This window comes from Phaethon aethereus, assembly GCF_964289735.1.
Source record: "Phaethon aethereus genome assembly, chromosome: 5".
Lineage (NCBI taxonomy): Eukaryota > Metazoa > Chordata > Aves > Phaethontiformes > Phaethontidae > Phaethon > Phaethon aethereus.
This window is the reverse complement of record NC_138579.1, coordinates 6,175,191-6,304,772: the sequence shown is the minus strand read 5'-3', so window position 1 is coordinate 6,304,772 and position 129,582 is coordinate 6,175,191. Positions and strand designations below refer to the sequence as shown.

General features: G+C 46.8%; 3 protein-coding genes across 3 annotated transcripts in view; 1 reads left to right on the top strand and 2 right to left on the bottom strand.

Moving 5' to 3' along the window:
- The window catches only part of PSMA3 (proteasome 20S subunit alpha 3), a gene marked incomplete at its 5' end in the record, with an annotated part of 12,473 nt that extends 6,399 nt beyond the window's left edge, over positions 1-6,074 (bottom strand). The window contains 7 exons of the mRNA XM_082000988.1: positions 698-763; positions 1,709-1,781; positions 2,396-2,469; positions 2,607-2,708; positions 3,638-3,761; positions 4,906-4,988; positions 6,054-6,074. Of these exons, the coding sequence (XP_081857114.1) occupies positions 698-763; positions 1,709-1,781; positions 2,396-2,469; positions 2,607-2,708; positions 3,638-3,761; positions 4,906-4,988; positions 6,054-6,074 (543 nt within the window). The remainder of the gene's footprint in view (positions 1-697; positions 764-1,708; positions 1,782-2,395; positions 2,470-2,606; positions 2,709-3,637; positions 3,762-4,905; positions 4,989-6,053) is intronic.
- Positions 6,075-11,941: 5,867 nt separating this feature from the next.
- Positions 11,942-24,217, bottom strand: ACTR10 (actin related protein 10; the record flags this gene model as incomplete). Its single annotated transcript, XM_082000075.1, has 13 exons — positions 11,942-12,123; positions 13,334-13,535; positions 14,995-15,076; positions 15,531-15,604; positions 15,698-15,777; positions 16,965-17,000; positions 17,382-17,461; positions 17,759-17,826; positions 18,190-18,297; positions 20,030-20,138; positions 21,183-21,265; positions 21,792-21,864; positions 24,141-24,217. The coding sequence occupies 13 exons, from the start codon at positions 24,215-24,217 to the stop codon at positions 11,942-11,944; spliced, it is 1,254 nt and encodes a 417-aa protein (XP_081856201.1).
- A 17,222-nt stretch (positions 24,218-41,439) lies between these two features.
- ARMH4 (armadillo like helical domain containing 4) lies at positions 41,440-105,231 on the top strand. The gene is made up of 8 exons (XM_082000861.1): positions 41,440-42,821; positions 44,766-44,978; positions 46,184-46,402; positions 60,272-60,517; positions 96,888-96,919; positions 97,921-98,019; positions 104,559-104,693; positions 104,916-105,231. Exons 1-8 carry the CDS (start codon positions 41,489-41,491, stop codon positions 104,982-104,984), a joined length of 2,346 nt encoding a protein of 781 aa, XP_081856987.1. The 5' UTR covers positions 41,440-41,488; the 3' UTR covers positions 104,985-105,231.
- Positions 105,232-129,582: the final 24,351 nt, after the last annotated feature.

Here is a 129,582-nt window from a genome sequence, read left to right as displayed (position 1 = left end):
GCTGAACAGAAGCAGCTCCTTTTTGTAACAATCACAGTGTGCCACATAGTTGCATTCATCCTACCGTTCACAGCACTGAAGTCCTTTTCATCAGACGTGTAAAGATGTTTTCAAAGGTGTTCAGCAACAACAAGCTAGTTGAACACATATTTTGAAAAAAGGCAATACCTCAACACTAGCCAGCTGGGAAACACTGTCTTACCCAGCAAGGATTTTATTTTACTCCATTACATTTTCAGAGTCATAATATTCCAGTGGCCATTCAGCAGTCTGCAGTTCCACTCATTTTCCTTAACCAGACCGGCTTTTTTCAACTTTTTAAACAAAAGGATCATCTAAAACCTTTGGAAAAAAATAAATATACCGCCCTGTACAATGCTGCCCTAAGATTTTCATTCACAACTAAAAACTTATTTAGACTTTTACATTCATTCAGTTACTTTGCTCCCTGGCATGCATGGGAGTGTCTGTTTATGCTTCCTGCGTTGAACAACCTGCGCTCCCTATGGCCTAGCCATTGCCCAGGGGCAAGACTTGAGAAATACTGCTATTGGAGAGGCAGTATTATCCTAGACCATACAAGAGAATATTCCATCTGCTTCTCCTGTATTTTATATATTTTAGGCATTCAAAAAGGTAACATAATAAGCTAGTAATATTTGTCTTTAAACAGCACAACAAAACTGTAACATCATACCTGAAGTTTTTCTATCTCTGTTTTTGCAGCCTGCCTGGCTTTACCAATGGCACACCCCCAATAACCCTAAAAAAAAAAAAGCAACGTTAATTAAATACTAAGCCCTCTACAGTTCTTACTGCCACTTAGCATATGACAAGCCCCACGCTACTTACATCGCGAGAGGCTAATAACCGCACACCTTGGCATTGTTCTCAGTTAGGGCACATTCCCAAATTGTTGAATAAAACCCAATTACTAGATTAAGTACTACCACTGTTGATAGAAAAGTGCTCAGGAGTTCCTGGACGAACACATATCTGCCCAATTTGTTGAAATAGATAATTTTGTAATTGTAATTACAGGAAATGGAAGAGCAAACGAGAATTAAAGAAGTTCTACAGGATCAAAACACCAAACCCACCTACCATGAAAATATATTGAAGTGGATGCACATAAAAATTAAGCATTTCTCTTTCCCTCAACAGCTATGGTATTGGATATATTGAAAGAGAATGAAAAACTCAGAACAGTATGAGTGTACATCATCCTGTGTGTAATACACAGCTGAAGACGCAGCACTAACAACAACTAACAAAAGTATCTATTTTGATTTGACTTGCTGTTAAGCAGCCAGCGTCAGAGTAGCAGCCCTCTCTTATCTAAGCTCTCTCTTACCTGAAATATTTTGCGAATTAGGGTATCACTACAATACTTGCCCTTTTTGGGCAGTGCATGGGAATTTTCATTGGATATAGCCAGGTGGAATGAACTCCCAAATTTCTGAAACGAGCTTTAAAACTAGTCTCTCAGAGACTGTACTTCTAAGAAATACACAACATGTGTTTAACATGGACATGCAAATGAGCAAAACCCAGCTCTGTTCATTTTAAGCAGTGATTCACCAGAGATCTTCCCAGGCAAAAGGAGAAAAAATTAACAGCTCTTCTGGACTGGCACTTACTATTTTCCTAACTAGAACTTTTAAAAGGGAAACTTGTTCCAAGATGGAATTATTTCTGACACACTCACGTATGAAACTCCTGATGGATCAATCATGTACAGTTGTGCACCATCATCATCATCATAGGACCCCAGCATGAAACTGGAGGGGAAAAGTGAAATTAGAAACATTTTTTCTACCAACCCACACATAACTACAGAGACTACACCAACTCAGGTTTCCTACATTCTTCCTGGAGCAAAACCAACCTGCTACATTCTGCTAAGCAATTTGCCTGAACAGTTTAGTGTTATCATGGCAGCCCAGCATCTGCAAGTTGCCAGAAACATTTTACTTATCTGTAACTACAGAACAGATCTCAGTTTATTAGTCCCTTTCTACTAGAACTGCATAGTAGTTGTAACGTACTCTTTAGCTACCAGGGCAAGCAGGATGATTGCAGAGGAAAGTTCTGCTTTTGTCACTGTCACAGACTTTCAACCTTTCTGATGTCACAGAGCATCAACCCTTCAACTTTAAAATTCAGGGACAAACTGGCAATCTATGTAGAAGCTTGGTGTACTGTTATGCAAATGTGAATTCTTCACCTAAGGTTTTACACACACAAAAAAAGAAACGGGAAGGGAATCTGTTTATGAGATTAATTGTAGGTTACTAATACTAAGTTTAAAAAAAAGACCTCAGACAACCTAAATAGTTCCAACAACTGTGAAACAAAAGATCCTTACAAATAAGGATATGTTTGAAAGACTTACCTGCAACCAAATGGTCTGACAGCACTGTATAGCGTGTATGCATGCACATACATAGCCACTCTGTCTGCAAGATGCTAGGCAGGAAAAGAAAAAAAAAAAAAAAAAGAAAACTTTAGTTACAGAAATAAGCAGACTTCAAGTAAAAAATTTAATTCTCTGTGTCAAGACTAAGAAAGCCAGAAAACTGGACTGAACAGCACCAATTTCTTACCTTCAGTGGAATATCGTAGCCATAGTTAGATCTAAAGTTAGAAGCCTCTTCTCTAGCTATATCTGCCAGAGAACGAGCATCTGCCAGAAGTCCCGCTACTGCCTGAAATGAGAATTGTCATCAGCTTGGCCAAACATACCTTGCAATAGCTTGCTAATAAAACCAATGTACAAAAATTTAATTATGTGACTTAACTGTGATCTTTATTGAATTCTATGTACTACTACAAGTGAATTCAATCAAGCTATTCATCTGCTAGCAAGCTCAAAACACGTCAGTATGATTATATATTGATACAGTATAGAATTTTTTCTCTAGGAAAAGTCAATAACTAAAATTATCTTCACATTAAATAGTATCTTATGACTTGCCATCACTACATTAACCCAAACAATACTTCATATTGTAAGTACTTCATCTAATACTTCAAAAAGACAACCATGGCAATATACTATATTTTTTCCTGTTTTGTATGACTACTTGCATTAGAAGCAAAACCAACTCTCTGCCCAGTACTGACGATGTCACCAGCAGACAGTTTCAGGCATTTCTGTCACACAGTAACAACTACTTGATATCATCCTGACATCACTATTACAGATTAGCCAGTAATGTATAAGCCAGTCTTTACAGAATTCAGCTGACTCCCACACTGCTGACAAAAGAATCCTGTATGCAACATCTTCTCCTCTTAACACACCTTATTTGTTAACTGTGTAAAAAAAGTACCACTTTAACACTTGTGTTTATGTTTACATTCAGGTTTGAACAACTGGAATGCTCAAAAGTATTTCCAAAAATTTAAAAGACTCAAAATACCTTCTATTTTAAATTTGGATTTATATATGTGTGTGCAATCAAGAATAAACTACAGAAAACAGGTCAAAAAACCCACTGGCACTTCTAACTCTGTACACAGAAACATTAATATTACTTTATCTATTTATCATTGATTGTCTGATTCATAGATTTCTACTTTTGAGGGGGGTCCCTTTCAATTTATGAAAACCTAAAATTAAATAGCACCTTACCATTCCAACATGTCGATCGACATTAAAGAGACGTTTATTGGAACCCTCTTCATAAAGCTTGGACAGAACTAGTTTTTCTACTCCAAAGACAACACCATCTTTGCATCTTATCCCAATTGCTGTACTGAAAGACAAGATAAATGTAAGTTGCTTACACAGAAAAAGAACTGTAGTGTAAAATATCTAACAGAGAATTAATAAAATATGACAAGGAATGAAATAATTTCTCCAGAAGTAGATTTGTTACAGTTCCATTTTAGCATTGAAGACAACAAAGGGAAATAAAAAAGCTAAACTATAAACGTTTTCTTAAATAAAGGAGGAGGGGGCTGCCAAACGTTCCTACCCAAATAGTTCTGAACAGACTATATACAGTGGTGGCATTGGAGCGATTAACCTCTCCTGTTGTAAAATTCACTGTTGATCCAGGAGATGTGACAACTCTTGTTGCACTTAGGGACATGGTTTAGTGTTGAAGTTGTCAGTGTTAGGTTTGCGGTTGGACTCCATCTTAAAGGTCTTTTCCAACCTAAGTGATTCTGTGATTGGTTCTTTCTCTAACGCTCAAAACCTGCATCATCAGGCATAAATTACCAACCATGGCGTACACAAAATACTTCACTAATCCTTATTTGGCAGTATGCGACTACTATCAGACACTTGGGTGATCCAGACCACGCCTTGCTATCAATCATCTTGCTGCCGCTTTGCAGCATATACTCGCGGGAAGACAGATACTCGCAGAGATGCCGATGTAGAGTTAGCAGAACTTGGATGTCCTCAGTTTCTTGAGGAATACATATGAAATTATTATAAATTTACAAGGCCCTGAGCATGTCAGTCTTCCAGTGCCTCAATTCACATCCATAAAATGGGCTTTTAGATGCTGCTACAGCCGCTCTACTACCATAGCAGCTAAGCTCTTACACACATTAATGAGATCTGCAATCAGATTTTGCCCCAAAGCATAAGACTTTTATTGCTCTTAACACACATCAGTAAGTTTACTGCCTTCCTTTGCATTCTCCAGCACATATCTGTTTCTAGCAAGCAAAATTAATTCCTAGCAAGTCTGAAAAGTGATTTCTAGCAGGCAGAAGTGATTATACTACTATTACACTCAATTTGAAGCCTCCTAAAATGAACCTAGGGACACAGCTGCTGAGAATTTTAACAACATAATATTTTCTGCAGTTCCATCATGCTTGCCTAGTCCAACTGCCCTGCTTTAAAAAAGGCCAACAGAGATGCAGATATTTGTATCTTACCTACTGTTCTCCACAGCTTTCATAGCATATTCAACTTGAAATACTCTGCCATCTGGAGAAAACGTGGAAGCTGACAGGTCGTACTGAGGAAGAAAACACACTACTCAGGAAAAAAAACCACGATGACCCAGTGTTTTCAGAAAAAGTCTATTTATTCAGAAGTGCAAGACTGTCACCCGGATGACGGCGATGGCTACGCAGCCAGAAGCAGGCTGCCCCCTCCCATAAAGCGCATGAGCAACTGCCGGCAACCACTAACAACTTGAAGTCATCGCATCAGTGCTGGATACATCTGCACTTCAAATCCCGTCAATCCAGACGTTGCACACGTCTGAAATAAGCGTGCATTACGCAATACTTAAAACCTAGGAGACCTTTCCGCGCGCCTTTTACATTTATTTTATAATTTGAAAAAAATATATGTATCTTTAGTAACAGGAGCATACTTGAAATGCTCAGAAGCGCACTATGCGCAGCGGCTGGCTCCCTCACCCCGCGGCAGACACCCCGGCGCTGTGGGTCGGGACCAAATGCCGGGGAGGGCAGCGGCCCCGCCAGCTCCGGCGGGCGGCAGGAGGCCGCGGCTCAGCAGCCTCCCGGGCAGGCGACGGGCCCCGCATTCCGCTGCCTGTCGCACCCGAGGATCACCAGGCGGCTCCGCCACGGCCCCGCCAGCTCGGGAAGGCCTGTGCCGTAACCCCGAGGGCAGAACAAAGCGGCCCATCCCTGGCAGTCACGGCCGCTCCCCGCCCGGAGCACAGGGGCTGGCCCGAGGACCACTCCGGCGGCGGCAGACCCCTCCGGGCCGGCTTCACCCCCGCACCGCCCGAGCCCGGCGGGGGGAGACCCGATCCCGCCCCCCCTTAGGTTTCCCCGGCCTAACGGGCCGCAGTGACTCAGCAGCGGCTCCGGCCCGGGCCCTGTTGGGGCGAGGCGGCCGAGCTGACAGGCCGCCCGCGCCCCGCCAGCCCCCGCAATCCCCGGCGGGGGCGAGCGCAGGGGAGCGACCGCTCGCCCCAGGCCTCCCCCACATCCGCGTCCCCGCTCGCCGCCGGCACAAAGCGGACCCCCACGCCGGCGCTGGGCCGGGCTGGGCCGGGCCGGCCGCGCTGCCGTCAGGGCCCAGCGGGCGGACGGGCCGCACTCACCCCCGTGCCGATGGAGCTCATGGCGGCGGCGCGCTCAGCCACAGCCGGACGGAGCCCCCTCCCGCCCCTGCCTACCCTCACGCTCCCGACCGCCTAACAACGCGCGCTCCCATTGGCCTCCGCACCGACCAACCAGCGCCGGCCAGGAGCAGGGCGCAGTCCCTAGCGTTTCCCGGGGCAGAGCCGCGGGGGGCGGGGCCGCGCGGTGAGGCGCTGACATCAGCGTGTCATATGGTGAAGGGCACGTGCCGGAAAACAGTGGTACAGCGCCCGGCTAGCTCAGTCGGTAGAGCATGGGACTCTTAATCCCAGGGTCGTGGGTTCGAGCCCCACGTTGGGCGTATAGGTTTTGTTCCCCGCCGTGGCTTCTGATGGGCTCGGGGCGAGAAGAGGCCGCCTCAGCCCGCTCACCCCCACGACTCTGAGGGGGACTCACCCCCCGGACTCCTCACGCGAACGGCCCCCGGGCAGCTGCAGCGGGGGTGATTTTGGCAATGACGGTAACAAACGCTGTACTGCTGCAAAAAAAAGGAGGTTTTATAAACCACCTGGATGGACAAACCAAATGTATATTAATAAACTCGGGGGAGCTGTGGGCTCCCTCGAGGGTAGAGAGGCTTTACAGAAAGGTCTGGATGGAGTCGAGAGGTGGGCGATCACCAACTGTGCAAAATTTAACAAGAGCCAAGTGCTGGAGTCTCCCCCGGGATGGTGTAATCCCAGCTGTACGTACAACCCGGGGGACGAGAGGCTGGAGAACAGCCCCACGGAAAGCGATCTGGGGGGGTGGGGTTGATGGCAAGTTGAACAGGAGTCAACTGTGTGCGCTGGCAGCCCAAGGGGCTGGCTGTGGCCTGGGGTGCATCCCACCAAGCACAGCATGGCCAGCCGGTCGAGGGAGCTGGCTGTCCCACTCGACGCCGTGCCGGTGCTGCCCCACCTCGAGTTCTGTCTGCAGGTTTGGGTGCCTCAGTTACAGAACATGAAACTAAATAGACTGTGTCTTGAGGAGGGTGACCAAGATGGTGAAAGGTCTCGAGGGCAAGATGTAGGAGCGTCTGAGGTCACTTGGCTTGTTCAGCTTGGAGAAGGCTGAGGGGTGACTTCATCGCAGTCTACAACTTCCTCAAAGGCAGCAGCAGAGGGAGAGGTGCTGATCTCCTCCCTCTGGTTACCAGCGATGGGACACATGGAAATGGAATGAAGCTGCATCAGAAGAAGTTCAGGTTGGCCATTAGGAAGAGGTTCGTCACTGAGAGGGCGGGCGGTCCCTGGAACAGGCTCCCCAGGGAAGAGGTCACAGCCCCAAGCCTGTCAGCGTTCAAGGAGCATCTGGACAATGCTCTTAGTCATATGGTTTAGTTTTAGGTAGTCCTGTGCGGAGCAGGGAGTTGGACTTGGCGATCCTTATGGGTCCCTTCCAACTTAAGATACTCTGTGATTCTATGAAAAGGGAGATGAGGGGAAAGACTTAAAAGGCCCTTAGCCCAGAGACCAGCTCCTGCAGACGCAGCACAGCCACAGAGCAGACTGCAACGGGCCATGCTCGTGAATATTCCAAAATATTCCTCCTGTCAGCAGGACTCATCTTGGCTGGAGCTGTTTGCTTGGCTAACACCAGCCTCCAGGAATGGCATCCAGTCCAAGAATTGGGAACATCAGAAGAAAAAACTCCAGTTACTGCAGGGATTTGTGTCTGTCACTGTCCTTCCAGATAAAAAACTTGAGTTAATTGTGACTTTGTCTGCTGCAAGGATCCATGCATCCCTGCCATGCCAGTGAGGGAAGAACTGCAACATTTAGTCCAAGCAAAAAAAAAAAAAAAAGCCAAATCCCTTTCTACACGATAACACATTAACACATTTGAGGCGTGATCTCTAAGAGCTTTCCAGGGCTAGTCTTTCTGAAAAGCAGGTAATAGTCTTTCCTCACCCCTTCGCTGAAATAAGAATCAGTTTTTGTCCTTAACGGGTCATGGGACTCTGTGCTTAGACCTGCCAGTGACATAGGAGTTAGTATTTCTGGCCATGCAGTGTGAAACAGCAGATGTTGAAGCTGTTCAGTGATGCAGAAACCCCACAGGAGAAGATTAGAGTGGGCAGAATGAAGACGAGGTGGCAGAACACTCCAGGCTTGTGAAAGGTCCCAGGGTACACGCACACAGCAGTACAGAAATATCCTTGAAAAGGGAAGGGCTAAGAATATTCTGAATTTCTTCAGCTGCAGTCTGCTGCAGTTCAGGAAAATGACATCATTGCACCACCACGAACATAGGCTCCGCAGGCATTTAATCTCCCCTGCATATGCTTCCTACAGAGAACTACTTATGGACACGAGTAATCCCTCCCAGCTCCATGGGACTCGTGCTGATGGCAAACTCTTCTCTCAGGAGCAAGCCTCGGTAGGCTCTGGCTCAATTCTTACTGAGGCGAGACACAATCTGGGTCATGGAGCTGCCTCCCAATTATTCAAATTATAAATTAAAATGAGCAGCAGAACTTGGGTCTGAATGTTCTTTACCCAGGCCTAAGGATAGCTCTCTGCACCTTGCAATGAAATAGAGTCTATGCAGCAAGCTGGTAATCACATCACAGACTGGGAACAAGTTAAGAACAGGGGTGTAGCAGGCTGGTCTCCAAAAACCACAGTTTTATGCATTTTGCTTTATTAAGCATTCCTGTTGCAATCATGCATACTTTCCAAAGTCACTCAGAAACCTACTGATATCCCAAATCCTTGCCTGCTCCCAACGGCTCAACCTCATGCACCAAGTGTTAGACCCCCTGTTCGGCCCTGTAAGGAGAACCAGACCTCACCCACAGGTTTTCTTGCCAGAAGCAGCTGGATCCTCGAGTCTCCTGCCCAGTCCTGTAGGTTTTACACCTTGGGAGAAAGGCTATGGCGGGGGAGTGCAGCTGAGCAGCGCACCACATCGCGGGGCCCTGCTAGAGGGGACGCTCTCGACTTGCACGCAACCCCATAGTCCTCCGTCTCACTGCAGGGGAGATAAAAAGAGGTTGGTAAGGGGGAACAAGCGTGGTTAAGAGTGAAGGCCCTGAACACTCAAGAAAACAAAGGGAATGCTGGTATTTGAGGAATCTGCTGGGGAGTCAACATCCGCAAGGAAATTAAACCATTCAAGGATAGTAGGCTTATAGAAGCAAGCAAGAGAAGAACCCTAGGATGTAAAAGAATGCCAAGTAACAGACACAGTGGCGATACAGGTATCTAGGTTGAGCATTTAATCCATTTTTCCAAGTCCAGGCCTGACAGATGGAACACAACACAGCACATTTTGAAGAACGTGTTTGTGCGTCACGGCATACCGTTCTCATCCTTGGGCTGCTGCAGAAAAACTCTGGTGCATGGTAATTGCAACCTGTTCAATGTGGAAACCCAGAAAGGGTTTGGACTGGAGACTCTCACATCAGAGCAAAGAGGCGCTGGCCAGGCCCCATCGTGCTTTGAGGACCAAGAAATGATCTCTAAAAGACCACCCTCATCCCAGGACTATACAACAACCATTAACAACAACTCACAGCTACGCCTGTCTATTTTTCTATGCTTTCTGTGTAACAGCCACGCAGCTCATATGAAGTAGGAAGAAGGCAATTTAAAAATACACCTGCCAGCACCACTGGAGAGAAATCATCTGTGTCAATACTATCAGACCACTGTTACCAACCAGCAAAGGCTCGCCTATGACAGACTCTTTAAGCAGAGATTCCTGTTTTTGTGTTTTCTTTTTTTTCTAATTTGGAAACCATCAAGATCAAAAGGAGTATCTCCTACCATGTGCCAACTAACATCATATGTTCAGGTAAAACATATATGAAAGAGAATGACAAAGTTGTGCAGAAGCTTACTTAAATGCCATAGCGCACTGCCCCCTGTGCTAAGTTTCCCCACAAGACCGTTTCTTTAAATATATGCCTAACTTCAAGAAACATGCATCAGGAACCACAGCAGGTAGTCAGCAGACAGCACAGGGAAATCAGCCACAAAGAGCATGTTAGTGGCAGTAAGACTCCAGCACCCTTGCCCCCAAATACTTTTATATGTATGTATATCCCCAAATTTGAGTTAAATAATTACTCCTAAGAATAGGATTTGAACCTCAGTAATCAGCAGGGTCACCATTTATCCAGCGAGTCAAGTTCGGCACGTTGGCAGCAAGTTTAACAGCATTTGATGCCAGGGAAAACCCTCTCCCAAGACACGATGCTGCTGAGCTGCAGTGGCACTGTCTGGAGCGCCCATCAGTTCTGCGAGCCAAGTTAATGCACAGCAGTGTTATGGAAGCATAGTGACAATCATGATAAACCCAAACCAGCAGCACTAGCAGTAGAATAGAAGTGTAGGTGTTTGTTTTCCCACAGGAGTGCTCCTTCTCCTTCAATATGTGAAGAATATTGCTGAGAGCCTATTAACCAGCCAGCAATTCCTAAATACAGTGTTAATATCCAAATGTACTTTCTTTTTTTTCCCTTAAGCAATGAACTTTGTATTGCATTTTCATTTAATACATACTGCTGCAGGACAATGAAGGGTAGTATTTCTGATGGTGGGAGGGAGAGCAAAGAAGTGTATCCAAAGCAGCACAGGCAGCTGGTCAAAGGAGGTGATTCTGGCCCTCTACTCTGCTCCACTGAGACCCACCTGCAGTGCTGCATCCAGCTCCGGAGCCCTCAGCACAGGAGAGACATGGACCTGTTGGAGAGAGTCCAGAGGAGGCCACAAAAATGCTCAGAGGAATGGAACACCTCTCATGTGAGGACAGGCTGAGAGAGTTGGGGTTTTTCAGCCTGGAGGAGAGAAGGCTCCGAGGAGACCTTAGTGCAGCCTTCCAGTACTTAAAGGGGGCCCATAGGAAAGATGGGGACAGATATTTTAGCAGGGCCTGTAGCGGTAGGACAAGGGGTAATGGTTTTAAACTAAAAGAGGGCAGATTTAGATTTGGTATCAGGAAGAAATTTTTCACAGTGAGGGTGGTGAACCACTGGCACAGGTTGCCCAGAGAGGTGGTAGATGCCCCATCCCTGCAAACATTCCAGGTCAGGCTGGATGAAGCTTTCAGCAACCTGATCTGATTTAAAGTTAAGTTAAAGATGTCCCTGCTCATGGCAGGGCGGTTGGACAAGATGACCTTTAAAAGTCCCTTCCAACCCAAACCATTCTATAGTTCTATGGTTCTATGATTCTACGTGACTTCTGAACTTGACATTTCAATAAGAGATTCAAGATTTCCTCACACACCTATTTATAATCCTTACATGGTTGAATTCTTTCTTGGAGGGAAGATACTGGGACAGTTATTAGCTCAGCACTATGTGAGAATTACAGGCAGAACAGTTCTCTGTTAAAACTCTCAAAACAGGGCTGTGTGCAGAGGAAATACTGCTCCAGCACCTTTGATAAAGAGCCCCAAACCATCTCCTCACACATGATTCAAGGCTGGAATACTTTAATACAGAATTTGGCCAAAAAGTTTCCATAGGTGTTTCCCATAGTAGACTGCTCTTCATTCTTCTAAGCATATTTAAAATCAAAGTATCTTAAAACGAATTCTCTCAACAATGTCATTTACTGTACAGATAAATAACAAACAACTCAGTAGGCTACAACTGATGATGGTACAGAATTTCTTCAGAAAAGGACAAAATAGCATAACAGTTGCCAGAGTTAAGTTTTTAAACTATAACCGGACGTGGTATTACATTGTGTTAGTACCTACCACCATACCCTCCAAAACATCCACATTGTTATTATAAGTCCACATTCATATTTAATAGTGTGACACACAAATTATTTAATTAAAAAAAAAAAAGCCAATGCATATATATCTACTTGAAATAGATGAGGAGGATCCTTCTGTAGCATTTAGGCGCTCATTTCTCGGTAGAAAAAGCCCTCTTCATCAATGGTGGGGGTGCTTTTCCAATGTCAAACATCATTTCCAGTGGAGGATTATTAAGACAGCACCAGTCAGGTATGCGGCCTGTCTGGCTGTAATATTCTTTGGACACAGATCGGCTCCCAAGTATGTCCTGAAGTGCTCCAAAAATGGCTCCTACATTATTGGGGGGGAGGGGGGGGGGGAAGTTGCATTAATTTGATGTACTGAATTTCTTTTTCTACTTCTTCCTATCAAGAATCTCCACTATTCTTTTTCAGCTTTGTTACAGAAATTAAAGGAATGAGAGGATCTAACCGCTTTCCTTTCAGTAGCCCAGATAGTCTCAAATTGCTTCCATTTACATCCTTTGAAAGTAACTGAAAGCAAAGAATCATGTAGTCTCTGCTGAGAACAAAACTGGCCTAGCTGACCTGCTTCTTATGACAAAGTTTCCTAGAAGTTTTGATTTTAAACACTTCAAACAAACCACGTTGTCTTTAAGGAAATTTCCTCTCCCCAGAAAGGGTGTCACACAATACCCCTAAGAAGTTTACGCAAGCTGTGAGAAAATTCAGACCGCAGCAGCTGACTAGCACTGCCAGCGAAGAAAAGCATCAGAGAACTTGATGCATATAAATCATTCTTGTTTGCTAATTCTAAAAGTAGACTCAAAAGGTTTTAAAACTAAAATTTGATAAACATTTACATTTCAAAGCATATGGAAATAAAATCTACCCTTGCAGTTAAAGTTAGTTCCTCATACATAGCAGGTAGGCTTAGCTTATCTACTGAAAGCTTAGAAAAGCAGGAATTCTTCTTATCAACCTGAGACCCTTTCTGAAAAGCTGCTAAAAACGGCAAGCCCTTCTGTTTCGCTATCTTGCCAGTACCTCATCCAAAATCCATCACTGAGTTTATCTATTTGGTACTGGCACTTGGGACCAGCACAGGGAGTTAGCAGCCTCCAGCCTCTCCATAGCTCACGGCTCCTCAGTCAGTAATTAAACTTGTTTTTTCAATAAGCAGATCTCCGTACTCACAGCAGGTCTTTCCTCTGCCTAATTGCTTTCCTGGTGCCACCACATGGTGGTAGCTCTGTACTGCACTTGAGTCAACACCTCATCTGCCACACAGTTTCAAATTTCAAGTCACTTCTTTCAAGCTCCCACAACCTGCACTGCCTTTCTGCCCCCGAAATGTCCCTGAGGGAGGTTTACTCTGCAAGATTTCTTCCCGGAGGGCATAACAATTCCACAGAGCTCCAATGCAGCTTGATTTCAATAGTTCACCTAAGTTTTACTGCTATTTATTCATTACAAATCCCACCTGGAAGGTTTTATTTTTCCACTTTGTACCTTTGCTTAACAGCTGTTTTCATTCTTACCTCCCAGCCAGGCCACACAGTTGGGTTTGGCAGGTGGAGTGTGAATTCTGAAGGTTTTAGTAGCAAGCGCTTCTTTGTATTTCGGTTTCTGTACCAGGTATCTGATTTCAGCCATGAGCCTGTGAAGAAATCCTGGCAACATAGCGGTGCCACCAATAACTACCAAGTTCTCTGCCAACTGCTTCCTGGTGTCTATGGGACACTAATGCAAACAGGAATAAAAAAAACACCAAAACACTTTAACTGAGGTTGCATGAACAAACATTCAAAGGTCTGTTAGAAATTCAGTCGGTCTTTCTACGCACTTCAGTTGCCATTTTCTCATGTTTAGCCAAAACACAACCAACATTTTCTTCCCTAGACTTCCCAAGAAAATCAGGCTTAAGGAACCGCCCAGTTAAGGCTTACACGAGCTCGCTGTAAAGGCCTTCAGCTGAGACAGGCCAAGACAACAGAGGACAGAGGTATTAGTGACAGTAATTCCCATGAGTTCTGGGAGAAGATATGCCAGAGAGAGGTGAAGCCTCAAGCAGTGCTCTCAGACAGGGAAAACTCATACATAAAAGATTGACTCTTTTTAGCTCCATGTGGGAGAACGGTGCTGCAAAAGTCACAGTGGCATAAAAGGTTTCTCCTGGAGCTTGCCTTAGGCATCAGAGAAAACCAAGCTTTGTCAGTTCTGCTCCTCAAAAGCAGATCTGTGCTATCTCTTTGAGAAAAAAAAAAAAAAAAAAATCCAGACTGCTGTGGTCCTCATGTCCAGCAGAAGTAACTGGACACTACTTAGCACTTGTAAAGTTAACATTTGTCTTTCCTCTGGCCTAAGAGTGATGCCAGGCAAATGCCTAGAGGTACAGAGGTGAGGGGTCCAGGCACAGATCTTGCTAAACCATTTGTTTTCATAAGGAATTCTGATTGAAATGCTTGTCATGTCATCCAAGCCTATGGCTCTCCAATAAATTATGTCTCAGCAGACTAATTTAAATGGCATCAGTAACTACAGCAAGTCAACTTTAATTAACATACATATACCACCACATAATGAAAATTTCCATTTATAGTGGTTTTCTAATGCTTTTTTTTCCTAAATATAATAAAAAATGAAACATTTGTATATGCCAAGAAAATTTTTCATAATATAATCTAATATACTGCCTGTAATAGAGATTTCCAAATTTTACTCTATCTTAGGTAAACCAGCACTCTGCAGGACTCAAAGTCTAACTCTGAGGAAAACACCTTGAAAAAAGAAGAAACAGAATACCTGTGTCATCCGAGTTTAAGCACCGTAATTCCTACAACACCAAGTATTAGTGTATTACTCCTTCATCATTAGGTACGTAGAGCCCCACCCCCGAATAAACACAAGCTAGTTTATTACTTTTGCTGAGGGGTGAGCACTGCGTTTCTTAGAAAACTGTCCTAGACACATTGCAGTTTACCAATGAGTAAGAAAACAATCACAGAGTGGATGACACATGGTGATTTACTACCCCACAGAAATTCATCATGTGCCAGAACCCTAGAAGTCATGCTGTGCTAAACCTTTTCAACCAATCGCAACCTGGAGTCAGAGGGTGTTACTCTATATAGAGTCATTTATAACTGCAGGTTCTCTAAGGCTGGAGGCATTCAATAAATTGTTTCTAATATAAAGATACCTGAACGAGTGAATCTAAGATCAAAGTGGCAACCGATGTCTCTTCATTATCCTGTTCAAATAATATTTCAACAACGGAGTCTCTGTTGCAAAGACAGGAAATGAGTGTTAATGAGAAGCAATACTACACTATGAGCTAACACTCATGAACAGCAGAGATGGAAATAACTACAGACTTCCTGCTGACAACGCATCATCACTACTTCTTCTGTCATACAGTCCCTGCACCAGGTGGTGTCAACAGCGACGAGAAAACGCCCTGTCCACTTCACTAAACCTCTCTCGTCATCCTGCATTAATACTCCATTTCCGGTTCCTCCATCTCTCCAAGCTGTTTGGTCTCATCTTCGACTGTGAGCTCTCTGGAGAAGCTGACACCTCTTATTATGGGCTTGCACTGTGCCCAGCACAAAGCACAATTTAAGAGACATTAAAAGCACATGCAAGTGTTCCATTAAAATTCAATTTTGTGAAAATGTATGTGCATTTAGAGTTGAAATTACATCCTCCTAAGTACTATGCTATGGTATTTCTCACCTGATGGGGCCAACTACATGGAGAATCTTTTCTCCATCTAAAGGATAGTCCACATCTGGAGGTGGTGAAGGGCGCTAGAAATAGAAACATACGTGCATCATTACTTCAGAGGCCAAAAAGGCTACATCCACTTCGAAAGACTAGGGTAAGCTTCATTCTCCACCCACCTCAGCACTGCCATCAATGTTGAACTTGGCCGCTTGGATTTTCAGTCCACGTTGGAGATCACTCACAAAACAAGTGCGGACTTCACAAAGGAAAAGAAAGGGGCATAAGAGAGACTTTGTTGCATCCTTTCATCACCAGTAAAGACAATAATTTTGTTTAATTTAGAGAAGAACACAGACTTTATGCCTTTACTGGTCCAAGAGGTTACCAAATAAATGCAAAGAAAAACGGCTTCTACACTTCAGCAGAGTTCAGATGCTATCTAGATTCTGAGTTTAAATGAAGCTGACACTGAAACTATGCTAGGACAGGCAAGATTTCTTTCTCAGACAAGCTACAAGATTTAAAGACAGAGGGATGTTACTGATCATGCCTTTGGTTACCACAAAGTGCCAGGGGTTTTATTCTGCTGGCAATCAGACCATTGCAGGTCTTGTACCATGGCTTCAAATGAGATGTTGCTCATTTTCTAAACAAGCTGTAATCATGCCATATTCTTCCTTGTCCAACTCTCCAGCACCCTAAGAATTCCAGAGGTTTTTTTTTTCTCCAGGCAACACTGACAGAGCACAATTTCATTTGTATCCCAGCTGTTAGTGTTATTATATACTTAGTTATTTGTATCTGGCACAAATGAGTATCTTCTTCATAAATGGTTGTCACAAAGAAACAACCCTTTGATACACCGGCAATCATAATTTCAACCCTAGCATATTATATCTGGTTCCAAAAGACTGCATGAAAACCAGAACTGATCAAAAAATTGTGTTCAAGTCCAGGAACTAGAAAAGCAACTTCCACTTGACAAAGCACCAGCTGCATTTTGCATTTGACTGATTGATTTCTTTCTAATTTGGTCCAGAAGAGACATGCTAGTTGCTATTTTCTATGATTATATATAATTTCATCTGTTGCACATAAAACATTACATAGGAATTCATCCAAGTTCTGCCCAAAGATAGACTCTATTTTTTCTGGTGTAAATGTAGTCCTCGACTCATCTTGCGTACCTGATTAACATACCAAAATGTCACACGTAGGCTAAACCTGAAAGAGGAATTCAACGTGGTTTTGCTTTCAAAGAGGAAGAACACTGCAAGTTCTCCCAGTCAGTAAGAAATGTGATAAACAAAGAAGATAAAATAAATTCCTAAACGTGAAGTATTGCACACTTGTTATCATATACTACCACACAATTTAATAAACTTTTTCACAAAGCTTTTATTTCACAAAATAAACTTTGTTTCCCAAAGCACAAAATTTTACCTTTTATATCCTCTACTATGTCTTCTGGAACTGAGCCTGAAATAAAAAAATAACTTTCAACAAAAGCTTAAGTAGAAAGAGAACGTAAGAATGAAATTAAATTTGAATTACATTTAGTACATTAAAGTTTCACCTTGATAGCAGCTTTTAAAGATTTCTAAGGAAGAAAGAATATAAAGAACAGAAATAAAAAGGTTGTCTTCTCTCAAAACATACTGAAAAATTACTACAGAGCTTGTTCTCAGCCTTCATTCAAACCTGCTGTTATGAGTGGCTTCATAAAATAATATACTTAAGTATGGAGAAAGAAATCATGAAAGTAGATCACATAAGATGCGGTGAATACTAAATTCATTTTATTCACTGTTACTATTAATGCAAGTTCACAGCACATATGCTACATCAAACAAACCTTACCCATCACAGATGGAAGACTTTGTCCTTTGGCTAATCCTGTATCAACTGTGCACTGCTCCAACAGCTGATATTCCAGCTCCCTAAAACACATTAAGTTATTTAAAGTTAGCTATTAACTCAGAATGATTCTCTATATTATGCTTAAGGGACAGCATTTATTCATGCCAGTCACATTCTTCTTAAACTGAAGCAGATCTGATTTCCACAGCTTTTACTACATCAACAAAAGCTACACAGTGGTAACTTTAAAAATCAGATGCTGTTGCAGCAACATTTATGATTCAAGTCATGTTCAAAAGGGATCTTCGGTCATTGGTCAAAGATGAACTTTCACAAATAAATCACCGGTAACCTGGAATGCGTAGCTGTGAACTTACTTGTGGATAGCCTTTCCTCCCAGAGGAAGAGAACCCCAGCAGCTCAGAATTGGAATTCCCTCATATATCTACATGAAGATCAGGAAATTGTCCTTTTTTGTTATGAGTTGTCAGTCTGTTGGAACAAAATGCTTCTTCCCCTCAGCATTTGCATTCAGTAACTACTTGAAATACTTTCTAACTGCTTTCTTCCAAAACTAATTTCTAGTATATAAAGGCTGGAGTTATGAACCACCCTTCCCAGATTTTGAGGGAACACAGATTTAGCATGTCAGCTGTGAAAAGACTCCCCAAGTCACGGTATCCTATAGTCAAAGGCTGGACGGGCTGATCTGCTCCTATTACTTTTTAGGACACTTGAAGTCTATAAAAATATCTTGTCACAACAGCCTTATTGCTGAAAAATTTGTTTGTGTATTATTAAAGGATACAGGCAGCACCAAGCTTTCTGCGTATCCACAGTCTAGCACCATGGCAGAATTGAGCCCAAGTGTCAGGAGAGACATTAGATGACTTGGAGCAAACAAAACAGAAGGTACCTACATGGAAACCAAAAGGACAATTAACAGAAGAGGGGGGAAAGAAACAAACCACTCAAAGCACTGCTGTTTTCCCCAAATGTCATATGAAAAGTAAAACCCGAACAACTATATCCTAAGGTATCCATTTTTAATTTAGTTTTTAAGGTAGTGTAGTAATGAACAAAATACAAGAAGATTCTAAATTCTACATTCATCTTTTTTGTCGTACATACCAGTGACTTCAGTAATAACGAATCTTGGAATGAGTTTATAATAAAATCAAGTGTTAACCAGAGAACTCATCTTAAGTCATAGATCGCGTTTGTTATTGTCATCGCAAAGAAATTAATGAAACCAAAACACCACTAACTTGAAATGTTGTATAAAGACTTGAAGATGTGAACAAAAGTCCCAAAAAACACATAAAAGTGTGCCTTACAATAACACACCATTACATACAAATTCGCAGCAGAGGCTATTTGAAAGACTCTCCCCAAAGCAATGTGGAAACTCAAGTCAAAATTACATGAGAATTACTTCCTTCTCCCAGAATTCCATAAATCAAGTTTCCTAGATAGCGACAGTTTCTTTAATGGAACACCTGGAAGTGTGAATCAAGAGCACTTTCAATAAATCCTGCATTTAAGGGCAACATTACTGATACTTAGCCCAGACACACGAGTTACAATATTGTCCCTGTATTGATATTCATATTAATATTCATAATAATATTCATCAATATAATGTTATTATATTAATATTAATATGTGTTAATATTTGCACCAAATGGAAATATTAGCCAGAGAGAATTAACCTCACATCAGTATTAGCTGGCTTCTTAACAAGTTACAAAGTCTCTCCATCAAAATATGACTTTCCATGTCACAAGTCATTTCTGACAACCAATTTTGCATGGGAGTGCTTTATCTGAGACATACTTTTTTCCTGTAAGGACATTAGGAAAAAAAACCCATCACATTACTCAAATCTTTCAGCAGTTTCAAGTCATCAGAAAATGTTATCAATAGTTGGAAAGAATTATGCAGATGTTTAAGCTTAGTTTGTAAACTGTTGTTGTGGAAGTGCAATGAAGAAGTACGGCAGACAAACTAGTTTCACCACTTTTTATGGAAGAACCTTAACCTTTGTTCTATCTTAACTGAAGTAGTATGGATTAACCTGCCACAACATTTCCTGTTAGAACTAAGCAAGAATTAGGTTCAGACTTCTCTTCAAAAAGACTGATCAAGCAGAGCAGATAATAAATTTCAGGTAAGCCTTTATCTAAATGAGTACAGCCAGAGGTTAGATCACATGCTAGGCAAAGATATTAACTCTGGTAGAAGTCATGAGATTTGCTGACAGAGCACTAACAAGTGTTTAAATATAAATGCTGGCTTCAGGCAGTGCTCAATGGGGATTACTGGATCTGTCTGGAACAGTGTGATGTGAGCTGTATTTTCATAAAAGGCAGAGAAACCTTTCAGATTCTTGTTAATGGCTCCCGGTTTGTGGCCTCATGAAGAGTGAGAATGGAACAAAAATGGCCTTTAGCCCGATCTCCAAGCCCTACCTCCCCAGACAATCATCAGCTTTTTTTCATCTCCTTTATGCCTGTCTCATTCTTTTGGCATTATTTTAATTTCTTTGTCCACATCTAGTAGCGGTTGTAAGTAAAATTTCTACCGGGAAGTGCTATACTGAGCACATACAGTATGTAAAACTGTTTACAGTTATGTAAAACACGTACCTCAAAATGCCTGAAAAGGACTCTTGTGAGTGTGTCTCTGAAGTGTGAAGGGCACAAGACAGATTCTATGACAACAACACGGCGGTCTCTGGGATTCACCAGCAGATGTCTAAAAAAGGCAAGATGTGTAAAACAAAATTGGTAAGTTTAATCACATATTATGAGACCTACCTTGTTTTCATATTCCATTCTCCTAAAAAATCTTAAAAATTTGCATTTGGATAGCATTTTCTTCTACAGCAGATACCAAAGTCTTTTTCACAAATTTAAAAAAAACCACACCACTTTCCTAAAAGAAAATTAGGAAACTGAGTTACAGAAAACAAGTTACAGAGCTATCTGCCAAGCAGGCTGTATTTCTGAATATCTGTTAGACATTTCTAAATCAATATAAAGAAATGCAAAAATAGGCATGCACAATATCCATTAATGGCTCATCCAGTGCCATGCAGCGTGTCCATAAAACAGGAAGAATGACGATACAGATGTTTTGATTTCAGTGGAAAAGGATGGAATTGTCCTGATTTCAGTTACAAAGTGATGATCAAGGACAAGAAAAAAACCAAACAACCCACACTAGAAGATGTGAGGCACAGAAATTAAGTACTTGTTTCCCTGTGTCAAGAGATGATTTTTACTGCATAAAAATAAGGATTGGAAGTAAAGAGAAAAGACTAAGTCCAACTTTGTTATTCACTAATGGTACTAAAAATGCAATAAAAAGATGTATTACTCTAGTAAAAATATTCCACAGGTTAAGATTCCTCCTTCCAAACCACTGTCATGTGGAGAGAGTTCTGCACCAATACAAGATGAGCTTCAGCCCTACCAAAATCAGTACAACTCCTTAGGTAATGACTTTCCCCTACCAAGCCCTTTATAAGTGCCACAGTTAAAAGGCAACTTATCAAATACTTCTTATTTCTAGAGAGCAACTGATGCTTCAGGAAACTCACTCTTTATAATACAATCTGAATCTCAGCACCGCTGAATTTCTCCTGCAAAAACACAGCCAGGCAGCCACCTGCAAAATACTGTTTCTGTTTCCTTACTCTGCTAGAGAGCAGCCTCCCGTCACACATGTAATACCTCCCGATGTACTCAGAAAAGAGCTGCAGAAGGCTTGAATAACTAACATCCAAGTCTCTCTTACCTGAAATACAGCATGTGGATAAATTCCTTCAGATACGAATATAGCTCTTCTGTATTAATGTTATACTGAACAACTTTGACAGGCTGTAAGGTAAAAATATCCACAGTCAGCTTAAATACTAGGCAATGATTATATATAAATACATACATATATAATAATATATTCTACCTGAACATATATAATTTCACATATATAAAGAAATCCTCGCTCTTACCTGATTTGCTCTATGTCCTTAACAACGCATCTCATAAACTTACCCTGTAACTAAATTCCAGAGTTTATTAATGCTAATTTTTTGTACTGGTAACTTATCTCAACACTATTTTTCCAAAGCTGCCATCCTCTACTAAAAGAAAAAAAAAATAGCATAGCTAGGCAAAGAAATTTCTCAATAAATGCCCCAAACATAAGCTGCATGGGTAATGAGTATGCATTAACATCAGCATTGGTATCACACTTACTTGTATCTAGTTACAATCTTTTAATAGAAGCAGTTAGAAGATAATGAACAATAGCTTATGATGGACAGAAAACATATCTGCAAATTCTTTCTATACCATAACACACCGAACATTATAAAGGTAAAACAGTTCAGGTAAAATAGGTTACCTTTGGGACATCAGGTTTCTTTATTTCACTAGGAATAATGCACCTTGGTCCTGTTTCTCCTGCAAAACCACACCTAAAAGAAAATGTTGAAAACCTTATCATTTGAAGTCACTATTTAATGTACTGGGCCTAGGAACCATCAAAGAGTAATTAATGAGGAATATTTCTGTGACCACAAAGAGGTGTTTTGCATATAGCTTTTCCATCTGGACATTCTGAATGAGAAAGATTTTTCTAACTTTTTATTGACTCCCTCTCAGCTGCATTCGACAAAACAAGTTTTCTTCACTTCTGTAAGGACAGTAATGCTCAACTCTGACGTGCCTCCAACTTTCCACTGACTACAGTTTTCTGTTTACAATCATCCATGGACAACCTTCCTTACTGCCTATTAAATTTCCAAAGAAATACCTTCCTGCATCCTCCACACAGGCCCACAGTTTTCTCTGAAGCTCTCAGTAAACACAGGTGAGATTAAGTTATCGTGTCCTCTTTAAATCCTCATTTTCTGTGATGTTTATTTAGAAGAAACAAAAGACAAAGACATGATGATCACAATCATACAGGTCCTGTGGCCTATTTCACTGCTGACCAGTAACATTCCACTGACACTTTCTTCCCGCTTTCAGCTTTGAAATGCATCCCCCTCACAAGCATCCTGGGTGATTTAAGGTATTACTGCCTCAAGATGACAGGTTACTACTCCAGGCCTCCTGACAAAACATGAGGGCTCTGAATCCAACTTAGATGCAACATAATAAAAATAGGAGCAACCCCAAAACAAGCTTTGCAGAAACCCATCTGGTTTTCATAAAGCAACTGCACCTTAAAAGACACAAGAACCATGGACTGAAGAAGGCAAATTAAAAACAGAAGAAATTCAAGATTTGTTTTTAAGAAACTCAGCGCTTGACATTTGTTTTACCACTGCCACTCCCATTAAGTTCAAACATCAGAAGAAAGCTATGGTAGAAAACACCAGTAGAAAACTATAAAGCTACTGGACTCGGAGTACTTTTAATGCAAAAGGTCAATTAATACTTTATTTTGGTATTTGGCAACTGTCAACATGTTTCTTCAGATTTCAGAAAAAAATATCTTAAAATAGACATAATTCAGAACTTTATTTTTTTCTTTGGTCACCTAGACAAAGACTTGTGCGGTCCCAGTGTGTACACACAACCGTCCTTGTCTGTCAGCCTGACAACTTTTGAACCTTTGGTTCATTTCAGACTTATTTGGAAAAGGACAGATAGAGACATCTGCCTCTATAATTACTCATAATTACTCTCAGGTAATTAAGTTGCTATCTCTTATTACAGAATCATAGAATCTCTGGGTTGGAAGGGACTTTTAAGTCATCTACTCCAGCTCCCCATGCAGGCTGGAAACAGACCCTAAAAACACGCTATTCAGGGTAAATGTTTTTCCATGAGAGCATTTTATTAGACAAATAATGCCCATGGGATAAAACCTCATAAGCGCCCCAAATTCGGGAAAAGCTTGCAATCGGTGACACGACATGAATCCACAGGAAGCCACTCGTGGAATCACTTGTTTCTATGCATGAAGGCTTTGTTAAATCCTCTCCATAATGACACTGCAGCTATTTCCAGGTAACAAAGCCTGCCTGCTGGTCTGCAATTACACAGCCACTTGAAGAAAAAGCAAGTACAACTTAATACAAAAACAAGTTTGATAGAAATACAAATACAAAACCAACAACTCCTGCCTCTTTAGAGAAGCAGATATCCTTAGGGCTTCAAGCTGGTAAATGCATCCACAGGGACACAGACACGGGCCTAGGCTAAAGAGTGGCATACATCTGAAAAGGTGATTTTCCTGTGATACAATCTTTTTTAACGTGTGCAATCTGCCTCTCCGAACAAGCCACTGACACTCAGGGCACATTTCCAGAGTATTCTAACCTCAGGCATGGGGCTGGATTGCTTTAATGGCCCCTTTTCTGTGAGGCCTACGTGTGCCTGGGACACGAACACAGCGAGGGGAGTTGGGGGTTTCTAACACAACGAGGCATTTCGACATGGGGCGGGCAGAGGCACGGCTACATTTCTGGCTCACGACATAAATAATAAATACTGAACGTTTCTCTTTCCACTTCGAGTTACGCCGGGTTTTTTGTCTAAAACACAAGACTAAAAAAGAAGGCTGTTATTGTGGGCTTTGTACCACGCAGATCGCTACCGAAAGGGGCTGAGGGGAGAAAAAACCCCACACAATTGTTTATCCCGACGGCAGGCCCGCCCCGCTGCCGCGACGCTAGCTCCACAGGGAAGCCTGTCGCGACAGAAAAGGAACAGACGGGGCGGGGAGCGCGGCACCACTCACTTGGTGAAGGCCTCGCCCAGGTCTATGACCACGGCGGTCTTCTCCCCACCGCTGCCCAGACCCTCGTACAGCGGCATCGCGGCCTCCTCTCGCCTCAGGCGGCGGCGCGACGGAGCCTTCCGCCCGCCCGGCGCGTAGCGACGGGGCCTTCCACCTGCCCGGCGCGTAGCGACGGGGCCTTTCTCCTCCCCCGCGCGGCGGACTGCCCGTGGCGCCTGTCCGCACGCCCGTCGCCCCGCCGCCCTCCCCACACTCTGCCGCCGCCCGTCTCGCAGAGGTCGGATGGAGGCAGGAGCGCCTCGGCGGCGGTGGCAGCGGTGGCGGCGGCAGCGGCGCACTCGGTGCGCCTCGGCGTTCCCTCCGCTCCGCCCCGGCGGCGGGCACGGCCTCCGCCAGGGAGAAGGGCGGGACGAGGCCCCTGAGGCGCAGCCGGGTGACGCGAGTGGCGGCGGGAAGGCGGGGCGGGGAGTTGCTCATGTCAGGAGTCCCCGGGCTGGGGCTTCTGTTATCAGGAGCGAAATGGCAGCGGCGACTTGGCGCCCAGAGCTGGTCAAGCCATACTGAAGCGCCCGTGCTATAGGGATGCGTTAATTTATGCTGCTCAGCACGGTTTCTGAAGGGCACGACATCGCCTATCCGTGCCATCCAACCTGGCGTCACACTGTTTCTTGTGTCCTCCCACAGCTCACCCAAAGCCCTTGTGAAAAGTTAAACCCACCGTGGGCCCCGCAGTACCTTTTCTGGCTACGCGACATTTAATGCGAGAGCTGTTAAACGTGAGGCTGGATGTGTAGGTACCCTCAGGGTAGAGTATCCTTTCTCTCAAACAGAAATAAAATGCCTCAGTGGGCAAAAAATACCAATCTCTTCATGGCTCCAAGAGAGTGGTGGTCAGGAGTGAAGACGGGAGTTTGCAAATACAGTGAGGGTAAGAATAATAAACCCCACCATGACGACACGTGCTTTCAAGACTGAGTCACCTGTGCCTGGTAGACAGGTGGTAGAAGATCATCTGTGGTGGGAGTCAACCGGTAGGACACAAGTGCTAAAAATCTAATTTGAATTAGTTCAATTTTATCAATTTTCATGAAAGCGTATAATTGTGCTAATACAGCTGGGCTTTGCCTTCATCTGTCTTTTTTTGAAGGGAAAAAGGTATTACTGTTCGGACTTTCATAGTCATGGAGCTGCACCACAGGACACATTTTGCAAAGTTTGTGGGAATGCTGTATTACCGCAAATCCTCAGGAAATAACAGGCTGTCAAAACCAAGATCTTAACTCAGTTTTGGAGCAAAGAAAAAGCTGCTTTTGTGTGCAGGTGTGCAAGTACCTGCATATTACAATGAAAGATTTTGACTCAGTGCTGCGGTTTTAACCCCATCAAGGTTGGGAAATGAAAAAGTTTTTCTAAATAGTCTTCATCTCTGCATTATAGCTAAATGTCTGCTCTGCTACAGGTGAGGTCAGTCACCACATGTTTACAAGTAAGTTATTCAAAGTGTCTGAAATACACAGCTTTCCTTAGGTGGTATTGACATTTCGGGTCTGTAACTGCCATGTCATGAAAGCCCCTTAGCGTGAGTTTGTGGGAATGGGTTCTACAGGTACTTCAGGGTGTGAATGGACAGCTATCCAAAAACAGACTGAAGAGAGGAAAAGTTCATGCCAAAAGGCAACACGTAAAAGTCCCCCAAGAATTAATAAGCCCCACAGGCTAGCAATCCTGCTGAATCTGCCAGAAATAAACCGGGGATGCCAAGAGTTTGCTGCAGTTGTGCAAGGCCCCCAGCATCAGCCATGGGTTGTCTAATGCTGACTGCATCCGCAAAGGCAGTGGCTGTGCTATACTGACAGAGACAAGAGGGTTAGCTATACACTAGATGAAACACAGCATTCTTTGAGGGATTTTGTGAACACCCACCTAGAAGCCATTGGCATATCAGTACGAGCCCCTGTTTCAAGGTAAACAGCTGGGGTTGGCCTTCCAACTGTCACTACGGCTGGAAAACTATGAGAGAGCATGTGTGCTTGAGTGAAGTGTGTGATTAGTTATCTGCTATTAATAATAACAGCTGGACTCTATTAATAGTAAAAGCTTAATCATTAAAAGGTGTTCTAATTAATATTGTTTGTGATACGCGTCTCCCTGCGACCTGATCCCTTAGGTGGGAAAAGGGAATTTATAACAGATGTTGGCTGGTGTAATGAAAATCGGGGATCACTTGAGAAAGAGATTCCTGAGGTGTTGCTTATCCCGCTCCCAACGACCATGTGCCTTCCCATACCAATCTTCCTCTTCTTTCCTCACAATAACCACACCTGTAAAATCAGCTGCTCTTCAGACATTTTTGATGCATGCCCAGGAGTGTAACCGTGGCCCTGATCACATCCCCAGAAGATCTATCAAAGGGAATTTATATCAGCTCAGTATGCAGGACCCATTTCTTCTTCAGGGAAGCAAAATAAATATTGAAAAAGCCATTAACTGGTGAGTCGGGTCTAGTCATTTGCTCATTGCCAGACAGGCAATACAAAGAGCCTGAAGTACATATGGGCAGGAGGATTTCGAGGCAGGCGGTTCTCTCACGGATGTGTTCTGTTTCCACTGAGCCCAAACTCCCTGAGCTGTGAGCCACTGTTAGTGCTCTGTACGCGCTATGCTTTTCATGTAGTTTGTGACAGTGCTGTTTGTCCCACATCCACACTTCCTATTTCAGATTTGTGGAGGTGGAGGTGCGTGTGAGAGTCGGACAATGAGCAGGAGTGATGTGAGACACCAAATGCTGTCGCTGCCGGCACCTGCTCTGTCGCCTGAGCAAACCTCTGCACTAGCCCATTGCTGGACTAACGACTCTGCATAAGCCCTTTCTCTTCTGCTCTGCCACAGCCTTGTCGCCTTCCTCCCTCCTGGTCTCCTTAAGGTCACCTGGGTCACAAAGTAGGGTCAAGAGTGTGGAGCTGAGAAGAAAAGGTCCATGTCTGTGCAAAGCAGGAGTGCAGACTGGAGGAGCTGAGGCAGATGGGGCATCCTGGAAGGGCTCTGTATATCTGGGGGAAATGCAAGGAATCCAGGCAGTACAGAGGGAATGTAAGGAAGGTGTGAAGACAGGGAACTCTGCAGTGACAAGCTCAAAGGAGACTCCTTGCAACGCCTTTGTATCCCTCATACAGCCCTTGTATCTCATATCTGCCCCTCAGATGCTATCCCCACAGCTCATGTGAGCCCATGCACTCTTCATACGACCCATCGCCAGCTTCCCATCCTGTGAGCTACTTCTCCTTGGAGAGAAAGACTGAGGAGCAAGAACAAGGCTGCAGTGGTGATGTGAGATGCAGAAACAGTGACTGGGCTGGCACACCACCCGTTGGGGTTGTTCAGCCTGGAGAACAGAAGGCTCCAGGGAGACCTTATTGCAGCCTGCCAGTACTTAAAAGGGGCTTATAAGAAAGATGGGGACAGACTTTTTAGCAGGGCCCATAGTGATAGGACAAGGGGTAATGGTTTTAAAAGAAAAGAGGGCAGATTTCAACTAGATCTAAGGAAGAAATTGCTCACAAGGAGAGTGGTGAAACCCTGGCCCAGCTTGCCCAGAGAGGTGGTAGATGCCCCATCCCTGGAAACATCCCAGCTCATGTTGGACAGGGCTCTGAGCAACCTGCTCGAGTTGAAGAATTCCCTGCTCATGGCAGGGGGGTTGGACTAGATGGCCTTTAAAGGCCCCTTCCAACCCAAAGATTCTATGATTCTGGAGGAGGAGGAATTATTGCCAAGGCAGCAGCAGAGGATGCCGACACATGAAAAAATAAACAAACAAAAGCCTGTAGCAATTAAACATTCTGACACGGAGTTCAAATTGCCTTACGATTTTGTGTGGGTTTATGTTTTTAATTACATTTTTAAGGTTAATATTTTATGCCCTTCCAGAATATGGAAATGCAGCTGAACTTTAAAGCAAATGAAAACAACGATGCCCAAAAATACATTTAAATGCCATTCTCACAACAGAGCCTTAACTCTGCCATGTTTGAGCAAGACCTCAGTGTACCAAGAATACGCGGTCCATTAGAATTACACCTGACTGAGCTGGGAATTATATTCAAGATGCTTTTCTCTGTTTGGGCTTTCTGTCAGGGAAATGATCCCAGAATTCGCCAAGTTACTACCTGGAGTGCTGTCTACCATCGCAGGTTCTTTGAAGGACAGCAGGAGGAAAGCCCCGTGGTTACTGTGCCTGGTGAGAATATGCTCTCACCGACGTGTGAATTTTCATTCTTTTAAATTCTGTAAAATGCTCCTGAATATCTCTGTGATAGGGGCCTTATAAAGGGATAATGTAATAAACTTAATGTTGTTGCTCTTGAAATACTTGAAGTCTAAAAATTGGAGTAAAAGTTTAGATAATATATGATTAATTTAAAGTCTAAGCATGATTTTTTCATCACTGTTTCATCCCCAAATCTCACCTGTTTATGATATCATGCTGTGCTATAATTACATGTTTTACAACACCATGCTTATATTTTAAATTCATTGTTTTAGGTAAAAATAATTACTTAGATATGTTTTCCAAAAATCCCGGGTCCTACTTGAGATACATAGCCCGTCGCTTCCTCCTAAATGTATTATCGCTGGGTTAGGAAAGATCAGAGTTTGCTGCTAATCACATCACCATCTTTATAGTCAATTGGAAATCTTTGCTTAAATTACATTAATCAATCACAGTTAACATGAGTTCTGAAATGCAAGCTGCAGCTTAAAAGTGGCTTAATTTAATGGATGGTCTTTCCAGAGCCTAGCCGTTATTGATAACAGAAGCCAGAGATTTAGAAATGTGCCAGGGTTTCATAACAAAATCCATCCACGCCGTGCTGGTTTAATCAAGGAAGCTGCCTGCACAATGTGAACAGCACTCACGCTCTCCCGAATACGTAACTGTTGAAGAAACAGATGGTGATGCTAACCCGTAAGAATCAGACTATAAATATATTCAAGGTAACAATATAAATGAAGATAATTATTCACAGTCTAAGGAGATGGTAGGACAATTGAGCCAGCTAGTAAGCAGAAGGTCGAGGGGAGTAAAAAAACCAGGATCTCCCTAACACAATAAAAAATGATTCCCTGAATGCAGCCAGTTCCTGCAACTCTTGGAAGCAGTAGTATCCTCTGACGAGCAAGGAAGAGGTCGCATAAGTATATAAAAATACAAGAAATTAACAGTAACCCATTGAAATCAGTGAAAACGCTCCTATTTGTATCAAATTTATAGGACAGTCCTTTTCTTTTCTTTTTTTTTTTTCTTTTTTAAGATCCTGTTGGTATTCAAGCCACCGGCAGCAAAAAATCTTTTCGACTCTCCTGCAGATGCGTTATTGCCACAGAGCAGCACTGTGCGCTCGTCTGCAAGGAGCGGTGGTGAAAGCGATGCTGGTGCCTCGAGGTGGCAGCTACAGAACTATCCCGGAGGGTTAAAAGGGAACGTTTTTTGTAAAGAGAATTACTTTTCTGTACGAGTCCTGAAATATGGCAGCTCTCAGTTGAATTAATCCCCACAGTGCACTTGCAAACATTGAAAACATAAAAGAATGTGTCCTGCAGCATAAACACTGCAGGCCCGAATGGGTTCGGCAAGGAGGCATCATGCCCAGCTAATATTCCGTTCCCTTTAATGCCGAAATGCCTGTCTGGACCCCTGCAGAGACTCAGCTTTTGGCTGAACCCTATTCATATTTCAACAACAAAGTATTATTATTTTTTCTTGGTCATAAAATAAACAGTCTTTTTGCGTCCCTGCATTGGATGGCTTTGTCTGTGTACTTGCTTTTAAGCCTCCTTAATCCCTATATACAGGCTAACTGAGGCACGTACCCGCTTATTTCTCACAAAATCAGATAGTTGTGTACTTAGGGACAGCTTTAGACATAATAAAAGAGCAATTGCTCAGAGATCTGTTGTAGTTTCTGAAGCTCACAGAGTGTCTCCTCACCTTTTTCCAGCACACAGATTCAAGGGGATCCACTTACCAGCTCTCCAAAAAGAGAAAGAGGAAGAAAGCCCTCAGCCTTTCTGCTGCTTGGGGGTCTCTTAACAGCTGGACCTGATTCCTGCTGTGGGATTTCAGCTTAACTGATTTGAATATTTCCAACACAAAAATGTGTGTTTCCCCGCTCATAACCATCCAAAAAGTTCTCTGTACTGCCCTAAAAATCCCCCCGAAGGGCAATAATGAAAACACTGGTGGTGTCTGGATGGAGAGCGTCGCTGTTTCACGCTGAAACGCAGTCCGCCTCCCACCCGGGTGTCCCGATACTGCAAGTTACCCATGGCACAGACCCCCCTTCTCCCTGTGGCTGGGGGCTTTCAGCCCCCCTGCGTTAGTTTGGTGAGGGCTGTACAGTGAGAGACGGAGGGGCAGTACTGAAACTGCGCTGCTTTAAAGCCTGTGGATTCAGGGGGTTGGTTTAACCGCAAGTTTCGAGAAGCAAAAGAAAGCTGGAGTTTTCAAAGTCGCTCTGGGAATTATCTGAACAACTACATTTAAGATGACGGAGAAGCTGAGGGTTTAATGTCAGAACGGTGCTTAGGGTTAGCTTGCTGTCGGGTGGTGTGTCAAGTGCTTTTTTTATTGTCAGCCTAATTTTATAGTGGAGTATGTAGGATGGGGGGAAAAAATATCCAAGCACTACAGGGAATTGACAGATGGTTCACGTTTTAGTTGAGACTCCAATATGCATGGGGATGGCTTCCTCAGCACTTTATTTCTGGGAAAATTGTAATATGCTCTCTACTTTGATATTAACTGCATTGATTTTGTTAAAGGATATGAAGAAGAGCGAGGGCTGTACCGTGATTCAGTTACGGAGGTGAGCGTTGGTCCTCCTGGGCTGTATTCCCAGAGCAACTGCAACTGATTCCCGTGACCTTGGACCAGTCAGCAAAAGCCCGGTTCTACTCTGAAGAGTGACTGTGTAAAAATGGCACTTTCCTACTCAGCAGATCTGGCCGCTGTGTGCTCTCCAAGCCACATCTGCTGACTTTAGTGACAAAAATAAGTTTTTACGGCTTTCCTGCTCTGTGAGCGCTGCAGAATCATGAGAGCTGGGAAAGCAGAAGCTGGATCCTGTGCCTCCTTGTAGGACTAATTACTATAAATCACAGCCAGCAGCGGGGCTGCACTGGCATCACTTGGCCTTGCACAGCTTTTCTGTTAGCGCTAGTGGGGAGGAATGTGGAAAAAAGGAATTCAGGTTGATTCTTTTCATTGAGTTTTAATTCAGATGGCATTTATCGGGTTCGCAGTTGGAGGAAAAAGAAATCTGTTCATCTGTAACATGATTACATTTGTAATAATTTATTTGCCATAAACTTCCTAATACCTTTTTCAAAGTGGACTTGTTTTAAACATAATTCCCTCCCTAACAGGGGATACTGTTCTCACATTCCCTGATTTAGACTCATTGCTACTCCATTCCAAAGACTGCTGTTTAATGGCAAGACCAGGTCCCCTTAAAGCAGATACTACCCAGCTGATGCAAAGGTGAATTGTGTGATGGAGATGTGCACTGATTTATGTGCTGGATGTCCCCAATACTCAATTTGGGAAAGTCATTCAGCAGTGAAATTAATGGTAACTATTTTATAATTGCCTTTACCTTCTGTGGCATGTCCTGACATACTTAGGATAGCTGATACCATGTTATCACCGATGCCAGGAGCAGCATCGTCAGATGCACTATTCTGATGTCAGGACGATGATTTTTTTGTTCATTTTACACATACAAAATGTGTCTTCATGTAAATTTTTGATTGACGCAGTCTCTTAATTAGGACGTGTTATTTGTAATTTTTGGTTTGTGCAGTAAGGCTGCAACAGGAGTATCATCTTTTAAAGAAATCCATGGTATTATATTATTACTTTATACAACAGAGTTTGCTGTTATAATAATACACAGGTCTTGTAAGCGACTCAGACAAAAATTAGGTATTGTTATTTCCATTTTACAGAAGGGGAAATGAAGGCAGAGAGCAGTGAATTTCAGTTTTGAAAGTCATCTAACAAGTCAGAGCTGGGAATGGGACATGAGTCCCACGCTCTTGTTATCAGCTACGCTACCTGCATGAAAGAATAAGCCAGCTTACATCTGAATTTAATCTCTGAATTTCATCTGAGGGGTTGGGAATTCTTTGAGGGACGAGACCAGTGAAGGATTGCACTGAAATGTCGAACCAGAGCATTGATAAGAAGGGAAAGGGATGGATGTTTCTTAACTTGCTGTGGAAGCGGAGGCTGTTTTGCTTGGTCACGTATATGCTCGGCGGCATACTGAATGGAGTTAAAAATTAGTATTTCCAATTAATAAACCATAGAAATGAATAACAAAGCAGTGCGCTCTGGTGATTTCTGATTTCTGCCTCTTTCATCATGCCTCCTTTCAGTCTGCAGATTTTTTTTTTGTTGATAACGCAGAAACCCATGATTTTGGCAGGTTATGCAGGCTAGAGAAACTTGCAGTGTGTGGGCAATTTGCAATTTCAGACAGGGAAAAAAACTACAGGTAACTGGCCATTTTGGTTACAGTAAAATATTTAACCTTGAGCATATACCGTGCCCATCTGGGTTCAGAGCCAGTCAATGGACAAGAGGGAAGTGAAAACCTCTCCCAATCTATTAAGTGCTCTGCAAGCCTTAGGGAGCAGTACAGCATCAGTTACACATGCTTTACATTTTCAATAACTTCCCTGATAGTTTTAAAGGTTAGAGAGAAAAGGGGTTGAAAACAATATCCCTCATTCTGAATCCCAGGTCAACTGTTAGAGGTGACTTTTGTAGCTGCTAAGCCAAGCCTCTGGCTAGAGCTTGGCAGGTTCATCACCGACGGCTCTAGCAGGGGGGGTCTCCATTGTCCTGCCCCTCTCCCCGCACACGGATCACTGAAGGGCTTGGGAATCAATCCCTGGCCCGCCACAATGTGCAGTGCTGCGTTGGAAAACAAGCCCTCATCGATTTTGGTTTGCTGTAAAATCTGGCTATGCCATTGACTTCAGAGAGGTGGCACCTCCTCCATGGCCGAGCCACCTCCTCTTCTCAGTCAGAGCCCTTGGCCAAAATGAAATGGGTGGAAGAGAAGATTAATCTGCCGGGATTTTTGGGTCGCTTACCTGGGATTTAATGCTGTTTAAAATGGCCACGAACATGCAGCTCCTATCTCCTCCTTTTTCCCCCCTCTGTCTCCCTTACAGGAGAGAGCAAACATCCTTCCTTTTCGCATATTTGCATTTTTTTTAGAAAGTTGCTGCAGCACCAGAAATATTGATTCGTGAATAATTTCCCAGATTTTACAATTCATAGATGCGAAGCCAGGAGGGACTATTTCCATCCTTTTGTCTGGCTGTCTGCTCCACCAAGCCTTACTCTGAAGTTCTTTCTGACATCTTTTGCCAATGACTGTCTTTATTGCTGATACAGGCATTTTTACACTTTATTTTCAACTTATGCAGAGGTTAGCAATATTATCCTGAAAGAAATTGCCCCGACCTACAACAAATCTGTCTTTTAAAAGTTTTAAAATTGGATGTAGGATGCTACCAAAATGAATTGGGTTGGTTCCAGTTTGGTTGAAATCCAGTAGAAAACACTCTACTTCTCTAAAATTAGATAGGTAAAACATTGGGGTGAGTCTAGCAAAGAGAACAAGCCACTAATATAAGCGTTATTTCCAGTGGCACAACAAACTAAAAAAAAAAATCTAAAAAAGAACAATTTCTTGATGAGGAATATCTTAGTTTTCCTCAATCAGTTCTTTTAAGTTCATAGAATGATGGAATAATTTTGGGTTGGAAGGGACCTTTCAAGGCCATCTAGTCCAACCCCCCTGCCATAAGCAGGGACATCTTCAACTAGAGCAGGTTGCTCAGAGCCCCGTCCAACCTGACCTGGGATGTTTCCAGGGATGGGGCATCTTCAACTCTCTGGGCAACCTGGGCCAGTGGTTCACCACCCTCCTTGTGAGAAATTTCTTCCTTAGATCTAGTCTAAATCTGCCCTCTTTTAGTTAAAACCATTACCCCTTGTCCTATCAAATGAATGGGTTTTTTTTATTATTATTTGGAGGGCCCAGTGTTTGACAGGTACAAGCAGGTTAAATCTTAGTCTCCTATGTGGAGAGAAAAAAAAAAAGGAGCCTCATTTGGTAGATTATTATAACTGGAAGTACAAAGGGATTCACTGATTTGCTTCACGTGGCAGAGCACATTCATAGCAAAGTCCAGATTTTGACTCTCCTCTCCCACTCCCTCTCCTGTATGATTCCTCTATTCCCTCCTAGCAATCCCCACCCCAAATCTCTCCCCCCCCAGCCATTTCTTTTTTTGAAAGACCGTTATTTTTGGTCTCTTCTCACCTGTCTCCGCTCACCACGAACGCTTCGCACCTGCTGCAGCTCTGAGCCAGCCGTTACCCAAGACGGCGTATAAAACCCTCTGTGGGCAGCTATGACCTTGTGGTGCCAAGGCTGAAGCAAGAGGTTGGTGAGCTGGGCTCTTTTTTTGGGGTTTTGGAGGCAAGGTAGGGGCTTCCGAGCTGGTATTTGATAAAGTGAGGTGATGGTGTAAAGATTTTTCTATCTCTGGTGTTAGACTAGCTGTTGGGTTCCTGGTGGAAAAAGCAGGTGGGAGGAGGAAACCAGGAGTAAAATTGTTTACTTGTCTTTCTCCCTGGCCAAAGAGGTGCTTAAAACAAAGCAAAAACAACAGAACTAGCTGAAAGGAGCTTTTTTTTGGGGGGGTGGGGTGGTGGTGTTTAAGATGACCTTCCCCTTTGTAGGGAAAGAGCATTGGGGGAAGGTGACCCCTACAGCCGAAAATGCTGGAGGAGAATCTGTAATTGATGGAAAGCTACTAATGATGCCCTAGGCCTTGCTTTCTGCATCCTCTCGTGAGCAAAGAGCAGGAGCCTCTTGGGTTGGACTCCCCGCCCAGCTCTGTGAGGAAGAGTTGGGTGTGTGGGCTCCAGGCTCCGGCTTGGATGCCGAAACTTATTTTTTGGAGGAATAAACGGAAAACCTTGGCGGAGGGGGGGGGGGGTGGGACACGACACAGGCGACCTCTCCGAAGTCATGCGGGTGGTGTGGAGGAGGAAACCGGTGCACGGGCGGAGCGGGCCGGCCCCCGACACCGCCCCGGTGGGGCGGTGTCGGGGGCCGGCCCGCTCCGCCCGTGGGGCGCTGGGGGCGAGCACGGCGCGCCGCCGAGGTACCGGGAGGCAGGTGAGGCCCGGAGGGGGGGTGTGGGCTTCTCCGCTGAGACCCCCGGGGAATGGGGGTGGGTGGGCACGACCACCACTCCACCCCCAGGCCGAATTTGCCGCGTGTTTATTCGGTTTTCTTTAATTTGGGGGGAGCGGGGGGGGGGGGATGATGCTCGGCTGGGGCAGCGCATCCTCGGCGCGGCTCTTTGTTTCAGGCGAGTGGGTTGGTCCCTGCGGCCCCGCGGGAGTGGGTGGGTGGGCGTGGGTGTGCCGTCCCGTGGGGATGGGGGGGGTGGCCCCTCGGAAAATTCTGGGGGGTGGGAGGGTGTCTTCTGGGGGTGGGGGTGTGTGTACTGCTGTCCCTCTGCCCTGCTGCGGGCCTGGGCTGGAGCAGTCCCCGGGTGGCTGTTTGCGCTCGATTCCCGTGGCGTGGTGGGCGGCTGGAGGGAAAGGCTGCGCTTCTGGGGCTTTAAGCTCACCTGTAAACATGACTAAGGAGGACAGGGAGATGGATCCGTGCCTCGCAAAGCAGGCGCGCTGGGTGTAATCAAGCCTTGAGCCACCCCTAATCCCCATTCCCTTACCAACAAGCAGGTTCTACCCAAGCTAAAAGGGTCTGACAAGGTGTATTTAATCTGACCTTAAACCTCCACCTGCAGAGACTCATGATCCTCCAAGAGATCTACTGCGCGGTGTTGCTGTCTGTGTTAGAGGCACTGACATTTCTGAGTGTTTCCTGCTGCTTAGAATCTGAACGCTACCTCTCTGCTCCCAGTCAGTCTGGAGGGCAGCATTTCCATCCTTCTGCTGCTTAAAAACTGCTACGCTCTTTGGCCTCGTTCTTAAACCCACCCCCTCCTCTTGTCCCAATCTTTTTAATCCCTCTGGAATTTGGTAGACCTCTGACTTCTGTGGTGCTGGAGACCACAAAGAACTATGCAGCTCTTACTTGCAAATCTGACAAGGGATTTCCATAGGTGGTCTGTGCTGTTCTGAACAAAGCAAGTAATCGCTTAGTGGTTGGGGGAATAATGCCTAAAACATGTCATGTGTCTCACTTCTCACAGAACTACTGCTGGAACACCAATGCTGGAAGTGGAGGTGATGTATAATGTTTTAAGGTGCCTTGCTAGGACAGGTAGAAAGCTGGCCTTACAGAATATTAACATCTCACTTGTTTGCTTGTAAGGATCTGTCCTCAGAGGTAGAAGATGTGCCCCTCTGCGTGGTTGTGCCTGCATAGTTTTGCTTGTTTGACTTGGGCTGTATCGGTGGCTGGTGTGGAATCGTGTCACCGTTGGGATTTTGCTGGGAGCTGTTGGAGATGGCTTAACTGGTTGAGGTCTGCTCATCTGAGCTGTAAGAACATCAGCTCTACAATTCACTTGATTGAACTGGGCAAGGACATCGTGCAAGATGAAATGAAGGTGTTTCTCTGCTTGTGTGCAAAAGTGGGAGTTGGAGCTCTGCAGTGTATTATCTGCTGACTTTTGTATTCAGCGTGAGTAATAAGGCTTGGATAGCATACATTAGCACTCCAGTAACATAGCATTTGATTGCTGGCAGTTGCTTGACTTGTATGTTTTGGCTAAATCTTCCCATTAAAAGATTTGCAGCGTTTTTGTCTGTTTCCCTTATCAATCAGCGGATGAACTGCGGAGCCAAGCACATCCAGGACTGTTCAGCCAGTCAAAGCTGGCATAATCAAGCTTGTACTTGGAGGTGCGAAAAGCTGTGTTCCGCAAAGCTGAGACAGTGACTTGTCTGAAGCTGACCTGTTAATCTCCTGCGCTCTCTGCTATATGATGCATGCAGCCACTTCAGCTTTGGCGTACAAGTGTCCCCTCTGTGGGAGAGGGGTTGTTGGAACAAGGTTATTAATTCAAGTGAGTTAAAAGCTTGATGCTTTTTTCTGTTTCAAAAATTTGGGGAAGAACACAGCCAGAATTTGCCAAAGGCAGAAAATAACAGCGAAGGATTTTCTTGGGAGTTTTAAGTAAACCAGATGGGTGAAACTCTAAAAAGGCAGCCTAGTGAGTAGCTGCATACAACCAGGGCAGAGGGGAGAGTTTCATCCTTTGCAGCACATGTCTACAGACTGATGGTCTGTGTAAGGAACAGCTATTGAACAGGAGAAATCTGGTCTGCTCTGTGCCTGTCTCCTCCAAGCCTGCCCTGTTGGAGTGACCATAACAGACTGGGGTTCCTCCTGCGCTGGCTTCTGTCAGACCTCCCAAGAGCTGACTCTTCAAACTGGTCTCTTGAATTCACAGAGGGGGGTTAATGGTTTAATAGCTATTGCTAGTGCTAATTGTATGCAGCAAGGAAGCAGCCTGGTTCAGAAATATCCAACTGAGTCTGCAAGACTGCTTCAGCTGGTGACCAGTTTGTCTGTATTGTCCCTCAGCTTAGTGACTGATCCATACTAGTAGATGGTTCTTATTCTGATGGGCAGCTTCTGGAGATGCCTGGTTTTGGCACCTGTTTTTAGCCTAGAAGTCCTTTGTGCTTCTTTCCAGCCTACCAGGTGCTAAAAGAAAACTTACTACTTTTTTTTTCATTCTAAAGATAAAGCTCCTTGGCTGCCTGCAGTTGTGCTGCCGTTGCGGCTTGGGGAAGTGCATCTCTTGGGATTTGCTGTTATTAAGGACAGGGGATGTAGCTGGTGTTTTATCTCTCCTTCTGTGTTCGCTTCCTATTTGAAGCAAGGATTAGCTCTCCACCGAGAGCCTGGCCGGTGCTTGGCAGCTGTCCTCCAGGGCTTCGGCTTGGAGAATGCCCGGTGAAATCTGGGGACAAGGAATTCCTGCAGCATGAAATACTGAGTTATTCTACAGCTTCAAGCTAGTAACAAAAGCTTGAGCTTTTTACAGAGGAGGTGCTTGGTCAGAGCAGTGTGCTCCAGCTTGCTTTTATCGCTTGGCTAGAGCTGTAGAGCAGACTGAGTATAAAAATAGCCAGATGGGAGGATGAATGTATAGCCCAGTGTAGCTTGAGTAAAAAACTACTCTGCAGCCAGCTACCTGCTAAAACCTGGATTGCTTTTGCATTAAGTGGAAGTACTACAGCAAGGTGTCAAACCCTGCTTAAGATGATAGCCAGGTCACTGCTGTTCATACACTGGCTAATCCAGCCTCTTCCTAAAGCTAAGTAGATCATAAGCTCTGACTAATCTTCTTTGAAGCGTGAACTTGTGCCGTTATCCTGCAGCAAGCTCCATGCCACTATTTCCAGCTTTCATTGAGTGTAGAGGTCTAGGTTAGCTTAGATCTAGTTGTTATGGATTTTCTGAGCAAATATCTCTCCATTATTTTCACCCTTTACAACTGTAGAACTATGGTCGACAGTGCTTTTTAGACTGGGTGAAACAGTGTGAGGCTGCCCAAGGTACACCAGGAATTCTTGTAGCAGACTAGCAATGACTGCCCACATTGCATACTAGCCAGAAGTAGGAAAGGCTCTTAATACTTCTTTTAATGTTTTAATTAATGGATCCCTAAAAGCTCTTAGGGAGTAGCTTTCCCTCTTGTTCACTGGCACTCCTGATCCTAGTAAGCTTGTTGGGAAGAGAGATTAACACTTCTTTACTTCTGCGAACCACCTCCTGAATGTCTTGGGCTATTTGAGAACTTAGAGCTAGAAAGCTACAAATGTGTATATACATATGCATAATGTATATGACTGCAAAAGAAGTGCTGTGGCTGTCTTTCAAGTGCGGCTGGAGTTCTGTTTAGGTTTAACCACTGCTAAAACTACTTGTGTAGCTTAAAAAGACTGACCTGTAGAGAAACTGTATTTAGATCCAAACTGTTCTTTTGGTTAAAACCAACCAAAACCTCTTGATGTTCCAATATGTCTGATCTTAACTGGCACTTGCTAAAGGGGTGTGAGGTGAGTGTAATTTATATTCATCAGCATGGCAAGGCACATACATGTCATTAAGCAAGTTAAATTGATAGTGCCTAATATACTCTTAGCGCTTTTTAATTACAGAAGTGCAAAAAGTATTAGCCTGGAAGAACAGCTGAATACTGTCAGGTTTCAACTGTGTTTTTGGCAGGGAGGGTAGAGGAGGTAGATGGGTGGCCAGCCATTCTCCAGAGAAAGGAGATGCTAAAAATAAAGTGGAAGGTCTCTATGCTGTCTTGCTGGTGAGCAGCTTCTTGGTGGCTTCTGTTTGTCCCTGAGCACCTGGTGTGTGTTTGTGGCCTGTGACAGGGAACTATTCCAGCAGCTTGATGTGCTGAGGGCCAGGGCTGCAGGGAGGGTGGCAAAAGTGACTCGGTGTGCCCTGAAGGCTCAACCAGATAATGGAGCCTGCAGTTGTTGACCCTGTCCTGTGTCTCTAAGCTGGTAATGCTGATGATCTAGAAATAGCCCTGCAGATCATAAGGGTCTTCAGCTGGAGAAGGTCTTTCTCCCCTGCGTGGAATAGGAGGTAAGTTTTACAGTGGGAATACATAGCTGTGTGTGACCAGACCAGATAGGACATAAGCTTTCTGATGTCTTGGTTGAGTTTAGCTGACTGGGCACATATAATAATGCTTTCCAAAAGGAGACAAATGTAGATGAGCAGCAGGACACAGAGGGCCTTTGAGTTGGACAGACTAGCACAAATTGTGGTGTTACTGAGATCCCTCTCCTCAAACAGCAGTTGCCTCTTGCACAGCATCACATGGGTGCTGGAGAAGTCATGGAGGAGTGATACACCCTTGTGTAACAAAGTGGTGGTAGGTGGCTTGCTGCTGCACTGTGTGTGCACGAATGCAGGTAATATTTATCTACATGCTGTTTGAGTGGGGAAATGAGGAGTGCAGCAAGCTGGGGGACTCACCCTGGTGCCCATGAGCCAGACTGTAGAGGGTGGGGTTTTCTGCTCTTATTTCAAAGACTGAGAGTGGTTCTGACAACCCCAACTTCTTTCTTTACTGATATTCATTAGTACTGCAGCTTGAAGGTAAGAGCAGCTCACTTGTGAAATTGAGAACATACCAGCCAAAGCATGTGAAGCTGTTAATGGTTGGAGGCTTCTTGCAGTAGGGCTTGACTGTGCTGCTGACAAGCTGCCTCCTGAAACTGGGAGGAGGACCTTACTAGATCTGTGTGATGGAGGGTTGTTTGCTGTGAGCAAGAGGCTTGTGTGACCAGCTGTCCTGCAAGTGATGAATGCTGCCTTGGATGGGATGGTCTTCTGCTGTTGAGTGATGGTGCAGCAAGCCCAGGACTGAGAGGCACTGGACTGGAGGGAGGTGGCTGGGAGCAGGCTGATGCTGCTGTGAAGTCCTCCATCTGTCCGGCAGCTGAGCTGTGTTACTGGAGGCAACAGCCTGCCAAGAGCAGGCTGTCAGCATCACTGCTGGGCTACTGGTTCAGCTGTCTCCTGGAAACTGTGGAAGCACACAATGATTATACACATGAAACTTTCTGGAAGTGTTTCTATGGTGCAGTGCAGCACAAGCACTGCTAATGCAGCAGCGCTGCTGTCTGGCCTCTGGCCTTTCTCTGTGGGGCCAAGGAGCTCATACAGGACATGACACTGATGCAGCCCTGAAGCCTCTTGTTTAGGCACTAGTCCTGTGGCACCCTTATGGACCCACCTTGTTCTCTGTGCAAGTTCCTTGGCTTTCTTCCATGTCAAAGCACAGAACAGGGCTTGCCATAACAGGCCTGAGACTTCAGTCTGGCCCTGGAAAAACATCAGTCCTGGACTTTGCAAAGGACAAACAGGTTGATCCTCATCATGTGCTTGCAAGTCTGACTGCTGGGTAGAGCATAGCACTCTACCACTGGGATGGGAGCTTGGCAAGGTCTGTCTTGGGTTTCAGATCAAGATTTGGTTTTTGTCTGGCATGAGACTTCAGACTGGGTAGGGTAGGAACAGTAAAACAGATGCAAGGATCCATTGCTTGGGATGTGTAGGAGGGATCTGCTCAGAAGTGGGCATAGACTAGCATGCTTGGAACTTGTCACTCAGTTATTTAAGGCCCTGGATCAATAGGTGGTTATGGGTATGTGTAATCTTGGTTCCTTTTTCCCTTTCCAGGTCTTGCACTCTGGACTTGTCAGCCTTGCAGACTTCTGGACACATCTCTTTTCAGCTATGAGTAGATCAATAGGATTTAACATCTGGATGGTCACTTGCAGCGTCCTGCTCCTGTCCTCCAGTCCACCATGCCTTGCATCTCGGCCACTGGAGGAAAGGGACATGACAAAGGTCCAGCATGCCCCCTGGGCAGGGAATGGGGTAGAAGATGGAAGGACAAGCATGCTGAACTTGGAAAATAACCTGTCCCCTTCTGAGCAGACTGTCTCTGAAGAGCCATGTGGAGTGTCAGCAAAGCTGTCTGGGATGCCCCTAAATGAAGCTGTCACTGCAGAAGGAGAAATGCTGCATGTAAGCCCGAGCCATGTCATCCCAGGCAGCCAGGGCCTGGGTGCTCGTACCTCTGCTGTGGCAGTGGCTGCTGTAGATGAGGAGGAGCTTGGTCCTACGAAGTCAGAGCTGGATGAAGATGATGCATTCAAGGCCATGCTGACCACAGCTGTGACCACACTGAACCCTGCTGTCCAGGAGGAGTCTGTTGCTGGCCCTGTTAGCGAGACCACCACAGAGGGTGGTGTTGAAGTAGAGCACAGCTCTGCCAGCTTCTCAGCAAACCCGCTTTCTGGGACAGCAGTGGAGGAGGAGGCAGAAAGCAACTCGCACCCCTCAGCTGTGCCCCAGCCCACACTGTACCCCAGCTCTCCCAGCTGGGAAACGTCAAGCAACCACCCTGTCATCCTGACCCCCCAGGCTCATGGCATGACCTTGGAGGTGGGAATGCTGAGAGCCCACACCGGGAGCCCTCTGAAGTCCCTGGCTGCGCGAGCATCTGTGGCTGCAAAACATCCCCTTGTGGTGACTGAGGCCGCCTTCCACCTGGAAGCAGGGACAGGTGGCAGGCGAGGAGACCTGCCTACCACAGAGAGCACTGTCACCATCCGCCCTATGGACACTGTGCCATCTGACTGGGATGACACAAAACTGGGGGACATAAGTCAAAGGGGAAGCACATCTCATGAGGAGGTGACAGAGGACCTAGGGGCAACAGAACCATCCCAGACCCTGCAGGGAGGTCTGGAGGAGGAAGAGGATGCAACAAGAGTGCTGCCATCCCCAGTGTCCCCTCCACCAACTCCTGGGCTTGCTGAGGAGACCAACTGCACAGTGCCAGTGCAAGGGGAGGAGATGCTGGCAGCTTCCACAAGCAGCAGTGATGATCTCCACACTGTGAACCTGACGGGTGTAGACATGGGTGATCTCAACTCACTGGACAACATAAAAACAGTCACAACAGAGGAAGGGAAAAGCATCCTGCCATCACAGCCAGCGGCTGCTGTGGTGACAGATACACAGTCTGATCTTTCTCCTACTCCGGAAAGCTCATGGAAAGGTAAAACTTGCCTGTTAGAGATACTTGCCTCTAAGTGTAGGTTTAGGAGAGATGCTCTTGGGAACCTGTGCTTCCTTTCAGGGAGATGAAGTGGAGAAATGTGTAATCTCGATACCTGCAATAGAGGTAGGACACCCTTTCCCTGCTGGGAAGGCTGTAGACCTTTGTGTAGGGCTAACAGCATACACGGGTAACTTGCACCCATGAAGCACTGCCTAGCCTTGGCTGTCCCTGTACATGATGTCCCTGTGTAGAGGTAGGCATGGTCTGTTTGGTGGTACCCTGTCCTGAATGTTATATGAAGTAACTGTATTGAGCTGCCTCTTCAGCTCCTCAAGCTGAGGGAGGGTGGCTCTAGTAGCGAACAGGAAAGCTGAGACTGGAAAGGCTGTGACAGCTGAGCCTGGGGAGGGAGGCTGTACTTGGGTATGGGGGTCTCTAGAGAATTGGAGTCTCATCAGCAGAGACTTAGTGCTACTTAAAAAACTTGCTTCATTGACTTAGAGAAGTTGTGCACATGCAGTGTACTACCAAAGCAGGGGCTTCAGTTTTGGTGTTCGCACAGTGGTTGAGGGGGACAGCTGTAGTCTGGCTGTAGGTGTCTCACCTCAACCAGAGATGCAAATCTGCTTTGAGTAGCCCGCTGGTATGACTCTCCAGTGCGCAGGGAGCCCAGCCTCTGACCAGCTGGGTTGGTTTCAAGGAGGATAACAGTCCTCCAGGTGTCCCTCTGGTATGGCAGATGCAAGGACCCAGAGGTGGTCCTTGCATTAGCTCACTCTGAAGCCCTGCACAAAACAAAGGGGGGAAATAATTCCTGAGAAATTAAATTAGCATCTGGGATCACTTGGCTCTCAAATGCTAGCTGTAGGCATTTGCACTCGGTGCAGAAGATGCAGAAATAATGGATGGCTGGAAAAGCTTCCTAAATCCAGGAATACGCAAGCTGTACCAGTAGCCTGTGCGTGACCAATGTCTTCCATGACTTTACAAGATGCTCAGATCAAAAGACCTGTCCAGAGCTTTGTGCTGTCCTTTGTAACAAAAGCTCCTGGTGTTGTCTCCTTGCCCTGGAGTGAAGCTGTGGCCAGGCTCTTGCTGTCCAGTGTTTGTGCCAACTCTGTTAGCAGCAGGCAGGAATCTTCCTCCTAGACAGCCTGCCACAGGCTGACGGTGTCACCCTGTGCTGTGCTTACCTGCGGACATGGCACCTGCAGCCTAATGGCAGTGTTTCTACTCGGTGTTTAAAATGTAGGGGGAATGCTAAAAAAAGTCTGGTTGGGTGATGGTGAGGAACATGAGCTGGGGTTTAGGACTTTAGTTTAATTGCTGAGCATCTTTCATCTTCCCTCTGGCTACAGAGGCAAAAGGAAAACTTCCCCTCACTGCATCCAAAGGATCTAGCTTTTGCCATAAAATAAGAAAAGCTTATTCCATGCTGGTGCTGAAACCTGACTGATTGGTTTCTAGATTAATTTATAAGCACTTGACTTGTCAACAGGTTCCCTCTCAGCTGTTTCCCAGATGTTGGGAAAACAGCACTATCAATAAGACTTGTGCAACAAAAATAAACCCTTCTACAAAGCTGAAGCCCTGTAGCCATGGCAGCTGGTCACTAAAAGCACTGCTCTGGCAGCCTTGCTTGCTTTGAATGGTATTTAGCACCATGGGCCTGCAGTGCTGTGCTCCCATGGTGTTGCTTCCTGGTGCATCCATGTGTCCCTAAAGGGGTAATTAAGAAAATGAGGACTGATTCTGCTGCTTTGATTCCTGTTATGCATGTTCTCCGTCTGTCTTTATGCTGCCCTGATGATACTTGGTTGGCCCTGCTGCTTGCACTGTGTCTCTAGAAATGTGAATGCATGGAGTTATATTCCTTCAAAGCTCTGCTTGGTTGCTGTCAGCTGTCCTGTGAGTTGGTACTGACAAGTGTTCTTGCTGTAGGTGTTACTCAGGAGGTGACAACAGTTGCCCAGGAGGCTGATACTGCTTTGTCAGTTGTGACAGTGGTGCCTGGTGCTACCCAGAGATCAGGAGCTGCAAGTCTTCTGCAGGAAAACAGCAGGGAGGACACCCAGATGCCAACTGCTCCTAGTGCTACCCAGCTGCTGGTGGCAACAGGCACTTCTTCCACAGTGGACACTCCAGATGTAGAAGGTAGGCTTCTGCTTCAAGCTCTGCAGGCTTATCCACACAATATGAGGTGTTACATCTGAAACCTGAATCAATGCTTGGACACTGAAGTCTCAGGATACACCATCCATATGCTAAGTTACTTTTTTCTAGCAGGCTGCCTCTAGCTGCTCTCTGCCCATGCTACAGATCCGCTATGTTAAAATATGCCAACATATGGTGCTTGCTCCAAATAACAGTGGAGTAGAGACTTAAAAAAAACAAACCACCCCAAAACAAACAAAACCCCCACATCCATCCTTTTTAGCAAGTTGACTTTTAGACTTAGACACTTAAGCCAGTTTCTGTTTCTGGAGGGGAGAGCTCTACTACTGGAGCCAAAGGCAGTCACGGATTGCTGATGCTCAGTGTGAAGGACCAAAAAGTTTCATTGGAGTAAGATGGGAGCAGTGTAAAGTTGGGGGGGCAGGGGTGACCCTCTTGCAAGAGTCTGGCAATCTCTTGGGTGCAGAAGCCTGTGTTGATATTCACTTCCTTTGAGGAACAGTGAGTTCTTGCTGCTTGGGTTGATGTAGCTCATACAGAAATGCTTTAAGCAGTCCTGTTCATCCAGCTGCTGCCTACTAGCTCAATGTCACCTTGGTTGTTGTCTTGACAGGAGTGTAGCAAGGGTTCCCTTAGCACAAAGCTGACTTTGAGCTTAAGTGTATTTCTGTAGTAGTAGGTACCACTAATGCAACTGCTGCTGGGCAGCCTTTCTGGTAATTCTTATATTGTGGGGCATACTATGCAAATAGGTTTTTTCTTTTTATCTCTTAATTTAAGGTCCCTTTGTAGGGGAGAGAAGGCTCTTCTGGCAGTTTCCACATATTAATTTGCTTCTGGGACTTAATTAGAAATTTAATTTTTATCTTTGCAATAAACAATTAGATCTGTTACTTGGTTCAGATTTCAACCAGTGTCTTGGTGCTCTGATCTTGCTATGGAGTGGTGACTAGTAGTCTTCAAAGCAATGGAAGTAAAACCTAGTTGAGTCCCCTTAAGGGGAACCTCCTGTGCTGGCTGTCCTGGAGGAGAAACTTTCGTTACAGTAGAGTCACTTGCACATCTTGAAAGAGGCAAGAGTTTAGTAACTTCTTCCACTCTAAGTTAAGTTTTTAAGGAGTTTGTTCTTAAATGGTGGGTTTTTAATATTGTACCAAACTGCTGCTGCTTCCTATCCTCTGTAGATTTCACAGATGTGGTCCTGGTCGCCAGTGAGAAGGCTGTCCCAGCTCCTGGTGGGTTGTCTGCTACCCAGTCTGGACAAACAGAGGAGCCATCCAGCAGAACTGTGGGCCTGGTAACTCCAGCATCAATGGCATCTTCAGTCAGGAGGACAGCTCTGCCATCTGTGAGGAAGATTGGTACAGCTGTGACCTATGGGCTGGACCGCCTGGAGTCAGAAGGTACCACAGATCCCAAGGCTAAGAGGCGGGCAGTTTCATATGGAGTGGCACGCTTGCCTTGACACTGAGCTCCCCAATTTGTCTGTTTGGCATGCAGCTATGTGCATATGTTGTTGTTGTTGCTAATAAAGTTGTTGAATAACCTGTCGCCTTCCAGGAGGTGCAGGAAGCAAGCAGTCAACGGTGTCATGGAGGATGCCTGAAATTCAAGTGGCTGTGGTGGGAGGGATGGGGTTTTCGCTTGGAGAGGGAGCAGCAGTGGTATTGCTGTCGTGGTGGAGTCTGGCTCGGTGCACCTGTAACTGCTGGGGTGTGTGTCCATTGCAGAGCCTCTGCACCAGGTACCACTCATGGGAACATGTTCAGACAGCTGGAGAGCCCATGCCACTCTACTGCTGAAGTCCTCACCCCAAGCACTGCAGGGTGTTATTCAACATGAGATAGCTACCTTAGTGCCTACCTGGCTGAAACCTTGCCAGGAGAAATGATGCCCTACTTATACTCCTTGTGACACTGGGAGAGGTGAAGGATGCGTCCCCTCTGCAATGCTCTTCCAACTCTTAAGCTACCTGCCAAGCTGTTGTCCCATCACTGTCTCCTCCAGTCTTGTCTCACTCCTGGGCTTCCTTCTCAAACTGCTTTTGCCCACTGCCAGTCTTGGAGTCTCTGCTCCCTCACCATCTCCAGACAGTTGAAACCCAGTGATGCAAATTCTGCCTGGGCAAATACCCATCAAGAGAGGTTTAGCTGAAGATCCTACTCTGGAGTTGGTCTGAAGCTCAGATGTGTTATCTCTTCAGCTCATCCATGATTTTTCTGCAAAGAATTGTTTCACTTCTGCTTCTTGCTCTCTGACTTAAACTCTTCTCTGCTTGCTCATCCACCCAGTTTTGTACTCCAGTGTCTGGACTGACACCACCTGGTAGGGGTTAATCTTTCTGTCTGTTTTTGCTCCCCTTCCTTTATCTTGACCTTCTCTTGCCTTTGTACTTTACTGCAAAGGTTGGCAGCCCTCCAGGGGTGGCATGCCAGATGGTACTTCTCTTCTGATCAGAGGTGGAGTGCCATAGACAACAGCTAATCAGCATCTTTTCTCTGCACAAAGTGGTAACTCTCCCTCTTAAGTTTAGAAGGCAGCAGAAGCTGGGAGCCCTCCCCACTGCACATGTGAGGTGCTGCAGCTCTGTCAGGCTTGCTGCTTGCTTTGAAGCTTGCCATGAGCTCTGTGGGCTTCGAGCTACAGCACTTGCCCCTTGCCAGGGATGGGTCTTGCACACATCTACCAAGGCAAGGAGGTGGTGCTGATGATGGGAGAGTAGCAGCAGGGGAAGCAGGGCATGTGTGGGGGGAACCCTGATCTTTCAGGCTGGGAAATGAGGTCTCTACTTAGCAAGAGCAGTATGATTCAAGAGGCTAAACTGTTTCTGAGCCCTCTGGGATCTCCTTTAGAAGCCTGGTTTTCTGCACAGGAAGATAAGAGGGATTTCTGTTTCAACTGAGCATTGGTCTCTCCCTATTTAATGAGACTGTCTGCATAGACATTTAAAAACCACCTCTTTCTGCTCTGACGTAGGACTGCTGCAACTTTCTTGGGTTCCTACTGAGCTCTTTTATGCAACCACAGGCCTGTCTGCTCTTGAATACACTGAGCTCCTCTAAGGGCAAATGTGGGCTGTAGCTAGAACCAGCTTTCCTAAATGATGATGACTTGACTAGGAGACTGGGTTTCTTGGCTCTGGGGCATGGCTCTGCAGGTGCCCGGCATCCAAAGGACATGGTGCTTTCTGGTGTGTTTTGTGGTTTTGACAACTGGTATGGCTTTTGTGGTCTAAATCTCTTCTGATCAACTTAGACCTTAGTGCAGTGAGCCAGAATTTTCCCTGGTGTTAGGGATCACCAATCCACATCTTATAAAATGGGACAAATACCACCTGGGGATCGCCTTTCTGCCTGGGGATCCTACTGCTCCAATTAAGCACAAAAGAAGCTTTTTCTAATATATTTTTCTCCTCTGTGTAATGGCAATTAGGCGGTACCACATCCTGATGGTGAAGTGGCATTTGGAAGTTTGGTTTCTGTTCCCCCAAAATTACAGTTGCTAGTGCTTAATCTTGGAATATCTAGATGCTGCCAGATACAAGCTATTTGGGAGCGTTTTCCTACAAAGCTATACTGAGCTCCAGCCTGGGGTGCTCAAGCGCTTGGGGGATGCGAGGTCAGACATCACTGCTGGTGCAGGCATGTGCTTGGGTCCCTAATGAGGGATCTTGGCCCTCTGTGGGGAGGCTGTGCCTTGCTCACCGGTGGAAGAAGTGCAGGGAGCCGAGTGAGTTTGGCTGGCCTCCACTGCCTTCAGCGGGGTCTTGCTGACTCGCCTCACTGAGGGCCTGGCTCATTAAATATAAACCCCTGCTGTTCGGCTAGTTCTGTTTCTTGGGGGCCATCTGTGCCAAACTGCCTGCAGTTAACTGCATCAGTATATTTACCTACCTGGCTTGGATGAACAACTGTTTTAAAAATCAAAATGCACAGACAAACATGAGGTGCTTTGACTATGTCTCTAGATGAGCTCCTCCTCTGCAGTGGACTCTGGAGAGGTTAGCTGGGTAATTAATATCTCCTACCTCGACTCTGGTGAGACTTGTTCTGCTTGCCCTGCCTAGCCAGAGAAATCCTATAAAGGGATTATAGGACATGGTGACAGGACACAACAAAGGATGAGGCTTACTTGTCTGGGAGACTTAATTACATATTTTGTTCCTGTGCCCAGACTTTGTATGTCTCTAGCAAGCTAAACACTGTGGCTTTCCCTACGGGGCTTCCAGGGTCCAAAGAGATATAATCTAGTTCAATTTGCCTACTTGGGACCCCTGTGTAAGCCTCCTAGCACATCTTGAAAAGAGGTTCTTGAAAGCAACCACATTCCTTTTTGGACTAGATTCCTTTGCTGTAATGTCTGCCATGGTAGGTGTTGGCAGAGATGGCCGCACGCCTTAAGTGTGGCAGTGTTTGGCAGGTATAACTTTCCCAAGAGGCCGGTAGCCTGCCATGTTCCCTCTTCTGCAAGATCCTTGCAGTTTTTAGTTGAAACCTGGTGGACGGAGTATGACAGCAGCTGGCTGCCCCTCAAGTAGCTCCTGTCATTGTCCCATGCGGGATGTGATGCAGGGATGCACTACCGTGAAGCAGAAGGTGGCTGACTACACTTCCTGTGAGGACCTTGAAGGTCATGTCATCCTTGCTTGCTAATCCTAAACCAGCAGTTAGTACAGAACTAGCCTGCTGCCAAGAGTGGTGCCTCGCCCATCACAGCCTGGGTCACAGGCCAGTTCAGTGTGAACAGCTTGCAGCACTGTTGCTGGTGGCTGTTGGTGAGGTCTCTATCTGCCAATGCAGACTCCAGGCTTGGTTTCTCTTGTGTGCCACCACGCTGCCCGGACAGCAAGAAGTCAGCTGAAATGGCTGGAGATGGTGATTGTGGAGCAAGGCATGTGGGATAGAGAATGGGAAGATGTCTCAGCATTCATCAAACCATGCTAAGATTAACCTCCTCTGACACGCAGGGCAGATGTCACTTGCCTTCCAAGGCTGCCCAGATGCAGCAGTAGTAGCTGCCTCTTCAAGTCCCTGTGTTTCAACCCACAATTCCATAGAAGTCCTTCAGCTGTTAGACCCCCACACACTGCCCTTGCTGCATCCAAGCTCATTAGGAAAACAGTTTAAAGTCAATGCTACCCTTCCCTGCAGCTCAGTAAGCTCCAGCTTGGCCCTCTTCAGCATTAAATTGGGATTAGAGACTCTGTACTTGTGGTTTATGAGATGGGGAGAGGAACAAATATTCTGATCCCTGCTGCTCCCCCATAGGTGTTTTGAAGAGACTAAGAAGTGTTATGCATTGGTGTTTCTGATGTGCCTATCTTTTTTTTTTTTGTGTACCCCTTAACCCCCTCCAATCCAAAACTACTCTGCAACAGCATGTAAGCCCAAAGGCTGGTTCCTGCTTGGTCAGAACCTGCTTACATGGTTCAGCTTTCATGTAGGCTGCTGGATGCTGGAGAGTGCTTAGGGATCTATAAAAGCAGGAGATGCTCTACCTGCTGTATGGTGTCAGGAACAGTCAATAGCTCTGAAAATGGGCAACTGAAACTCAGCTGCTCTAGAGGGAGGTCTTGACCATGTAACTCTTGAATGTGAAGTGTTCCTGATTAATCAGGCTGGCTCTCAACATGCAGCTGGCAGAATCCTGGTCATTAGGGTGGAGGAGTAACCCAGGGGTTAGAAGGGCAGTGTTAGATGTCTGCTGCCTAGGACAGCACAGTGCTGTTCCTAGTGCTCTGCTTGGTTAACTGGCGTGTCCCTGCCTAATGCAGCACTGGGCTGTGGAGAAGCCACTCAATGATGCTGGAACATGGCTGGCACTGTCCTTGGGATCCGTAAATCCAATGTCCTGCAGTCACGGGGCACCTCATCGCTGAACCTTGGCTGTGGGCTTCACCGTGTTTGCTTTATCTGTGGTGTTGAAGGCTTTTCCAGAACAGTGCCAGTATGAAGCTTTAGACCTTCTGACCTTAACATATTAATGATATTTTAACAATATCCACTTGTCTTTGGGTTTAAACAGTTCCTGTTGCCTTTTGCCAACCCACGAACTCAAGTTTACCCTTCCAAGGAAATCATAGCTTAACTAATTTCAGTAAGAAGAGCTCTTCTATTCCTGTTCTCCATTCTCTGCTTCTTCCCCAGCATCTTGTTCTTCTTGTACACAGTCATCTAAGCTGTGTGTCTTACTTCAGAAGTGAAGATATCTTTTCAGAAAATACTTCAGAACTTGTAGCCTTTTACATAACTTTATAAAAGACCTTTCAAGTTCTCCTTACATTTTTCTTCTAGGCTGTGTCACGGTACAAGGAGCCTTCTTTTTTCAGATGTAAAGAGTATTTTTTCTGGAAATCAAGGCCCTAGCTGGGATTACTATTTGGACCCTGACTGTGTGGATTAAGACCTGCCTTAGTAAATCTCTGCAACCCCATTAAAAATTTAAATGAGGTTGCAGAGGTGTAAATAAGACAGGCACTTAACCCTGCATGGTTAACTAGCCTGATACCCAAAGAGCTGGTGAGGAATTTTAGTATCAGCTAAATGTGCAAGGAACAGAAGATTTAAAACAAAGCACATGAAAATAATTAATTAAAAGTATGTACTGAGAACACTTAATGTCTTGCTTCTAGTTTATTGCTACCACTGTCTGGTGCAGGTTCTCCATATTCTTCACAGTGGATGGTAGTTCATCCCTGATTCTCTTCCTTTGTAGCAGAAAACTGTTTAAAAAAAAAAGTGTGAAAATTTTGCATCAAAACCAAGATTTTTTTTTTTCTTTTCCTGAAAACATTTGAAAACCAACATGTCTGCTGCTGAATCTGGTGGTGACTTGTTTGGCTCATGAAATCTATTTGACTTGAGGAGGGAGGGGTGTGGAGGGTGATCAAGCCTTTAATGAGTTGGGAGCTTGTGGGTGAACAGCTAAGCTGGTGTTAGGCTAATTAAAGGCTCACTAAGATGAGGAGTGAGGAAACTCCTGCTGCGTGCGGCCAACGTGCTGAGCTCAGCCTTGTCCGCGCGTCCCTGCGAAGGGAGGCAGAATGCGGTCTGGCCACCCTGCTCCGCCGTGGGTGCACGGGCAGCTCTAACAAAACCCAAACCACACGCTCGCACGAGTGGCCGACTACGCTGAACAATGCACTTGGGGGCTTTATGGTCTCCAACAGCAGCTCCTGCAAGAATCTGTAGGAAGGGTTTAAAGCATCACTGCATTGGCTTTCCCAGGTGTCTGGGAAGTGGCAGGTGCCTGCCCAGCTGCCCTCTGGGCAGAGGTGAGCTGCACAGCTGTTTTAGTCTTGGTTTTTTGGGGGGAAGGAAACTTCTCTAGGTAGAATCATAGAATGGTTTGGGTTGGAAGGGACTGTTTAAGGCCATCTAGTCCAACCCCCCTGCAATGAGCAGGGACATCTTCAACTAGATCAGGTCGCTCAGAGCCCCGTCCAACCTGACCTGTGATGTTTCCAGGGATGGGGCATCGACCACCTCTCTGGGCAACCTGGGCCAGGGTTTCACCAACCTTGTGCTTTGTGATATTCTGGCACTGTTCTGCCTCCAGCAGGTTAGCTGATATTTCTTGGTCTGACCTACTCTGGTTGCTGTTCTGGTCTGTGCTCGAATGTTTAACTGCATCTGACTTCTCATTTGTCCAAAAAATTAGAGGTCATTTAAATATTACTTTAATGTTGTAGCTTTCCCACACTTATCTTCAGGCTCAAACAAAACCAACAGAAGCCCCCTATGGTTGCCATGGGAAGGTAATTGGACTGTGCGGGTGAAAATTTTTAATAAGTTTTTGTTTCTTTTAGTCTGGGGATTAAGCAGTTCACCCTCACAGCTCTAGGGAGGTGGATTCAGATAAGCAGGCATGTGGCAGTTTCTTCTGAAGGCTCTGCAAGGAGCATTTTTGTTCAGAGCTTCTGATGGCTGGGGTCCACATGAGGGACAGTGTTGCTTACAGAGCTTCTCTGGGGAGCTTTGGGCACTGGGACTGGGGCAAACCACCCTGCAAATTGGTTTAGTTCTTTAATTTCTGCTTCCTGCCCTGTGCAGGTGGGATGCTGTCCCCCTTGTCTATCTGACACAGGATGCAGTGACTACAGCACTGGCTTTTTACCTCATCTTCTGCGAAGAGTCACAGTTGAGGATTTTTTTTTTTTTTAAATAACAAGCTTTTTTAAAATAACAAGTCTTTAAATGTGGTGGGAGGTCTTGTGGTGTGTTTCATCCTGGCTGACATCAACACTTCAGGCCACATGGGGGCAAGGACAGGGCAGCGGTGTTGTTCTGAAGCTCTTCATGAAAATACCCTGGGGAGAAGCACTGCCCTTGATAAAGGACAGTGAAGGCTTCAGAAGGGTTGTCAAGGACTGGGAAAGAAGCACGAGCTCTGACTAGAAGTGTGCTGAGTGGGCTTGCGGTCATTGTCCCTCTGGCACCTGATAGGACTTGAGCTAAAACATCGGTGACCTGGAGACTGTTGCCCATAATAATGGATCCACTCCCTAATCTATGTCATCTGTAATGTGATCCATGGTGGATTCGTCTAGAAAATGAAGCTTAAATCAAATGTTTTCTTAACTCTTAGGCTGTTAGTCGTTCCTTTCCCAGGCAGTGGGGTTGAATTGAGTACTTCTGAAGACACACCATCAAACAGCTTTTTGCAAGAGAAAATGGAATTAACATCTCTGCCGGGGCTTATTTTTTTGTGATTGGAAAAAAGTACCATGCCCCCAGCGCTTTTCATGTGAAAGCATTTTGTTGAGAGAAGTAAACTCTGTATCTGCCTTCATCCGTCTTGTTCTGCCCTGTCCACTTACAGGCCATGGTCATTAAATCTGGACTGATTTGAATGCCCTTACTTGATAAATGACCTCTCGTCTTGATTTGTACACTGGTTAGTTCAGCAACTGCATGCCTCAGGTTCTGCAGCAAACGAGGGAGCAAACTTATTATAGTCCATACTGTGTGTTCTGCAGTGTTTTGCTTTTTTCCCTTTAAAATAGCCTTGTGTTGCTAAACCTACTCTCTAGCCTGGCTCAGCGTGAAAGCAATTTTGTGGCGAATGCTGCTGGAAATGCAGCTTTTGGGAATGATTGTTTGTGGTCTTCATGCAGAAGCAGGCCTGTGGTCCCTGCATGAATATATCCCCCACCCTCTTTTTTCTTTTTTTTTTTTCCCCAAAAGCTCTTCAGTGCCTCGGATCCCCTGTGACAAGCCATGAGCCAAGACCAAAAAAGCAAGTGTGAATCCCCTCAGATTTGGCAGGGGGAAGTAGGTTAGGACCAGAATCCAACTCTCTCCTTGTACTCTCTTTGCAATGTCAACGAGTCCTCCACGGGGAAGTGGCTTCTGCAGCGCTTGGGCTCTGGCCAGCAGAGGCTCCTGAAGAAGCGTCGGCTCAGGTCTGCTACCCGGGGTCTCTTCTCTCTCCTAGATGGGGCAAGGTTTTTCCTCTGTTACAGAAAAGCTTTGGACATGTAATTTCTCTTCTCTTTTGGATCCCACCCAGCAGACGTGTGCTTCCCAATAGTCCCTTTCCTTGGCTCTGTGCAAGAGGCCAGATGCTGATACCTCCCACGAGAGGCCATGCTTGATTTGACTCCCCTTCTAGAGCAAAGAGGTTCATGCGACGTGGTCCGCAAATACCCTGGATAGCTTTGCAGTGAACGTTTAGCTGAACTCGGTGGTATGGGGGTATTACCCTGATTATTTTTGCATAGCTTCTGTGCCCACTGCTTGCTTGGGTATCTTGACCCATGACAACACAGTACTCTGCCCAGAAAGCTGACTGTGTATGACGAGAGCCCATCTATGTTCCTAGCAGCCGTCTCCTTCCAGGCTGTCTCAAGTGATTGTTCTTGGCAGCATTTTGGAGACGTCGGATGGTGACATTATTACTGATCATGTGAAAGCAGCAGATAAATAATGAAAGAGTTGTCCTAGAAAGGCCTTCTTGCCTTGACAGTCAGCTGTAGTTGTAAAAGCAATGCAGAAAATGAACCTCACTGGAAGAAAGCGTTTGGCAGAGACTTCCTAATGCCTCTTCCTTCCCTTCTGGCACGGGAAGGTAGTCATAGACCCCCATCCCTAATCCTGTCCTTATTTACACGCCTCTGCTTCCTGTACTGTGTGCACACATGGGTGACCTAGGCCTAATGCTGCCATATGGGTATGAAGTGGAAGGGAGTAGAAGATAAGCTATGAGGTGCATGGTGGACGAGACACTTCAGTCTGCCCCTGCTGCCCTTTTCCCCTGTAAGTGGATCCAGTACACAGGGGAGGAAAAGAAACTTCTTGAAAAGTAAAATTTTGCTCAAGTGTGTGTCCCAGCGCAGGTGGGTGTCATCATGTTCCATAGCACTCTCCTTTCCTTCATGGGCACGTTGTGCCGGTTGGTGCTAGATCTGCGTGCTCTGCAGCCGTCGCTCGGCTCACGGGAGCCTTTGCTCAGTGCTTGTACCAGAGGGGTTTTGGCATACTGCATCTCCCTGAAGTCATGCAAAGAGTGGGCTTGCCACTGGAAACCAATTAGCGCTGGCTGCTGGTTATCGCAACTTACTTGGCACTCATCAGGTGCTCCTAGGCATTCAGACCCTACGGTGCTGAGGACCGTATAAAGTGACAGCTTAGACTATTATGAAGCACAGCAATGCTCAGCGTTACTGTCTAGACATCATTGTCCTCCGAGTTTGGTGTGAGGGAAGCTGGGAAGGGAAAGGACAGAGAAAATGAGAACTCCAGGTTTTGTCCTGCAACCCCTTGTGAATCTATCACCTTCGAATGAGAGACTCTTGCAGCTCAGGGCACAGCAAGCTATTTCTCATGTGCACTAAACCTGCCAAATGCTGGTTTCTTGAATCTTCTGAGGAGTAAAAACATTTGCAAACATTAATGGAAACTGTCTAAAGATAGAAACATTCCTCTTCGGTGAAGGTTTCCTCAACTGAAAACACAGGCCCCAATGTAACTCTGGGGCCTTCAGCAAGGTTATGACAACAGTGGCTTCAGCTCCAGCTCATTACATGCCATTATACCAAAAAAAAACTTTCTTCATTGCTGCCGCAGCCCCTTCATAGCACGTTCCTGGTGGTGGTGTTCGCACCAAGCGCTGTGCCGAGTGCCTTGCTGCTGCTGCTCCCCACGGCGTGGGCTTGCAGCCGCTGCCTGCGCAAACACCAGCGTTGCGAGTAATTTGCATTCCCTCCTGCTTGGGAGGAGCGTGGCTTTCTGCAGCTGTGTGAAGCCTGTAGAGAAGCACAAAGTCCAACAGAAGCCATCTATGAAGAATGGGCTGTTGGCACTTTGAGGTGCCAGGAGGAAGAGCTGGCCCTGTGATCCCCGTTCCTGCAGCATGGGATGGTCTGGAGGGGTCAACGTCCCTCTTTGCAGTTGATGTGCGAGGGCCCTGCTGCCATTGCGGGATGAGGCTTTTACTTGTGGGATGCTGGCTGTTGCCCAGCTGCTTCAGACACCGCTGGTTGTGGGTTCCTGCTGGGTCAGGGAAATGCCTCGTGAAGGAGGTGTGAGGTGGTCTCGTTTCTCTTTGCTGAGCTGCAAAAGTCATAATGGATATGTATGTTTTTGTAGTGGAAAACCTTTTTTTGAAGTAAGCACAAGGAGCTTTCGCCACCTTGAAATAGCAAATCCCGTCCTATGGATATTGCCAATGTTGCTAATGGATCAGTCCGGAGCCCCATGGTAAAGCCCAATCGTGGCCATTTCTGGTGACCATTAATAAAGCTGGAAACCCCCAAAAACTCTGCCAAAAATTCGTTATTTTGTCTCAGACTTGTTGGTGCTCTTCTATAGCTTCTCCAAACCTGAGATTTGAATGCCCGTTACAAGGTTGTCAAGTCCCTCAAAACTAAAATCTTTGACATGTGAACTGGGAATCTCATTTTCCTGGGGATTCCTGCTGCTTGCATCTTTCTTAGGTTGTACTGCTGTCACAGCAGGGAGCTGTTAAGTGTCTTGATTTTTTTTCTTTCCTGTTTCAGTGAAGGTGAAGCAGAGCCTACGTTACAGAATGCAGTGCTTATTTAGTCTGTCAGAGTGGCAGATTTTGGATTCCTTCACTCTTGGAGATGAGTCTCTAACTCTGCCCTAGACTATTCTTGCATTACCCTAACTGCAGTAGAAAATACGAACGTCTGCTTGGACTGTAAGTTTTTCGGTGCTGAAGTCGCCCGGTGTCACCGGGAGAGGGGACAGGATACCATCCCTATTTGGTAGATCCACATGGCATGTTGCAAGCAAGAACCAGGATTCGGTGCGTGCAAACGGAATAACAAAATCCGCTTATACGTAATATATGAAGATCTATAGAGCAAGCGTGGCTCGCAGCAGAAGCTGCTATAGGTGCTGTGTTCCTGCCTGCTTCAGCAAGCAAGGGGCACTTGTGACCTCTGTCAGATGTTCGGAAGTGCTCCTGTAGCTGGGCTCTAGGTGAATGCCCGATTTGGACAGATTCACATCTGTGCCCAAGAGAACTCAATACTTGCAATTGCTTTGGTTGGAGACTTGCCTTGACCATGAGACGCTACCGTTTCATAGTATGTTTATCTTGCTGCTTTTGCAAGATGAACCTCAGCCAAAACTGAAGGGCGTATGTAAGCACGATACGCAAAATGTTTCACAATGGGCTGCAAAGGCACGTGAAAAAGCAAACGCCTTCTGAATCTGCTGGGTGGGCTTCGTGCTTTCAGTCCTCGCTGCTTTCAGTCCGGGCCCCTGCTGCACCTCGGCTTCTGAAATCCCACATTTGTGGAGTTTGTGGGTTTTTTGGAAGTGTAGCTTCCTCCTTGTGACCACCAAGTGGTGCTCTGCACTGCACCTTGCAGCAAGGCAGGCTCTTGGCATTTTGGGATGGGGGGTTAAAAAGCTGTTTTCAGAAGTGAGAATGAGCTAGAGAGGAGGAGGAGGAGAAGTTAAGAGCCTCTTCTTTTCCCCTCGCAGCGGTTGTGCTGCAAGGACCACATTATTCATATCTTTATGCTGTGGCTGCGTGATGATTGATGTAGCTTGGTGATGATCAGATGTGATAACTAGTCTTGGCACTTTCAGTTCGGGTGTTCAGCTTGGCTGCCTGCTAGACTTTGGAGGTACAGAGATGGCTAGCTGCTGCTTCAAAACTAAATCCTGGCGGGTGTCTAAATATCTGATCCCTGTTTTTTCTTGGCTGCTTTTTCACCTAGTCCGTGTAGGGAAAACCTCTGTTCGTGTTCCTCCTCTCCGGTGTGCTAGCTGTTTAGTGTCTTTGCTATTAAAGTTTGGAAATGTTTATAGCTGCGTTGCTCTCAGTAGAGGCAAAAGACTTACAACAACTTGTCTTTGCAGGTTTCCTGCAAGCGCTCTCCAGGTGCCATTCTCAGGTTTGCAGAAGCTGTGTATTTTGTATGAAAACATGCGGTTTGATAGAGAAAATTCTTAAGTTGATTTCGAATGACGGGTACGTTATAAGATAGAAACTGCCTATAAAATGTAACAGGAATTTAAGGGACTAACTACATCCCAGTAAAGCTCCTTTAGATGCTCGGTGTAGTGTAATTGTTTGCAGGAGCGATCGTTCCTTTCCAGGTGCTGATGATGCAGGGTGATGCAGCTAAATTCAAACAGCGGCTCATTTGTATGAAATGCAGAGCTGGAACTGAAAGGTGGCAAGTGGGATCGTCTAGTCTGGTGAGCTGGAAAAAAAAGGCAGTGTTTTAAAGCAAATCCTTGAATTAGGAGGAAGGAAGATGCCATGTAACAGCACAGTGAATGCTGTGGTTTTAAAATGCGCACCGATTTCTCTAGGTATTCCAGTCTGCGGAGCAGAGGCCGAAGGAAGGAGGCCAGCTCCCCCCGCCCCGACTAATTTAAGTCAAAAAGCCACCGCCTAAATCGCTTCCCCAAAGTTCCCCAGTTTGCTTCTTGGGTGTTTTGTGGCATTGCATCCCACAGCGGGAGGGAGAAGAATGAAGCATCACCGGCTCCCCTTGCAGCACGTATGGTGTGTGCAGCCCCTCAGGGTCCTGCCTCAGCTGCTCCATCTTACTGCAGTGTCTGTAACCTATAGGAGGTAAAACTCCAACAGAAATGAAGGGATATCTAGATAACAAATGTTGATTTGGCTAGATTGTTAGTTTTTAACATGGTCTTAGGCCCCATGGCTAAGCCAGCTGCTCAGACGCAGGGTGATGGGCTCTCCCAGTCTGACTACATCAGGAGGGAGTTTTTTTGCAGGGCTGAGCAGAGCTGCTTCTAAATTAGATAAAGTGCATAAATATTACGTTTTAGTTTTCGTTTTTGAAAAAACTAACCGTCAGAAATTCAAAGCCTGTCATTATTCCAGGTACTGTCTTTTCACGGTGGGTAGCTCCGAGATGAAAATTTGGGCTCAGAAAGTCCTTGAGTCTTTGATAACAAAAAGCTGGGAAGAGAGGCTGTCAGAAGACTGGCTCTGTGTGTGCCCTGCTCTAGTCTTTCTTCAGCATCTGCAGCTAGTTGTGGTTCAGAACATTTCTCTCTCCGTATGTTAACAGTACAGTCAGCTTTGGAATAAGATGGGGTACCTGCCTTAGGGGAGAACCCACAGGGATTTCCTCAGCGTCACATTTACCTGCTCTCACGTGAAGTGTTGGCTGCGCTGCCTTCTTTGCAGTACTGAGTTAAGTCTTCCTGGGTCATACCTTTGTCTGGTGTACATCCGTTGTGACAGGAGCGCTGGTTCACACCTGCTGAGCATCACTGCCATCACCGCTGCTCTCCCGTGCTCGGGAGCCGATCCGCCAGCGTGCGCCAAAGCGAGACGCTTTTTCTGGAGGAGGGGCTGTTATAAGTCTAAGCATCCTTTTCTAGAGCTTAATAAAAATTAAAAATAGGACCAACTTACTGCTGTCTCCAAGACTGGGAATCAGGGAAATAGTTCTCACTTGAGCTGAAATTAGTTGATGAGAGCGCTATGGTTATATATCCTCAGGTATTTGTACACAGCGCGTGCTTGTTTGTACTCCATTATTAGGAAGCAAAATAACAGTATTTCCCACTAATGCGTTTGACAGTCTAAGACAACATCTCATTGTTACTTAGCAACTTCAAATGGTGGCGAGCTCTTCCAAATTAACCTCTTTGGGTGTCTTTCCCGTTAGAAAACAGGCAGAAGTTCATTCAACTGGTCTGCCTTTAGAGAAGCAGTATCCTCTGGCTGTCTTTGTGCTCACCTATAGAGATGTATGAATCTTCTGTCTTATGGGATCTTTCCTGATGTTGCTTTTATGTCTCCCTGGCCAGAGGGTGAGGAAGAGGATGAAGAGGAGGAGGAGGAAGAAGAGGAGGAAGAAGAAGATGAGGAGGACAAAGACATAGATTCGATGGATGAAAGCATGGAGGGTGACACTGAGCTGCCAGGTTTCACACTTCCAGGCGAGACCTCGCAGGAGCCCATAGCCGGCCTGGAAAACCCTGTGGCCCAGCTGGCCGGGGTGTCCTACCAGGTTCCTGACACCATCGAGTGGGAGCAGCAGAACCAGGGTCTGGGTAAGATATAAAGCCCTTTCTTCCTTTGGCCTTACAGAGGACATGTCTCCTGCTCTTCACTTTGCATGGGACAGCCCCTCGTGCCGGGGAGTCTCACGGGTTGGATCTCAAGCTAAACACAGAGCGGGTTCATTTCTGAGGAAATCCCATCTCCCATTAACAACTGGTTGAACTGGGATGGATCCCAGGCAGCATGACCTGAGTTTTCATTTGGGGGAGAGCTGCTCTGAATACTCCAGACATGCTCCTTCATTCCCAGAGCTTAGTGTTGTCTTGCTCTGAGGGTCCACAAATAAATACTTCTTAGGTGGGGGGAAATTTCAGGGCCCTTTGCATGAAATGGGTTGGTGCAGGGAATATGCGACCTGTGAGGACAAAGCAAGCAGGGTAGGTGGGTAGTTGCTCGTCAGCCCATTTGCTACTTCAGCAGCATTCCTGTGAGTGCCACTTTTCTGGCATTTTTAAGGTGTGTATGGTCCAGCCATGGGACTCTGTGGGGGCAGCCTTAAGCAAGACAAACCTGCAAGGCCCCTATACATCTTTATACAGTTTATTCCCGCTGTACGTATAGGTTCTGTGTTTTATGGCTGGACTAATTTATTCCACCTAGGAGTAGCTTATCAGTGTTTATGTGTGTGGTGTCCATCTGATGCAAGCCAAAGCTGGTGTGAGACAAGGCAGAGTTTAGAAGGGAACTTGCCCAGCTTGGCTGGGGGCACTGGGATCGTTTTCAAGCACACTCAATTTCCAAGCCAAGCCCCATCAAAAGCCGTGGGAACCTTTTAGGTGAATTGGTGGGAGCTGAACCACATCTATACAGAAAGTCTCTGTGTCTGACTGTTAGAGAACTAGCTGTTTTGAGGGGCTCATCGAATAAAGAAAACCCAAAACTCTTCTATATGTTGTGTTATAAGAACTATTGCTTCCCCTGGATGTTTCATTCTGATTTAACCTGGCGGTTCTTCCCCTGTAATGCTGTTTCTAGCCTGCTTTAGTGTTGTTATCTTCCTTTGAATCGAGTCAAAGAGACTATTTCAAGAACTCCGTGGGAGGGCAGATGGAGTTTGCATCAGGTCTGACATCTCCCTGTCCCACTAACTCGTACTTGAAAAACTTCATATTGGATGGTTTCCGTGTCAGATCCATTTGACGTGTCCTCTTATCCCATCAGAGTGGACAGGAGCTGTGTGAAGGGAATAATTCTAAGTCTTTAAGGCTTTCTGGTTGGCTTTGGTAAGCCAGATTACAGAGGTACATGACAGGGCTTGGAATAAAAGCATAAGTAACATAGGGTTGTGATGAGAGTCGCATCAGCAGCTTTGTGTTCTCATCTTACTCGTTTCCTTGGTGCAGGATCTTTGTGGTGCCCCAAGAGAAAACAGGAGAGGAGCAGCATATTTTTGGCACTCAGGGGTGCAGTTGGCTTGCTCGGTGAGCTCTGTATGACTGCTAGCAGTAGTGAGAAGGTAGCATTAAGCTGTTAATCATCTAAAGATATTTGCCTGATTCAGTACCAGGATGGATGGCTTGGCAGAGCTTTGCCTCTGAACTAGTCAATCCTGGCTAAGGGTGCTGGTGTTTGTAATGTGTTCAAGAGAGGCAGCGTTTTGCAAACTCTGAGGTGTGTCCCCACACACCAGGCATCATGTTGTGCAACGTGGGGGAAGATAGTGCTGATACCTCTTCAGGGTTCTTGATAACCGTCAAAAGGTTAAAGGGTTCTTTAACCGTCCCCAGCTAGGGTGCCTGCTGCAATGTCATCTGGTTTGGATCCCCGGAGGGGTTTGACAGGAGCTCTGTTCCCAGGGTGGGGTGCAGGGTCAGGCACTGGGGGCAATGTTCATTTGTCTGGAAGGGTGCCTGGAGTCTGCTGAAGACGCTGTTCTATACCATATCGGCTGTTGCCATGAACTTTGGGGCTACGAAGGAGGAGGTTGTTCTGCATAAGGCATTGGGTGCACCTCTGGTCACAGCTGATGCAGGTCTGAACTGGAGTCACGGCTGCTGGAGGAAGAGGCTCACGGTGGGAGATGCCGATCAGATGTGCTGGTAAATGAGGCAGGTGAGAAAGCAGTGACCAGAGGCTGAAGCTGGCCCTGGTGTGCAGTAAGCGTGTCTGGTTGGAGGGGGTGTAATAATCATGCACAAAAAATAAGCAGACCTGGGCTATGAAACAAGATGTAGCTTTAACGCTCCTTGCATGATAGCATCTATTATGAAGGGTTCTTGCCCTCGGCAGAGAGCCATGCTGGAGGATGCACTTTGCAGTATCTCTTCCAGAGACCTTCTGAACAAACGGGCCCGGTTCAGGTTCTGATCTTTAATATTGTATTGTCCTGCAGCCTTCATCCTCCACCACCTTCTCTCTTTCTTAGACCTTGGAAAGGCTGTCTTTCCAAAAATTTCAGACATGGAATAAATTGACTGCGTGGCAAAAGGCAGGATTTTTCTCCCTGACTTATGTTTTATTGACCCTCATGTAAATTGAAGAAGCCTCCTGTGAAGTCTGTCAAGCTGGGTCAGCTGCAGAGCGCCAAGTCCGGGCACCCAAGGACTGGGTGGAGGTGAATTTCTGCGTTCTCTGGAAATGCCTGGCTGGGCTACATGTCACCAGATCCAAGTAGTTCAGATTGCCTTTTATTTTGAAGCTGTTGCAGCTTGTGCAAGCTGCTGTGAGGGAGAAGATGAGGCTGTGGCTGAGCTGAGTTCATCTTTAGGAGTTAAAGGGGACTTCTGTGCAGTGGTGTTGCAGGAGAAAAAAGGGGCTGCGGTGGGATCAGTCTCTCTGCTTGTGACTCACCCCTCTTACTGCACCAGGTAAACACTTATGTAAAGAGCCATTTATTCTTTTTCTGTCTAGACAACCTTAATGGCTCTTTGATATTGCTTCCTTCCCCATCTACAATGTGCTGATGCCCACAATGCTCCTAAGACAAAGGGAAATTATTTATGTTTTAGACAGAGGCACAAAGAAAACCAAGGTCTTGCATGAGCTCATGCAAAATCTGAGGCCAAGCAAGGAGCTGAATACGGGCGTCCGAAAGGCTTGTTAGCCGGGAGCGCGTGGGGAATGGGAGATACTGTCTGTGGCGGTGCTGGGCTCCTCTTGCCCGAGATGCTGCTGCAAGTAGTGCAGCCCTTCCCGCTTCCCGGCTTGCGCCAGGTGGGAGCTTCTGCCCCGGTTCCCTGGCCCTGGGTGTGAGGGCACATGCTGGGCTACTGCTGTGTCCCTACCTGTGTCCATACCTGGTTCTAGTTACACGTTTCTTTGTGGGGTGTGTTAGGGAGAACAGGAAGGGTGAAAAAATGTGTAGCTTGTGTTGTCAGGAGGTGGATTGTTAAGAACAAAAGAAATCCCCCAAACCTGGCAGGAGGCCAGAAGAGCTGCCCACATTGTGCTGCTGGAGTGCCCGGAGAGACCAGATTCACCATGAAGGGCTCGTAAAGCTTTAGATATGCTGGAGAAGTGCATGGACTGTATCTCTTTGAAACCCTTTTTCTCTAAGTCCTTTTTATCGAAAGTTACCTCTTTGAAAACCATTTCCTTTAAGTGCTTTTCTTCTAAAGCTAAAATTAACTTGACTTTAATTTTAAGATGGCTTCGTAACCACTGGACATCCCCAGACGCAGCCCCTGGAGGGGGGGTTCCCCAGGAGGAGACGCTGCAGTTCTTCGGGATGCGGCTGGGTCAGGGGCACGGTGCTCCCCCGCCTCAGCCGACGGCGTGCGCCTTCGGGCATCCCAGGGGAGAGCTCTGCGCTTCCCTTCCTTCGCCACATAGTGCTGAGATGTGAAGAATTTCCGATTTTGTGCAAGTGAAATATGGTTTAGAGGGGGAAGTTGTTCTGCTTGACCCGGGATACGGCATAGGAAGGGAAGACCTGAAGAAAGATAACAGTACCCAACGCAGTATGAGATGAGGGTACACCGACTAAGCTCCAAACTTTTACACTTGACATTTTCCATCTTCCAAATACTTTGCACATAGGTCCTTCTCCTGGGGATGCACCTGTCCTCTGGCCTTCAGAATTTTGACATTTAACACTAAAATCTATGGTACAGAAGAGCCCAGAAGTATTGGAGTAGCTATTCTCAGGTCAGTTATTGAGTTTGCTTGGTCTGATGGCTGACATGCTGCAAATCCCTTGAGAACAAGTGACTTGATCCACAAACAGCTTAGCAGAGCAGGAGACAGTTTGGATTTTTGTAGTGGTCAGTGAGAAAGTGCTGGAGAAACAGAATCATTAAAAATGTCAATTCTGGGAAGTCAGATGGTCCTACATTAACTCCAGCTGAGCAAAAGCAATTTATATGCGCCAGTAATGGGGCTGTCAGTTTTATGGTCCATCAGCTGACTCTCTAACCAGCAGTATTTAGACAAAAAGTAAAGCAAAAGATGATATCATCTATGCCTTTATAAAATAGAATTTGATTCTCCAAAAGCAATTCTGATGGCCTGCAGCTCTGGAGAAGGAAGGTCTGAATATGCTTTGAGATCTCTTTTGGTGTCCTGTTCAAGTGCTTTGTCTTCAGAGGTCACCAGTGAAGGACACGGCAGTACTTTGGGACCTCTCTGCATTGTGTGTGAGATGACTTTGACCTTTCTCTGCTTGTTTCTTGATTTATATGTAGGTGGTGTGTGGTAGGCGAACACTAACTGTTTGGAGAGCATCAGAGGGCAGGAAACATGGTCTTTCTGAAATGAATAAAAATATATAATTTTTCCCTGCTACCTCTTTTGTGATTAAGTGTTTATACATTACAAGAAGAAATGCAGTTGGTTTAGATCAGTTCAAACCTGGAGAACAGTTTCTGGGTCCTTTAGTTTTTCCTCATGAATGTTAAAGTAGATGGTCTTTGTTGTACACCTCCATGGAGATCAAGGCCCTCTACTTCTGTGTTGGTGATGGCTACTGTGACTGTGCTCTTCTCCCACTTCTTAAGAGTATTTGTTCTCCCAGTGTCTGTGAGAGTCCTTATTTTACAGACCATGAGCCAAATCATAGTGACTTAGCTTGAACTGGTGTGGGAACTTAGCGTTCCCCAGGCTCCCAAGCTATTTGTTAATGCCATAGTGCTTGCCTATTGTCCATGTCCCAAGATGAAGAACTCCTGGTATCCATAGTAAAGTAGCAGCAGGAGGTCTAGGGCAATTTACTAAGCCTTTTAATTTTGCTGCTTTGGGGCATGCAGTAGTTTGCTTTGTGCATTCAAAACATATGGAGTTGTTTGGAGTGACAATGACATTTTCATCTTGAGTCATATAGGGTTGTGATGTTTTGAATGTACGGCTCAAGTTGTCTAAGCAGACTTCATTATGGTGGACTTTGGTTCTTTAAGATGTCAACTGAAACCACAAGTTGCTTATCCTAGGCCACCACTAATATTAGATAACAGCAGTAAACAGAGGAGAGACTGATTTGAACCATAAACCTTAACAGAGGAAACTCCATTGTTACGCTCAAAATCTTGTTTTATGGGTACAGAGAAGGCACACCTCATATATGTATAAACCCCAAAATTTATTGCTAATATAATTGAAATATTAAATCTAATCATTATTAGTCCAGATCTAACTATTAAAGGAAAAGAAATAATAATGTAGTTAGGATTGTGACACACACATTCCTTAGTTTTGGTGCTTTATCCTGGTGTTAGGCTCGTCCTTGGTTCTGCGGATCCTGAGGCTGGTGGTTTCATTCAGGGTTTTGTGGTCGGTCATCACCATCTGGAGTCCTTTGCCAGGAGGAATACGGTGTTCACATTGGTCGTTTCTTCCTCCTCACTTTAGGGTCCAGTTGAAGTCATTTTTGTATGTTTGCTAGCATGCTTTTGCACCTTGCTCTTTCTTCAGTGATCTGCAGTTCCATATTACATCTGAATTTGCTATATATGGTGGCTTTTATGTATGTTAGATACTATTTTTTTTGGTTTTTCTGTTTACCCTAAACCCATTTTTGTCCAGGTCTACATTTCTTTAACTGACCGTTGGTGTGTTGTTCATATCCCCCTGTTCGTGGCAATGGCAATACCATATTGCAGGGCTACGTGATTATGCAGTAGCTTGTAAGAAGTCACCTGAGTTGCCTGGTTCCCCAGCATCCTTTATTGGTTTCCATCTACCCTTGGGGATATTGTACACAGTGGAGTTTGGACTATCTTTGTAGATGGGAATTAAAGATATTAAAAAAGGCAGAGTTTAGAAAGAAGTTATGAAGTGTGACAATGTAATTCTCAACATGCAGTTTCCGAAATACATACCATGACTGCGTTTCATGTATTTTTGTGTTTAGGATCTTAGTTCTTACAATAATAGAAGGTCATATAACTCTCTCACTTAGGTAATGACAAGGCACTTGCATAATAAACACACTTTTGGAATGCAATTTTTTTTTCTAATGGATAAAAAAAATATTTGCAGCTCTGAGTCATTAGTTACAGAGAAAATAGCTGTATTGCAGATCTGTGGTCACAAATTATACTGCATAAACCATGTAACGTATGCCACTGGTTAATGACAGTAAGGCAGAGCGACAGAGGCAGAGTAGTGGAAGATGATGAATATTTGAAATGTCATTTTTACAGGAAGCTGGAATTAATGCTTTTATGGGCAAAAATAACCAGCATTAGGAAGACAGAAGCTGAGACTCAGAAGTTAGTAGTATGTTCTTTAATTGCTGCCCAAAATGGATCTATTTTAAGCACTCTTACAGCTCGCGTTATGGGAACATCAGAGTGCCTTTTAATCTTTAATGCATTTATCTTCTTCATTACCCTGGAAAGGGTTTTTAGAGGGTGGCAAGCGAAAGCACAGAGAGGCCAAGCGACCCCACCGGTTTCGTGCGGGAGCATTTAGCAGGGTAGGGATTTGAACAAGGTGAATGAAATTACTGCTTGGGCATTTCCGTCCTCTTGCTGGCGGAATGATGTGCGCAACTGCGTTTCTCCCTGGAAAGGGAGCAAAGGATCACACAAAAAGCACTGACGAGGTGGAGTCACCATCCCAAGAAAGGGACTGAGTCTGTAGAAATCCCAGGTGAGAGATGCTGGCTGGAGCCAGGATCAGGAGCGGAGCCAGCAAATTTTTCTTCCCGACCTGTTCGAACTGCCGCTGCCTGCCTCTGTAGCTTTGCCCCGTGTTTATGGGAGTTTTGTTGCGCGAAGTGTTGGCCATGCAAGGTCCGTGTTCCAGACGGCTGCAGACCAAAATGATCAGTCTCAGTAATATAGATGATTATTTTTCCTGTCTTCCTGGGTGCTCCAAATAATTCATACAGTTGCATATGTTCCTTGCTAGCTCCCCTTCCCTCTCCGAGGCAGCAGTAGAGCTCCCATCATCAGTCTGTGCCTAAATGGAGTTTCTGTTCCTCGTGAGGGATGTGTACTTTGTTTGGAACGGCTTCTTTTTAAACTGTTTTAAGAGATTGTTCATGACTGCCTCTTATTCCTGGAGCAGACTCATATTTAATCAGGTTTGCCTTGTCAAAGGAGATTTTGTATCTCAATACCTGTAAACGATAACAAACTTCTCTGGCAGCTCGGTGTGACGTGCGCTATTGTAATGACCGAGCAGCTCCCAGAAGGGAACAGTTCACATTGCAGGTGGCTTTTTCCTTTCATCAGATTGTATCCTAAGGTGCTTTGGGGACTGTGTGTCTTTCCCCTCTTATTATTGCTTCTTTCTTCGACCTGGCCTCCTCCGACTCCTGCTCTGAAGCCGGACGAGGTAACAAGCCTCGCAGACCCGTCCCACACGTGCTCTGCAGCGCGGCGAGAAGCAGCCCTGTGCCTCGCGCTGGGACCTTGGATGACGCGACCTTCCAAGAGACGTGGAACTTGGACAAGTCTGGGGCCACGGTCCTGACCGACCACCCCGATCTTCCCATTTTCCACCCAGCACAAGACTGCCGTGCCCTTGCAAATGAGGCCCAGGTGTTTTAAATGGGAGAAGCTGACAGCGAGCCTGTTCTGCTGTGAATGGGGACGACGAGTTTCCAGCCACGGAGCACGAACCACTAGTGTGTTGCAGCCACGTCCTTTCTCTTGGAAGTACCTCAACTCTTGTCCTCGAAGCAGAAATCTAGACCGAGAGAACAGCGATGAGTTAAACAGAAGATTGGAGCGTGTTTTGGTGATACCCAGCTCTGAAAGCAAGCAGCTATCAGAAATAGGTGAACTAAAGCTGTTGCTTGAGGTGTGTCCCTCACATCAGGAAACCTCCATCAGGAAACTTGTGCTGATATTTTAGCCTGACATTTTTGGTGGAGCATATCAAGAAACAGCAGCACTATAACATCCTCAGGTACCTTACTTTGAAATAGCAGCCTCTCCACAAGGTTTATGTGTCTAGTTAAACCTGTGTCAGAGGAAGACTGGCTAAACCCATTTGTTACCAGCCCTTAAGTGCCACCTCCAGGAGCTGGGGACAGATTTGGAGGCATTTGCTTGGGCTTGGCTCTGCCTTCCCTCTCCCTGCCCGCAAAGAAAATGGGATCCCATCAGACAAGAGGTTAAGCTGGGGTTACTGGCTGTTGCTGGTGGGAATGAAGAGGTCCTGCCCATCCATAGTATTTATTTCTGCCTCTTTTTCTTCAGTTGGGAGTGAGGCGGTGTGAAGCCACGGAGAAATTGTTTGCCGGTTTGTGGGAGGAGAGAGGAGTCAGTGGACACCATGGCTGACATGGTTGGTATGAGAGGTCCCAGCTGAGGTCTAGCTGACTGGGGGATGTTTCTAATGGATGGTAGGAGTCATGTATGAACCCAAGCCTGAGGGCTACTGTCATTGCTGCATGCCCTAGTCCTCGCTACCCTGCCATGCAAAAATCTCCTGAAATACCAAGAGGGAGGGAGCGACGGCTTCTGTGGTGGAAACGGCTGCCTCCCCAGCTTGGGGCAGGGGAGCCTTAGCCTTGAGTGATGTTTGTGTGTGGAGGGTGTTAGGGAAGCTTTGCTGAATGGAACTGGAGTCTGGGCCACTGGTGACCTACAATTTGCCTGGCAGACTGCAGCTGAGCAAATTCACCCTTCTCGGCTTGCTGGGGAGCACGGAAAGGCAGCCCGCAGCAGCACCAAGCTCCTGGGCTGTCCCAGCACAGGGGTGCCCCTTCTAACAGGCTTTCTGCCTGCGCCTCCAGTTGCTCTTGTTGGCCCAAGAAAGCAAAGTTGGAAAACTCAAGCCCATGGCTGAGCGTCTTTGACCTGCTCCAGTTGTCTGGCTCTATCCACCCGTTAGCTACAGCCTTTAGAGTTAGGATGCGTCTGCCTTGGAGCACGGCTTGGCATTTGCTGCTCCAAGTAATTTATCTTGTTTTTTTGCCTGGATTAAAGGATAGGGTCCATTAGTCTGCGCAGAACTCCGTGCTGCGAAGGCTGGACTGCATCTGCTAACCAAGCACCGTCTGGGTTTCTGCACAGCGCGGCGAGGCAGGCATCTTTCTAGACTGTCAGCTGCCTTGGCACTGTCTGTCTGTCCCGCTGTCTGTCAGCCCTACTGTAATATAAATTGTAGTGCCTTCACTCTCTTTTTAATCTGCAGTAATCCTTTTTTTTTTCACGTCTGCAATTTCAGCATACACATGTTTCACATCTCAGTGTGCTTTGCCTCTTCTTCTATCCTTCAGTTTATATGTGTCAGAAAACGTGGCTCCATTTAGACAGAGGAGATCGTTTTCAGCCCTCTCTCGCTTTGGATTTTAGTAATCGCTTAGCTTGATTGAAGGACACAGGCAGGGCAGTAGCTTTCCTTGGGTGAGAGTTATTAATTTTTCCTTTATGTATTAGTCTGGGTGGCCTTTGCCATCTAAAAAGAGACTTGTCCTTATGTTGGAGAAATCACATTTATTTTCTAATAGTGATCTATTCTACGGTGCAGAAGCTCTTTCTGTTTTCATGGCATTTCAGCCCTCAAAAAAAAAAAAGGAAAGTGGGATTGTGAAGGTTCATTGGCCATGAATTGCCTCCGTCCTTCTGAGGATTTGTGTCAGAAGCTGATCTTTTGGGTTAAAATGTTGGCTCCGTTGCAGAGCCAGTAAGAAACAAATAGAGGTAAAGAGCTCATTGCAATGAGTAGCGGGGAGAGAGAGGGTAATTTATTGGGAAGATAGTTTTAAAATATTCCTTTCTAATGAGAATATAGATACGCTTTCTCTCTGGTTGGGCAGTGCAAACCACAAATGACTGATGCTAAACCTACCTCTCCTCTGGTGTTTGCTCAAATTAAGATCACTTGAGTGTCAAAGGAGATCCATGTTCCTTCCTGGAAGGATGCTCTCTTGATACACATATAAATCCTGCCCTGCCTGAGAGTGAGTTAGGAACACGTATTGGAAATAAGTAAATTGCTTTAGATTTTGATTGACAATAAAATAATTACCTCAAACCTCCAGCAACTGTTGTTTTGCAAAAATGCTGGGTATCAGCATTAATCACAGAGAGGGGTCGATACGGTGAGAATTACTAGGGGCTTTCGCTTTTTACTTTCTTTCTTTTGGCCTTGTTTTTGAATAAGTCTAATGACAGCCTCATCCAAGCTTGGGATGTAATAAAGGGTTTCATCAAGGTTGTTCCCCGATAGCCTATCATTTATTTTAATATACCAGCAATGCCATCTGCACCTGAAGGCTTTATTAATGTGAAGCGAGGCCAAGAGCTTCTCCAGTTTTATGCCTCTTCTAGGCTGCTTTCCCCACATCCCCCCTGTTCCCCTCTGACCGCTCAGGCTGATTTACTCCCTTGGGTGTTTGCACAGTCCAGTTTTGCGGTAGTGGATGCTCAGGCTTGTGCTTGTTTTTAGCAAGGGGCTCAGTGCAATCACTGGGGCTGAGCTCCATCTTCCTGGCCACCCGTTCTGCAGCCACAACGTGTGTCCCCAGGGGACCCCCCATTTTGTTTAGCGGCGTCACGTGCTGCGCTCCTGTCGCTATCCCCAGAAGTTGGATGTGCTATTGTATCCGTCATACCAGCTTATCGATGCCCATGCCGAGGCGATCCGAATGATGCTCCGAGGTCCCCGTCAGGAACCCAGCTCTGGCACGTGTGGCGTCGTGTGATGGTCCTTCTGCACTTTTGCTGCACGTGCGAGTTATGCTGGCGTTTCTCTTCGCATGCTTGAGGACAGGTCTGACACCAGTGGAGGATTTCGACGGCCCTTCGATGTCTTCCCCATACCGCTCCATTGACCTGGCATAGGACTACTCCCCTTGAGTTGCCCTGATTTTGTTCACTTTCAACACAGCTATCCCCAAATGCAGACTTGAGCGTGTGCTTTGGTTTAGGATTGAGGAGAGATCTTGGCGTCTGCCCTTCCAGTCCAGGCAGAAGCCGTTTCTTCCCGTGAGTAAGCCTTGGGGGGCAGTTACTTTGTCCTGCTCAGTTCTGGCTTTCCTTGCAACTGTCCATAAGCAAGTTCTGGAAAATGGTAAGATAGGGTTCAGTATAAATATTCTTTAAAGAAAATATCTTCCTCTTGGGTTTTGTTATTTTTTGTATCTGTAAGAACTGGTTAACTACAGTCTCTTTCTAGTTTTGGTTGCAGGGACTGATGAGTAGAGGGTTGATTATAGCATTAGACCCAAATGAACAGCCTCAATGAAGCAATGCTTTCTGGTTATATGTGCTCTCCCGTAGCCAGAACATCTTCCTGTGAGTGCTGTTTTTGAAGGCTAGATTTTATTAAGTGCAAATAATATGTTATTGATTTAGAAGATGCTTTGGGGTTTAGCGGGTGAAGATATAGTCCTCCAACAGACATCTACTGCCTGTAAACGTGTACAGCTGTGTAACATCCAGGCTGGAGGTGGGTTTCTTTGCCAGACAAAATGCAGCTGCATAGTTTTATACCCTTCACTGTATTTATTGTAGCCAGCAAATGCGTTCCTGATTGCAGCCTTCCTTGGAGACTCGTGTGGTCTTATGCCTCAGGCATATGTCAAGTTACAGAGCATCAGCTGAAGCACGGTAGCTGCTTCTGCATGTGGGCTTAGTCTGCAGCGACCTCAAGGTGATGTGCCATTGCCTGGCCACAGCCAGATGAGCTGAGCTAGGTCAGAGAACCTTACGTTTTCCGTCGGCTGGGAATGTGCCTGTGGCTGGTCTTTGTGGCTCAGGTATTTTGTGATGACCTCTTAAGTCACCGTTTGCGGTGAGTCCATGGTGAGTCAGCCTCGTTCAGCCACACGTTGAATGCTTCAGTACAACTGCAGTGTGGAGCAGGAGAGGCAGAAAGGTAATTTAACTAGACAGAGGCAAGCCAGGAGCATTTTTTGCTGAGGTGCATATCTTAATGGAGCAGATAAAGTCAGAACCCCAGCTACAAAAACTGAGCATCAGTTCTGGTGACTGCTCTGGTGGAGCCTCTTGTCCCACAACCTTGGAGATGCTACGAGGTCTGTGAAGACCCTTCTCCAGGACTGGGTACCATTTTGCTTCACGCTTAGTGGGGCTGTGTCACTGGCTCCTCACGTTTGACTTCAAACTTTGCATCCTGACAAGCTCAGAGCAAAAGGTCCAGTGGTTAATTTTGGCCCAGGTTTAATGTCTCAAGCCATGGTAGATCACCCCTGTGCAGGAGGAGGTGCTGGCCTGGCTGCAGGCAGGCTCTGACAGCACCGAGCGCACAGAAATGCCTCTGGGGCAGCACTGGGTTTGGGATGCAGCCATGTGGCTCCTTCCCAGGGCACTGCAGGGGATCCTGTCCCTGGGGATGTCTCCCGGAGCTGTCACGGCAGCCGGTGGGAGCTCCTGGGACACTGCATAAGCAGTACTAATTGACAGAAGCAATGATTAGTTATTAAGGTTTGATTATTCACTACTGTGTGGACTCTGAAGATGAATATGAGGGTTTAAAAAACAGTGGGACTCTTAATTCTTAATATATTCTCAATTTGCTTCAAGACATCCATTATAGTGTCCGCTCTTGTATCCTATCCCGAAGATACCAACAGCTGCTCAGAGAACTGTGCTGTGGATTCAGTATTTCTGTGGTGCGGCCTCGTTCCGCTTGAGGATAAGAAGAAAGGTTTACAAACCAGGCATGAGTGCTCCGGAGCCCGGCTGGAAGCTGGGTTGCTGTTTGCAGCACCCTGCGACGTGGTGGTCGGTGCAGCAGGGGTTAGGGCCATGCCTGCCTTGCTCACCGAGAGGCCGCGACGGAGCTATTCACGCCGTTCTGCCCCGGTTTCTCCAGGGTAGCAGAGCTCCCTCGGGCTCTCCCGCTCCCCCGGACAGCCCAAAGGAGACCACGCGTTCCTGCCGACAGCGACGCCGGGTACAGTACGTAGGGTGGGTGGGCAGGACTGTCCCCTTGTCCTCACCCCGCCGGGACGAGCCAGGAGAGGTCTGCAGCTACCCGAGTGCTGCTGGGGGTGTGGGAGTCCCTCCCGGTGACCTGCCAGCTGAGCTGCTCTGCTCCGCGCTGCTTAAAACCAGACTTTGCTAGTAGGGTTCCCAGCTGGACCCATCCTACCCTGTCCCGGGCCACGGGTAGCAATGCAGAGGTTTTCTTCACAGTCACTTGGGGTGGGTGGGTGTGAATGCTCAGAGTAAATATCCCTGCTGAGTCGTGGAACAAAACAGGACTTATTTATGCCCAGGTGAGTAGGAAACTGTAGATAACGTTTCCGAAAGAGATCCTGGAGAAAAGCCTGGGACCACTCAGGTTCCAGGGGGAAATTTAGGCTGAGAGTTATTTTTATGGTTAGTCCTGTCATCGTAAGAGGGTGAATTTGGATGGTGATCTGGGGAGTCTGTAGAAATTAAATCAAATCCTCTGCTCTAAATCCTTATGAGAGGAAGGGGAGGATGATACATTAGGAACAGTGGTCTGGTGGGATGTGGGGGAACGAAGGAACAGAGAGAAAAGTAACAGCCATCATTTTGACCCTAAATACTCAGTGCCATCCTGCCCGTCTGGGAAAGGATACAGTGGATTTGGAAAAGGTATGTGGAAGAAGAAGGATAACGAAAGAATAACCAGAAGGATAAAACAACAAGAAAAACCAGAGGATTAATGGCATTCTGTGCAAGGAATGACTACACAGACCTTGACCATGGCTGGTAAAATCAGAGGAGTTGTTGAGCAGCGGAACAGCGAGTGATTGTCCCCTGGTACCAGCCCTGGGGAGCATCACGTGGAACAGGCAGGAGGAGGCAGGTTCATGACAAATGATGTGAGACTTCGCTCAGAGCACCCTAACTGCGAGAGAACGCCTGTCCCGAGGATGCCACAGCTTGTGGCACAGCTTTTCCGTTTGGGTAGGCAATTTCACAGAGGAAGAATCTGTCCCTATCTTTCAACCTGCGTCCGGCTCCACGGGTCTCTGAGGCGCAAGGCACCGGGTGCCAGCAGGGTGTGTAAGGGCAGCGTCGCTGTGCGATCGCCCCGTTCATGAGCTTTTGCTGTTGGCCACTGTCAGCCTTACTAAGCCAGCCAGACCTTTGGTCTGGCCTGGACTGGCTGTAAGCGGAGCCTGGTCTCCTCATCTATGTAATTACTGGAAGTGCCGCTTTTTTTCGTGTGTCCTTGAGAAGATCACTTACCTGTCCTGAGTCCTGGTGTTCATAGACGGGATAATATCGACGCTGCTGTGGTGGTTTATTCATTTAGGTTCTTTTGAGTAGATACTGTCTCTCTTTACATACTTGTAGAGCATTTATCATGAGTGTGTCATCTCAGATGGCCTTTCAGCTGTCACAGTAATGGAAAAAATTAACAAGAAATTCCTTCTCTTCCTCTCTTTATTTTATTTTGCTCATAAACAAAATGTTGACAGTTGCTGAGACAAAATTATGTATTGAAGCCTGCTAAAGAGGAAAGCTGTGACCCCTGGGTCAGCCGTAAATTGCCGCTGCCTGGAGAGTGAGGCAGGGAAGTATCAACCGTGTGTTTGCCCTGCATTTAGGCTTTTCTGTGAGCATCTGCCTTCAGAGATGGTATGCAGGCTAAGCTGATCTAGTGCAGCCGTTCTTACATCCTCTTCCTTCAGCACCAGCTTCTCCCTGCAGCCCTTAACCATATGCCAGGGGCAGAAACCCCGGACACTGTCCGGTTCTGTGCACCGGCAGGGAGATGTGGCTCAGTAGGTAACGGTACCTCCCAAGGTGCTTATCTGCACGGTGTCTTTCAGATTCACCAGACTCTCCATAAAACATTTTTATACTGAAATCAGAGGCGTGACCTCGTTGATAATTTAACTCAGGGACCAAAGACAAGCAGCTGAGTACGGGTGTCAGTGTAAGTTTACGTCGTCCCCTTCGCTTGCTGAGGACTCTGCCCATTTTCTTTTGCGGCCGGTCTGCCCTGCAGTTGTTGTCGCTGCTGGGCTGAGTTCATTTCCCGCTTGCAGCACAGGAGGGATCTTATCTTAAGTCTTCAATGCAGAAAAGCTGGTGCAATAGCACAGAAAGTAATGGCATTTTCAGCAAGGCACCAGATAGGTTTGCTTTGCTCTGTTTCGCAGGGTCTTGTTTGCTGTTCATAGATACCAGAATGGAAATTTTTTTGTATGCATAAATTGCCTGTGGATTCCCAAAGCTGCCTGGGTTATGGGTCCAACAGCTCATATGGAAATGTGTGCTTTGTTGCTCCTTTGGCTTTGGTAGATCTGTTTGTTATCTCTTAGAAATGGACTTTCAAAGTGAAACTTCTCCTGTATTCCTTTGAGTTCAAGTAAATGTGGACAAGTAGCATTTCTCAGTCAAGGGACAGATGTATAAATCGGGATGTTGTGATGTGGTCCGTCGATCAAACTCCTAGCTAGACTTGGTCATTAATTACCTAAATCTGTCAACCAATTCACAGCCTTCTAGGATAAGGTCAGTAATTTATCTTCCATGTTTAGGACTAAATTTTGGAAGTACTTTGCAGTTTAACCATTCTCTGTACCTACAAAGAATTGCAGACTTTCGGTGGCCCGTAGAGGTTTTGTTTGTGCTGTGGAAAAGGCAGCCTTTCCCCAGGGGATTCCCTGTGCAGAACCTTCATGGATATAAACTAAAAAAATGCAGTTTATTCTGGCACAGCACTCTCCTGACCGATGGACTGTGTGTGATATTTTCAAAACAGTCAAAGGAAACTTCTGGTTCCCAACCTTTTCTTGGCTTTGTGTATTTCTGAAACATGCTGTTGGATAACAATTTCCTTCTCTGGGAAGGCTATTAACATTGCCTTTGAGATTAGAGCTTGCTCACTGACTTGTTTGGAAGATTTTGCAAGACCTGTTGGAAGATAAGCAACCAGCCCTCTGCTTGAAGTCTGTTGAAATGTTTGTGTCCTTCTCCAGGCTGATTACTTTTTGCATGCAACATGGAGATTTATCTGCAGTCCGGGAGATATCAAACCCTGGCAAAGGTCTCTAAATATTTCATAGTGCCTTCTCCTGCTGCTTCTACTTGCCTTTTTTGACCTTTGTTGCATCCTCTTCCCTTGTGAGCTGTGTCCTATAAACCTTCCAGACTGGAGGTCAGAGTTGCCCGCAGTGACTTTGGTCTAAGATCTCCCATCTCCCCGTTTGCCTGGGGTCCAAATGAGTTTCTTGCATGATGGAGCATGTAGCCCGGCACACCCCATCACCTGGCAAGAACCTGGAGGTCTCAGGAGGAGTTGGCTGCCCCACAGCTGGGCATGGGTCTTGAGGGAGGCTCCCTTTGAGCTCTGACCTTGTTGTGTGTCTCACCTGGTGGGCACAAAGCAGCTGGTCAGTACGGGGTGAATGACTCCTGCCTGGTGCCCGGGGCCATGGAGGAGAGAGGCTGTGGCATTGCTCTGCTGACACGTAAGGGTCAAGTCAAGCTGCAGAGAGGTGGTCATCACGAAGAAATGAGATTGTGTATGGTTGGAAAGCCTGTACATATGGATTCAGTTCTTCAGTGAATCTACTGTCCTTTAAAACCACAGTGTGATCAGGCCACTGCAAAAAGAGTTTAAAGTGTCTAAAAAGTGTCCTCTGCCTGTTCCTTCCTTGGGGCTTGTCCCTGCCTTCTTTGTATGTCTGTCTCCGCAGGGTTTCTCTTCCTCGAGGAAGAGGAACATACGTACATATCCATACAACACTTGTCAAGTCAACAGAAAACTTTCTGGCCCATTTCATGGGCTTTGGAAGCTAAGCAGTACAGAGTGGCCATCAGCATTTAGATAATAAACATTTGCTGCTACTTTGAAAGAGGATTAAGCTCTGAAGCTTTATCCAGATAATTTTGTGAAGGTTCTTGCATGTCAAATCATTTCTTCATTATTTGAACAGATGATGGCAGCAGAATCAGGAGTTTATTCAGAGATACTCATATTCTAAAACGTCTTCTTAGAGCCACATCGTATCACTATCCTAATCAGAGAGTGGTCTCTGAGCAGTTCCAGTCAACGTAATCCCCTTTCAGTGTAAGTAAATTGTTACAGATTACCTCAATCTGCTTGAAGAAACACCAGATCCATTCATTCCTGAGCGGAAGGATTGGGATGGAGAATGCCGCAGCACCGGGTGTGGGTGCTTGGTGGCAGCAGCAAACCCCACGGAGACTGAAGTCACGCAGACGTTAATCTAGCCTTCTCTGCTGAGCAGGATCGGTGCTCTCTGCCATATGTGAAATAAATGGAAAATGCAAGTAACAGGCGATCTGAGGATAAATTAACCCTTTCATTTGCAGCACCATGCAGAGCTTGTCTAGGGTTGATTTTACAAGGTTCAGTGGGTGGCAGCAAACTTCAACAAGATTTGGGATATTCATTTGTCTGTAAAGTCTCACCCATAATAGGTTAATAGGTGTTGCAGAGGAAAGGGAGGTTTTGCTTCTCTGCAGCCCTGGATTTGCCACTCCATAGCAATTAAACTTAGTATTTGAGGACCTAAATTGAAGGTACAAGGCCAGAGGGATGTGGAGGTAGGGCTGGTGCTTGGTTCGGACTCTCCTCTCTCAAGCCAGGGCACCTCTCCAGGGCATAGATGAAATCTGAGGAGGAACCAGGAGTTGCAGGTGATGGCCAGGCACTGTACCAGTTTGCTGTGCAGTGCTGAGTCCCACCGGTATGGTTTTATACCATCAGCCCCAGGGAACCACATTTGTTTGTTGTGGGGATCGATTTGGCCTCATGCGGAACAAAGCAAGTCAGGTCCTATCACGGCGCGTACCCTGAAGTTGCCGATCTAGCCAGTAATCAAAATTCCTCCTCTCCTTCAAAGCATTCCCCTTCAGAGACTTTTCAGCGTGGAAGTGTTTGAGATCAGCCATTTCCCCTCATGCAAGCTACAAAGGCAGCTGCCTTCTCCACCTTTTGTCTACCAGATATACTTGTGGCTCCTTCATTTGGATAGCCCAGCATCGGACTGTCACGTTCTGCCTCCTAGGAGAGTTTCTGTCGTCAGACTTGCTGTATCCTCAGCTAGTACAGGCTCAGTGAAACCATTTTGGTTTGATCGCCATCAGGTGTCTGAGTCATTATTACCGAGAAATACCCACCGGCTTTAAACGCTGATTGCCTCATGGCCCAACTTTCATTAAGAAGCTTTGCTATTAACTGAATGGGAAGTGTCATGGAGATAATTTTTGTTATGACAGTAGAATAGGACTTTGAGTGAGGTTGGCAGAAGAACTCAGCACTGGTCTGAACCTCTTCGTGGTGACATGCAAATTCTTCTACTCAGCTGGAACAGAATTATATCCGTGCTAAAGATACTTGCAGATTTTGCCCGTGCTTTCTTCACTGGCTTAGGGTCTTCCTGCCTCCATTTGGCTGTAAATACATCCCGTTGGTGCTTTCAGGTTTGGATTTCCAGGCAATAGATGAAGATAACACTGCTTGCTTATATTAGAGAACTGTTGTGAGTGCAATTAATAAAGCTGCAAAGCTGAAAAGTAGTGGAAGAGCTAAATTTCATTACATAATGAGACCTCATTCACAGTAAACGATGTGAAAAATGATTTCTTGCAAAGAATAACAAATTACCATGGTTTTTAGCCTAATTGTAGATGCTTGATTCTAATTTGTTATTTGTCATTTCCATGTTAATGAAGAGTTTTAGATATAATTACTGCATTTATGGCAAACAACACATTATCATTTTCCATTGCTTGCGAAACACCGCCTTCTTTAGAAATAGAAGATCTGAATAATTATCCTCATTGTGCAGCTCCAGGGACAGCTCTACAAGTAAGCGTCCAGCTCCCTCTGCAGAACAGGTCTTGTGTAAGATGCTTCTCAAAGGTGGCTGATCTCATTAACCCTCTTCTGCATTTGGGGAGCTGAGACTCAGAGACATGAAGTAACTTCCCCAGGGCACTCGCCAGTGCTCCTGGTGCCCAGATCCCTTCTGGGCGGCATCTTCTCTTCATCACTCATACAGTGCAAAAGGCGGCCGGAGCCACCATTTTTGTTGACACTAAGTTTCCCGTTTTGTCCTAGTTATTGTAGTCAGGGAGATGATCCTCAAGCCCCGTTCACTGGCATATTGCAGAGACTTTGCTTGATCAAGGCTGGGTTTGACTCCCATTGGTGGTGATGGGAGAGTTTCATGGGTTTCTAAGAGTACCTCATCTAAGGCCTGGAAAGTCCTGGTATGATAGGAAGCTCATAACTGCTGCTTTAGAACAAAGCATTGTAATATTTGTGAGTTCCCCTGCCCACACTGATTGTGGATTTCCATTGCATTGATAGATGTGATAGTTCCTGGTCCCGCGTTTTAGCTACATCCCTTCTGTTTGTCCTGCCCCATCCAACAACAGAGGCAGCCCAACCTGGGCTTCTCTCCATGGAGCAGAAAAAGGCAATTTTGAGAAGCTTTGATGCATAGCAGTAGGAGGGAGTGGTCCTAGCACATTGACTTGAGATGCTGGTGAACATGTTGCTTCTCTGTGATGGGTAGCTGTTCCATACCATCCTGTTCCACTGGCAAGCTCCATCTCAGAGCTACTTTGAGGTTTGGCCAATGAGAGGAACCTTGTTGCTCTGATAATAAGAAGCCTTTGACTTTCCAGTGTCAAGTGTCCGTGATCCCTTTGTCCCTGGAGCAACATGGTTATTTAGTGTAACTACCTCATCTCCATAGCTCTTCTTCCTGTCCTGGTGCTTGCACGCTGGGATGTGCTTACAGAGTAAAATTCTGCATGCTTTCAGCCTTTGCTATAGCTGAATGAGCCAAACTTTTCCTTTTAAGGTTCTGGTTTTGCATCCTACCACTGGGACAGTCTGAGCACGTCTGTTATGAACATCTCCTGTATGTGGCTTTTCATTACCTGTATCAGCACTAGTGTGGCCAGCAGGAGTAGGGAAGTGATCGTGCCCCTGTACTCGGCACTGGTGAGGCCGCACCTCGAATCCTGTGCTCAGTTTTGGGCCCCTCACTACAAGAAGGATGCTGAGGTGCTGGAGCGTGTCCAGAGAAGGGCAACGAAGCTGGTGAGGGGTCTGGAGCACAAGTCTTATGAGGAGCGGCTGAGGGAACTGGGGTTGTTTAGTCTGGAGAAGAGGAGGCTGAGGGGAGACCTTATCGCTCTCTACAACTACCTGAAAGGGGGTTGTGGCGACGAGGGTGTTGGTCTCTTCTCCCAAGTAACTGGCGACAGAACGAGAGGAAATGACCTCAAGTTGCGCCAGGGGAGGTTTAGATTGGCTATTGGGAAGAATTTCTTTACTGACAGAGTGGTGAAGCATTGGCACAAGCTGCCCAGGGAGGTGGTGGAGTCACCATCGCTGGAAGTGTTCAAAAAACATATGGATGTAGAACTTCAGGACATGGTTTAGTGGGCATGGTGGTGTTGCGTTAACGGTTGGACTTGATGATCTTAAAGGTCTTTTCCGACCTTAATGATTCTGTGAAATATCTTAGGGGTCTGGTAAGCAGTGTGGGCCAGAGGCATGTGCTAAGCTTTGGGGACAGACAGATGTTCCAGTGCTGAGTACGAGACTGTGATCCTCTGTGTTAGGATATACCACAAATTCAAGATTCACCTCCTTCTAGCCCCTCAAAATGGGGAAAACTGTTTCATTTTCACTCCTCTCCATGCTCTGAGTTCCTCCCTTTCGTAGAGCAGGCTCAGGGCCCGGGAGATGGCATGTAGCATGGTTGAAATGAGATAAATCAGTGGGCGCCGCTTTCAGTGATCCCAGCCCGAGCTTGTTCGCTGCACAAGGCAGCCTGTGCAATACGGCAGGACTGACGGGGCGCGAGCGCTGCCAGGGCATTAGCGCTGATCTGCAGACAGACATCAGCACAGCGCCTGCCATAGGCAGCGCTCGCTGCCTGCGCTGCCTGCGCCAGCTCCGGCTACCCTGATCTGGGGAGGCTGAGCGCAGAGGTGGGAGCTGGAGGAGAGCACTGAAGCACGCTTCTGCTGGTGTGCCGCTGCTGAAATACTCGAGCAGCTTCTGCAGCTAATGCTTAGAGCCACTTCAGTCTTTTTGGTCAGACACGAGATGTCCTGGGCTGCTGGTTTCAAGCCGGCAAAATTGAGAGCATTGCGGCTCATCTCGCTATGCTCCGTGGTAGCAATGCCATTACTGAGGCTCAGGAACACAAAATGGGGTAGAGAACCTCACTCCTGTCTGCATCCCAGCCCTGGCTCCACATTAGTCACATCTCCATGGCACCCATGGGTTTCCCTGCCTGTCTGGCAGACCGAGGTACCCAGGGTAGGATTGAGCAGGGCGGCGTGGGTGTAGGGTGGGCCAGTGGCAAGCGATGCATGCAGCAGTTGGCACTGGCCAAACCTTAGGCAGCGTTGTTGTTTGTTAACACACACACGCTCCTGGAGGAAGAGGGCTGAGAATAGACTTCTGTACGATGGAAGGGTCCCTAAGAGCTCGGCACAAGCTTCAGTGCAATTTTGTGACAGCGATGGAGAAGGTGTTCTCTCTGTTATGCTCCTACAGAGACATTCTCCTGCCACCCAGTTGAGAGTCTTCAGCTTCTTGTAATGAAATCATCAGGAGGGAATGGCCCACAGAGGTGAAGCACTGAAGCAGGAAGGACTTGGTTCACTTGAGCCTGGCCCAGCTGTTTTCTTCAGTATGAGATGGCAATAAATCACTGCCATTCCAATGATGCCATGACTCCTGCTCAGTTTATATTGGTATAAGTGCTTATATCGATATAAGTGCGCATCTGCAGTGTCAGAACAATTGCAACTTGTCTCAGAAATGAGCTTAGGACTTATCAGCTTTTCAGCTTTTCTGGGACCAGACCTTTCCTTACATCCATCTAGTGTTGGATGAGAACATCCCTAAATGCCTCGGTGGACTTGACCACCGAGGAGACCTGTCCTATGGCCAGCCCAGCCTGGAGGAGAACAGGAAGAAGTTTTCTCCCTTTTTACTTTTTGGTGGTGTGGTAGCACCTAGGAGCCAGCTGAGAGCGGGACCTCACCTTACAAGTGCTTGGGACAATCAGAGCAGCTTCTTCCCTTTCTGCCCCATGTCCCTGTAGACCCCTGTGCTGTCACTGACCGTGTTTTCTCCCCGTTGCAGGTTCTTCTTCCTTACTGCATCATCCTCTCTGTACAGTTGTGAGTTTGCATTCACCAGCAAACTGTAGCATGGTCAAGAGCCTTAATGGAAAGTGCTGCCTACTTTTCCTTGTGCTCACACCACTGCTGGCCACAGCTCATGCAGACCTGAGAAACAGGAGGGAAACGCAGATTCCTAAACCTCTAGCAATGCAGCATTGTGTTTTCAAGCACTGTATCAAAGGGCAACAATACAAATATAGTGCAGAAGAAGCAAAACTAGACACTGCCATGTCTGGAACACCACTCCGCAACATGCCATTGCTTCACCGTTCTTGGACTGTTTGGCTGGTAGGATCAGCCAAACAGCTTGCACGCTTACTGCTGGGGCGTGGGAGCTGTACCTGCTGCTCATTCAGAGCTTGTAGATCTCAGGGAAACGTGGGTGATGGATCAAATCAGGATTTGCTATCACTTCCCTACAAATCCCCTATATTTAACTCCCGCCTTACAATGTGGATGACAGATGTGGTCCGTCATAACTGCCTGGGTGTCTTGAACTAAGATTTGGATCAGGGTGCTGGGAAACAAAACTGCTTTAGTTGCAGTGGATGACCTATACTGGACGTGTGTTGGGGCTCACCACATAGGTGCATGCCCAGAGGGACTGTCCATCCAGTGGCTGAGGTCTGGTGGGGTGGAGCAGCCAGCCGGCTGGGCATGTATCTCCCCAAGCACACCGAGGTGTGCCCAGGGTGGCTCCTCGAGAACGTAGTGTCTGCAAAGCTCCTCCGGCCCGAAGACAGCATCTGAAGGGAGGTGTTGACATGACGTGAGTGATTCAAGCATTTTTGGCCTGAATAAGCTGCTAAGGTTGGCTCTAATGAAAGCTCAGCCAGCCTTCGGCATCCTCCTGCAATGCTGTTCTGTGCTTTGGCCTGTTGGAGCAGTGATGTCATTTCTGTTGTAATGTGGTGGCACTTTATAAATGTATGTCACTGCTGCCAAGCACTGACTCTCCAACCAAGTCAGGCCTCTGCTGTCCCAGGAGCTGCCTTTTCCCTTGCGCAATTTGCGAAGTCTGGAGTTATAAGTTGGAAGACAGAGGTTTCTGACCAGGGGAAGCTGTACAGCGTCTGATCTGACACCACACCACTGGTGTGGGATGAGCCCATGTTCATGTGAAGGCCATGTTGTGACAGAAGACCAAAGAGCATAAATCAGAATAGAGCTACAAGATGTCACAATGTCAAAAAAAAACAAACCAGGGACTTGTAGTGCTGACTTTTGTCCCGTTTTTGGTACTCTGCTCCTCTGCTGTGGTGTTGGGTACAGCATACGATAAGGGGCAAAGCCTTCGCCCGGGGGGTGACTGTTCAATTCCGCAGTCATCTCAGATCTTCCTTAACCTGAGCCCCTTCCCCTGGGAAATCGTTTTAAGACAGTTACCAGACTCCGCACGGGGCTTGCCAGCCGCTGGGAGCGACGCACGTTCCCACGGGAGGGTCTGACTTCTGCTGCGAATGGATCCATCGCCCCGGCTCCTGTGGATGGATGATTGCCCACGGTCACTCTGGTTCCTGTAGGCAGCTTGGTACGACAAGAATTACTTTTCTGGATTGTATTTTATTTTAGTCGGTGCTGTAGTAACACTTCCTGAGGCATCGGATCCTACCGCGTGGTTTCTAGTTTAGCCTGGTCTTGCATGACTTCATGGGATGTACACAGAGGACTTCTGTCCTCCACTTGGTGTGCTGTAAATTTAGGGTAGCAGTGTTCACTCCAAATGCGTTACAGCAAGTAGAAGGCATCATCTGCACTTCCTTGGCGTGCTGCTGCGTGTCATTACCTCCCTGTCTGCCTCACTTCCAGGCATGAAGTGTTTTTGTGCCATCGCTTTCCTGGAGCTCAGAGTCTCATCAGCAGTCTCCTGGCACCCGGCTCTCCTCTGACCTTCTCAGTGACCTGTCCTCTGAACAGTGCCATAATTTCTGGAGTTTTTTTGGTTTTTAGGGGACAAAATCTTCCAGTGATGGAGCCCATTTGTAGACAGCAGGAATAAATCACTGGGAAGTGTAAGCACACTGGAAAATCCCTGTACTACTAGTAAAATCCTGCCATTTCCATGTTCTATCCCCACTGTTTTGCTTTGCCCTTTGCTCATTCCCTTTCCCCTCTTTGTGATTCCCTTAGGGCCATTTCCCATAGGTCTACTGCGAACACTGCAGGTAGTTGGGAGAGGTTTTGGGAAAACCCATACATTTTCTTCACCGGCCTAATGAAACTATTTAATCTTTCTTCTGTTCTTCCTCTTCTGGAATGCTTTGCTTCGCAGATTTTCAGCCTTCACAGTTGTGAATTTTACCGTAAGTGGAAATATTGGACATTTTGTTCTTATACACAGTGTATTTGAGTCTCTGGTCAGGCTCACGTTGTCCTTAGCGCACAGTTGGTAAGGCACTATGAGAATTAAATGAAACAGCATCTTTTCACGGACTCTTTCTTAGCACCAAGTATGACGTCCAGGTAGGTACAGGTTGATGAGTAGCAGCTGGGTATCACCCCCTCCCTGGAGCCAGGCTTCTCCTGGCAGCATGAAGACTTTTCTTTATGTTTTTGAAGGTGTCAGTGGACACTACAGGTGTATAACCTGACAGCATACCTGGGCAGGGCATGTCCTCTGGTGGAAATGGTGCAGCTCTGCTGAAGTTAGTGGAGTTGCACCACGCGGGGTAAGGCTGAGTTTGGTCTGTTGTCCCACGTTTCATGTTCTTTCCTGGAGCAGGAGTAAGGTCAGGTTCAATGTCTGTCACAGATACATGCTCAGAGCAGCTTTCTGAGCAGCAGAGTTCTTCCCTCTTTGGTCAAATTTGACAATTTGCTTCTCCCTGCAAATGTTCGTTAAAAACTTCTCTGCATGTCCTGTCCTGAAGAACAGGTAATACAGTCTGAGTGGGTGCTAATGAGCGTAGGGAAAGGAGAATATGTTTGTTTTTCCTTAGCACCCTAGATACTTTGATACTGAAAACAATGACTTCTAAAGAGCATTTTTTTGCTGAATTTTACTGTGATTTAATATATGTACTGTATTAGCTTCTAGAACATCACATCCAGATTCAGGTGTTACAGTAGGGGCTATTAAAATATGTAGGAAGAGTCTCTGACACAAGCAACTCACAAGAGAAACAGAAAAGAAAGACTAAATATTATGTATTATACCCTTAATATTCCCATGGTAAGGATGGGAAATGGAATAGCAGAGATTAATTTACTTGCCTGCGGTTATACAAGAAGTCGACTGCAAGGCTATCGAACCAGTGTCAGGAACCATAAGTCCCCATTTGGTGTTTCATCACAAGAGCATCCTATCACAGTGGGAATCGATGTTTGGTTCTCAATGCATGAGAAATGTGGGATCAGACTTTTTTTGTTAGCAAATAGAAGCAAGTGCATTTTTTCTTTTGTGACTAACACTGGGCAGTGCTCAGTCTGCTCATATTCATAAGTATTTGCATGAAAATGAGTCTTTGTGATAATCAGATTCTATTTCTAGCATCTAATCGATGCTCAGGGCTTTGTGATTTAATTAACAGAATAATTGTTTGCTGAAAACACAGTTCAATATCTTTTTTTTTTTCCGTTAAAGGTCAATGCCATCATTTTCGTTTCCAACCATTTAGTACTTTATTGATCTTTATGTCATTTCATTGCAAGAGCTGCATCTTGCCAGGCAAAATAAAGGCCAAAACTCGAAATAAGAAAAATAATTTTTTTTTCTTAAATACAAAAAATGGAAAATACCTTATTTCAGCCTTGCTTGCTGCGGGCAAATCCTTCATACAGTGTACCCAGGAAAAATGATTCTGAAAATTACATTTGCTCTTTATGGAAGGACAAACAAAAGCAAACAAAGAATCTTTTCTGAGCCTGATTAATATCAGACATAAACTGAAGTACAGAAAGAAATCTTGCAGTTTAGCTGCTGATCCCTTAGAGTAGATGAGGATGCGGGCTCTGTCAGCAGGAGATGCAGGTCTGTGTGGCTTGCATTTAGAGAGGGCTGAATGAGTGGGTTGAGTAGCGGCATGGACAAATGCCCTCTCCTCTCTGTAGAGGGGAAAATCACGTGGCTTCAGCTGGAGATTTGGAAGGTATTTAGTCAAACAACATCAACTGTTGTTTTGCTGCTTCCTGCAGCAGAAACGAGATGCTGTTTATCAGAGGGATGCACGAGGTGCTCTCCATCTGCAGCTTCTCCAGCTTTTTCACTCCCCCCATCACAGCGACTTGACATTTAGTTTTAATTTGCAAAAAAATGTATCTGTCTTTCCCAGATTATGGGAAAGGGTGCTGGGTTATGGAGCGGAAAATAGGCTGGTTGAAAAATGGGCATTAAAAGGTAGTATGGGATCAATTTCCATTTCATGTTCTTTTTTTACAAATATATGGGATCAAATCCTACAGTTGTAGCTCAGGCAAAACCACCGGTGACTTCAGGCGGACGTGGTGCCAGAAAGGGCTAAAAGATTGACTTGCTCTAAGTACAGAGATCCCTGAACCACTTCTTCGGCTTGGCTGTCGGTGACGGTGGCGTCAGATGGCACAGCTTCCCAGCCGCCGCGGAGCGGCTCCGTGCCGTTATTTATCGCGCTTTGTTTTCTCTGATCCCCAAGATGACTTGGGCAGATTGCAAACACAACACAGAGCCCACTGACGGGAGCAGGAATTTATGTTCTAGAGCTGCGTTCTGAGCTCCTGTAAATCAGGAAACGGCCAACTAAGGATCCCAACGTACCTTAAAGCGTTTTGAAAAACCTGTCATTGAGGTTGAGATGCTCTTACTATGGAAGGGTAACGCTTCTCCCATAAGGCATCACCATGTAAATCTACACATGCGTGTGGCTTGCCTGGCAATAACAGCCATGCCAATCATTAAATTTGTTTCCTGTTGTATTCTAGTTCTTGATAACTTTGCCAGATTTTAAATGTTTGGACAGAAATTTTTCAATGCTGCTTTCCCCAGACTTTTTGAGAAAATTTTAGCTAAAGGAGTTCACCTGCTCCAGTGGATGAAGAGAGGGGAAAAATAACCCATCAATAATTTTTTTACTGGAAACCTGTGAGAAAAAAATAATGGGCAATTAGAAGTGATATCCTGCTGAATATACAAAATGGAGTGTTTCTTTACTCATAAGTCTTGACTCTGCAGCTTTAATACCCTTTTTAAGATAGCTCTTGTGTGTCGTTTATTTGCGTACCACTATCCAAATATTACTACGTAACAGCAGCAGTTGAAGAGCCATGTGTCCTATGAAAGAAAGCCTTCATGTACTCTTTCAGTGCTTTTTTCAGGGCACTAATATGTCTGCTCCATGGTTTTTGCTAATCCCTGCACTCTGAATTCTTGTAAAATTTTTCTGTACAGATGTTTTATTCTGCCACACAGCTGAAGTCCCTCTGCAGCTCCCCCTTCTCCAGCCTAAATCACACTGGGCTGGGCTGGACTTGTGCAGGCACCCTCATTGCTCACTGCAGTGACCAGGTGAGTGGTGTTAACCTGGACTCCTATAACCCAGAGAATGGATTAAAGATCTCCAAAGAGCAACAAGATGAACCCAAAACTGCTTTGAAAGCGCTACCCCGCTGCTTGCCTTGGAGAGGAGCTGAAGAAGAAATGCAGCGTGGAGATGTTCTGGCAGGTTTGGAAGCCCTGGAGACCCAAATTGGGGTTTGCTGCCTGTCATGTCTCAGCCAAGGGGACCCAGAGGTTGGGGTTTTGAATGGAGCTTTTCACCATTGCCTGTGAGACCACACTGTGTTTGCTTTTAGCCTCAGGATATTAGATCTTGCAGTTGTGGCACATTTATGTTGTAGAGCGGCCATTCCATTTTAGGTCTTTATAGGAGATTTTAAGGTATTTCTCTTTCTCACCTTGGTTCAGTAAAACCAATGGTATGGAGGCTGGACTACAGAGAGAGGAACAGAAGACAATATCACAGTCAGAGCAGGAATCAGGCAGCTTCTGCGTACAATAAATCACAACACGTGTCAATATAGTATTTTGTGTGCTCCATTCCAGGTCCTCTGGCTTCCTTGCCTTCGTGCTTCCTCTTTCTCCGTCACCCATCTTGTCTTATGCTTTGGAGTTCTCCTGAGTGAAACGTTCTATTTGAAAACATCCAGGCAATTTGGCATCAGGGCTGCTCAGTCTTCTGTAGCCAGCAGAAGAGAAGGTCTTCTTCAGAGGAAAGATCAACCCTGGAGTCGGGTGGGTGACATTGTGCAGGTGGTGGTCTCTCTCTTGGTGACTCTGGGGGTTGAAGGTAGACGGACTGTTAATTTTGGCATCACAGATAAGTGCCTGAAGTTTGATGGGATATACCTTAAGTCTTGCAAACAGTTTTTGAGGTGATGACATGGATTTTACAGAGGAGGAGGGATCGCTGCAAGCAGCAGAGCCAGTTGGCAGCTAAGGCCTCCCAATCCAATTTGTAGGAACGCTTTATATTCCCAATATGGACACTGTGGCTATGTCATGAAGGAAAGCTTGTGAATATGAACATTTTCAGCACGCAAGAAAACCCAAGGGTGGATTCTCACTGCTGGTAGAGTCCGTATGTTGCTCTAGGAGCTGTGCCAGGGCGGAGCGGTGGGGAACCTGGCCCAGCGTGTGCTCCGGCGGAGGTTCGCAGTGCCTCTCCCAGAGTGCACGCAGCTTTTGGACACGGTGCGATCCAGTAAGTATTTAATGGTACAACAAATTGTGACAGCCAAGTCACAGCAACGTCCTGCTGATGCCTTTTACTCTTAGGATACCGAGAGGCTTTTTACCTTGGCTTTGTTTTAATATCCTGCACCAGTCTGGGATCAGTCAGGGAGAAGCAAATAGTTAGTCTGTGCCCACAAGTGTTTTCAAGGCACTGCAGAAGAACTTGAGTTTACAGAGAAATGTAAAGGCAGAAGCTCAACGAGTGGCTACTCGGCTACTTTGTGTGATCAAAGAGAAAAACAGCTTTAAAAGTGCAAGGGAAAGGGAAAAGGAGAAACCTGACTTAATGCCATGGGGACGGCAGTGGCAGAAGGATTGATGAGGTCAGGGAAGGAGTTAAGAAGCCCATTTTAGCTTCTGCTGTCTGGGTGAGCATGGCGAGTTGTCCTCCCCATCTCCCTTTCTCTCTGAAGAGGTTTGGGTAGGTCATGGCAGGCAACAGTGTGCAGCCGGGCTTGGGTCGTTACTGGGCGGGCAGGGAAAAGGTTGTAGTCAGTACAGTTAATAAACCAGACAGCTGCATGGTAACTCTTAAAGTTCACTTTGTTAATTCAAAGTTAGCCCAACCGTAATTTTTTTCTGAAAACATAAATGGTAATTGTCAGTTTGACATTTGTTTGATTATCCGGCCGTTCAAGTCTTTGTGAGTTGGGCATGGGGGGAAAAGCATTCATCAACATTCCCATCAAGTAGGTATAGTTTTTCTTCTGGAATTAAAAATATGCTGCCTTCCAGCCAAATGCCATTTTCTGTATTATTTATTTGTGCTAGTAAGTAAATTGGCAATTGTGGTTTTTAAGGAAAAGGAGCCGATGCAGCCTTGTGCCATTAACTTGTCAGGGCTGAGCAGATGAAGCACGGAGCATTTCTGCAAAATTGTTCTCGCTAGCCTCATTTAAAAGGAAGTCTTACCTGCAAGAGAAAGGGATGAAATCTGTAATGTAATAGGGAAGATTGCTTCGTACAGATAGACTGATTTAAAGTAATTGATCTTTTCTTTATTTTTTACACTTTAACCAGCTCTCCTTTGCTGGAACAAGGAATACAGCGTGAAAATTGTGCACGTAAGTGAGGGAAGAGGAGAACTAACTATAGCAAATCTCCTGCTCTAATGTATATAATGGAGATGGAACAGGAGCTTCAGGGGGCAGTACCGTCCCATTTTCTCACGGCAGGGGCTTACACAGGTAGCTGTGCTGGAAGCGGGGTCTCGAGCAAAGTCTGACCATGAGGTACGAAGTTCACTCCTCCTGGCTACCACCAGTTGTTGGCTACCACCAGTTGTTAGCCCCAACCAGAAGCAACGCCAGCCCAGCGCTGGGGAACGGGCAGAGCCGGGTGGCAGCCAGGCGCGGAAGCGGTGAATGAATTTGTCCTAGGGAAAAAGGCAACGGCAAAGCTGTGCTGCGCTGCATCGGCTGCAAGGTGCAGCTACGATTCACTGTACCGTGAGATACATCAAGCCTCCTCACTACATATTTACAATTTCCACACTCTGGCAAATAAGCCAAGCCGTCCTTTTCTTGCCTTACAGCAGCTGTAGCCATGGGTGGGACAAAGACCTTGTCCTGCCTGGAGGAAGACGAAGTAAACTCAATATCCACGCCAGGCATTGCCAGTGCTCAAAACATTGGTGCTCTCTGCTCCTTGGCTCCATCTGTCTTTGCCTCCTACATCTCGTCTGATGCACAGATTGCTCGTGGCGGGGACGGTCATCTGCTGCAGTGGGAGCCTTGTCCTTAAACAGCTTCTCGGGTTCCTGAGATAGGGATGCCTCTGATTTCAGACAGACGTGAAAACAATTAACAGTAGCTGTCAGATCAAAATCTTTTCGTCCCCTGAGTGTATAGGGGTGACTGATACTTTCTGATTTCTCCAAATGAAGCTTGGTGCAGTAATCAGCCTATTGCATTTAAGGAATTACAGATGTAACGGTTGGACCAGGTTATCTGAGCTCCAGCTTAGCCATAAACCTTCCTTCTGCCCTTTCTCTGCCCTTTGGGGAGTGTAGAGGAGCTTGGGTGCCACATTTTCACCACTGGTCTGGTAGTCACGGTGGAGAATTATTAAAAGAGAAGGTGCTGGATGAACCTTCATCGCTATCAGGATGAAGTTGTGGAATGAAGATGTAAATGCTGGTTTGAAAATACAGCGAGATGCACAGGGCAGAGGGATAATGTGCAGGTTTTGCCATGGAAAAACAGAATTGCTTTAGATTATGATTAAAAAAGGGAATACGATTAAAACAAGCTGATAAGATGAAACTAAAGTGACAAGATAAAGCAGCAGGGCATCCAAGAGGGGAAGGGGGAGGTGGAACTGATGGCAGGAGGGCATGAATTATTGATCGAAATCTTCACCGGAAGGTAAAGTCTTTGCATTTTCTTATCTGGGAAAGAATGAATGAAAAGTTAACGGAATTATTAAGCAGCTTTATCATTGCATTGGAGTGGATAATTAGGCAATTAGGATTACTAAAAGTTGGCAAAGCATGAAGCCCAGAGGACTTGTGCTCCTGATTTCAGAGGGGGGTGGTGAGGGAAGCATGGAAAAGCCTTTGGCGAGAGATTTGATGGTGTGTTATGGTGAGGCTTAAAGGCAGAGCCTGGCTCTGGCACCCAGCACCCTGCAGCTTCCAGAACAAAAGGGGGTCCAAGAGACCTGACCAACAAAGAAGAACTTATTTGAAGGTGGAAGGTCCTCTGAACAGCAACAAGAAGCGAGATCATGAATGAAGGCCCCTGATAAGGGTTCAGGGACGGAGAGCACGCTTAATAATGGTACATGTAGACCCACTTTTTTTCCATGGTGGGGATGCACAGTAGCCATGGGAGTTACTGTGTAGTAAGTGTTTTGTGTGCTTTTTCCAAATCTTTGTCCTCAATTACTATACCCTCTCCTTTCAGATGAGTTGTTTGTAGCAAGACTTTGCAGGGCCAAAAGCTGAGGATGCTGCAAGATCCCTGAGCAGAGCACCAAGAGGTCAGCTTCTCCCTAGGAGGACAGTGTCAGCAGTGGTTTAGACTTGCAATGAATATGGTCTGTCACGCTCCCTTCATTTCATTTTCTTCGGTCAGGAGTGACAAATACTGGATTTTCCCCTGATGCAATTCATGCAAATGTTTCATTGTCAGAGGGTCTTTTCAACTGAACTTGGATGCAGCTTCCAAACCTTTTCCGCTTCAGTTCTGCATTGTAAATTATATTTGATCACTCCCTTTGTAAAGAGATGCTCCTCAAAGACAAATGAGCAGCTTAGGTAAGCCGGCTGAATCTATTCTTGTAGGGGATGCAAAGCTGTAGGACACAGCGGAAAGGAGAGGGATGGGAACACAAGAGCCATGTCCCACGAGGGTTAGTTTGGATTTATAGCGTTGAAGAGTTCAGTGGTGAAAGGACATGTTGGGCCGTCCAGTGCCATACACTGCAGACCCTCAGATGTCACCTATGATCCCTCTCCTGAGCCTTCAGCCTGCATCTGGCAAAACCCAAACTTCAGAAAATTTTTGCTCATGGGGCTTTTTGACTCTCCCTTTGGACCAGGTTCCTCCAAGGAGGGGTCAGGCAGGCACTGCAGGCTGCTGGTTACCTCTGCAAATTAGCCTAATTTCTTTAGACTTCTTAATAGCTGGCTGCATATTTTCAAGGGGAAAGCTGGGTAAAAATTACTAAAAATAGCATGGTGCATCTGCAACTGTCTGAATTCATCCTGGGCTGCTCTGACACCAATGCCAGACAACCGTGCTCCTCCTCCGTGCTCCTGACCTGCTTAATCTTAAGCTATATGTTATTTAAAATTAATTTGCAGAGATGCAGACATTATATAAAACGCTGAGGAAATGTCAGATTATGTACGTAATTTTCAGAAGTGCTCCGCACCGATCTGGCTTGGCTCACTGTGAAACCAAGGGATCAAAATCAAGCCGAGGCAGAGAGTTTGGACTAGCCACCATCCTTAAAATGCCGCTGAAGAGGAGCTGACGCTGCAGACACTTGTTAGTAATTTCACACCCAGAGTTTGTTGCCATTTGTTCAGGACATTCAGTGATCAGGGGAGGAGAAAAAAGGGGATGATGAAAAATACATGGATTAGAGTGTTTGTTACTAATTATTTGCTTGGGCTCATTGGCAAGTTTTCGGAGAGCGTTGCATTTTTATGAGAAGTCGCCGTCCGCAATGTTCCTCTTCCAAGACCAAGTTCAGAATATTAATTACGGCTAATGATGCATAATTAGAGTCTGAAGTCCAGAATTAATTGATGGTAGCTATTTAGCATAGATATCAATCCTGACTTGAAAAGGTGCTGTTTCTCCTACCCACATCCTGTCCAGCCTGCATATGGGTGAATAATTGGAGCAGTGAGCACTCGGTTTTAACGGCACCGTGGCTTGTCATTTCCTCAAAGGTGTTAAAACAGTTTTGTCCATTCGTGACATTAAAAGTGTTTGTAGTTCGTGGTAATCCGGTGCTGCTTGACTTGTCATGGCCCCAGCCTGCAGAGTCGGGGGGTCTGGGAGCGTGGCCGCGGCTCCTGCCCGGGGGAGCTGGACCCGCTGCTGCCACACACCCATGCCCTCCTGCCACGATGTTGAAGGGCCCACCAGGCTTTTGACCTCCTGCTGCCTTAACCTCCCAAATTTGGAATGAAACCATTCTTTTCCTCTAGCACAGGTTAGAGGCTTTCACCCAGCCAGCCAGCTTGTGGCTACATTAGAGCATCTCTCGCAGAGGCATCCAGTCTGGGAAGAAATCACGTCGTGTTGCTTTTTCTGCGGCTTCTGACGTGCTCTATGTGGCTGAAAGCAAGGTCGGTTTTAATAATAAGCAATTGTATAAATAGCAAATAAAGATTTGTACTGTAGTGTCTGTGGGTCCCAATGGACGTACTGCTGTCGTTTTGTGGAGCAGAGCGGAACGAAGCCAGAATTTGTGTTCATTGGAAGTAGGTAGTAGAATATTATTAGATCTGCCTATGACTTGTCAGAAATACTCCGGAGTTAATTGCTGCTTTAGAAGCACCGTTGTTGTTCAGCTGCAAGAAAGTGGGTCGACTATCGATGAGATCACCGATCCCATATAATTATTGTGAGAGACATGTAAATATAGGCTTTGTGCGTAGCTTGAGTTGGGGCCAACCGAGCATCACAGCGGCTGCAAGTGGCTGTGTGCACGTACCGCGTGTACGCCTGTAGCTGTCTGGTTGCGCATGGAGGACATCAGTCCAAAGCTTCAAAATGTGCACTGTGGTTTTAAAGCTGTGGCAGTTACTGCGTGACTGTGAGTCACCATCGCCACTCCTCCTCTTTGGCGAGAATTTTGGGACGAATTCCTTTGGATTGCAATATTTGTGTTTTTAAGCAGAATTTTCCCTGTGGTTGGTCTTTCCTATGCCCGTCAGTGAGGCGGTGGTGTAGGGGCTCTCCTTGAAAGCCTAAATGACATTTACACCTGGTGTTTGTTTCAGTGTTACTCCTAGAAACCCAGCTGAGAAACCTAGCCCAGGGGAACCACGCATTTCCTTCATCTCTGGTATTCCCCTGGGAGTGAAATTCAAGGCGTGCAGGCTTGGGCTGGCAGATGATGATGGTGATGGCACCTTCATAAATTGAGTTTACTACGCCTTAGTCCATGGAGATCAAGACTAATGGTGGGAAGAGTTGGTAACAGCAGAGCTCTTGTCCTCTTCTAGTGCTGTGGGTATCTGAGTATGTCTCCTGGACAACTCATTTTATTTCTCAGCTACCTGTCAGAGATTAGGTGAGTTTACATGTATGCTCCTGTGTCTGTTTCACACTTTTTTCCACTTCTAGGTAATCTGGGATCCTTCTGTTTGGACAGTGTTATGTTACTAATAGTTAAAAAGAGAGTATTCACATCACTTTGAACTTGTTAAAATGACGCAGTTTAATTCAGTGCTGCTGACGTCTGGGATGAGTCTTATTACTCCCTAGCTGCTGTGCTTCTCCGAGCTGTATCTGAGACATAAGAAGGCCATTTACTGGTGGCCCTGCCGCTGCACTCTCCCCGCCCTTGGCCAGGCTCTCATTCCAGAAGGATGGTTACCCCGAGTGGCACATGTGTACGTGCAGGCTCTGGTACTGCTAATGCAAGCTTTGAAGGGGGCTTCTCTAAGCAAGCGGGCTTGGAAATAGGGCCTCACTCCATAAACAGTGTGTTGCGTTGGGGATCTAATGTGTCCTGGGAGAAATATCCCTCGGAGGACGTCGGTGCATCTGAGAGTCCCCTTGTGCCTGTAGCATTGTCCTCCTGGAGAAACAGAGATCCTTGACCAGGGCTTAAAACACGGTTGCCAAACCCTGAAAAAACCCAACATTTAACTGTTTTCTTGCCTCTTACCTATGAGCAGGAATGCTTTAAAACATTAGTGCATCTCTCAAGGGCTGAGCATTTTGTCTTCGATGCAGCGCAGTCGGATCCAGCTGCCTGCGGAGTTAATGAGTCGTGCACCCGCTGCTAAGCGCTTGCGGTTCTCTGAGATTAGCCGAGTATGTCGTCCCAAAGCACATGCCGTTAAAGACTTTTAATTCTTGGTATCGTATTTCATTTCATTGCTTATAGTAACTGTTAGGAAATGAAAGTCTCTGTGATGGCGGTATGAATTTACTTGGTTTGGTACTGTAGCACCTCCAGTGCTATCCCGGTCCTTGGGTCTTATCTGGTGACTTCCCAGAGCAGGCAGTGGCTGCTTCCAGAAAATCAAAGGAAATGAAAGACAGGGAATAATACCTTTTTAGGCATCATTACAGGCTATGCCAAATAAAGGGAAGAAAATCTGTGTGGAAGAGGCAAGTGCAACGGGATAGCCATGCTGTTAAGGCTTTTTCCTTTTCAGACATCCCAGTGTGTGTATGAGAAGTGCTGGTTAAAAACCCACGACCTGAAATACTGTTTTTCATCTTCCTTTTTTAATCAGTGAAGATGTGAATGGCACACGCAAAAGTGAGCTTTTTGCCTGCCAACTTGCTTGAAGAGTTTCTCGTGTTGATTTGCTGCATTTGTTCTTTTTCATGAATGAGAAGGGAGGCAATCTAATGAAAAGTATTATCATCTTGTCAAGTTAATTAGTATCTATTTTAATGCTATCATTATCGTTCATTACTAATTAATGTAACATAAGTAACATGATTACAGCTTTTTTGTCTTATTTTTCAGTGAGAAGCTGGATGGAGAAGCTGAAAGATAAGGTAGGAGATTCAGTGTTTCAATTACTTTAAAAGCAAAAACATTTTTACTTGCAGGAATAAACTCTTGTCAGTGCAGTTCATTATCTCTACAAAGACAATTGAGAAAGGGGCTTAAAATTTTCCCTGTGAGGCAATGAACAGATGCCGCTGCTCTATATAGTGGTGCAAATCCATAGTACATCCCTGATGAGTAGCAACTAAGAGTAGGAGGGACAGGGGTATTTGATAGACTTCTCTGCACTAGAAAATGACCTTCTCTTCAGACTACCCGAGTTGCTTTTTTAAATTGCCCTCTAACTTACGTCCACCCCTTTTCCCTAAGTCCCAAGCTTGGCTCTGGATCCCTCCTGCAGCACAGCGTGCGAGGCAGGGTGCCCTGCCACCGCTTCTGGACGAGACCTTTCCTGCCTCCGCATGCAAGAAGAGCTGCAAATTCCTGGAGGGAGAAAGCAAACATAGGAAGACTGAAAAGATTACAGACTCTGGTCTTTCATACTTGTTACAGGGTGGTGGTACGTGGAATCAAGGAGTTGTGCTAGCCACAGACAGTGACGGCTTTTTAGGCTCTGCTGCCCTGGGGCAAATATTAACATTTTGAAATGGTTGTGAAACCTTCCAAATGTTGTGTTGATGATAGCAAAGCCATGAAGCTAGAACTGAGGTGACAGTAGTGTTTTAAGACAAGAACATTTTGTGACTCAACAAGGTTTGGAAGTTCTTGAACAGGATCAGAGTTCATAGACAAAAAAACCCCCACCACAAGGAATAATGACTTGATAGGAAACTCCAGCCCCTGAAAATACATCTCTAAGCTTATGCAGATCGTCACCCAACAAGCCCAGACTTCCCATGTGATCACCACCAAATTTCAGCAGCATCTTACCATCAAGTCTGAACAGAGAGATGGAGTTTAGGTATCTGATTTCCAGGACTGGGGACAGGAAGGGTTTAAGGTGGGTTCCTGCCCAGCCCTTATGCAGTTGCTTTTCTGCCTACAGCAGGAAGGAGGCATGTCTAGTGTGATCTATGCTCATAGCAGATCACGTTGGCCTGGGATTCAGCCAGAGCAAAAAGGACAGAGAATGGTTTTCTGGATGAAGGTAAAAAGCAGACACAAAGACTGGTGGAGTGCCTGGAGTGAATGTAGCATGCGTGGGTCACCTGCTCATGACAGACCTGCCCCAGCCAGCCCAACAAAAGCTCAGGGGCATCGGGCATCTTCACACTGAAGCTGAGGTTTCTTTTCTCTTGGCACCTTGTTGGCTACCTCTGTCCTTCCCCATTGCAGAGGCAGGGTGCATGTTCCAGTCTCCAACAGAGCTGCTCTGTAGAGTCTGGACCTCCTGCAGGTAGATGTTGGACTGCACGGCAGTGCCCGGCACAAGCATTGGTGTAACTGGGCATCTGCTGGTGTCCATCTAACGGAGAGACTCAGCCCTGAGCCTTCTCCCTCCTTTGGGGAACGGCAGATGTGTGGAGGCAGAGCTTTCATCTTGCTCACATTTTCCCTTAGAGAAGCCCAAAAAACCCCACTCCCTCACTCCCCCACCCCCAACCAAATGCTGGTGAAACAAATCACTCCCAAATAAACCTGCTCACCCCATTTCCTCCTCTTCCTTGTTGAGTTTATCAGCACCCGTCATATGTGCCCCTCTCATTTGCTGTTGGCAGAGACCTGTCCTCTCTATTTTACAATCCCTCCAGCCAGAAGAGGATCCCAGCACGTGATGGCCCCATCCCTGAGAGATCTCTCCTCCTGTGTCCCTCAGGGCTGCTCTGCTGGGAGAGGGAAGGGTGTGGGGAGCGTGGGACCAGGAGCATGGGGCAATGACAGATTTATGTCCGGTCTTCTGCAAACACTGTGCAAATGTTGCATTTGGTATGCCAAATAATGGACGTGAGGTTCCTCTGAAGTCCTCTGTTGCTGTTATCTCAGAGTCCAGTGGAGCCAGGAAGGTCGTGGTCATGGATTGGGTGTATTAGAAGCATCCCTAGGATCTGTAAAGGTGTTGCATCTTCCCAAGGGGGAACGGGTGAAAAAGTGGCTTTGGAGCTGCCTGTTTTTACAGGCTTCCCCCAACAGCTGGGCCAACGAATTCTACCCCAAAAGCCTGCAATGTGAAGCAGATCCAGGACCTGTTCTCCCAGCCCTTCTGAGTCACACAGCCACACTCATGAGGGCTTCTGCCCCTGCCTGATAGGGTATCCTATAGGGTATCCTACATGCTTCACATTGCAGGCTTTTGGGGTAGAATTCGTTGGCCCAGCTGTTGGGGGAAGCCTGTAAAACAGGCTGGCCAGGCGTGATAAAGGCTCGCGGACGGGCTAGAGAGTTCACCGTACTAAAACCAGTGATTTCTGATATGGAAACTCAGCTGGGCAGCAGCTAAAAAAACATTTCCAGTCTCCCCTTGCTGCCTGTCCCAACAGCAAGATTCCAGAAATAGAAAAACCCACGGTGCACTAATTAGGTCACCCAGTTAAGGCACCTTAATTGCCTTGCAGAGATACAGTCTTTTAGCTGTGTTCTCACTAACCTCCTTTTTCAGGAGCTGGGGTGCAGGTGCGCAGGGCCCCTCCAAGCATGTGTGCTGAGCGGGGCTGGCTTTGCTGGGAGGTCGTTCAGGGAACCTGCAAGATGCAGCTGAAGATCCCTCAAGCCTCGGGATGCAGGCACAAAGGTGTTAGTATTTAAAGTGCCGAGCAGCATCTGGAGGGGTTTGGGAGAGCAAAACAGCCCTTGTTAGCGTTGTATCTGCCCTAGATGAAAGCAGCTGTTTTCATTCTCCAGGTGAATATACGAAAGCAGGGCAGTATATGCTGAATAGCTTTTTTTTTTCCTTCGCCCACCCAGAGGATTATGGAAGAAAAGCAATTACGGTGTAAGCATGTGTTGTTAAGTTGTGTTGCAGTTTGGGAATGCAGATGAAGATGAGTGGTTGTAAGCAACGGACTGAAGCTTGCTAAGAGCTGTCTGATAGTCCTCTGAATTGTGCATGTGTCCCCTGGCAGGTGTAAAATCTATTTTGGGGAGTGTCGATGGAGAAGGGTAAGGCTGTAGTGCCACAGCAGAGGACTCTTGCTGCAGTGCAAACGAAGGCTGCGCTAATGAAGGAGGGAGTCAGCCTGTACCTGCCTCCCTTGAGCTCCACTGAGCCCCCCACCCTGAATTAGGTGAGGATGCTGAGGAGGATGCTGAAGCAATTTGGCACTTTAAACCTTGGGTTAACTTTCATTTAAAACACTAATATATAAAATAACAAGCACTTGGGAATATTTTCCAAAGGATTTAAAATGTTTAAATGTGTAATTTTAAATTAGTCATGCTATCTATATTTTTTTTAACGGGCAGTGCAAACATATAGATCATAACAATTGAATTAGAGCTGATTTACGTTTGCTGTGCTTCCCTTGAGGCCAGCTGAAGGTGTGCGTGCCCTCTCTCTGTGTCATCGTCCTGCTCGTGCAAGTGACCCCTTCCCACGCAAAGCGAAAGAGTTTGGTTCAAAGATTTTGAGTACGAAGCCGAGGAGGCTCAGGCTGGGCTGGGCAGGGAGAGGGCAAACCGGTGCTTCTCCCTGCGGCATGTGAGCGCAGCCTGGCGTTGCGCTTCGGCTCCCTCAGAGACCCAGCCGCAGGCGTGGAGGGCAGCTTCTGCCGTCCCACACCGGGATGTGGCCCTAGTGTCCCAGGGCACTTGCTCTCCCATGCCGACGTGTCTCTGGGAAGCGTGGGTGCTGTGCAGTGCTCTTTACAGAATCACAGAATCACTAAGGTTGGGAAGGACCTTCAAGATCATCAAGTCCAACCATTAATCGAGTGCCACCATGTCCCCTAAACCATGTCGTGAAGTGCCACATCCACACGTTTTTTGAGCACTTCCAGAGATGGTGACTCCACCACCTCCCTGGGCAGCCTGTTCCAATGCCTGACCACCCTCTCAGTGAAGAAATTTTTCCTGATATCCAATCTAAACCTCCCCTAGCGCAACTTGAGGCCATTTCCTCTCGTTCTGTCGCTAGTTACTTGGGAGAAGAGACCAACACCCTCGTCGCCACAACCCCCTTTCAGGTAGTTGTAGAGAGCAATGAGGTCTCCCCTCAGCCTCCTCTTCTCCAGACTAAACAACCCCAGTTCCCTCAGCCGCTCCTCATAAGACTTGTGCTCCAGACCCCTCACCAGCTTCGTTGCCCTTCTCTGGACACGCTCCAGCAACTCAACATCCTTCTTGTAGTGAGGGGCCCAAAACTGAACACGGTGTTCAAGGTGCAGCCTCACCAGTGCCGAGTACAGGGGCACAATCACTTCCCTACTCCTGCTGGCCACACTATTCCTGATACAGGCCAGGACGCTGTTGGCCTTCTTGGCCACCTGGGCACACTGCCGGCTCATGTTCAGCCGGCTGTCAACCAGCACCCCCAGGTCCCTTTCCGCCGGGCTGCTCTCCAGCCACTCCTCCCCAAGCCTGTAGCATTGCATGGGGTTGTTGTGACCCAAGTGCAGGACCCTGCACTTGGCCTTATTAAACCTCATACAGTTGACCTCTGTCCATCGATCCAGCCTGTCCAGATCCCTCTGCAGAGCCCTCCTACCCTCCAGCAGATCAACACTCCCACCCAGCTTGGTGTCATCTGCAAACTTACTGAGGGAGCACTCGATCCCCTCATCCAGATCATCTATAGATTTTGAACAAGACCGGCCCCAGAACCAAGCCCTGGGGAACACCGCTTGTGACCGGCCGCCAGCCGGATTTAACGCCGTTCACCACAACTCTCTGGGCTTGGCCATCCAGCCAGTTCTTTACCCAGCGAAGAGTAAACCTGTCCAAGCCATGAGCCGCTGTTTCTCCAGGAGAATGCTGTGGGAGATGCTGTCAAAGGCTTTACTAAAGTCCAGGTAGACAACGTCCACAGCCTTTCCCTCATCCACTAGGTGGGTCACCTGGTCATAGAAGGAGATCAGGTTGGTCAAGCAGGACCTGCCTTTCATGAACCCATGCTGGCTGGGCCTGATCCCTTGGTTGTCCTGCAGATGCCCTGTGAGCACTCTCAAGACGAACCGCTCCATGATCCTCCCCGGCAGGGACGTCAGACTGACAGGCCTCTAGTTTCCACAATCCTCCTTGCCCTTCTTGTAGACGGGCGTCACATTGGCAGCCTCCAGTCTTCTGGGACTTCCCCTGTTAACCAGGACTGCTGATAAATGATGGAGAGTGGCTTGGCAAGCTCCTCCACCAGGTCTCTCAGTACTCTCGGGTGGATCCCATCAGGCCCCATAGACTTGTGGGTGTCCAGGTGGTTTAACATGTTCTTAACTGCTTCCTCCTGGATTATGGTCGGGTTATTGTGCTCTCCACCCCCATCTTCCAGCTCAGGGGGCTGAATATCCTGCGGATACCTGGACTGTCTATTAAAGACTGAGGCAAAGAAGGCATTAAGTACCTCAGCCTTGTCCTCGTCCTTGGAGACAATGTTCCCCGCCATATCCAGTAAGGGATGGAGATTCTCCTTGCCTCTCTTTTTGTTGTTAATATGTTTGTAGAAGCATTTTTTATTATCTTTTGCAGCTGTGGCCAGACTGAGCTCTAGCTGGGCTTTTGCCTTTCTAATTTTGTCCCTGCTTGACCTAATGAGATCCTTGTACTCTTCGTGAGTTGCCTGCCCCTTCTTCCAGAGGTGATAAACTCTCCTCTTTTCCCTGAGTCCCAGCAAAATCTCCCTCTTCAGCCAGGCTGGTCGCCTTCCCCGCCAGCTCTTCTTATGGCACATGGGTCCGCCTGCTCCTGCGCCTTTAAGATTTCCTTCTTGAAGACTGTCCAGCCTTCCTGGACCCCTTTGTCCTTCAGGACTGTCTCCCAAGGGACTCTCTCAACCAGTGACCTGAACAGGCCAAAGTCTGCCCTCCGGAAGTCCATGGTAGCAGTTTTGCTGACCCCTCTCCTTACCCTGCTCACAGTTGAGAATTCTATCATGTCCTCGTCACTAAGCCCAAGACGGCCGCTGACCACCACATCTCTCACCAGTCCTTCTCTGTTTGTAAACAGCAGGTCCAGCAAGGCACCTCCCCTGGTGGGCTCACTCACCAGCTGTGTCAGGAAGTTATCCTTCACACACTCCAGGAACCTCCCAGATTGTTTCCTCTCTGCTGTGTTATACTTCCAGCAGATGTCTGGTAGATTGAAGTCCCCCACAAGAACAAGGGCCAGCAAACGCGAGACCTCCGCCAGTCGCTTATAGAATGTCTCATCTGTCTCTTCATCCTGGTTGGGTGGTCTGTAAGAGACTCCCAGCAGGATATCTGCCTCATTGGCCTTCCCCCTCATCCTTACCCATAAGCACTCGACTTGGTCTTCACAATCATTGATTTCTAGGCAATCAAAACACTCCCTAACATACAGAGCCACCCCACCACCTCTCCTTCCCTGCCTATCCCTTCGGAAGAGCTTATAGCCATCCATTGCAGCACTCCAGTCATGAGAAGCATCCCACCATGTTTCTGTGATGGCAACTACATCATAGCTGTCGCGCTGCACAATGGCTTCCAGCTCCTCCTGTTTGGTGCCCATGCTGCGTGCATTGGTGTAGATGCACCTGAGCTGGGCTATTGATTTCAACTCCGGCACGCCACCCCTAGGCTCAACTCTAGTGAGCCTGGTTTTATCCCCTTCCCCCTTCAAATCTAGTTTAAAGCCCTCTCGATGAGGCCTGGAGGTATATTTAGCAGTCTGGCCACGGTAGGACATGCTGCAGCAATCGGAGCTGGCCAGGAGGAGGCTGGGTGCCTTCCCCATCCACCTCCCATGACGGACGCTTCGCAGCGCAGCCGTTCTCCGAAAACAGCTCCTTGCCCGTTCTGCCGGCTGCCCGGCTGGCGCCTGCTCTCTTGCCTGGTGGCTCTTGCACAGGGGCTCTTCTGCCTGCACCGCACTCTCCTCTGCCTGCACCGCGCTCTCCTCTGCCTGCTCCTGCCGCCCCGAGGGCTGCGGGACGGTGCGGAGGGCTGCGGGCAGCGGGGTGCCGAGGCACTCGTCACCGCACCGCTCAGCGCCACGCTGCTAGTCCAGATTTGTGCCGAAAAGCGTGACGGCAGCTCTCGACTCTCCAGATTGAGCTCCACTGGGCATGGCCAGACATAGACTTGATTTATGCCGGCGGTACCTGGGGAGCTCGGAGCAGCACTCAGCCTACTCTACACAGCATGTCGTGAAGCTGTTTGGGTTGTCATGGGTCTTTGTGTGGCTCGAGATTGCCTGCCCTTGGCGGTCAAGGTTTTTCCGTTGCACATGCACTTCTATTGACACTCCACCCCAGCACTTGCAACTCTGCACCAAAATTGTTTCCTCTCCTACAGGCAGGCAAACACTGCAGTGTCTCAGCTATCACAAGGAAATATCTGTCAGCAAAAGCTGATGGCGAGTGAGCTGTGGTGGTTACCAGCTTGGTCCCGGAGTGGGGCTGGTCGGGGGCTTGTTAGCAATCCTGGAAGGAGGGCTCGCCCTGTGCAGGCGGGTGATTGGGACTCAAATACAGCAAACTTTGATGAAAGCACATAAGGATATATTGCAGCCCTAGACTGGTGAAAAACGACTCTGAAAGGATGGTCTTGTGAGTGCTGCTCTGCTTTTCTCTATTCCGTGTAGGCAGGATACATGTCGGGGATGCTGGTTCCTGTAGGAGTCGGAATAGCCGGAGCCCTCTTTATCCTAGGAGCACTCTACAGCATTAAGATTATGAATCGCCGAAGGAGAAGTGGCTCAAAGAGACATAAAAGAAAGGTATGGCAACAGCGAAGGACAACCCCGATCCCACCCACGCTGCTGTTAACCACTTTGGCTGTAAAGTGAGGGAAGCCTGGTTATGGTTATGGTTATGGTTATGGTTTGTCTGGGTTGAAGTGCCCGGGACCTCTTGGTTAGAGGACGGGGTGGGGGGGGATCCGAATGCTCTTCATTTCCTTTTTGCATGTGGAGCTCTTCAATGTTTCTTTTCTTCCGTAGCAGAGGGAATTTAACAGCATGCAGGACCGAGTCATGCTCTTAGCTGACAGCTCTGAAGATGAATTTTGAATCGGACTGCAGTGCCCTTGCGATAGCCCGTGACTTTTAAAAGGAGGGAGGGGGAGAAAAGGAACAAGCGACTTTCTGCTGCATCGCTGCTCTCCGCCGCCCCGAGCCACCGAGCAGTGGTCGGCACCACCCCGGCGAAACGGCATGCTATGCTCTACGTGTACCGCGCAGTGATGTTTGTTTTGATACAGTAGTGAGATTTCACGTTCACACCCGGCGCCTCATTCAGATCCGCAGCCTGTCTTGTTACAGCCGGAGCTGATCCATATGGATGATTATTTTCCTATTACCCTGGTGTACTGTTTTGGTCCTGGCTGGCAGTAATCTAATTATAACAATAGCTCTCACCTAACCCGGGAATGGAAATCTTTACTGTGAATGACTTCTGTCCAATTTGCTAATTTTAAATGTTACATTACCTGAGCTAGAGTTCATTAGTGCTAAGATTAGCTGCTCTGCTTAATTAATGAGTTATACACTTGAACAGTATCTCTTGCCACCCGAGAAGTGCCCATGTACAGTGTTGTTGATACAGTTTGAAGCACATTTCTGCGCTCGGTTCCCCAACTCTCACCCCTTCTTTCTTCCTTCAGCTCTGCTCCACACTTCTTGGAGACACACAGGAATGGCCTCAGCACTTGATTCACAACAAAAATCTTAGTCCATTTTCAACCAGCACTGTCTGTTACAGCACAATATATACCAGCCCTCGCCTACTGATGGATAGTCTTGCATGGATCTCTTAGCTAAGCTTTAGCTCTTAGCTTAGCTTCAGGGTGCAAGTAGGTAAGAGAAGAGGCAGGTCAGAGGTTTCTTCAGCTTCTGCCTTAGTTATTGGTTCATCTCTTTCACAAGGCTGCATTCACATAGGGATGAAAGCAGAGCATCTGCTTCCGTTACCCACTGGAAATTGCATTTTCAGCCCCTGAAAGCTGTGAACGGCAGCAGCTTTGGGGGATCTGGATGGGTCTTGTCTCCAGACAAGCGAATGCAGAAAGGCACCAAAGGTTGCGGAGCGGGAGGCCGTCAGTCTTGAGGCATTTGTGGCTAGTAGTCAGAAAGCAGCAGCAGCCACAGCTGGAGAGATGTCTGCTGTGGGGAGGTGAAACGGGCACACTGGGAAACCTTGGCCGTGGTGGAAAAGGTGAAGCTGTAGGACAGATGGCTGCAAAGGGTTGTGGAGGTGAAGCCCAAGGGTGGCATGGGGTCAGGGCAAGCTGCCGTGCTGCCTGGGCTGCTAGCGCTGCGTTGCAGAGGGAGATAGCCAGTGTCTGAGATGTTATGGGAACCGAGCAGGGGGAACTAATGTTGCTTTCCACAAGAATGCTGTCAGAATAGCTAGAAAAAGGGCTGCGTTACTTATCTCTGCTTCTGGTTGTGAAATGACCTCAACCTGACATTTATGCAAAACATCCATGTTTCTGGGGTGGGAATCACTGTTCTGTGGGGAATCATCCTTCATACGAGGAACAGTGACTGCTGCTGGAGGAGACGTGATTAGAAATATAAGGCCAGACCACTCATCTACTGAGATTAAATCCCACTGAGTCTTCAAAGATGTGGAAGGGAGGAGAGTCTGAGGAGGGGCACATGCAGGATTTCATTCCTTGTAAAGGTGAAAAGGCCTATCAGATTGTGAAGGGTAGATGTAGATGATGGTAAGCAAATATCTCACGGGCATGTGGGTGGGTTTGCAAGGTAGAGAGAACATTCGGAAGACCCTCTTGAAGCTGAGTTCTCTCTTGAGAGGGTCAAGGCCTTCTCTGGACATTAAGTCATCAGACATGATGTTCAGCTCCGAACAAGCAGTGCTTTTCAGAGCCCAGGTATCTTCCTGTAGGCCTTACCCACACGTCTGCTGAGTCACCTGGAGAAGGATAGGCAGGACAACCTGGTTTCAAAATGCTACTACTAGTGCTAGTCTTCCAGTCGAAGAGCTGTGCATGGTCCCTCACACATTCATCCTGCTGAGTGCGTGGGAAGCAGGCATGGGGAGGTACAGTAAAACTTGGCCCATCAACATGTTGGGGAGTCTTCATACCCTAATCCCTCTAGAAGAGGCTTTCCCAGCCAGGGCTCCACAGTGCTTGCATCTCTCCCTTTTCATTCCTGAAACTTTGACCAGGAGAATTTTGCCTTGCTAAAAGCAGCCCCACATCTTTAACAGGCACTGCCTGGCAGCCCACTGTTAAGTCTAGATGTCCCTACCCAAAATTAAAGCCTCTTTCTTCAGTAACAAGTGAGCAGTCCAAGGTAAGAACTTTTCCTTCTGGTCTAATCTCTCTGGATTTTCTTCTCATTCCTAAATTGTAATTAGGATTGGATTCTCTTGGAGCTTGGAGGTGGTTGGGAGGTGTTAAAAGTCCAGTTGAATGTTGCTGGCTGTTTGCAGTTTTGGGAATCAGGAAATATTGTCCCTTGGGCTCTTTGATGATTTGTTCTTGGCAAAGCTTGATGAGGGTTGCAAGGTGGTATGACTTCTCCTCTGTTCCAGTTTGCTTGAGATCATCTCCAGAAAGACTTGTCTTTTAGGTACAGCGCCAGGCAGACTGGGAACAAGACTACATAGGCAGCTGCAAGATGTTCGTGAAATGCTTTACCCTGGTCCAGCCAGGGAGGCAAGGAGAATAAGCAGTGACAAAGGGCATTGGCCTCTCTGCAAGGAGTCTGTCTTGGAGCAGAAGGGAGGGTAGCTGGGCTGGCTCAGTCCTTTGTGTGCATCTGTAGCCTGAAAGAGAGACCCAAAATAACACTGGAAGAGAGGAGCTGCTGGTGATACCGCAGAACAGAGCAGATGCACCAGCAAGACTCAAACAGCTGGGGATCGTCAGGTTTTCGTGCAACAACAGCCTGTGAAGGACAGTCTCCTCTTGCTTTCCTGTTCACGGTACTGTGCCTGCACAGTGCGTGATAACGGCACAAGTTATGTTAAGTAACCGATAAAGTGCAGAGCTCCTGGGCCAGTCAGGAGGAGGAGGAGGGACAGCTGAGCAAGGCTGCTGCTCTGAGTGTAAGTACCCCAGCTCTGGCAGTGCAGGAAGAGCTTTATGGATGGGTTGTCGATTTGATGGATTGGGAAGGCTGGTGGGGAGGTGCCGTGGCCTTTTGTTGTGCTAATAAATCCACAGTTTGGGAAACACTGACTTTCTACAGTGGCAATCGGTTTCACTGTCTCTCTTCCTCTCCCTCCCCAACATAATAAACTTAAGAAATTAAAGGCATTGCTGCCGGTCAGCATGACAAAGGTGGTGTTTTAGTGCATCAGCTGGGTGCCCTGATGTCCTCAAGAGCCTGGCTTCACTCTGTGAGGACACAGAATGGGTGGCTGGGATGCTGGAAATCAGCGGTGCCACAAGTGGGGCTGACAAACGGTTGCAAATATTGGAGTGGTTATACAGCAAGTGTGGTGAGACAAACCAGGCAAGCAAGAAAGTTGTAGTCAAAAAGGAGGTCCGGCTGAATGCAGTTCAGTGTTGGCTCTGTGGTCTGTGCTTGTGGGATAGAAGAGCTGCCCAAAGATTTTGCTTGTGGTCCGGCTTCTCTGGCTCTGAACACCAGGCCTGTCTCTGGCTCTGAACACCACCAAGGTGCCTTGGCTGGGAGGTGCTGGTTGGCAGAAGGCTACTGTTGGCCAACTTTCTGAGCCACTCAGAAAGACCTCCGCAATCAGAAAGTGCAGAGAGATCCCAAACTGATGTCCCTTTGAAGTGGAGGTGTTTGTTGAATGGTTGGTTTTGGCTAGGCACCTTTCCCAGAGCCTGGAGGCTCCCCGTGTCTTTATCTCAGTTCTCCTTAGTGTGGAGGCAAGAGGGACAGTCAGAACCAGCCCTGGGTCCCAGTGAAGCTTGTAGGAGCCTTTGGAGCACAGAGAGAGTTTTCTGCAGTGCCCCTGACGTCAGTGCCGTTTCTGCAGGTCCGTAAAGCACAAGCATCATTCAGCTCCTTCCCTTCTCATCCAAGGCCAGTAGACTTTGGATTGGGCTTTTAAAAAATATGCTCTATATTGGAGTTTGATTCATTTGCTTGAAACTACGAGATTGCAGGCAGGGAGGGGAGGAGGGTTTCAGGTGGGAGCTGAAGCCTCTGGTCTCTTAACACTCTACTGATTTAATCTATACCTCTGCATCGCCAAACAAGCAGATTCTTTTGAAAGAGATGGGACAAGAAAAGCAGCCAAGAAGGGCCCTCCTCATCCTCCGTGGTGGGTGAACTGCAAGCCCCTGAATGTAGAGTTGGGTTGTGACACTGCTAACGCAGCCTTGGCCCCAAGCAAAGGCACGGCTGCGACGGCGACTTTGCTGCAGCAATAATAATCTCTCGACTTGGCACAAGACGAGTCACTCGCCTCTGGTTTGGGTTTTCCTGATAGCACAAGCCAGAATTTATTGTAGGCATCACGCAACAGCTTTGGCATCTACAGCCCCATTTCCAACAGGAGGAACCAGCCTGCCTCATGTGCAGCTCTTGCCCTGCTGAAATGCACCTGCACTATACAGCTGCTGATTTTTAAAGGTGTCTCTAATGCCAGATGTTCACCCAGGTGAGGTTTCTCTGGACTGCACTGCTTCCACAGAGTGATATTAGCAGTCCTCGTGCTTTCTTGTGGTTTTCTATTTCAGACAAGAACTCCTCATACTGTAACTATGGAATGTAGCACTTTGTTAAATTAAAACATTGGGAAATAAAAAGCTGTCCATCTTATCTGACTTCGAGTGCCTCGTCTCCCTGATCTGTGGTTCACGGCATTCAGTGTCTCTCGGGTAAAGCTGTGAAGTGATTGCTCGGAAGACTTGAGAGTTGCATTTCTTTCTCCACGCTGCAGTGGTCGGTGCAAGGACTCGCGCTGGGCTTGTGGGAGCGATACAAGCAAGCGGGGAGCCTCAGCCCGGGACTTTTTGGGTAGGATTTACCCGGAGGTAGGTGTCAGCTGTAGGCTGTGATGAGTAACACGCCAAATTCCCTCGGCTGGGTTTGCACTAGCTGTAATGAGCCCCAACACTGACACGTTTACGCCGTTGGTCTTTACATATAGCCGGGCCTCCCTTTGTGCACACCAGGACATTTGTCCTTTCTGTTTTGCCCCGTGAGGAAGGGTCTGTGCCCAAATCTTTCAAGACCCCGGTAATATGGCACCGGTGAGCCTTCAGTCTCAGCTGTAGGTGCTGCAAACGTTTCGCAAAAGAGCAGCCTCACTGCAGGTAAGCACCATCGCTCGCGCCTCGAGGGACCTGCGATCCAAGCAGAAGAATCGGAAAGGTTCGAGAGCGAGTGAGCGGTGTGGGGGCCGGGTTTATGGTTGCCTTCCCAGCCCCGTTTGCAGACGTCCTTCGTGCGCACCGTGTTTCTGCACGCAAGTACCTGGGCTGGGTACGCATCCTTTAGCCGTGTTGTGTATAGGTGGAGGTCCCAGGGTGGGCACGTGAGCCAGCGGGGCACGCGGCCGGCCGTGGTGGTGGCTGCCTGCCCCTCGCCACCCTCCCCTACTCACAAGAGCCAACAAGGACTATTTGTGCAAGTGTGCGTAGTTTCTCTAATGAGGAACGGCTTGTTCAAAACAAGAAATTCCCAGGGAAGTAGCTGTTTGGGGATTGCATGAACACATTCTTTGCTAATTGGTAGTTGCCAAAAACACTCTGTATATTCATGAAGCTGTTTGCTGCATTGCTGGCTTTTTCCAATGAAACAACAAAACCTGCTGAAAAAAGATAAACAATGACAATGTCTTTTTTCCATAGGTTTATTTCCTAAGGAAATTGCTCTCCGATCGCTCTGCCTCACTGTGAGCCTCTGTCCATCAGCCGGTCTCCTCCTAATGTCCCTGAATTTGCCAGCCAAGCCATGGGTTTGGGAAAACAGGGGAGAGGAGAGAGACCACATTAAATCCCACGCAAGAAAAGCGTGTGTGGAGCCGTTCTGAGGCTGCAGAAAACCCACATAGGCAAAGAGGGTTCTGGTGCCCTGGTGGAGGGGACAAGCTGGATGTCCCAGACACCCATCAAGGGTTGCAGCCCCACGTGGCTTCCCTGGGGCTGAGTAAAGCACGAGCTCAGTCGGGCACCGGGCTCAGCCTAGCTCAGGCACAGGCAGGCCATGGGCCGTGAGGCACCAATCCACGCACAGCAGCGCAGACAGCCCAGCTCGCGGTTGTTTTCGTCAATGTATTTCGGAAGGACAAACCAAAAAGGCATTCCTTGCTTGTTCGGGTGGTAAAGCCACCCGCGGGCGGTCGTTGCTGCTGTGCCTGAGCTCACCAGGGTCCGCGCTTGGATTGAAAAGCTCCTTTACCTTGAGGTGAGTCTCATCCTCCACCTGAGAAACCCCCAGTGCATGTGAGGCTTACAAGCACTTTAAGGTTGGACCTCAAGGGGCAAATATTTAATGCACAAAGATGCTGACTCTCAGCTTACTCAAGGCTGGCAGCGATGCACACAGGGGTTTTCCCCTCTTCTCCCCCAACGGCGATGTCCTCCCGAGGGCTCAGGGGCAGGACAGCCCCCGCCTGCACGGAAAGGGTTGGGGTCTCAGCCAGCAGCAGGGAGTCAGCGGGGTGATGGTGGCATTTCCCCGCGCAAATGTTTCCACCAGTGAGTCCCTTCCTAATGGTAACTGCTGGGTACCCCGTGCCCCACTATACTGATGACCAAAGCCCTGTCTGTGAATGCACAAACATTACTAGCAAGCATATATGCTAAGATATATGCATACATAGAAGTTTAACCCGTGGGTTATATATACGCAGAACCTCATGGCATTTGCAACACAAATTTTCCACCTGCCAGGCTCAGTGGGTTTTTTATATTTACTCCAAGTCTCTTCGACTTCTGTCTTTTTTCAGTCTGATTTCCTGCAGGTTGACCCCATGTCTAACATAAGGCTCATTGCCTGCAGAAATCTGCTGAAGGAGACACAAGAGGGATCTGAAACAGGCACCGGCTGAACTTTGCAATTAGGGGAGAAGAGAAAGTTCTGGGGAGGGAAGAGGGGGCTGTGATTGCAGCCCTGACTCTTGAAGAGGCTCTGGGGGCAAAGCCTTTGAAGCAGAACCCAAAGGCAGGATGGTGAACATTGACAATCTCTTCCCAAAGCGGTGGAAATGTGCCACACTCTCTGCCCAGCAAAAGGCTTCTTAGCATCCGGATGGCGGGGAAAACCTCCCCAGGCTCCTTGTAGGAATAGGCTGAGTTACCGTTCTGGTGTTTCTGCTTTTAGCATCCATGCACTAAGAGGAGCACACAAACCCCCTTGGCAGATTAGCCGTGACCCCTAAGCCATACCTGCCTGCACGGCGTGTAGGACGCCTCAGCACCGCCCTCACGTATGGAACCATGAGGCTTCCCCGCAGTGCCGAGCCGGGGTCCTGCCTGGAGGGGTGGGCAGCCACGGCATGGCTGTGGGAGGTGGGGGAGTTTGGCATGGCTCACGGGCTGGTTCGTCCTTGATGGGGACGCCCCGAGGACAGCCTGGGAGGGACAAGGTGTGAGACTAGCTCCACATCTTGGAAGGAGTTGGTGGACCCAGGTGCTGCCTTCAGCTGACATCTACAATTTCACTCTGGGGCTGAAAGGCCACATTCAGCAGGTGTCCAGGCAGCAATATTCATGGGCAGGCCCAAACCTTCTGTTGGCAAGTGCATTTTGGCCAAATCCATGCCCAGAGGAAAGGACTCTGGCACTAGAAGGTTGCCAGAGGCCTAAGCAGCCGCTGGCGTTGCCCAGCCACTGATGCATCTTCAACACAGGGGTCTGTGGAGGGACATGGATGGAGTTGAACAGCAGCTCTTGAGTGTCCCTTTCCAAAAATGTCCCCAGAAAGGTCCCAGGTCTTGTACATTGTGCAATGAGACACACACAAGGTGCAGAAAAAAAATGTTAACTTCTGTGCTGGGGCCAGCATTTGAGAGTGGAGACCTACCTACCCTTCCCGGCGGTTTCCGGGGGCTCCTGGCAAAGTATTTATTTCAGTATGATGGATAAAGAAGGCACTGGGGGGAAAACAATAAAAATTTTCTCCAAATCCAGTGGTTGGGAGCCAAGCCTGACACCCAGGGAAAGTTGCCACATCCAGCCTGGTGTGACAAGCTCCTGGGTTTGGCAGGAAATAAATCTCCAGCGGTGGGTCGGAAAGGGACCGGTGTGGTGCCTGGCAAGGCGGTCCGGACGCTACTGCCTGTGGGGCGTGAGCAAGCATCACCCGGACCAGCAGGAGTTCACTCAAGCAAGAGAATTTTCCAAATCTTACATACAAAATGACTCGAAGGCTAAACTGCAGTCATTGAGGCTCTTCACTAATGAATTCATTTCATCTGAAGCAGAGGAAATGGAACTGGGTGATGAGGAAAAGGCTGATGTTAACAGAGGTTCGCTGCACTTCAGTTTTAATCTTTTTTTTTTCTTCAATGGAGAACATGGTAAAAAAGAAAAAAGAAAATCCCTGCAAAAATGTGACCTTATTCATATAAAAGGATATTCAGAAATAAGTCAAGAATTTCCGCAGTAAAATTAAAACAGTTGCTATTATACAAGCAAAGTCTCAGTAATGAAATCATTTGCCAACATCAGGCTGTAATTTGACCTGGGATTTTGCAGTCAAAATATTTAAATCACTGTGTTCAATCATACTTTATATCAGGAAGCTGAAAATCCTTATTTGAAATAATTGATTGACTAGCTATTGTTTCATTTTTAGCTATTTTCCCAAGGTTCATTCTTACTGGTCAATATGCCCTCTAAAGGTTATTGATTTGCCTCTGGAGATTGTCTGCCCATGGAATTATGCTTTTTTCTTGCCATAACTTACTCTGCACTTCTGTGTACTTACTTAAGCAATTTCAGGGCTTCTGGTGTATTTTTTTCAGATTATTTACATTTTGCATTTTTCATATTAAAAAATAGCGAATAACATCTTTCCAATCCCCCGGCTGGTTGGTTTTGTATTACACTCCGGTCTGGTTAAATGTCACTTGGATGCAGACTGAAATTCAACCGAAATACCCAGAAATTGGAATTTTGTTATACGGGCAGAAGCAGGGCCGCTGCGGTTGGGAGCTTTGCCACTGTGCAAACATTTGGGACCGGCTTGCAGTGACAAACCTTTGCCTGTGGGCACAAGGGTTGTGGGGTTTGCTGGTGGGGTCGTGGTTTGTGAGACTAAATAACATGCCAGCAACCTTGGTCCATGCGTCCCAGGGGAGCCTGGAGCTGCCACCACTTTAGCAGGGTTGGGCATGAAGAGCTGACTAGAGAGAAGATCGGTATTACGATCGAGATGCAACCGTGGCCAAGGAGACCTACATACAAAATAGGCTGGTCTTGGGTTTAAAATGAAAAGGAAAGAGGTAGTAAAATGCACCACTGAATCAGGGCTGGGATGGAAGCAAGCTGCACTGCGCATTAGTGCCTGCTACATGAAAGTTATTTATGGGCAGAGGGGTGTCGGGTCTCTGGCTCCTCTGGGCCGTGCCCGTAGGTGGGTTGCGTCAAAAACAGCGGCGAAGATTTGTCAGGGTGTTTTGTTCTTGCTGGAAGGGACAAAAGAGTTTCCAAAACTACCACCCCTTTCAGGATCTGGCCGTTAGGCCGATGCCGTGGGGCTGGAGGAGGGGGATGCCGCCCACCCGTTCAGCAGAGACCCGTCCCCGGCTGCGGCGTCCCCTCCCGGCGGCTCTCCCTGCGCTCACCAGCCTGGGGCCGGCGCCAGCCGCGGCGAGCCCTGGTTTCCCGCACGCATTTTGGCTGGGATTTTGACACAGTTGGGTCTGCTCGCCCCGATCTCATATGGCCTTCGCTGCTGCTGCGAGTGGTAGAGCAGCCATCCATTTGGCAGTGTCTTTACGGAAGACGCTTCTATTTATAAGAGTCAAGAGAAGCTTTGCTGGTGGGTTTCTCCCCTAACACCTGATGCTGCTGAGCACCCCGGGAAGCGCCTGTCCTGTCCCGTGCGACAGATCACACAAAGCAGCCCTTGCAGGGAAATACGTCTGCGGGGTTTGACACCAAGCTCAGCACATGCTAAGTAGGTGCCCATGGGACCTCATCCCACCGGGGCCACGTGCCTCTGAGCGAGGGGAGGCGAAGGCACCAAAAGCGGCCGGTAGCTGGTTGCGATGCCCGTCGCTCACCGAACTCCCTGCTCGGTTTTATCAGCTGTGTGTCAGCACGGAACAAAAGCACTTTTTAACCTGTGGCACCAAAAGTAACTGTTTTTACTGTCACACTTAATCCAAAGGATGACATTTAATCTCCTCCACAGGGGGTAACGTACTTAGGTGCTGAAATGAGTTCCTGGCTGCGGCTGCTTTACAGCTCCTGGGTGCCGTGAGAAAAAACTACAGGGATAACACATGCATATGCTTTCATGTCAGACATTTCGCTGCACAGATGAATGAGCTGCGTTCCCCACGTAACTCTGGGGCGATGCGCCGACCACCTGACCTTGCACAGGGACCTTTGGGCTGAGCTCATGGGGCAGAGCAGAAAGCTGGATCTGTCTATGGCGATGCCCCGGGAGGTGTCATCACATGAACATCACCTTCACCATCCCTGTAATCATCATAAAATTGGCAGTGAAGCGTCAGTGAGGTCTTCAAATGGGGCACCTGGCGGTGGCCCTGATGCTGCATGGATGGAGGCTGGCTCATGCGTGGAGTCCACGTCTTCCTAGCAGCAGAGAGCTTGCTGTGCTTTTAACTTCTCCAGGCGGTTTGACAAAATAGTAACTCTGGGATGTGCAGGGGTGACTTTGCATGTCGAGCTCTAAGTTGAAGGTGATTTTTATAATTATAATTGAATTTGTCTTCTGTAAAAAAAAAAAAAAAGGCCAACAGAAATAACCAAATAACCGAAGTTCATCCTTATTTCCAGCAAAGCAGGGGAAAGGGCAGTGAATTGTTAAAGTCTCGATAGCGATGGATGAGCTGCTGAGCACATGCTAGAGAAGACATTCCTCTGAAATGGAAACTGAAGAATGTGGTTTAACAGCATTAAAAATGAAAGGCTAATAAAGCAATCTGGCTGCATGCAAGCTGTAGAGCATCTATTAAAAATGAGTATTTAATTAGATATTTGTTTTGCAGTCAGCCTACTGGGCTTAAAAATACATGCGGTTGCCCTGAAACATTTAAATGATCACACCTGGGTGTAGGAAGGAGATGAGGCAGTGGGACCACTAAACGAGAAGATACATGGGGTTTTTTTGGATGGCAGAGCACAGGCTTTGAGGAGACAGGAAACAAGAAAAATATCTTATTATTTACTATTTACCTTATAACAAAGCAAAGGGCTCTGAGCCACACTGCGGCTTGCAGCTCTGGATAACATCAACAGGCACGCGATGGCTCCAACCACTTAAAGTGTAGGGTCAAATCTGCAAATGTGCCATGGTCCAGAGAGGGCTTCAAGCACGTGTGGTTTGGGAAATTCGTATGGGTCAAGCATTATTAAAGCCTGAGAGTCTGCACAGAGATTCTCTTCTAGATACCCCAGTCTGACGGAAATCTGGAGCTAAAGAAGAGTGAATTGCTTGCGAGCTCCACTGCCATAGCAAACCCTGAGCCCGTACACTGGTGCTCACAGAGCTGCACATGGGAAAACCACAGTTTTGGAATGTTCTGCAGAAGTGGGATCTCAGCTGACACTATGGAAATAAAATGTTAGTGCTGTTTTACGGACTGAACATTTGATCTGAAGAATGGTGAAGCTGAAGGAAGAACTTTTACTTGCCTGAACATCCTTGAGGTGACACACCTATGGCCACTGCTTGTAAGACAAACTTGAAGCAACATATGTAATTTTGGATCTAGTCAACAGTAAATATTGATATGTCATCAAGAATTTGTACAGTGGAGAAAGGAAGCTGTGCAGTAGACAGCCTAGATTTTACAAGTGAACCTAAGCACTGGAAATACTTCCAGTCCTGCTGATTAATTAAAGTCTGGGTCCAGCAAAACCCAGGACATCGTAATGGAGCTGGTGGGACCTGCAGCATTTTGGGCAGTGATTGGTTGGGCACTTGCACAACCATGTAACTACAAGGGGCACTACAAGTGTGAAGTGCTTGAAGCCCAACACAACGTAGCAGACAGCTAACACTTGGCTTGGGCCAAGTCAGCTTGTGCCCAAATTCATTGTATGTTGATTTAATAGATGGGGAGGACACGTCCTTGACAGTAGAAGTGCCTGACAGTAATTTGCTTCATGGCTGAGCATCATGGCAGGTCTTGCGCTGCACGGGAGGAGGAACCGATTTCAGGATGGAGAGTTGGCAAAGGGAAATCTGGAAATCTCTCCTTCTAGGAGAGCAGCAGGGTGTGACGGGCCCTGGCTGGGACACTGGAGACTGAAGTTCACATGCTGCAAGGTTGCTGGGTGACCTACTAGCAAATTAATTTAATCAGCCTTGGTTTCCCCATCTTGAGAAGGCAAATGGCTCTGCTGAAATGCTCATGGCCATCTGCTGATGGCAGTCACTCTTGCAGGGGCAGGTGTTTTTCCTGAGTGGAACTGCAGTGCTGGAAGACAAGAAGTTTTTCTTCTGCAGTTTGATTCTTCCTCTCTGATATATTGAAGTGTACAACTAATAAATTGAGCGCAGGTTCTTTTTTTTTTTTTTTTTGTCTAAAGCTAATCACCAGCTCATCACAGAGAGTGCGAGGTGCAGAAAGCCGCACCTTCAGTCCCACACCTTCCGTACTGCGCTTCCTCCTCTGGAAGGAGCTAAAGAAATAGATGAGACCTGGGCTCAGCAAAGCCCATGATAATTTTTCCAAGTCCCTTTGCCCATCTGGCTCCACTCTGTGGATCATTTAGTGTGAAGAATGCAATTTTTTGCCTTTGACACTGAATGCAGCAAGGAGGGTAATTGGAGCCTGGAAGACACAGTAGCTATCGAGCAATCTTAGCCCTCACAGATCTCTGATGTACTGTAAAACTCAAAGGAGACTTCCAATTACTACCCATCGCCCTGGATGATGATTTATCTTGTAGCCACATGAAAGCAAAATATCTCTGATCTTTTTTTTCCCCCACCCTGTACCTGATCAGGATGTGTCATATCTCAGATTAAAGGGACTTTCTTTTCAAATGCTCTAAGGAAAACCTGTGTGTGACGTTTGATTATTCTGCCCGTTAAAATAATATCCCCGATGAGAAGTGAGTTGTTGCAGTGCTGGTGTCCTGAAAAACTGGATGCTGAAGTGGAAACTTGGAGTATCTAATAAAGGACCACAAAGCAAGTGGTTTAATGGATCTTTTTTAACAAAGCTATTTTTGAGGGGGAATGATGATTCGGCAAGCTGAAGTGTGACCCGGCATGTAGGAGATGAGGCTTCAGTTCTTTGTGTTGCTGCAGATGCAACAGGAAAATGAGATGTTAAATAAAGGAGGACAAATCCAGTAGCTTGGGTGGTGCCTTGAGTTGCAGTAAAGCCCTGGGAGCAGCCACCCAAGGAGGGTGCTGCATGCACAACAGCTCGATGATCAAATGCACCTACCCAAGAAACGGCACCGTGCAGGCAGCGCGAGCGAGCGGGAAGCTGCTGCCAGGATCCTGTTGCTGAAAGGGCTCCCCAGAGCTTCAGCGGGAGCTGCTCAGGTCACTGGGCCGGAGGCTGCCCTGTGGCATATTGCGTTTGGGATGCCAGAGTGTGAGAACTACCACAGCAGATCAGAGCCCTTCACCGTCCCCTCCTGGTCCATACAGACCCAGGTGTGCCCTGACCAATGACTGGCACTTCCAGGCAAGATCTAGGGAGCCCTGATGGACAAAATGAGCCAAATGGGGAGCTTCTGCCTTCGTCTGGGATCGGTTTTATTTTGGCTCAGATGCTTCCTCTAAGAGCTGGCCCCTGAATTGCTGCTTGGGAGCAGGCAGCAGTCTCCACAGCGTGTCATCTCAGAGGCATAATAGCATTAATCCTCTGGAAATAGCTGAGCCCTTCTAAACTTGACATTTTCCCTTCTTTTTGCAAAATATAATAGCACATTACAGGCATAGGCTGGATGAGAAACCCTCCTGGCAAGCAGCAGTTCCACTGACGGGGAGGATCACGCTTGTGATGTCTCTTTGTCTGATGCTCCCCTCCAACTCCTCTCTATTAACAGATGCTTTTCAAGGGAAAAAGAGAGGCTGTATATAACCCAAACTCCCACCGCTTCAAGGCAAGTGAGACCACTTTCTTTGCTCAGCAGCACTTTGGAAGTGCAAGTCACAGACTTGCTGAGTCTCATGTACAGCGTGGGGAAAGCAGATCTGCCTCTCGCTTCTCCACCTTGCATGTTGGCAGCTCCCGGCCAGGCATCCCCGCTCCGCTGCGGATGCGGCTGACCCGGGATCCACTGCAGCATTGAGGCGGTGGGAGGTGGTGGCCACAGGACCTCTTTGTGAAACAGCTTTGGGTGGTGACATGGTATCCTCCAGGATGTCTTGTTGGGGAGAAGAAACTGAAGAGGTGTCAGCTGAATGTGGGTGAAAACCAGATAGATCTGGGTGGGTAAATTGGAGGATAAATCCACCAGACTCAGTGGATGAATTGAGCTTCAGCTGGCTCAGCTCCACCATTTGGTTGCAGTCCATCAACTGCCGCCCATTTTGGACCCTTTTGCTGGTAACCAGCACCCAACAGGGAGACACCCCTGAAAAACGGTCCTTTGCCCAGCACATAGAAGCTGAAGTCAGTCAATTGATTTCCATCTTCTTTCAAAAGCTTGCTTAGGCTCAAAACTACTGAGGGACAAACTGCTCAAGCACAGCACTGCAGTTATTGGCCTTCCACCGAAGGAGGATGGGAGCTCTAGTCACGTTGACGTGTTCAAGTGACAATCATAACTAGACGATGACGGTCTCTGCTTGCGTGATGCTTCAGACCATCTGTGGGATGTAGGGAAGGGAAAAGGTCCTGGGAGAAAAGGGGGTTGGTCCAGTCTGGGCTAACGCATTTGGCATATCAATTAGAAGAGAACGTCGCCCTCTTAGGTAGGAGAAAAAAATGTATTTGAGTTTCTTTGAGCAATTTTTGCCTCCAAATAATTTAATTCACCCCTTGAAGAGGGCTGAATGGAAGAACTTCATTCAGGGACTGGGATAAAAATACTGTTCCCTTAACTCCTAACATACACAGATCAACAACATTTTGTGTCCAGCTGTATCTCACTTCTCCTGCCTCCTGCACCACTGGTACATGTGCCAGGGCATTTTTAACTTTTGCTTCAGCTCCCACCTGCTCCTGGATGGTAGATAAACAAATGTGCCCTAAATCAGCATTTCTCAGTGCCCAAAACTATGACAAAATTATCTTTTCTTCTCTACAGTACGATGCTATGATTGCACATGAGGGCCTCAGCTGTGGACCTGGAGACCTTTAGTGTTATTGAGGCCGTCAGTGCTGGATCTTGGCTGTTCATGTTTCAGGGCACAGAAAACACCCCAGTTCTGAATATAGATCAGAAAATGTTGCTGAGGAGCTGGGGGCAGCTTGTCTCCATCAGTGATGCTCTGTTGCTCTCCCAAAGAGCCTCTCATTTTGGATGGAGACACTGCAGCAGGATGTCACCAAACGTTGTCGTAGCTCTGGGCAACCACAGCCCTGTTCACACTGTCCTTGCAGCCCATCTGCACTTTTGTGGTGGCTCTTGGTGAGGCTTGAGCCTGAATCATTATTTTAATGGTTTATTTATAACGTCAGAGTCCTTAAAAAGAATAATGGCTGCAAGTGCAATAATCTGCTTGATACAGACAAAAAAAGGCATATAACTGCCCGTAAAGAACATGATGTCCACCAGTAGCTTTAGAGTCTATGGTCAAATGCTGCCGTGACCTCCTCTGCTCTCACAGCTGAACATTTCCCTGATAGCATGAGTATTAATTTTTTAAAATGGTTGTGCCTTCCATCCAAGGTGATTGGATTTTTGCCATTGGCTTCGACAGAAGTAAGATGTTCTCTGCCCATAACTCCTTGCAGAGAGCAGGTAATCCACGAGGTGCCAAGTGGCTGGTAGGGATGATGCACTGTGCAGAGCTGGCTGCTGGCAGTGGCCTGAGCCCAAGACAGGGTTGTACGTTGCCCGAGGTCTGCATGGGACAAAGGATAATTTGCACATTATCTGTTTATCCCCACGGCCCATGAATCTGATGCCATTTATCCAGAAGCCCTGGGCTCTCCTCCATAATTCCCAAGTGCTGGGCTGTCACGGGTGTGCCTTTAATTCCCCTGACCATCACAGCTCTATCTGGGGGAGATGCTGAAAGCAACCCAGCCAGAAGTAGGCATGGATTTACCATGGGGGCCTCCTCTCCTGCCCATTGCCACCTCCTAAGAGAGCACTCAGAGCCCTGGCAGTGCACAGCCTTTTCCCATGCCCTCAGGTGGTTTCCACATCTGGCCATGAAAAGTCAAATGGACACCAACTGATGGTTGCTTTGGTACCCTCCAGCACACATATCTAGCTGTGTCTTGGACCCAATCCCAGAGGCATTGTCTCTTAGAAAAAGACCCAGAGTTCACCACAACTAAGACTTCTCGATACCTGCACATCTTATTCATCAGCACAGCTTCATCAGCTGTGAGGGAGCTGACCCAATTCCCACTAGCAAAGATTCAGGTGGGTTTTATTGTCCCAGCTGACTTACGGGCAGATCGTTCTGCCTTCATGCCAGCAAGTCTGCTACCCTCTGAATCATGTATTTACTTTCAGCTGGGCTATTTGTGCAGGAAGGTGGTGCCTGGGGTGGGTTAGAGGAGCACAGGTTGGTCCATATACTGCCACAGGTCTCTTCTGCTACAGAGGGGTTCAGGGATGGTGAAAGCTTCCTATAGAAAAGAGTCTCAACAGTGCTTGGTTAAGTGAGAAGATGCTTAAAGAAGTGCATGACTTTGTGGCTAAGACAGCCATTGTGTGTTCCTCCATGAAGAGGCGTTATAGCTGAACTCCTAGTTCCCAGCCGAAATAGGATTTTTATTAAGTCCCTTTTGTAAGCCTGTGGTAAGCTCTTCACAAACCAATCTCTTTATCTCAAGCATGGCAAAGAATAAATACAGGCCTGTTCCATCTTGGATTCCAGAGCAGGGCTGGAATCAAAGGTGGGGGGAAAGAAAAAAAAGATGTGATGGCAGCTGTGCCCTGAGAGGGGAGCTGGCCTAGAGGTGACTCTACTGTACCCCGGGTGAAGGATGGGTTGTAATGGGAGCTTGCCTTCATAGTTAAAATATAAGCGCTGCCTCACAAAAGCCTTGCGGTTGGCAGAGATCCTGGAGATGCTCCACGCCGCGTGTCGCGGGTACGGACCCTGTGCTCCTCTGGATCCGCACCGCGGCAGAGCGGCGCAGCACCACCCGGCTACCAGGGCGAGCAAGGCCGCATTGCCCAGCTCGGGCCACAACCAGACCTAAGCGATGGTCATGCCTTGAGCTATACTGAAGCTCTGCTGATAAACTCAGGAGAGGATCATCTTTTATTTTGAGCTTGTGCTCACTCCTGTCATGAGCTCAAGCTCTTCCAGCCAATGCAACGGACATCTCTGAGAAGACACTGAAACCAGCGGAAGCTCTCAGGACCGCAGGAGCTGCTGCTCTCGGAAGCCTGAGAGTCACCACAATACTCTGAGCAGCAGTGCAGGTTTTCTCTGAAGCCAGTAAGTAGCAATGTTTCATGACTTCATTTAGATGTATCTATGAAAGATCTTTGGGCCAAAGAGGACCCGTGCAGCTTTCAATAATTTTCAGGGAATTTTTGGGCAGCCTCTAGAGGGATACATGGCAGAAATATTCAAGGCAGCAATTGTTGGGCTACGAAAGCATTTTCTGGCTTAGTAGTAACCAAATTTTTTAATGAGAAGCTTTCCCTCTTCCTTTTAATTTTCTTTTCAGTACAGGGTTGAGAATTTTGTCCTAGGCACACGCAAACTTGCCAGCAATGCACAACGAAAAGAGCCACAACCTGTGAGAGGGCAAGCAGGTCTCGGTCTCAGCTCCTTCCATACTTACTCAAAGCCCGCAGCTGTCCCTGCTCAGGCTGCTGGCACTGCTCTGCAGTGAAATGAATAATTCACCAAACATGCAGTCCAGTTCCTAATCTGAGAGGTTACTGGGGTAGCTGTGGCACGGCAGCACTGCTAAGTATTACGAGTGGCACTCCATCAATGAAGCTGCAGCTCCACATCAAAAATTAATATCCTTCTCCTAAGCTGTCAAGATCCACGCACGCATGTGCCGGCACAGTGATTTAATAAAAAAGCTAGCTTAACTAGGTGTATTTAGGGGATGATCCAAAGTCTATTTTAATCGGTGTAACCCCCTCTCTCGCATGCATACGAATCATCCCTGCTAGCACTTCCAAGTGGCTGTTGGCTCAAGCGTTTATGACCAGCAGGAAGAGGAAGGTCATCTATAAATCTCTGTAGCTGGGTACAGCGCTCAGTTAATGTAGTTTAAATCAGAATGTCTCATGTGCAAGGCCCGGGGGCTCCCCTATGATTAAGATACTATTTCTATTAAACATTAAGGGCTGCTTTGCTTAAAGATTTTACCTGAGCTGCGCTCTGAAGAAGAGTCGCAGCTGACAAACTTCTGTTTCACTCGATGTGAGTAGGCTCTGCATTATTAGACATCCTCTTGCCATTAATGTTCATGGCAAATGTGCCAATCCACCCTGTCTGCCCCTTTGAATAAGTGCTGCTCAGGGTGACAGCAAACCAAAGCTGACTCCCTGTTTTCTGAAGTTAATAAAGTCTTTCATATAGACCTTCCTTGGTTGTGATCAGCCCTCTAGTGAACATCTCCATGCCCACCACTGCAGTGGCTAGCTGGTGATCAAGGAAGGTCTATTGTGCCTTGGAATGCCTCAGTCCACTTTGGTCCAGGTTTTTATCACCTGCACAGCTTCCAGGGTCTGTTTTTTCCCAGGAACGGAGGAGCATCTTCAACACCACCAGCTAACAATTCTCTGTTGGAGTGCCTCAACTAGAGGCAATGGACCCTCCACTGCTGTGTGTTTGGATTGGGGAATTAAATGGGTAAGAAATGAGAGAACTGAGCTTGTAGGTTTTTACCTTGCCTTGCATCTATTGCTAATCCTTCCATCACCATCAACACTCAGTCCAAGAAGGAAAAGGGGACAGAAGGAAAGAAGATAGGTTTGATTCCGTTAAGAGAAGCATGCTCATGCCACCTTGAGCCGTATAAAATGGAGAGAGAAAAAAACTGAAGGGTCTTCTCAAGCCCTTAGAGTTTTTCAACAGGACAATTCAGGTGAATAAGGAGCTTTCCTGGAAGGTGCTCTCTATTACCTGAGTTGGAGCAGCATCCTGCAGGTTGTAAATATGCTTCTTATTCAAGGTCTATGCTTGCCCCTATTGCTCTCACCACTGGTCTGTGCCATGCTCCTGGTGCTGGAAGTACTTGCTGGAGGGTCACTCAGTGCAGCTCTGCTGACTGTGTGCCTGGTTTGGGGCATGAGCAGCCCCCGGTCTCTGCGGGTGAAACAACAGCTCCATTGTTTGGCACAGAGGGCTTGGTCAACATGTGTGTCTTCCAAATGCACAGGGCATGGAGACTAGAAACACTTGGTTTGTCTCTCTAGAAAAGGAGCGGGTGCAGACTTCCTTTCTAAATGAGGTTTCATAATACTAATTGCTAGTGGGCTCTGGAGATATATATTTTTTTTTCCCCTGGGTGATTGCTGAGTAGAACTAGGGAGGAAACGGTGGGGAGGTGGACCTTTGATCGATATTTCCAAAGAAAATGCAGGCTGGAATCAAAATGTTTCAAGTAAACACTTTCACTCCAGCTCCTCAAATTCTCATCACACAGTTCTCAAAGGTTACGCTGTCTTCTCAGTGATTAACTGCTCTCTGTAATTGCCTTGGGTGGAGACTGTCTGAGTTCAAAATGCTCCTACTGTGGGAATTTTCACTTTAGTACTTTCCCTGATTTATGAATGGAGGTGGGCACGAAGAGAAGTGCAAGCCTGCGCTCTCAGAGCGCAGCTGCCTGGCAGGGCTGGCTGTGCGGCAGGGGCTCACCCCGGCCCCCGCCAGCCCTGCCCTGGGCATGGCGAGAGGCTGCTGCGTCCTTCTCCTCAGAGTCTCCTCTTGCTCCGCGTCGGCCGGATCGCAGCTCCCTGCGACCGAGATGCAACCTGAGGTGAGGACCTGGGAAGCTGCCAGGGAGACGGCAGTGTTGGCCTCAGCATACTCGCCCATAAGCAAGAGCTGTTGCTTGTCTACCTCTCATGGGCAACAATAAGCTGTTTCAAAGAGCTGTATGTGACAGTCCTCGCCAGCACTTGCTGTAAACAGCAGCACTGACTTCACTCCAGCTGCAGGTCGCAGTCATTTTTTTGGGGGAGGCAGACAATGGCCACTTTTCAGACAGGGCTGGCACAAACTGTTTCAGTGGCTGATATCTTAAACCAGCGTTCCTCTGCTTCCAAGCGCACACCCTTGCTTTCTGCAGCTTTGCAGGTTCTGGGTCGTAACAAGTGAATTCCTGGGAGCTGCAGTTTCTTCTGGTTTCTCTGGGGCATGTGAGCCAGCACATGCCAGGGCTTTGGAAGTACAAGGCAATCTTGCCAATGTCTCAGTATCCTTTGGAAGCATACCTTGAGATTTCCACTTAAAGACACTTCTGGCTACCTGGGATAACGTGATCATGAAAATAAAGAAGAGGAGGATTATATTTTCCAGGGGAACTTACGGACAAATTCAGTTTAGCTAGGGTTGTGGATGGCTGGGCTGGCCGGAGCACCAGAGCACTCATGTACCCGGGCACTCTCGTCAGCGTTGAGCTTCATCCAGCGTGAGAGAAGCAATTTGGTCCGTGGCTGTGGCGGCAGTTAAAATAGTTGAACTTGTATTTTGAGGTTGCCTTGAAGTCACTATCATGGTTGGAGGTGTACTGGGAACAGGGTCCTCCTTGCAGGGCCGGGACAGGGCATGTTTTTCTGTCCCTGTGATGGAGATGGGAGGCTGCAAAGAATCACAAGTTGTTGAGTGAACGTGTTGTAATTTCAAATCACCGCTCCGGAGCCTAAACTTGATTATCATAGTAAGACAGAGCAGGCAGCAATTTTTTATGCAGGATTGTTTTCTGTGAGCTGTAATAATATTCTTGATGCTTTATTTTCTTTAGAATGATTGGAGATGCAGACTTCTCTTGTTATGGCAAAATCCCAGCACAACTTCACCAAGTTTGTAGCATTACTCATGATTACTTTAGGTTAGGTAAAAGAAGAGTTGGCTTCAGCACTACCAACAGATTTCTATTAAGCAGCCTTAGGTCTTCAGTCAATTTATAATGGGAAGTAATGTCGTTATCCACATCTTATAGATGGAGAACGTGAGTCACATTTTGGTGAAAATCTCGTCAAAGATCATTTGACAGAGGTGGAAATAGTCCAGTGGTCTAGCTACAACACCGCAACAGTCAACATGTTTATAAATCAAGAATATCAAAATGATACACTAGTGTGAAGTAGCATTTTTGTACTGAAATTCAAGGAGCCATAGCAGTTAAAATCAGTCAAAGATCAGCTTTATTCATATAGTAACTGGAACCGACAAAAAATTACAAACAGGTTTTTAGAAACGTTGTCCAGGGGTGCTTATGTGCTGTGATGATTGATGGATTGAATTCTTAATACTCCCTTTGGGTTTACTATAGGCTGTTCACACTTATTATAGATCTACTATATTTAATTTTGTTACCCAGTTAATTGTATTTTCCCAAAGAGCTCCAGCAGCCTGCTGTGTATTACTGTGTCTTTGCCAATGAACTGTTCCACTTATTGGCTAATAACTGACTGTAAGAATTTTCTTTACAAATGCAGTCTCCTTAAATGTTCCTGATAACATGGTCTGCATAAGTACTCTTATGGCTTCTCTTTCAGTTTGCCTTACTCTGAGCACAGCAATATTTTGAGTTACTTAAAGGTTTAGTGCCCCTTTGTCATATTTACTATCAGTATCTGAACAGTAAATAAGAAAATTACTAATTTGTGAAAGCCACTGTAATTTCTCCCAAATCTCCCTCAGTGCAAGGGAATCTTGAAACAAAGCTTAGAATGATTGGCTTTGTTGAACTGCGTCATGTAGCTAGGGAATAAGTGTGAGACACTAATTTTTTACATTATTTTTAGACCTCTCTTAGACTTTCAGTAACTTTTTTTTTTTTGACATTTCAGAATGTCTGAGTGTACTATTCACAACTTCAATGCAGTATTTATACCAAGCACTCCTGATACAGAAAAAACAAACAGTACGTATGCTGTGATGGACTAGTTTGATATGATCAAGCTGTACCTACAACACTCTCTGGCAGATTGAGGAATGCACAACTGCTGGTAAGAAGAGCATGTCGGGGTCCCTTTTGAGGTGTCCAGCCTGTTGCCTTAAGCACCTCATTCAACTATGACTAATATTTTCAGTTAGGTTTGTTTTCTTGTGCTAGTAGAAATTTTGATGCTGATTGCAGAGACTCACAAACTCTTTCCATGCACTTTGTTGTAATATAGCTCTTTCCTTTCTTATTACTTATGTTTTCCATCATTCCCCAAACAGTGCTGGGATGTTTTCCTTCGTTTATACGCTGAATTCTTTAACTCTACACAGACAGTCTCTGTGGTGGATTTCATTTGGCAAAGTTACTGTTGGAGAAGCAAGAAGAGCAATAAACTGGTGCTGGCCACCCTCTATATGGAATTACTTTTCCCTTCTCTTAAAAGAAGTAGTTGTCATTTTTATGTCTATTCACAAACAATTTCTAGATAAAGTCTTTTAGTTCAGCTCAGAAACACACCAAAGTCAAGGTGGAATAAACATTTACTTATTTCTACATTAGAGCTCCAAGAGAAGAGACTGGCCAAGAGTCATATCACTGTCCTGGTGGTCAGGATGCTCTGCTTTGGACATGGGAGATGGAAGCGTAAGTCCCCATACCACACCAGGGAGATGATTTCCATGTCCAAGCCCAATTAACTAGCTTGTAGCCTACTTTTGGTATGGAGTTTATTCTCTGTTTATTAATCCCAGGCAGGGAAAAGTCATATCCTACATGGATTGTGTTTTGTCTTTGACCAGAGCAGTTGCTTAATCCCTTTAATTCAACCCCTTCTTTCCCTTTTCTCTTCTGACTGGTGGGTGTCCTTTGATTTGTCCATACATGAAGTGTACGGCAAAGGCATTAAGTGAAGCTTGCTCAGATCGTGGATGCAGCCATGTGATGTTGGGCTAACGAGTGTCTGTGTCTGTCCTGCTTCCGAGACCCAAGTTCACTCAATCTCTGCACAGCTTCGCATTGTACATTCTGAGCATCCCATCTCTCAGCATCGGCTCTCCCTACGCACTGTGTAGTGACCCTTGTAGCTTTGCACCATGAGGAGGATTTTCTGTGGTGGAAAGCATGGCTAGAAGTGACGTACTGATCAATCTTTGAGGATCCAGCCCCTACACTCAGTCCAGGGAGCTGCTGGAGCAGAGGCAAGACTCACCGCCTGGTTGTAGCAAAGAAAACGGTCTAGTCGTGCCACAGCTCTCTGGGTGCCATTTTCTGGCATGTTCCCATGATCTCCCCTCTTCTTGCCGTGCCATCTTTCAGGTAAGAAGCAGAGCCTCACATCCGTGCCTTGCTGTCTGCATATCACCTGATGCAGACAAAACCAAGAGCAGCTCCCGCTTGCAGTATGACACGGAAGCTTTGATCACTCAGACGAAATCAGGGTTGAAATGCAGCTCAAAGGCCCCTTCTCCTCCCCTGGCGCAGAGGTACCGTCTTTGCCGCGGCTGTGCCTGCCTAGTATTTGAGGCTTTGTGCCTTCGGCTGCTGGTTTTGGTCACCTTATGCTGCCGTTCATCTACCGCTCGCGGGGCGCGTCCCGCGGCTGGCAGCCTGGAGCAGACAGTCTCTGGCTGCCGATGTTAGTGCTGCTGCGCGGCTCGGCTGCTGGGAGCACCGGTGGCTGTAGGCACAGGCAAATTTCTTTTTGGGCAATATGAAGTGTCAGTTAGATGAGGACCCTCGCTGGAGCTGGCCTGGAGACTGGAGATCCAGTGGTCTCTCCTGCCTTCACGTCCCCTCTTCATGTCGCATCACCCTTTGCTGCCCAGGCTGCTGGAGTGGATATAGCTTATTCCTTGTAGATCTGAAATTAAAATCTATAATGAATATAAATCATTCTCTGTCCGTGTGGCTGTCAATCTCTGCCTTCTAACAGCCCAAACTAAACACTTCTGCAGGTAGTGGGGTGGAGTGTCTGCCTCCCTTTGTTGTAGGATTGAGCTATGACCTTCACATATGATAGGATACCTCTTGAAGAGTCTCTGGATAAAAAATATTACCATGGTTATAGAGGAAACGCAGAATTATTTTTTTCACAGGTAGCTAGCAGTGGTGCTTTGTACCGGTATCACCTGTAACACAGTAGGGATCAGGCTGGAGGGAATATTTGCTTACAAGGAAAGCTGATTGACCTTGGCTCTGCCATGCTTCTGTCCATTAAAAAGGATTTGCAGACCTCCAAGCTACTTACAAGGAGAAAAAACTTTTCAAGGAATTTAATAAACTCAGGCTTTATATAAAGATATTATTTTTTTTCAAGGTGGGAGTAACCGTCTA

Coding starts and splice junctions, on each gene's coding strand:
- ARMH4 (XM_082000861.1), top strand. CDS start 41,489: ATGAGTAGATCAATAGGATTTAACATCTGGATGGTCACTTGCAGCGTC. Junction 60,518..96,887: donor GCAGCAGAACCAGGGTCTGG/GTAAGATATAAA, acceptor CTTATTTTTCAG/TGAGAAGCTGGATGGAGAAG. Junction 96,920..97,920: donor TGGAGAAGCTGAAAGATAAG/GTAGGAGATTCA, acceptor TGCCTACAGCAG/GAAGGAGGCATGTCTAGTGT.